Consider the following 125,594-nt stretch of genomic DNA (forward strand, 5'->3'; position numbering starts at 1 on the left):
TAATTTAAAGTTTTTAAAGCCTCACCCCACAGAAATTTAGGCAAACCAGTTGCAAATATAATTCATGCATCTAACCATGTTCAAAAGAGTCCTATTCTTTCTCTCTGCAACACCATTCTGTTGTGGGTTATAGGGTGTTGTATATTGAGCTTTAATTCCATTGTCTTGCAAAAACAAGGCAAATGAACCCTTTTGTTGGCCGGATTCAGTGTACTTGCCATAGAATTCACCACCTCTATTTGATCTCACTATTTTGATTTTCTTTTCTAGTTGATTTTCTACCTCAGACTTAAAGATTTGAAAGGCTTTCAATGCTTGTGCCTTTTCTGAAAGTAGATAAACATAACTGTATCTAGAAAAATCATCAATGAATGTGATAAAATACACATTCCCACAGATAGTTTGATGCCTAAATGGTCCACATATATCAGTGTGTATGAGTTCTAATAAATTTTGGCTTCTATATGCAATCTTCTTTCTAGTATTAGTTATTTTTCCCTTAAAGCATTCAACACAGTCTGTTAGATCAGAAAAATCAAGTTCATTTAGGATGTTGTTTTTCACCAAAATTTTCAGTCTCTCTTTTGAAACATGGCCGAGTCTTCTATGCCATAAAAATGCAGACTTTTCATTTAGTTTGGTTCTTTTAACACCTGTTAAAGTGCTAGTACTGTTAGTGTTATTTTCAACAAGTAAAGTTTCTTTTTGAGCCATTGAACAATTTAACTGTAAGTAATCATTCATAATAACACCAGAACCAATTTGAACAGAATTTTTAGAAATAAGAATTCCATTACTATCCATAACAAGTCTACAACCAGATTTTACTAAAAGAGAAACTAAAACCAAATTCCTTCTCATGGAAGGTACATAAAAAACATTGTCCAGAACTAACAATTTTCCTAATCCTAAATCGAGCTTTAAGGTTCCAATAGCCTTGACTACCATTCTCATGCCATTGCCTACACACTGGTTCACTTCATCACTTTTTGGGATTCTCCTCCTTATGAATCCCTGCAAATAATTAGTAATATGAATAGGTGAGCCTGAATATATCCACCAAGACTGTGGTTCAACATTTATAAGATTAATTTCTAAAGAAAAAATCTTACCCTTTTTGGCTAACCAGTTCTTATAGCCAGTGTAGTCCTTTTTCATGTGTCCTACTCTTTTGCAAAAGTAGCACTTGAACCTAAATGACTTGTTTTCCTTGGCCACTGTAGCTGTTGAACTTTTAGTTATGGCTTTGATAGGCTTCAACTTGTTCTGGGGCTTTTTCCTTTTAGGCTTCTCTATGAGGTTTATGGATGTAGCAGGTTCCTTTTCTTCCTTGATCCTAGCTTCCTCATTCACACAGATGGATATAAGTTCATCTAGAGTCCAATTTCCCTTTTGAGAATTGTAACTGGTTCTAAGATGACTAAAACTATTAGGTAGGGAATGCAGTGCATAATGCACTACCTGTTCATCCCTAACTCCCATCAAGAGCTCCCTGAGTCTGCCATTTATATTGATCATCTTCATAATATGCTCTCTAACTCCCCCTGAACCCATGTACTTCAAATCATGAAACTCCTTGGTTAGTCTAGCTGCTTCTGCTTTTTCACTTTCTTTAAACTTAGCACCTATGAGTTCCAAAAAATCTGATGCTAGCTCAGGCTCTTCTATACTTCCCCTGACAGTCTTAGACATAGATGTACGAATGAGGTTCTTAGCCATTCTATTGGATCTATGCCACTTCTTATAAAGGTCAGTATCTTTCTTGGTGCTCTTTTCATTCAACTCTTCAGGCTTATCCTCAGTAAAGCAATAGTCTATGTTCTCATGCATTCCCATATAATTTTACACAGAGTCTAGCCAAGCTCTATAGTTGGTTCCAGTTAACATCAAGACACTGTTCAAGTTCATGTAAGAGTTACCTAAGGAGCAAAACAAAATTCATGTGAGTTCTCAATTTGTAAAGAAAATAACTTTAAGTTTCTGTGTTTTATTATGCTTTTAGCAACCAAAACAAGAACAGTTCAAGAAAGGTTCATACAGAAAACCTAATCATTCCATACTTGCATTCATGTCAGTCCATAACAAAAACAATATTAAGCATCACTTTTGAGCAGAAACTTAATATCCTGGAGTTCTTTATCAATATGCCATGCTTAATCAAAATATGTTATCCAAGTTGATTCATCCACATCTTTAGACAGAAGAAAAATTTCCAAGTATCCAAATATATCTTCATAAAGCATGCATACTGCTGTCTTGCATTCTAAAACCACACTTGACCACTTCTTTGGAAGATAAAACTGAAGCATAGTTTTAAAACACAAAACACAATTTCAGTTTTGTTACTCGATCAGGTACAGTTACTTGATCAGTTATTTGGTCAGGTACCTGATCAGTGTTTTCTGCCAACATCAATGAAAGATGCTTTGTGCATCATAATCACTTATGCCAACAGAAAACCACAAAACATATGAGCTCTTTTACTTTACATTCTATCCAGATTCATCCTTGTAAGAAAATTAATTAAGCTCTTGTATCTGTCAACTTTAATAATGTGTAAACAATTTCTGGGAGATTTTTGTTCTTCATACAATTTTACACAATCACAGATACAATACCATATAAGCAATCAGTTCATCATGCATATTCAAGCACAATCTAAATTATTTCGATTCCAAGAAACCACAGAACAATCAAGAAATTGTAAATTTCATCCGGTCACCATCTACTCTAGCCTAACGCACGCCAGGAATGCTACTAGGGTTCTTGAGCACAATCAAAAACTTAATAATTACGCTATGAATCGAAAACAATTTTCACAGAAAGACCTGATTTTGCTTTTTCCCCAATTTGCTGCAAAAAATCTTAGCGGAAGCGTGAATTAGATAACCAGATGCAGCAATCGACTCTATTGGCTTCTTGATTCATAGCAGTTGGGGTTTTGAATCCCTTCTCGAGATAAAAACATCTCGCGATTTTTCGAATCCAATCCCAGACCTCGTTCTTGATCAAAACTAACTGTTGTGATACAACGGTCACTTGTTCTTGATGGTTTTGGTCGGGTCTGGGCTTGGATGCTCCGCGTGCTGTGACTGGGCCTAGAGTAAGTAACTTACCTTGATCAGGTACCTGATCAGTTACTTGGTCAGTTACCTGATCAGTTACTTGACCCGTAAAGCAAAAAACCTCTTCTTTTTTTTTTTTTTGCAAAACCCTAAAACGATTTTCATATTTGTGAGCCTATGCTCTGATACCAATTGTTAAAACCATATACATGCTCACAACATATGCACAACAATCACAAAAGGGATCAAGGCTTACCTTCAGCAATCACTGGCATGGATTCCATCTTATGCAGCTGCTAAACTCGATCACTGAATATGGCCTTCTGTTACTTACCAACTTGCTTCTCAATGGACAGAACTTATGCAATTAACGTTGGTGGTAACAGGGACCAATTCATCTGTATATATAGGTGACTTAAACCTCAAGAAGCTTCCCATTAAAGCAATCCATATCGGTTTAGGTTTCCTAGTTAGACTCTTAATGTATCACATCATTGTAGTCTTTCTTGCAGACTAAGAATATGATTACTTACCTTAATGAATAGATACACTCTTTCATTAAGTTACAATATTGATTTACAGTTTGTGTCCATGTTGAACTAGTTTTGACATTAAGCTAATTATCAATTTACTATATGTTAATGTGTGACAAGTCCATGTTGATTCTAACATAGAGCCCACGTGAGGTTTGACTTTGACCAATTTTCCCCAAATTTAGGTGCATAAAAGCCTTGATTGGAATCACAGGAGCAGCTCCCTCTTCTACCCTACTTCTCAAATTATCAACAAACCTAAATATTTACGAAGAATTTGAAGAGTCGGAGAAACCAATTAAGTTCCATCTAATCTCAGTAACCTCAATTACCTAAAATTGACGAGGTTGTTGATCGAATTCAAACTTTAAGGCCTTGCATATATCGGGTCTAAGAAGGAGGGAAGGCCGTCGAATTCTCTTTTTGATTCATGCCTTCTATGTCAGATCTAGAGGAATAGATCGAGGGAATTAATGAATACAGAAGCTCGGTTACAAAATGTTGGATTCGTTGAAATGTGTATGGGTAAACAGATCTAGAGGATTTGTTGAATAAATCTGAAAAGTTACTGACATGAAGTACCTTTAATTTTTTTTTTTTGAAAGGGGTTTGGAACCCAGCCAAGCTGGGAGGCTCATCCCCACGCATGCCTTATTGAATTAAAATTATGCATCGAGAGAGACATAGGGCCTTGACCTCGAGTGCAATTACAAAAATCTTCATAGAGGACATCCTGAATAATAACAGAAGCCTCCTCTAACCATACGTCATTAAGAAAATTTGAACTAGCAAGATGAGCTAATCTATTAGCCACACCATTTGCTTCCCGGAAGACATGAGAAATCTTAATTGAGTGTAATGATGTCAAATATGACTTACAATCATCGATAATGCGTCCAACTTCAAATCGGTCCTCCAAATTCTGATTCAATGCAGCCACCATCAGTGAGCAATCACTCTCAAGTATGAATTCGTCCCATTCTTGGTAAATAGCCAAGAGAAGACATGAGGTACCTTTATTGCCACTGTCAGATTATTTTGTCACTTTGCTTTCCAAATTCTTATTTGGTCACTGTTACTTGTTATAGTTTCATTAGAGTTACAAATTGTATCTAACAGTGGCAAAATTCAACCGGCTGATGTTTGAGTTTACAACTCATCCCTTGATTGGCTTACCAATCAAACTCCACTGGCTTACCAATCAAACTCCAGTACAGAGGTAGAATTTTTTTTTTTGTTTATTTATTGAAAATTATAGAAATGAATAATAAAGAACAGAAAATAGAAAATAGAAGGGCTATCTCCTCATTAAACTAGAGAATTAATGACAACATTTTATTATAGAACACAATAATAACAGAACAGAAAATACTCAAAATAGAAGGGCTATCTCCGCATTAAACTAGAGAATTGCCATAAAGTGTCGATTAACATCCAAACTAAAACTTAAAAAAAAAAAAAAACAACGAACATGCTTAATACATATTCACGGACAAACTTCACAACTTCAAAGATTGTAGAACAGGGACCTCATTTATAGAGTTTTTGTAATACTCCGTAAAATATTCTTTCGTGGTAATTGTTCTATAAATGGGTGGATTTTCTTTGCATGTCAACTCTTTAATTGGCTCGTACAGCCTCGACGAATTATCCGACGTAGCAGGTCGGAAAAAACATCCCACAGATACTCTTGGACCTTCTTTCTTTGCCAACACTCTATGATCAACGCTTATGAACTTATCATTTGAGATTATCTGCAGTAGAGCATGCATTATTACAAACAACGAAACAGCTGCATGCAATCAATTTGTATACAATTGCCAGAGACATTTTGGTATAGGTCCAAATTCATATATTTTACCCAAACTACATGAATCTGAGTTGTATAACGAAACTCATCATACCAGGCCATATATACTATTTTTTTTCTTCTTCTTTTCTATTTTATTGTTTTTATATCCAAAGAATCTGAACTACAAAATTTATAATTGAAGATCTACCTATATATGTACATGGTACGGGAAATGAATGTTTAGTAATCACCGAGAAATTAACAGATCGATTAGAGGATTTAGTGGATCTATATTAATGGTAAAGAGTGTTTGTTGGAACATAGGTACGTATAGATCATAGAGAAAAGCTTGCCTGCATAAAATTTCCAATGTTGACTATTAGAGCTCCAGGCAGAGGAAGAACATCAAACCACTGGTTTTCATGCAAAACCTGAAGTCCACCAATATGATCTTGAAGTAGAATTGTTATGAAAGTGCCATCTGAGTGGTTGGCTGTGCCAATTGTGAGCTCAGGCTCAGGACATGGAGGATAGTAGTGACTAGCAATAAGATGCTCTTTTTCGCAATCCAAACTGATAAGATGGTCAGGTTTGAGTCCAAGTGCCTCAGATAGCAATTCAAACAAAGTGACACCTAATTTGTGTACTTGATTAGAATACTCCATAGTTATATCCCTGAAATGAGATAAAGAACACGTTAATTAATTGAATCACATGCACATGCAGATGCATGATCATATATGGATCATATATATATATACCTGCAAACCAGAGGCAATTCTTGGGGATCAAGAGGCTCCGGAGCCATGTCACAAAACAAGCTGTCCCTCCAAGTAGCAAACTTTGACTGGTACAAATTATAGCTACTAAAGTATTTGACCTTCCTCATGGGATCCCTAGTATAGTACTCAGCCTTCACCTCCCTTGGCAGCTCATAAAACCCATGCGTCGCCTCGAGCATCTCCTCCAACACTGTCTTGGGTATCCCATGGTTAACCACATAAAAGAACCCCACACTCTCTGCAGCCCGTCGGATATCTTGAATCACCTTAGCAGGCCTTCCGGCGACAACATCACCAAGGTCCACAACTGGAATACTGAATTGGTGTTGGCCAGTTGGATTGCCGAAACTTGGGATGTCCTCGGCTAAGGGATCTTCTGGCTTGCATATGAAAATGGATGGGACTTTGGTGATTCCATCATCAACAAGACCTTTGACACCAGCTTTGGATTCGTCAAAGGCCTTTAGCTGTTGCAGACGCTCTTGAGTATTGGCCATTTTGTTGTACATAAGAAATCTGATTACCTCAATATGCAGAAGCTCTTATTTATAGCACTGAAGTACATACTGCATGCATGCATCTAGACACCCCCCAACATTTTCCCAAACTCATGTTAATTGACGAGAGAACTAGAAGGCTAGCTAGGAAAGTTCAAGCAATTGACTATACGAGACCCTCCCAAGGAATAAGTGAATAACTACATGTATCCACATTCCACAGAGAAAGTAATGTCTATGACTAATTTGTTTCTTTTAGTTGCCAATATTGATAAGTCATAAGCTGTAACGTCGTAGTTCCATTCCAATGAAGTCATAGCAGATGAGTCATAGCAGATGAGCTCCTCATCTTCGAAAGCAGGAGCTTTGTTCTCTAATAATTTTTCTTTGCTTTTTTTGTTTGACCGAGGAGAAAAAATTTTCTTTGCTTTCAGTGGGTAAACTTATCCAAATTGGTGTGTTAGAGTCTAAGCAGCTAGGCCTGAATACTAACAACTAAAGAGTTACGCCATTCTTATGCAAAAATAGACCACGTTTTAATGACTTGGGCCTCTTGGGCTTCAATTAGGGTTTCTGAGAGCTTTTTGGGCTAAGGCCCCAACAAGATTTTAATCTTCTTGAGCTGAAAGGATGACAAAAAAAAAAATGACCCTGTTATCTACTTTACTCTTCTTCAGGGCATTTATCTTTTTTGTTTTGAACTTCAATTTATTCTTAAAAGGTTGGTGTGCTAGGAGACTGTTAGTTTTGTTTACTCTTTTAGTGGAGGCATTATAGTAGTTTCTACATAATGATTCTTTCTGTGACCCCTATTGGTACCACAATGGCGTGATCGGCTAATAGAAGGCTAGTTAATGATTTTGCCCTAAAAGACATGGAGTATCTTTGTTTATAAGTTCGCTAATTTTAGCGAGCTTCTTGTAAGATTTTGTTTTGCTTCGAATAGGATTTCATAATTTTCTTGCCGGCTATCTTGTTGTAAGTACAGGTAGACTAGCTATTGGCTGTTGCTGGCTATTATTTCTAATGATATATTTCTATTCAAAAAAAAAAAAAAATGGTGTGTAATAGTGGATCAAAGAAGGGTTGTGTATTGTGGATAGCTAGCCATGATGATGTGAATAAAAACTTTCCATATATATTGGATAAAATAATTAAAATCTAACTTTTACTAAAACTGTTCATTTATTTGATGCAATTGAATGAATAAACGATTTATGTTTATTATATTGGATTTTTTTGCAGATATGATCTTTAATGATTGATTAAATTATAAAAAGGGTTAGTATATGAATTTAGACGGCCTATAGTATGCAATTAAAAGAGAATTTGGAGACATGGACACTTCCGAACAATGTGGACCTAAGTTTTTTCTGAAGTTTAATTTTGATTCTTGCCTAATTATCTTCATTTCAATGTGGTTCCTTGGAAGCTTCATATAGAGTAAGGTAATTGCTTGCACCGAATTTCTTTGATGGATATCTAATCTTTGCACATTGGTTCTTGTTTTCCATTCGGTTGTATTGATTGATCTGGAATCAATTCAGTACCATATATATCTACAAGTAGCCTCACCCTCAACTTCAACCTCAACCTCCCGCGTTAACAAATCTATCTTCTTTGTGGATTACTAGCGCTGTCACTCAGTCAGTTCGAATCGGTTATAGGTATTACCAACTTCAAAACCAAAGCTTTCGTTTTCAAAATTGAGCTATCAATTACCAACCAAAATTTTCGGTTTTTAATCATATCTACCAAATTTGGCATTTCGGTAATTTGGCATTTCGGTTTTCGGTATTACCAACTTTAGAACAACTAATTCTTTATCATATAAATTATAATGAACAAAATTAGGTTTTTCCAATTTTATAACCGTAAACTTCGTATTCATCTACTAATCATAGCTTTCTTTTGTATATATGACATCAAATTTTATCTATTTTCAATAAAATTAGGTTATTTAACCATATTGGACTAGGTTACTCAAAATACATGTACTATTAATTATGTAGTCTATTGAGTAATGTTCATACTATTATGAAAACTTTTATGTTTATTTCTTAATATACATGTATGTGTATTGAAAACCATAATATATAAAGCTAACCATAGTATATAAAGCTAATATTTAAATAATCGGTAGATTCGGTATTTACCAAAACCAAACCAACTTTTTCGGTAATTTTCGATTTCGGTTTTATTGGTCTCGGTTACCAAAAAGTCGGTTTACCAAACCTAAAGTATCGGTTGGTATTCGGTCGGTTTGGTAATTACCAAACCAAGTGACAGCCCTATGGATTACTCTTGTGGTCCATTTAAATCATCTCTTGATAGAAGATTAAGCTATACGTTTTCAATCTAATTGCAATTATTGCAGAATATATGCAACAAATGAGTACACATTAAATTGCACAGTTTTCAGTTTATTACAGAACCACTTTTTATTTGTCAAAGACTCTTTTTCGCAATGACATTGAGGGATACCATCAAAACAGCTCCTCGATCAACATTAGTTAGCGATGAACCAGAGTTGCAATGAACTCATCGATGTTCTTGTTAGAACTTCTACCTTCATCCACAGCCTTTCTAGCCAATTCTGTCAATGCTAGCTATTGCATTCTTTTGTATTTCATTTCCCCTCTCTCCCTCCAATATTTCACTTCCACAATGCTCTACTTCTTCTTGCCTCACAATCCCTTTCTCATCAACTTGAGCTCTGATCCCAATTTTCCACACATACATAATGTACTTGGCATTGATGCTTTGGTCAGTCCATTGAGGCATTGCAACCATTAGAACCCCCAAACACAAAGCCTCCACCACAATGTGTAATGAAGCAACCAACTGCTTCATGAGCCAAAACCTCCAGTTGGGGACACCAGGAAACCACAAAACCCTTTGCAGATGTCTCCTCCACAAACCCTTTCGAGACCTTCCTTGCTTCTGATTCTCTAATCACCCACAAGAATTTTCTTTTACTACTCCTTAATCCGAAAAGCCAGTTCCTCCATTTGCTCAGCTTCAATTTCTGCTCGGCTGCCAAATGACACATAAACAATAGAGTCCTTTGGCTGTTCATTGAGCCATTTCATGCAGGCATCACTCTTTGGTTTAAACATGTTGAAACCATAGTCTTTATCATCTTCAAGACACTTATCCAAGTATTAAGATGGTATAGTTGGTCCAATGGTCTTCATTGGCCAAAACTTTGTCATCCAATCCACCGCCTATATATGAAGAGCAAAAGAGTTTAAGAGTACTTGGCCCATGATGAAAATTAGTCTAGTAATGTGGTACACAATGTCTACAAAGATGTCATATGAATGCTACAGAAGCCTACAAAGATTCATATGGTCTATGTAGCATTAATCATTAGTTTATGCAACTCAAAAATCATATGAAAGTCAAACTTGTTCTTCTAACTCATAAAATGTATTGTGGAGGACCCAATCAGCCTTGTCAACATTAGAGAACTGATCCACAACAACCAATTTATAGGCGGCCGGGTAAGACCAGAAATCAGATAGAAAGAATCGCAGTAGGTCTGAGGGCTTAAGTGTCGGCAACCCAGGAAGCAATATTTCAAACTCAACCACAAGAAGTTTCAGCAATCCATTTTTAACATGCATGGTAGTAGATGGTGACCAGTGTCACTTTGACTTCTTGGTCAGGTTAGGGTAAGACCAAACAGTGAGCTTTGTAGGCTCTATGTTGACCCTTCTCCATTTCTCTATCTATATGTTGCATAGATAGAGAACCGATCGTACGGCCCTCCTGGCTCGCTTCGAAACCTTCTTAAATGCATTCTGAACAAACCTCCCAACAGATCCAAGCTCCTATCTTCCTCATCATCGTCGTCCTCAAAACCATAGGGTCGGCCAATCTCGGAGTTTATGGAGCGGCTCCAATTGCGAGGATCGTCGACGAAGCTATCGGCGCCGCCCTGTGAGAAATTGGAGACGTAAAAGAGTTAGCGAACCATCAGAATCGCAGGGATTGAGTGACTGAGAGAAAGAGAGAGAGTACCGGAGGGTAATGAGGATTTCGTCGTTTGGGCGATGAAGCTGTGAGTGATGCGGTGGTTGTGATTGAGGGAAGAGAGATAGGGTCGGAGGTGATAGCGTCGTCGATAATGGCATGGTGGTGGTGACTCTGAGACTTTGAGGAGTCGCTGCGATTGACTCTTTAGATCGAGTCAAAAAAAGAGAAGAAGGTGATCTCTTGTGCGCCGGCTTCTATTGATCCTGGCCGTTGGTGTTAAATTTCTTTTACACCAACGGATCAGATTTCAATGTTTAGAACTTCATAGTATCGTATTAGGAGTAAGTAATCATTCTATGATTCCAGAATATGAGTGATTGATTATTATTCTTTAGTTTGGATATATATATTATGTATGTGACAATGACAAGTAGTGATCAATCTGTTTCTATATGTTTTATTCTGAGATATGAAGATGGTTATCCTCTTTTGACTGCTTCAAAGAAAGAAGCTTGGTTCTGGTTATATGGTTTGGTTGCTGAGGCAACTGCTTTGAGGGATGCTTTACATTCAGCTCAGTAATATAACTTTTCCAATGCCTGGATGGCTGGATGGAAGGAGATTCAAAACTTCTTAATTATTGACTGTGTTTAGGGGAAACCTTCAGTCCCTTGGACAATCAAGGCGCTAGTTGCGGACATCAAAGCTTTGGCTTCCTCTTTTTCCTTTCTCCAATTTTGACACATTTATCGTGAGCCCAAGTTTGTTGCAAACAAGTTGGCAAACTCTGATCCAAGGAACAGAGATGTTGCTGTTTGGCATAATTTCATCCCCCACTCTATGTCCTAGGCGTTCCTCTTGAATCAGCTATTTAAGTGGGGAAGTAGCTAGAGAGTTTGTACCGTAGTTTTGTTTCTTGCATAAAAAATAATAATATGTTTAAGGAAAATATGATTCGAGAGAATTGTCGTAGTATTATTGATAATAGGAACCCTATATATAGGGATTTACAGAGTACACAAAAGGTAATAGAATCCGAACATAATTAGGAAATCTAGAACCTTCTCCTATTACAATTCTAAGACTAAACCCTAGTTTGAAGAGGCACACATGATGTCGACTTCCTTCAACACTCCCCCTTGTGCCGCTCAAACTTGGTGATGACGCTTTGATCGTTGCCTCACTAAAAACCTTGCCAGGTAACAAAAACCATGTGGGACAAAAATAACCCTGGTCAAAGGACAAAAAGAGCACAACACGTCATTCACTCTTCGAGATCAAACATGTAGACATCATGCCTCCCCCTGATGTCAATATCTCCCCCTGATTGCTACAATCATGGGAGTTCGGATAACTTTCTCAATCTGATGCTTGTCACATGTTTCTCGAATGTGGATTTAGGTAACGACTTAGCAAATAAGTTCGCTACATTATCCTCTGATCAGATTTTATTTACTTCAATCTTTAGAAGTGATTAATGTTGTTGCTGATTATAAAAGAACTTAGGCGATATATGCTTGGTGTTGTCACCCTTGATGAAACCTAATTTCATTTGCTCAATACAAGCTACATTATCTTCATAAATACATGTAGGTTCATCTGTAGTAGACTTCAAACCACAAGTTCCTCGAATATGTCTAATTACATACCTGAGCCATATGCATTCACGCACGGCTTCATGTAAAGCAATAATCTCTGCATGATTTGAGGAAGTAGCAACAAGGGTCTTCTTTGTAGACCTCTAAGATATCGCGGTGCTTCCCATGGTAAAGACATAACCGGTCTGGGAACGACATTTGTGAGGGTCAGAGAGATACCCTACATCAGCAAAATCCATCAAAACATCATCATCGTTTTGATGTAAGGGAGGAGAATGGGTGGCCGGCGGCTTTGCCGATCACGGCGTCTTGGACGGTGCCACTTGGGCTAATGAGATCCGTTCTCATTCTTCCATCATTCTTTTCTCTCTGCATGGATAGAACAAGCCCATATCTATCGTACATTTTAAGTAACGAAAGATTGTCTTTATACCAGTCCAATGGCGTTGCGTTGGCGCAGGGCTACATCTAGCCAACAAGTTCATAACAAGTGAGGTGTCCGATCTTGTATTGTGTTAAGTACAATAATGCGCCTATTGCACTTAGGTAAGACACTTCTGCCAATTAACACGTCTTCGTCATCATCCCTGGGACGAAACGTATCCCTCTTAGGGTCAAGACTACGGACGACCATGGGAGTGCATCTTTGACTTTATCAAAATGCAAAGCATTTATTGACACAGTATACAAGTTCTAAATCTAGACAAAACCGTGTTCTCCCAAGGTCCTTCATCTCAAACTCGGATTTCAGGTGTTCAACGGTTTCCCTTAACTCTCAAGGGTTCCAATTATGTTTATCAACATAAACCGTGACAATTACAAATCCAGAACTTGTCAGGAAAACGCAGGGGCATAGTTCATCATATCCCTTCCCAATCAAGTAGTCACTTTAGTGAGCGTTTCACCCTCATTGCAAACGCTCTCCGCGGTCAAGAGCCACTTGATTTTGGTAAATGAAGTCCACAACAACCTTCATTATATTCCGTATCTAGATCCCCATAGAGATATGTAGTGACCACATTCGTAAGCTGTATGTTTAGTTATTTGGAAACTACCAAACTGACAAGGTAGTGGAGTGCAATGACATCCATTACGAGAGAATATGTCTTCTTGTAGTCGATTCCAGGGCGTTTTGTGAGAAGTCTTGCTCCATAAGGCAAGATTATCATCTCTTTTTCTCATCACGTACGCTATCTAACGAAGACCTATTAATGTCAACAGGTTTTATGTTAGGAGGTGTTGGCATCTCAGACCCGAAATCCTTCCTCTTCGTTAGTGAATCCAATTCAACCTGGATCGCATCTTTCCATTTAGGCCAATTTTCTCTACGTTGGCATTCTTCAACGGAGTAAGGTTCGATGCCATTGGTCTCAATAATTCCACGTCGTCATGTACACTAGTGTAGTTCGTAGAGATCTCTATATTCTCAGGAATTGGTTCTAACATTGAGGCGTCCTCCAACGATGTATCTTAACATAACCACAATCCAGAATATTCTCATGAGACGGATTTTGAGTATCAATGATCAATGGATCAAGTTGTGCCAAACTCGCTCTCTTCCTAGGGCGAGAATCCATCGAACCTATGGGTCTCCTACGCTCTCTAGCGGAACCCATGGCCTATGACGCCATTATGCCACCTTGTGGCGTCACTTACCACCATCCATGGTTGTGGTGCCGTACCCATCCCCTCTGGGTGGCACCATGTCCTCCTATGGGGACATCAATCCTTATAGACATGTTTGCAGCAGGTATATGTGATCTCGTCACTTTTAGGGGATCAAGATGAGACATAGTGGGGACAGACCACGACAATTCCTGTCGTTCTTGTTGAACGTTGACGTTCTAATCTCCCCCTAACGATGGGAAGACTGTCTCATCAAAGTGAAAATCCGCAAATCCAGCGAAAAAAGAGATCGCTTGTTAAGGGTTCTACATAGCAGACTTATAGTTGGAGACTCATGTCCAACACAAATATATATATATATATATATATATATATATATATATATATATATATATATATATATGTGTGTGTGTGCATTTGTTGCAATGACTCATGTTGATGCGCTGTGGCGGCGCAATTGGCACATGAACCCCACACTCAAATATGCATAAGTACGAGATATTAGACTCGAACCCAGTCACTAGCTGTAACGTAAATAAAAGTTGAGTGGCTGCTATGAGTCGTAGACGAATTAGCATAGCTGCATGCGATATTGCATAACCCAAGCGGAAATATTGGTGCACATTACCAATGTCCGGGCTACCATCGTAGTCGTTTAATGGTGGCTTTTCCGCGAGACCAGTTGGGTGTGTACATGGGAATATGATACTTGATATCAATACCCAATGATATGCAATAGTCATCGAAAATTTTCGATGTAAACTCTCTAGCATTTTCAAGTCGAATTGACTGAACGGGATGATCCGGGTAGTGAGCCCGTAGCCATATGATTTGGGATAGGAGTTCATCTTAAGCGGTATTACGAGTGGACGATAGTGCGACACGTGACCAGCGTGTCCGCATATCAACCATCAGCATAAAACATCTAAGCAGTCCGCAATTTGGTTGAGTCGATCTACAGAATCCCCTTGGATTCTTTGTAAGAATGAAATTATTTCTTTAGTGTCCTTTGCAGAGGATGGTCATGATCCTAAAAAAAACAGGCTTTACAGAACGAAAGATTGACCTTATAATCAACCAATGAAGGTTTTGGTTGAGCCACAATGTCACAATTTACTTTGAGAAGTAGAGAGAGGAGCCAAGTCTCCATTCATGGCGTCAAAGCCATGATTTTGCCCAGGGGGATCACGGCGCCGGCGTTGGCCGGCCGGTGGTGCATGGCTGCGGCGCCCGAAGGTTCGGCGGCGGTGCAATGCTCTCTTTAAATCGACTTTTGATTCTTACTTCTCTTCATTCTGAAGAAGAGATGTCCGTGTGAAGTCTTTAGTATCACGGATCATCATATCATGGTCTGGGTGTCCCAAACGGTCGTGCCAAAGCCTATATGTGTCAAAATCCCATAAGTCGTCTCTCATGACATGGTTGGATTCAATAACTCGAATAGTGGTTGCATACAACCTAGCTACTAGAGCGACACATAAGTTTCTCTAATACTCGTTTATGTCTGTAGTCATTAGAGGTGATGCAAAAGAACTCTTGTCTATTCTCACAATGTGTTTCCACATGAAAACCATTGGCTCTTATATCTTTCAAATAACAAAGTTCGAATTAAGGTATGTCCAAGACATTAAGTAAAAGAATTGACACTTTATTAATAGCCAATGATTACATCAAAGTTTCTTTAACCAAAGTCTAATCCAAAATGAAATCAAACTTAGACAGATTGTAGTCACTCAATCCGTTCGGTTACTCCAATCAAATATGACCAGGAAAGTAGGAAGAGATCTCAATGGAGCGAGGCTCTCTTAAGTACCACTAATCTCAATTACTTTCCTAGACATCATACTTAATTAGGTGAGCCTAGAGAGAAAGAGTTAATACAAAATTTCATTACTGCCATTACATAATTCTTGGAAATAAAAGACTATTCTAAAAAATCTGCGGCATTTTTTTCTTCATCACCAGATTTAAAGTCTTCTTGAACTCGATGTCATGATCGCCATGAGGCGGCTACCTTCTTAGGTACATTGCAAACTCAGGTCCATTGATCAGATGTTCCATATCAGAAGTAGACACCATGAAGAGGATTCTCCCTTGATTGAGGCGCATTGGCGCAATGTGCATGGTCCCTAGGACCGGAGGCGTTGGAAAATTATGACCATGGCCAACGTTGGCTCTATAGTTTTAACCCTTCGTCCCTCAAAGTCACAGCTCTTACGGTGGTGTGATTGTCGCCTTTGGCGACTACCTTCATGAGCATTTTGATCATATGGATCATGACGTCTATGGCGACTTTGTCTAGCCATGGGACGATGCTCTGGATAGCTATCTCGAAGCCTATCAATTTCTCTTCTCACAAGCTCGTTGCCTTGCCTTTCAGCAATTTCCATAGCTTTCCATAGCTTCAATAAGCTGTTGAAAGCTTGTGATCCGTCTTGCATTTATATGAGTACGAAATAAATCACAGGACCTCATAGCATAGACAGGGAAGGTATTGAGGGTTTTCTCAATCAATTGTTCTTCTATGATCGTCTTGGCACAGAAGCGCATCATTCCTGTGATGTGGAGAGCTTCCGAATAAAATTGTATGACTGTATCAAAGTCAGAGAAGCGAAGATCATTCCATTCTGCTTCTAAATTTAGAGGGATGGAGTCACGAACGTTACCATAACGTTCACGAAGCGCTTGCCATAGCTTTATAGCGCTATCCTCATTCATGAACTCAAACCTGAGGTCCCTATCCATGTGACGCATCATTAGGGCAAGTGCCCTAGAATTGTCGATCTCAGTTTGAGGGTCTGGAGCAGTTCCTTTATGACAAAGCTCTTGGATTGTATGCAATAAGTCACGGGAAATAAGGTGGAGCTCAACATCCTGAGCCCACATTAGGTATCTTTTGCCTGCATAATCCAATGGAACAAAATCGAGTATGTTCGAGTTTGACATCCTGAAAAAGGGTGAAACAAGAACGAATTAGTTTCGGAGCTAAACTTCCACGAAAACTAATAATAATAAGATTTCCGAGCTATTCTACCAAGAAATCAATTTCCAAGAATATTTGGATTAGACCAAACAATGATGTTTAATATGGTCACAATTTGATGCTTGCGGACGCTCTTAGTCCGAATATTATGAACACTCTTAGTTCATTGATTACGAACGCTCTTAGTTCGAATATTATGAACACTCTTAGTTCGAATATTATGAACACTCTTAGTTCATTGATTACGAACGCTCTTAGTTCGTTTAGCGTGAATCCCCACAATTCTGCTTATTAAATAATCAAACCCATGTTCGTATATTGCAAATCCTGCAGCAAATAAAGAAATTTAAAAGACAAGAAAGCAGGAACTTTAATCACAAAAACTTACTTGATGATTCGGGGCTTGAGAACACGTGCGTGTTGGAGCAGGCGTGTTGTATCAGCAGCAATCAAGTAGGGCAGCAGCAGAAACAATAGGGCAGCAACAGCAGAAGCAATAAAACAGCAGCAACAACAACAACAACAAGACAACAGCAGCAATAAAACAGCAACAGCAGCAGCAGCAATAAAACAACAGCAGCAGCAAGTAGCGGTGGCAGTGGCGGCAGGCAGCGACAGCGGCACACGGGTGCGCATGGGCTGCTGGGGCAACACAAGGTATGGCTAGCTAGGGCTAGGAACTTGCGGCAGATTTTTGGTGAGGAGAGTTTTAGGGTTTTGGTTTTTAGGGCTAGGGTTAGGGCTCGTGCTAATAACATGTTTAAGGAAAATATGATTCGAGAGAATTGTCTTAGTATTATTGATAATAGGAGCCCTATATATAGAGATTTACAGAGTACACAAAAGGTAATAGAATCCGAACATAATTAGGAAATCTAGAACCTTCTCCTATTACAATTTTAAGACTAAACCCTAATTTGAAGAGGCACGCATGATGTCGAATTCCTTCAACATAATAATAATAATAATAATAATCCCCTTTCAAAAAAAATAAAAATAAAAATAATAATAATAATAATGAAGAAGAATAATAGGAGGAAAAGAATTACAATCTACCTCTCAATTGCAAAACAACTTATCAAACTATCAAAATGTTACAATTTAATTTTTAAGGTCCGTCACATGTTAGAATATAAGCTTTATGTGCTTTTGACTTGGGACTTTATATAAATCTTTCCCTTAATTTTTCTTCTACTATCAACGTTTTCTTGTTATTAATCATATTATGATGTTAAGGTCGTTCATACAAAATATACAATAATTATATCATAATTATTTATTTATTTGATACAATAGGACTAAATGATATTTAAATTGTTGGACTTTTTGTATGGACAATTTGTGATTTAGAAAATGAACCGTGTCGATCATAAACTACATTACTTACATATGATCAGGAGTATGGTTTCGTATCGTATATATAGTATGTATTCGATGCTTTGAGCCTATGGTTAAAGTTGTTTTTTCTTTTGAAAATTTTACAAGGACCTTGCAATGAATAGTTTTATGGACTAAATACTGTTTAGTCCTTGAGCTTTTAACCATAAAACATTTCAGTCCCCGACCTTCTAATTTCACACGTTTAGTCCCTGTACTTCAAAATTTCAGACCAATAGGTCCTTGCTGTCTAAAAGTCACTGCGAAATGTCTATTATGCCCTCAGATATTTTTTTTTAATTAATTAATTATTTTATTTTTTTTCTAAAAGGAATTTTTTTCCCCTTTCTTTTTTTCTGTTTTTTTTTTCCTTTCTTTCTTTCTGTTTGAAAAAAAAATATATATATAAATAAAATAAAGAACAAAGAATAAATAAAAAAAAAAGAAAGGAATAAATTTATTAAAAAAAAAAAGAATTGAGGGCATAATAGACATTTCGCCGCGACTTTTAGACGGCAAAGACCTATTGGTCTGAAATTTTGAAGTACAGGGACTAAACGTGTGAAATTAGAAGGTCAGGGACTGAAGTGTTTTATGGTCAAAAGCTCAAGGACTAAACAGTATTTAGTCCTAGTTTTATTCATAAAAGAGTTTCCTAATAAAAGTAAACAAGTACGACCCAAAATTCACCATCCCTAAGATTCTAACATGCATGCTTTTTCATTATTCCTCTTTTGATTTAGTCACTTTCAGTAATACAGGTAGTGAAGTGCGTGTGTGTGTGAGTGTCTGCAACAAAGTGATGGTGGATGGGACGTACATGTTTTTTTAATTGGGGTGTTAATTTCCTTACCAGAAATTCTTCCATCTTTATATCTAACAGTTCTTGGTCCCAAGTCCTCATGCTAGCTCTATATTTAACAGTTCGAAACCATTTCATGTAAACAGAGAATTGATGGAGAGAACTCGCAAAGCTCATTGTTTAGTCCTAACCTATCCAACCCAAGGCCACATCAATCCCATGCTTCAATTTGCCAAGCTGCTTCTCCATCACAAAGGACTCAAAGTCACATTGGTCACCACTCATTTTCTCCTCAACACATTTCAACTCCATGCCGGATCCAGTAAGTGCAACATTGCCCTCGAGACCATTTCTGATGGCTATGCAACAGCAGAAAGCGCAGACGCTTACTTGAACCGCTTTTGGGAAATAGGTCCGCAAACTTTAACTAAGCTCCTTGAGAGGATGTCCAGCTCTGAATACCCAGTAGATTGTATTGTTTATGATGCATTCATGCCTTGGTCCTTGGATGTTGTCAAGAAATTTGGGATCTTTGGGGCTGTTTTCTTTACTCAGTCTTGTGCTGTTGACATCAAATAAGTAGTAGGAGTGTTATTTGTTAAGCAACACTCCTTCAGAAAGAATGGGGTGCTATCATGAGTGGTGTGTGTGTGTGTGTATTAAGCTAGCTGTTTTAGTGAGGGGCATGTGAATTTGTTATTTGGAACTTCATCCAATTATTTGTGAATTAAAGTAGCCAAATCTTTGTCGTCATTACTCAAGTTCTCTTGCTCTATATATGTATAGGTGGTAGATTGGATGTCGAAGCTTTGGCCATTGAAGACAATAGGACCAACCATACCATCCATGTACTTGGATAACCGACTTAAAGAAGACAAAGATTATGGTGTCAGTCTCTTCAAGCAAAATAATGATGCCTGCATGAAATGGCTCAATGACCAGCCGAAGGGGTCTGTTGTTTACGTGTCATTTGGTAGTGGAGCAGAATTTGGAGCTGAGCAAATGGAGGAACTGGCTTGGGGATTGAGGAGTAGCAAAAGCAATTTCTTGTGGGTGGTTAGGGAATAATCAGAACTCAGAAGTGGGCAAGATCCCGAAAGGGTTCGTGGAGGAGACTGTTTGGACCCAAAATAAGCATTTTGGCCTGACAAGGCGTGTCTTGGAGAAATTGAGCCGGTGCCAAACAGAGACATCTGAGAAGGGTTTGGTAGTCTCTTGGTGTCCGCAATTGGAGGTCTTGGCTCATGAAGCTGTTGGGTGCTTCATTACACATTGTGGTTGGAACTCCACATTGGAGGCTTTGAGTTTAGGGGTTCCAATGCTGGCAATGCCACAATGGACTGACCAAGGAACCAATGCCAAGTACATTATGGATGTGTGGAAAACTGGACTTAAAGCTTTAGCTGATGAGAAAGGAATTGTAAGGAAAGATGTGGTTGAGCATTGTATAATTGAATTAATAATGGAAGGAGAGACAGGGAAAGAGAGTCGAAGGAATACTATGAAATGCATGGAAGGAAGTGGCTAGAAAGGCTACGGATGAGGGTGGAAGTTCTGACAAAAACATTGGTGAGTTCATCGCAAAAGTAGTACAGCATGTGCAGCCCTAGCTATATATGTACTCCTAGTCCATAAGAAAATGTTATGCAATTAGGTTCCACGAATATCATTTTTGTGATAGAACTATGGTTTTATTGTTTTGAATTTGGTTAGAAATTGTCAAATAATTGAAAATTTTATGTAATATATAAACTTAGTCACGTATCTCTAAATTTTCTGGCACTTGCATTTTGTTTCAACCTATCTCTAATCAAGAATTAGTTAACATGGTAGCGGAAAAGTTTGCTGCTTATGATCCAGAAAATTGACTGCTTATGATCCAGAAAATTAATCATAATATTGTTTTAATTTCTTCACTTACTACGTTATATTTCATGTACATAGAAAATCTTTTTCAGTTTTGTATCATATGGTTGATCAAATTGGAACTTGTCCATAGATATAGAGTTTGAAAATAATTGATGAAATAAGAAATCATCGATTCGATTGAAATGATTGATTATGATCCAGATATGTACGATTCGTCAGTTTAAAATGAATAGATAAAAATTTGAACTCAAGAGTTTTGATAATGCGATTGTAAATGAATTAGGTTTGGATTAGGTTGGTTCAATCGAAATCTAGTTCGTTGACAGCCCTAAACAATGAACCATTATTACGATTGAACTGCATTATAAAGTGACCATGGATCAGTATTCTATGAGGAGTTAGATAACAAAAAGCTTCATTGATTAGCTATTTCGTATTCCACTTATGCTATTCTGCTATATTTGTGCGCAAATTTTTAGGGTCACAAGTTTGAATGAATTCTATAGTTACTATACTAGAGAAGAATAGAGCTTGGAGAATGGTTTGTGGATGCAAACTATTAATCTGTTCGAATTAATAACATAAATAACAAGACACGTATATGTTCGGAGTAGAATCAAATGGGATGAAAATAAACATAAGTGAGGGATGATCATGATGATAAATTTACAACAATGCGGCAAACGAACACAATAGCCTGGCAAATTTTATGTGCAAACTGCAAAACAATGTAGGGGTCCATCCAACCACTTGGAGAAATAGTGTGACACATTATACATATATCTAAAGCTGAGTTTACTATTCCTAACTGTTCACTGGGAAGCGGAAATGACGGTTTTGCCCTCTGTTTTTGCTTTGACTTACGGGTCTGCAATATGTCCCCTCATTATATAAGCAAAAATCCCAAATTCTTAGTTTCTTCGGGAAGCCTCTATCAACATCCATATTCACTGTTTCGCAGCATCAAACCCAGCCATCAAAATCAACAATCTCCCACTAACTTCAGCCTCTATCAACATCAGTCACTCCATTCCAATTTCAGTTCGACAAGCCACTAACTTTACAAGTGCGCTTTTACAATCATGGCATTCAAATCCCCGATTTATATGAGCGGAATGGATGTTTGTGTTTTCAATGGCCATATTAAAATGGCAGACTGAAATCACGAGAAAGAAGGAGAAGAAGGATTGGGTCTGGGTTTGTTTTGGATTGCACATGTAAGTTTTTCTTTTGTCTGATTCTGGGTTTTTGTTTTGGATTGCTCAATTTTTTGGATGCGTATTCTTTCTGGGTATTGTTGTTGTGCAGAAAAATATTCATTGAGGAATTGCAAGTTTAATCACCATATTAGACATTTATGTATTTACCAAATCTGTTGTTGGCCGTTTTTCGCTTTTTTGTAATTTATCTTTGATAGATTCCAATAAAGCCCAACAATTTTATGAATGTAGGACACCATACATCTTGAGTTCAGAAATGCTGCCGTTATGTCAAGTGGGAAGAGTATGAGGCGTTGCAATCTTAACTCATGCAGGGAGTAAATGTAATGCCAAGCCCTGAAGCCCGAAGGTATGTTCATTTTGAAAAAAAAAAAAAAAAAAATTAATTGCATTATTTACTGGAGCTCACTGTAACTACTGAGTACTGATACGAGTGTTCTTTGCTATATGGTCAAATAATGAGTCACAAACACCCTTAAGCAAACCAAGTGTTGTTGTCGAAGTAAAAACAATTTTCAGTAGAATAGTATTTCCAGTCAATTGTGAATTGTGATTGGGTATATGTTTTGAATTTTCGGACCCCCATGAAGTTTTCTAATTGAGAGGAAAGTCTGTAGAGATTTAATTTCGGTCTCCAAAATCATTGAATCAATGTTCAGGGATTCAGGAAGGTTGATCCAAACTTGTGGGAGTTTGCAAATGAGTGGTTCCTAAGGAGCAGACACATTTATTGAAAAATTTTGTGAGGAGAAAATGCAACAATAACTTTCCCTCTCAGAGTTCATGTTCCGGATTTCTGATATGTGTTTTGATTTGGAAAAGAACATTTGTTGGTTTTTTGCTTAATACATTTTCCTATTGAAGAAAATTGTTACTGATGCGGATTTTGTATGTTTGATTCAGTTTCAGGGTTGGACCTAATTTTCAAGTTTGCAACTTTATAATCCCAAAAGCCAGAAGAGATTTAGGGCTTGACAGAGTCTAAAATCCATGGGAGAAGATCATGTGTACACAAAAGATCGGAGGGTTGAATCCATTCCAGATGAGGTTCTCAAATTTTGATTTGTTTTTAGTTTTTCCCCGTTCTCTTCTTTTTACTAAAACCTGTCTTCATTTGTTTGTGTACAGCTCCTTGCATTCTCTGGCTCACACCCACTTAACAGTAATTGGCTCAGGTGATTTATATGATCTCTTATATATGCCAATGTAATTCATACGTGATCTGTATGATATAGTATTGTTTGATGATTACATCAATTTAAATGGTTAGTTGTAGTTGGAGTAACCGTATCGGAATTGCTTAGTGAGGGTGCACTTGCTATTGTTAGTTTGTTATTCTTTCCCGTTGTTTGAATTGTACTTAACTATCTCAATTATTTTTGCACGATCAAATTGCATTTCCACAGTGATTTCTAATCAATGTTAATGATCTGTATGTCTTATCAACTTCACGTTGTTCAATACATAATTTATGTAGCTCTGTTTATTTGAATCAATCCTGTAGAGTTTCTAAACTGTAATACATTGCCCTAAAAAGGTTATTCCCTTTTCCTTTCCAGTTTTAATAGTGAGGTTTCTTCCCTTTTCCTTTCCCTCACAAGCTGGAATATGGGCTTTTGAACATCAAGCCTGAACGTATGGATACTTTCTTTTCCTGTTATCTTTAGTCAACGTCTTAGTTTGAGTGAACAAAAACTAGAGGATCAGAGGTTTTGACTCCACAGAGGTGCACTCTCTACAGTGATTGTATTTGTTTATGCAGATTCTGTATGCAAGCAGGTCTGCCATTACCCTGATCCTGTAACAAGGTAAACAAAATCTATTCACCTATTGAAAGATGGAAAAGACCATTTGGTTAAAGCTTTCATTTCAAAACCACCTTGGAGAATGGTTTGGGTTGCTTTTCTTGGCACTTTTAGACATTTTTGTCATGCCAATTGAAGCTCTTTACTACATTTCAAAAAAAAGATGAAGATCCTCTTGACCCTTTGTATTGTGTATAACAGTCTTTCGACATAAGTTCAATATAAACTTCATTTACTTCTCTTTTTAAATCCGTTTGTTCTTTTCTTTTCAGGTTTAACATTGCACCAGACTTGATGAATCAAGCAAAAGATTATTTGAACAAAACTATATATGTTGGCTAGAGTGAGTGTTTTAGAATGCGCAAAAAAAAAAAAAAAAAAAAATGTATCTTCTAATGTTCCAATTATGTTTATTCGACCCAAAAGTTGTGGTTGCACAGTTGTGTGCAGTCCTGCCTTACTTTGAATGCCAATTTAGGATGGCCTGCCTTTGGAATGTTGATTTATGTGATTCTGTATTTGTCCTATCTCTGTTTCTTTGTTAGTACATTTTGAATGAGAGCCTCTCTTATCTGCCGCAAAGAAGGTAATGTGTGTTGAGCATTAAGTTGCGATAATAGTTACTAGGAATTTCTTATTTGGAGTAAATTGAATGAATTCTTCAAAAGTGAGATTATTTTGACAACAAATATTGGCCCAAAAATGTTAATGTTAAATTAGAAGTGTTGCATCAAGCAAACAAACCCGCGGCATCGCGCGGGCTATATCGCTAGTAACAACTATGGATAAGCTCCTTTGGGAATGTAATCACATCAATATTGGCACTATCACTCAGATGATACAATGAGTACTTCCAAGGGTTAGGGAATTCCGAGATAATATCAGTTGAACTATCGGTGCATCACCCACTACTAGGTCAGAAAATTTCATCTGAACCAACTCAACCAAGGATGAACGCTCGTTTGTTTTTTCCGAGCCTAAGAACCTGCCTTACTCGATAGATATCAACCCACAGTTCACCATAAACAAAACGACTGGATTAAGAAGACTAATTCTGTCATATGCTACCATTCAATCAAATTGTATATATACTAATTGAGTGTTCGTCTACTGTAGCTTAGGAACAGTAATGGCTTAGTAACAGTACCAGCTCGAGCCGAGCCGGTATAGGAAAAGACGCTTTTACCCCTCTTTCCTCTTATTTTACAACGCTGCTGCCGCTCACCTGGGTATAAGAACCTATCGATCAGCCGCAGTCGGTTTTTTCTCTTTCCGCTCTCTCCTCCCCCTTCAGAAAGTGATAGCCACGGATTGCGAGAGAGAGAAAGAGGTTTTCTGTGTCTTTTGAGTCTTCTCACTATTCTGCGAAATAGAGAACGAGGGAGTGAAGGCTGATCCGAAGAAGAGGAAGAACAGGGAACGGGAAGAGGAAGAAGAATTTGATACACCAAGTTGTGGTAATGACTTTTTTCCTGAAATTTCAGTTCCTGATTGAAGGTTTGGTTTGCCATGCATGCTGGGTATATGCGAGAATTGGATTTCAGAATTTGTTTTTTCTTTTTCTCTGTTTGAGTTGAAAGCTCTGTGGGTTTTGAAGTAGTGGGTAGCTGAGATTTAAGAGCAAATAATTGAACTCAATCAAGCATGATTCGAGTTGTCTGATCCGAAATTGAAAACCCCAATCAAAAATTCAACTTGGTGCATTTAGTTCGATTCATAATGCATAGATGAGCACCTGTTCTGTGAAGAGCACTTCAAGTTCAATGTTCACTGGGAACTATAAATTGCATGGGAGAAAATATAAAATAACAGAAAACACATGGAATTCCAATTAGTGACTGTCATCGTTTGGCCATGTTGAGGAGGAATACCAGCCGCAATTTCAAATTGAATTCCAATTTAGTTTTGATTCAAGTCAATTCGGTGTAACTTAGGCTGTTTTAGTAGAATTAATGCGGTGTTGTGTTGATGCGAAGAGCAAAATTGCCTTTTGTTGAAATTTCACGAACTTGATAGTGTGAATTGAGAATTTAGATGCATATGAGGTCGAGTTTTTGGTTGAAATTTGGAGTCGTGGAAAGCAGAGAACTGTAATATGTGCCGAGATATCGAATGTGGGAGACAGCTTGGTCATCAACATTTTGACAAAATGTCAAAGACATACAAGTCTCATATCATTTAATTATATGTATACTTCTGTTGCTATATAAATGCATGGAATCGTGGTACCAATTGATCAGGTCATTTTGTCAAAGTGTTGATGACCAAGCTGGTGCCAATTGATCGGGTCAATTGGAAAAGGATATAGATAGATGATGCATGTATCTGCTATTAATAGTAGGTAGTGAGTCAAATGTTACATATATGTATGAGCTTTAGAATACTGTGATTTTCAGCAAGCGACAGAGAGTAAAGGATTTGAGTGGTTTTTACGATTGAGTATCCTAATAATTGATTATTCAACCATCATCTGTGTTCGATTTGCGAGAAAGATTGTATATGAATAAAGCAGCAGTAGCGTCACGAGTCGGCCTGACTAGATTTTGTTATGGCTTTGTCTAACTTAATATTTAGTTGCTTAATGTTTTGGATCATGGACATTTTATTATTTTAGATATGAAAAATGCGTAGTGGAAGCTGGGTATATATTATCCTTAACATTGTTCTTTTTCCTTGGCAAATATAGCATATGTTGTTTTCAACAGCTTTAGTTTAATTTGGTTTTTAATAGCTTTTCAATGACTTTAGTTTCTTTGGCAAATATAGCATCTGAAAGATGCATATGTTCGTTTTTTCTTGATTGAGTTTGTTGTTTCTAAATTTTGTAATACAAATGTAAATGAATGGAGATGAGATTAATGATGATTTTGCTATCAAACTGATTAAACTAGAAAGGAGTAATTGGCCATCTATTTATTGTAAATAGTTTAATCAAGCTATAAAACTATACAATAGTAACTGTGTTTTTGGGATTCAAATCACCTAACTTGGTTCTTTGGACAACTCTGAGAGGACCTGCAGACTGGCTTTTTTCACCTTGAGGCAAATTAAAGCTCCCACTAATAACTTTGATCCTGTAAACAACATTGGGGAAGGCAGTTTTGGTTGTGTCGACAAAGAACTGTAGTTTTCATTTACTATCTTTGGTTATAGGCCTTGATTTCATAATGATTGAAAATTGAATAACCTGTTCAATGCAGGGCATATTATTGGATGGCATTACAATTGCAGTTATAATGAGAAAATCATTTAATTAAACAGCAATGTTCTTTCTTTACTCAGAAATAAAGCAAATTAGAGAAAATGAGAAAGAGAGTGATTTTGGTTTTTGATTAATTAGTCAAACACAAGCTTGGCACTCCGCCTTTGAAAAAATAAATTTTGATATTGTCAGCTTTGTTGTTTCTAATTCAGCTAAGCACTATAAATGATTTGAATTAAGGTGTTTATATATGTATGGGGGATTTTGTGTTTGAGAATCCAGATGATACTTTGCAGTCATGGTACATTGATGGTTATAGTTTATTTGTTGATGGGTAAATCAACTTTTCTATTTCAAAAGTTCAGATTAACTATTTTTGCTGTTTGTTAAGTTTCTTAAACAAGATGGTTTTGATATGGACTGTATGGATAGTGGAAATTGGATACGAGCAAGCAGATTAAGATACAATTTGCAGGACACTATTTCACATTGCATTGTTTAAATAAACTCAACTATTCTTAACATGACAAATTTTTTTTGGCAAACTTCAGTAGTAGTTGTCTTAATAACCATGTGACTTATGTGTTCATGGTTCATTTTAATGTGACTTTTGACTTTTCTAACCTCAATTTGACATTTCACAGGTCTATCCAAATTCATGGACTGCAATTTACGTACCTTTGGACAATGTGGGAATGTGGAATGTGAGATATGAGAATTGGGCCCGACAGTACTTAGGCCAGCAGTTCTATCTTCGTGTATACTTCTGTATAATCACATTTCACCTATTTAATTCTAAGATTCTAAGCACACCAAGCAGCTTTTGACAGAAGATGAAACTTCAGCATTCTCAAGTCTCCAATCACTCTAAGCATCATTTACTAAACACCCAGCCACACATCTCCGTATATTTGCTTTATCGCAAGATTGCAATTACAGTTGGACTTAGAACTTTTGTGGCAAAATATAAGCACTTAATTGATTCAGTAGCATGTGTTTTTGATTAATGTTGACACTATTTTTGGAAGTTGGTTGACTACTCAGCATTTAATGACCATGGTTTCTACTGCCTTTGGCAGAATCAGAAAATGGGACAGTGCCTTGGTTATATCTAGGCTGACCAGTTTACTGTTGCAATCAGAGAAACTTTTGGGAATTTGATGATGTGCTTGAACCTGGTTGTCATTGTTTGTCTTGGTGTTTGGGTAGCGCAGTAGCTGATCATCTCTTTCTACGAGTGCAGCAATTGGATGTTCGCTGAAACAAAGACAAAGGTTTGTTTTTAATTTCTTTTGTACACAAAAGATTGACCTTCTATGCAGAGTAAGCACTGCAAACACACTCTAGGTGCATCTCTTAGTTCTCTCACTAATGTAAAGTCTTTGTGTTGTTTCTCTTAATTGTCCATGTATGTATTTGTCCTGTTTTGGTTTAGTTATTTAAGCTGCTAATGGTTGTTGCTTATTTTTCCCAGGTTCATGTGCTTCCGTCCATTTGGGATCTTTACTTGGGTTTTTTTCTCAGTTGTATTTTTTGACTTTGAGTGAATGATGTTCCAAGCAAAAGCGGAGACAAGAAAAAAACAACCCCGCAGCAACGCGCGGGAATGACAACTAGTAATGTACTGAATTAACAGTCGTATTGAATTCTGAACTAATAGGAGGCACAATGACAGCTGGAAAGGAAAGAAAGCACAAGGGGCAATTTTATTTTTGACAGTATAGCTGTGGATATGATGTGTATCATACAGGAGAACCCTCCCCACCAAATATATAGCTACAATTCTTCCTGCTTTTATACACTTAGGTGGTCAATCAGTATCCCACAGGATTACATGAATATCTAGCCCACCTATTCAGGCAGGGAGTCGTCATCATAAACTCTTTCAAGATGAGACCAACGTTTATGCCCAATCGGATTCTGATGTTATCTTCTCATCATCCTTGATGCCAAGCAGTCCTATGGATGCTCTTATTTCTGTGTAAGCTTGTAAATTTAAGAATCCTTCAGCTTGGTGTATGTATCAGGTTGCAGGCTGTGCACCAGTCCACGGGCGGCCTTCATCTTCAAAATTGCCGACTTTATGGTTGCGGTTTTCTTGTACATAAGCCACTCCAATCCAGATCCCACGAATGAGTAAGATGCTTACAAAGACTAGGCTACCAAGGGTGCAAATGACCTGGATTTTACATAAACACAGATTTAGCAACTTTTTTAAGATACTAAAGTGAAAATTAGATACAGGCATAATTCAAAGGTGACAGAAACAACTGAAATAAGACTTGTAACTGCTGTGTTACTTAATAATCCTTTGTCAGGTATACCACACAAGTGAAAGCGCTCAATTAGAACATCAACTGTAGAGTATTATGACTTGAAAGCTATTAAAGTAACAACGCATACAGGAAATCCCAAGTTCACCACATACCACTTCATTGCACATTGCTTGCAAATACATGACATTCCACACATTTCACATTGCTACATATATCAAGTTCTATATCACTTCACAAGCCACCCCTTAAAATGCACCAGCTAATAGAACCATCAACAATGCAGTGTTCCACTCGATTCTATAGATTCTCCTGAAGGCAGCTTCCTAGTGAGACGTTTTGTGCTGGTAAATAAAAGGATAAAGAACTTCGAGAGAGTGAAAGTGCTTCGGAAAGAGAGATTCCTAGAGATCTATCATTGCAGAGGGTTGATGTTGATTTCCAACATTTGATCTGCATGGTTTTGGAGGTCATGCCACAACCAATATAGGCCTCAATCAGTTCTGATTCAACTAATTGTTTTTGGAGTCACTAGATCATGTGCAGCCGCAACACATAGAACAATAAGTTTGGGTTTCACAAATTCAAGTAAGATATGTCTCTGAGGTTTTAAGATTGGTTTTTCAAGTATGAGTAGATGTAGAAGTTTGTCCTACTCAAATAAGGACGGGACTGATAGATATGTGTATACTCTTGACCCTCAAGACTCTTGAGAGATCATTATGAATAGAAAATCTCTGGTCATTGAATTTCTGAGTTTTTAACAACTAACAAAGTCCTTTATTTTCTTAACTGCAGCTTACCAGTTTAATTACTGTCGATATTTGAGATCTATCCTTGTCAAAGGTTTTCTAAACATAGGAAATGCAGCACTCATCCCAAAACCAAGCTTCTAAAAAAAGCATGAGTCTAGAGCTTATCACTAGAAATTTTCTGCATATAAAAACTGCTGCTCATACTAATTTTGGTATGTCTGAATGTTGGCATGCCTGTATATTCCAGGCTTGGTTATCTATCGCTCTTAGCAGTCACAGCTCACTCATAAACATTGTTATTACACCTATACATTGACAAAGAGCTAACTCTTCCCATCTGTATCTGCACTTTTCACAAAGGGTTTAGGGAATCCCTAAGTGTTACAGCTATTAGCATGCCCATTGCAAAACCACAATAAATGTTTGCATTAGCACCACTGACTGCTAAATCATATACTATTGTTTTTTTCCTTTACCATTAATTTGACTTTATATCCAGTAACTTTTAGCGATTCATAGATTATAAAGAACCATGACCTCTGTGGAATCCAGTAACATTTTAGCAATTCATGCTTGAAGAAACAAGACCACTTTCCAAAATTGGTGCCAGTTAAGCACCACATATGGTTTTAACTTTCATGATTTCATTTCCTTTAGATAACTGCACAAAAGTTCAATACAAGCACCAAACATTCTTGTTTAGAGACTCAGTCAGAATCTCATCAGACTCATGATTCACCACAACACTACTAAGCCGCAGTGAACATGTAAATCAAAAACACCCGTTTCAAGTTACTAACTGTATATGCAAATTGAGCACTAAAACTAGCACCTCTCCTCACTTCATCCCCATGACATGAGAGCCTGAACATCCCCACAATCTGACCCATGACTGAAGAGCATGCAAATGATGTTGAGCTCATATGGAATTGAAACCAATAAAACCATCTTCACAACTAAATACATCGAAAATTGTACACACTACCTCAAGAAATGCCTTCAACACCCACAAAAACGCCAGCATTAGCACCCCATTAACAGAAAACCCCACCTACACCAACAATTCAGCTATAAAAATCCGAGCTTTTCCGAAAGAAAAAAAATATATATATCTGATTAACAAGTATACAACGAATGTTTACCAACTTGGTGGGGATTGCAACGGGAAGAACCGATCGGATGGCCCTCCTGGCTCGCTTCGACACCTTCTTAAATACATTCTGAACAAACCTCACTAACAGATCCAAGCTCCTATCTTCCTCATCATCGTCGTCCCCGTCTTCATCGTCTTCATCATCGTCCTCAAAACCATAAGGCCGGTCAATCTCGGAGTTTATGGAGCGGCTCCAATTGCGAGGATCGTCGACGAAGCTATCGGCGCCGCCCTGTGAAATTGGAGACGCAAACAGTAAGCGAACCATCAGAATCGTAGAGACTGAGTGACTGAGAGAGAGAGAGAGAGAGAGTGTGTGTGTGTACCGGAGGGTAATTAGGGTTTCGTCGAGTGGCTTTGGCGCAGTGAAATTGGGGAGTGAATCGTTTGGGTTTGAGAAATGGAGTGAGATTGTGAGGGAGATGAAGCTGTGATTGCTGTGGTGGTTGTGATTGAGGGAAGAGAGAGAGGGTCGGAGGTGAGACCGTCGCCGATAATGGCATGGTGGTGGTGACTGAGAGAGAATTTGAGGAGTCGCTCAACAGTTTAGAGTCAAAAGAGAAGAAGGTGATCTCTTGCGCGCCGCTTTCTATTAATCCTGACCGTTGGTGTTAAATTGCTCCAACACCAACGGATCAGATTACGTGATATAAAGTTCAATGTATGAGTGATTGCTTCTTTTTTAGTTTGGATATATTATGTGACAATGTCTAGGAGTGGTTTTGTTATGAGAAAATAGAAATGAAGATGGTTATCCTCTATTGCCTGCTTCAAAGAAGCTTGGTTCTGGTTTGGTTGCTGAGGCAACTGCTTTGAGGGATGCTTTACATTTAGCTCAGTTCTATAACTTTTCCAATGCCTGGGTGGAAGGAGATTCAAAACTCTTATATTATTGACTGTGTTTTAGCCTTTTGGGGAAACTTTCAGTCCCTTGGAGAATCGAGGCTCTAGTTGCAGACATCAAGGCTTTGGCTTCCTCCTTTTCCTTCCTTTAGTTTCGACACATTTATCGTGAGGCCAACTTTGTTGCAAGCAAGTTAGCAAGTTTTAATCTAAGGGAACAGAGATGTTGCTGTTTGGCATAATCGCCTCCCCCTCTCTGTGTCCCAGGCGTTCCACTTGAATCAGCTAAGTGGGGAAGTAGCTAGAGACTTTGTACGGTAGTTTTGTTTCTGATTGTTGTTTCTTGCATCAAAAAAAAAAAAAAAAAAGGAGGAAAAAAATTACAATCTACCCCTCAATTGCAAAACGACTTATCAAACTATCAAAATGTTATGGTTTAATTTTTTAGGTCTTTGTCATGGGTTTTTGTCCATTTGCTCTAATTCTAGGGTTATTTATCTCATTTATCCCATTAAGTTTTTTTAATTCTCCCTTATCCATAAATACTCTAATAAGGTCTTCCCTAATACTAAATTAAATTTTGTTTTTTATTTTTTTTAAGACTATTTTACCCTCACCCCTTTGTTACATAGAGAGAGAGAGAGGGAGAGAATGAAAAAGAGAGAAGCCATAGGAGACTTCGCCTGAGTCCCGTCACCGGCCGCCGAACTCCCATCACAGACATCTGGACTTCGGTCACTGGCAGCAGGATTCCGGTCACTGGTCGCCGCCCACCGAACTTCTCTGAAAACCTCACCGGAGGTTGTCGGAAAGATTTATTGCCCCCAAATAGACTTTTATTGCTCCCTAATAAACCTTTATTGCCCCCCAATAGACTTTTATTGGGAGGCAATAAAAGTTTATGAAACCTTGCCGGAAGTCCCCAAAGAGGTTGTCAGAGATCTCATATGGGGCCGGAGAGGTTTATTGCCCCCCAATAGACATTTCCGTTGCTGGAATGAGACCTAATCTCCTAAAATTAGACAAATAAAACTTTGATTAAGGAAAAAAAAACAAGGAGATTAAATCAATTCAAAACATATATTGCCCCCCAATAGCCCTTTATTTGCCCCTCCCCCCCCCCCCCCCCCCCCGGGACAAAACTTTTTCTTTCCTTCTCGGACTTCTGCCACAGTTTATTGAAAAAAAAAGTGTTTTTAGTATCTATTATTGAAAAGTTTACATTCGAACTATTCATTCACATGTCCAAAGAAAAGAACTTCTAGCAAACAAAGTAGATCAGAGACGTTCACATCCTTATCCTTATAAGAACATTCTCAGTCGTCTGCAATGATACACCAATAAAAATCAAAAGAGAAGTCCAACTTGTATAGAAAATTAATAACCCTGGCACTGTCATTTATTTTTCTAACTCCACTGTAAAATCAAAATTAACAATTAATTGTTTTTGTCTATCAAATTAACACCTCAGTTTACAATGCCTATCAGGAAGCTTTCAGTAGAAAAAAAAAACATAAGCTAGGAAGCTTGTTTGCTTCAAAGAATGACTCCAACCACTCCTTTGGACAAGCAAAGAATACCTTGACACTGAATCCGGCGACGGAAAATAAAAAATTACAGTAGATTTAGGCTGAGATTGAGGAAGGCACAATAGTAGTCAGCAACGGCGGCAACGAAGATGACGTTGACCCAAACGATGAGGAGTTCTCGAGCATCGGCGAATTAGGGACACAGTGAACGTCTGGTTTCTTATTCTTGCAATTAGTCGCCGCATAGGCCGCTATCATCCTCGGGAGGCCTCGTCTGTTCGACTCCGACGAGTGAGAGAGAGGAGATGAGAGAGAGAGTGCAGATCAGAGGAGAGATGTCGGCCATGTTGGGAAGAGAGAGAGAGAGAGAGAGAGAGATAGAGGAGATCGGAGGAGAGATGCCGGCCACGTTGGGGAGAGGGAGATCGATCTGTATACCTGAGGGATGAGAGAGAGTGTGTGGACAATGATGTAGTTTATTAATTAGGTTGAGGGTAGAATAGCCATTTTACTTTAAATATGTTTAGTGAGAATAAAAATTTGTTGCTTGGGTAAGTGCAATAATTTTGACTCATTTTGGTTCTTTGGGTCAAGGACCCCTTTATTACATGTTAGAATATAAGTTTTATGTGCTTTTGACTTGTGACTTTATATAGTCAACACTATGTCTTTCCCTTAATTTTTTTTCTACTATCAATGCTTTCTTGTTATTAATCGGTATTCTCAAAATTTTGATTTGTCACATGTTAGAATATAAGCTTCATGCATGTGCTTTTGACTTGTGACTTTATATAGTCAACACTATTTCTTCTACTATCAACGTTTTCTTGTTATTAATCGGTAGTCTCAAAATTTTATGTTTTGTATCAAAAACTACCAAAAAAAAAAACCATGATTTCAAGTTATTGCTCACATGCATCAAACATCATATTAGAGATGAAACGTTCATGTAGTTTGATTTGTAACATCAATAAACTTTTAAGTGTTACGATAGTTGACCAAATAATTACAATCATAATAAAATTAGTAAAGTGATAAATATAGTTTACTCCCTTTTTTTTTGGCTATTTTAAGGGATGGACCGTTCCTTCTTTCAGAACCTTCCTTTACAAAAACCTTCTGCTACAAGTCTTTTCTCACCAAGTGTTTCGAGTTCTGCAAGCCACATTTTCATCAGGATTTATCCCCTATTGGACCTATTTTTTGATCCCATTTAGACCCACTTTTTGATAATATATCAATATCTCGACCCTTCAGTTTTTAGATCCTAATGTATAGACCACTTCTGCAAATTTTCAACCAAATTGATGATCGTTAATGTATCAAACTAGATTAAACCACTGGACGAACCGAATTTGTCCAACTTGAACCGTTCATGCTTATAATTGTAAATCGCAGTTATGAATGCCTTAATGATTATCAATTTAGCTGAAAATTTGTAGAGATGATCTATTCATATGGATCTAAAAGTTGAACGGTCGAGATGTTGATATAATATCAAAAAGTGGGTCTAATAAGTGATCCTTTAGAACATAATATCATCATAGAGACGGCTGCAAAAATCATCATATCATCATTGAACTTTGTCCATGATTTGTCTTCATGCTTACATAATGCAAGCCCTCCATGACATGCCATGTAATACCCCGAAAAATTTAAATTAAATTCCGTGGATTTTTAGAAATGATTTCACGATAGTGGGAGCGAGTACGAGGCTTGGAGAAGTTGTGGAATTAGTTCGAACGATTTAATTTTCGAAAACGAACGTTATTTAGGGGCTTGCGAAAGTTGACTTTTTATATGTTCAAAATTTGGGAAAACTTCCTTCATGAAAGTTGTAGAGCTTGTCGATACGATCTCGTGCATATGTGGAACGCAATATTCGGAGTTCGTATGAATAAGTTATGAATATTTGAAAATTGAGATTTTTCTATAAATAGGTGAAAAATCCGAATTATTTCATTAAGGACGAAATTTTCTCATTTTTGCGTTTTGGTCCCCCGGAATTCTACGTTCTCTCTCTTCAAAATTGCCGGAACACGACCGACCCGACTCGACTTTTTCCGCCGCCTCCGGCGTCCTCCGGCCCAGGACCCGGCGCCTCCTGAGCTCGCCGCCGCACGCCCATTGGCCCCATGGTGTTGTTTGGACTCAAAATAAACATTTTGGCCTGACAAGGCATGTGTTGGGGAAATTGAGCCAATGTCAGTGGCTCAAGCTATATATTGTCGACAAGCTCGAAATATATATTTAGAGGCTAAATAAAGCCTACTATGGAAGTATGACAAGTCAACTTTAGCATATTTTCCTACTTCGGCTAGAAAAAACCGAGCTAGACAAGGAAGGAGGGGTGGCAGACTTACCAAATGAAATCGAAATGTGCTGAAACTTTCCAGATCCATTCTAGACAGCCCAAGGATCATTTCTTATGAAGAGTACAAGAGTTGTTTTTGAGTGGAAGGCCTTCAAACAATCAGCCCAATTTTCTACAGAAGCAAAACTGGAAAACTGGACCTGTAAGAGGTCCAGCAGCATTTTCGGCCCAACCACATGGAATAAAAATCTGAAATTTTACCAGGGTGATCTACACTCATAGTGGAACATTTTTTATGAAGAAGTCGAAAGCTCATTCTGAAGTCTTGTTGGAGAAATAATTGAAGGAATAAAGGGGCAGAAACTGACCTAAAACCAGCTCAATATTCACATGTTCATGTTTCCTACCCACATGAAGAAAGCTAGATGCTTTTCTTCTTTTCCTTGGATATATTTTTCAAGACAATCTCTTTAATAGATCATCATCACTTCCATGTTGTTGCACCTTCATGCCTTGCTTTCATTTCATCATTTCTCTATCTTTTCCATATTTTACAAATCACTTTCATATTCCACTTTCATTATTTTTCTTCCACTCATCATTTCACTCTTCTTTTTCTTCCCTATATAAACACCTTCTCTTCTCATTCTAAATCACACATTCACATTCAACAACAACATCTCTAAGATGATCTAAGTTCTCTCTAGAGCAAACCTCTCTAAGAGCAACTCCTCTCCCTCTCCTTCTCTTTCTCTTAGCGGTGATCTCACTCCTAGTCCTAGTCTTCTCAGAAGCCGACTTTCAGTGCCACCAAACCCTCTGTCAACGTGCTTCGGTCCTAGTCTCCTCGGGAGCCGACGGTAGTGCCGCGACCACAACGGTTACAGAACCAGCCAAGCAAGGGTAACGCCCTAGCAACCCAGCCAAGCTAAAGTCACGCTTTAGCAAGTTCTCCTCACTTCCCGGTGGTTCTCGCTCTGCTCGATCTACAACATCGAGTATCGATTTGGTGATTTTCAAGAAGCTCAGCAAAAGTCCTCGCCACGATGCACAAAGAATCCCACGACGAGGTTGGTGCTCTCCTCGTCCACAATCGCTCAACAGAAGTCAGGTCAAGGGACACCCCCGACGACCGCACCCGAACGGTGCTGGCACGCCCGCGCAGAAAAGAGACTGTTGACCAGCTGCAACAAAATTGGAGCCAAACATTTTGGCACGCCCAGTGGGACCACATCAGAAGTTTTTTCTCTTGAAGACATTCAACCACCGGCCTTCAAAACAAACATTTTGGCACACCCGGTGGGACAAGGTTAGAATTTTTTCTTTTGAAGACATTCAACCACCGGGCTTCAAAACAAACATTTTGGCACGCCCAGTGGGACTATACTAGAGTCTTTTTTCGTCATCATTGAGATGCCAGGGGAAAATCTTTACCAAAAGAAATTCCTAAAGTGAATTGATGGACAATGTTGCCACCATTGGCGATACCGCCATTAATGATGAGTTTATGCCTATTCCCATCCCAGAGGGGGCAAGCATTGATGAACAGCTCGCGATCATCATGGCCAACATCGAGAGGAATAAAGAAAAGCAAGCCAGAGACATGGCCATTTTGATCGCAAAAACAAAGCAGAGGTTTCGCGATTGGGACCTAGAAATTGAGCAGAACGCTCGAGAAGAGGTCGTTTATGAGACTAACTTGCCTATAGGTGGCAATCAACCTAAGGGTCTCACTGGTGAGTCACAGCCTTACACAGAGGCTGTGCATGGAAAAGGTCATCAACAAGATTGTTCTTCTGACAATACAATTGTCGCTGAACAAATATCTGATTTCTCCACTGATCAAGCCAAATACGTGGCTACTGATCAGATGCATGGGGGCAAGATGGAGCCCATGTTCATTCTGTTGATCACCAAAAGGAATTTCTTAAAAATTCTAATAGCCAAGCGGTGATTAAATATGATCTAGGCGACCTAATTGTTGTTTTTGAGGCTCTTGATCATGAGAATTCAAACCAACAAGTGGTCGTCTATAATGGCCAATCTGTGGCTAATTCTATGCCAACAAAGATACTTGGGGGGCAAGATTACTCCTCCTACGAGCCAAATTGCTTCCAATTCTTCGACGAGAAGTATCTTTGTTCTTTTCCTACAAGCTCTTTTACCCTACAAATTTTGATACATCAGAGCTTGGAATGAAGCATAGATGGCCTCCCCCGTGGTCTTCTAGAGGTTAGCCAAACATGGTGATGCTAGCTTCTTTCTTTCTTTGCTTTTAATTTTCTGTTAATTTTTTCGTTTCTAGTGAATTTGGTAAGGGGTTGTGAATCATAACGGAATAGGTGAAGTCTCTTTTGTTAATATTGGCCTAAACTCCTTATTGGTGCCTAGTTCAGGTCCCTTAAGGTTAAGGGCGGCTTTTATTAACACTTGTTGAACTGTCTTCACACTTATGACCTTTCTTATCTTAGTAAGTATAGCCTATGTGAAATGGTGTCTAGAAAGGGGACAACGTTCATGACAGGTTCTTGAATCCAGAAGTGCGTGCAAATGGGCCTAAACCACTATGTGGGAATAGCTCATGCCAAAATGGATTTTGCCTCTCTTGTTCGCCCTCCCCCACCTGGCCATTTCAGTAAGGTTGCCCAAAGGATTTGAAAGAAAATTTGTGTCTAGGCGACTATACTTGGGCCGCATGTCTAAACCTTGATTCACATTGTCTTATTGAATTCAACTACTTATAAAAAAATAATAATAAAAAATTAGTGCAATCCATAATTACTGAGGAGTCAAAACACTGAGGATTAATTTATTAGCCAGTCTCTTCGCATAAGCCTTCGTGGGAAATTCTAGTGTTCCTACACTCGCGAAGCCCATTCATGAAGGCCTGTTTTTGAGGCCCATAATTGTTTCTTCGCTTTGCCTATCAACACTAGGGGGGCAACACTATACAATACTAAGCCGAGTCAGCGGCTCCGGAAATTTTTTTTTCAGCTTTGCCCTCGCAGGAAAGGCTGAGCTCAAGGGAAATGTGAGAGCCACCACCGTGACCGCCACCTCCATCGGAAGTAGTCTTCATGTTACCAAAGATGTCCTCACCATGCATTGGGAACAGAGGAAGGGTTTCAATCTCCATGTTCATAGATCCATAACCACCATAGTTCCCCTTCTGCCCGTTAAAAGCAATCACACCAGCTGAAGAAGCAGAAGCAGATGCAGAAGATTCGAAGTTAATATACTGATCCTCAGGTTTCCAATTGGTACCATTGTCATCACCAACAATCCCTGATCTTTGCATGGGCACATGAACATCCGAAGTGGACCTTTTCTTCTGCTTCTCTCGAGACCTTTGGTTCACGAACCAATAATAGACGTTCTTGAACTCGATCTTGCCGTACCATTTCAGCTGGAGACAGATCCTCTGAACCTGCTCTATAGTTGGGGACCTAACTCCCTTGTTGTAGAAAAGCTCATTGAGGATTCTTATATGATCTGTAGTGGGAGTCCACCTGCTCCGCCTACAAAGCATGTTAGCACTACTCCCGGCTGCTTTGTTGCTTCCTCCATCCACGGTTAGTTGCTGGGTTTGTGGTTCCATTGGTGATGGATTGAGAGAATGCGAGAATTGAAGAGTGATGATGATGAGTAATTGCTGTTAGAAATATTCGAGTTGATGATATGATTTTGGGATTGGAAATTTGGGTTTATAATGTGGAGGAAGATATAGGCATGCAAATATCCACCCTTGGATGGACGGTCAAAGAGAAGAGTCAAACTAAGTGTCAGTAAAGCGTGATTAAAGTTGCCTTAAATCTCGGAAAAGAATGGATTATTGGTGCGTGGGGAAACCGAACGGTTTCCGAGGAGGTAACTGTTCTTTTCACGAGATTATTTTTCATGACTGTTGTTTTTCAACGAGTGATTAGTGCCTTAAATCTCGAAAAAGAAGGAGTTATTGTCGCTAAGAGTTTTGAGTTGGGAGCCAGCAAGTGGATCCAAAATATACATATGTCCTCAAAAACCTCGCCACGAGGCTCTTTTTGACGCGGAGCATATTTTAAAAGTTCATATTATTTTCAATATACAACTATGGGGGCCTATATTTGGGGCCTTGCAAGACACAATTATTGGCTTCTCACGGATATTTGGATATCAGGATAAGAAAATATTATTGTATTCATAAAGTGGCTTTGCGGCCAAAAGCAATACATTCATTACAAAGCCAAAAGTGGCTAGAATACAAAACAAGAATCTTCGGATTATCTTCTAAATCTTTTCTCAAGTGGAAGCAGCTATGGAATCCAACGTCGGGTTGAGCCGCGCCATTATCTCCTGGAGGGGCAGAGAGTGAAGGAACCAAATATCAGCTTGAGTCTCTGCACCCCCTCTAGCCTTGGTAACCACCATTAGCTGGACGTGAAGTACAGGAACAGCCATTCTGTAGCTTGAACCCATTCCTTCAAAGAGTCCATCCCTTCTCATCCCTCCAAGATTCTATCAAGAAGAGAAAGGGGGAGAAGGAGGTGAGAACCAAAGCCCCTTCCATCTGGAGGGCACAACACAGGCCGGGTCCAGAAGGAAGGAAACAGAGGAGGAAAGACGAACCTCAATTTGGCTTCCCTCCCTTCCCCGATTTGCTCCAAGTGGGGGATCCTAATAAAGATGATCTCGCATGATCGTGGATCTCACACTCGGAGTCCCCTCGTGTTTCTAAACCAATCTGAAGCCTGGCATTGTTGTTACAGACTCCCAGAAGGACGAAACAAGGGTTTGCCTAAGATTACGCCATAAGGCCTAACCCAGGCTTAAGATTACGCCATAAAGCCTAAAATTTAGAGGCTAAAGGTCATTTCATGAGGGGAAGATTTGTGAAGAAGGAGAAAGAGAAGCAAGGACTGAAAGGCCATTTCTTGAATATTCCAGAAAAATTGTTGTGAGTATTCCCTTCCCGAAATACAACTATTTATAGGGAATTCAGGCAAATCCCCACCCTTGAATGAAGCTCTATTTCAAAACTGATGTCAATAAATCGAGATTAGTGATTCTAAATCTCGGGAAAAAAGGGACTAGCAGCATGTGAGGAGCGATTTTTGAGGAGTTAGCTATTATTAGAGGAATAATAGCATGTGGGGAAACCGAACGGTTTTCAAGGAAGTAACTGTTCTTTTCACGAGATTATTTTTTCACGACCGTTGTTTTTCAACGAGTGATTAATGCCTTAAATCTCGGAAAAGAAGGGATTAACAGCATGTGAGGAGACCGAACGGTTTTCGAGGGGGCCTACAGAGATTGGCCCGCGAATCTCAATCTCAAGCAAAGTTCCTCCACGCGGAGTTCCGCCACAATGGCACCAGCTTCGGCCTGAGTGGCCCATTCTCTGGCACGGACCAGGTTGCGGCCCATTTCTTCAGAAGCAGCCAAAGGTTCATCGAGTTGGGCTTCTTTTGCAGCAGTTGCATTCTCAACAGAGAGTTAGCAAACAAGGCAGATACTTGCTGCTATTCACATGGCGAAGCTACCACCAAGGAAGAGAAAGATCCTCATTCGCGATCAAAAGCAGTCTCCTTCGCATGGGGGGCACGCTAAAGTTTTGATTGCCTACAACCTGCCCAAGTTTCGCTAGATCCATGGGGGGCAATAAAGTTGGCAAAGGAAGCGTCAGTTCATGCCAAAGGCAATTCAGTAGTGGCATTCAAGCTTTATGGCCTATTTAGAGGCCTATATGGAAACAGTCAAGCCAATACAAGTGGCTTTGGAACAACGACTTTGAAGCAACGACATTATAAGAGTAGTGTTGATTCAAGACCTCTTCAGTCAAGACGAAGACCTTTGACTTCGAGGTCTGGGGGGCAATGTTTGGACCCAAAATAAACATTTTGGCCTGACAAGGCATGTGTTGGGGAAATTGAGCCAATGTCAGTGGCTCAAGCTATATATTGTCGACAAGCTCGAAATATATATTTAGAGGCTAAATAAAGCCTACTATGGAAGTATGACAAGTCAACTTTAGCATATTTTCCTACTTCGGCTAGAAAAAACCGAGCTAGACAAGGAAGGAGGGGTGGCAGACTTACCAAATGAAATCGAAATGTGCTGAAACTTTCCAGATCCATTCTAGACAGCCCAAGGATCATTTCTTATGAAGAGTACAAGAGTTGTTTTTGAGTGGAAGGCCTTCAAACAATCAGCCCAATTTTCTACAGAAGCAAAACTGGAAAACTGGACCTGTAAGAGGTCCAGCAGCATTTTCGGCCCAACCACATGGAATAAAAATCTGAAATTTTACCAGGGTGATCTAAACTCATAGTGGAACATTTTTTATGAAGAAGTCGAAAGCTCATTCTGAAGTCTTGTTGGAGAAATAATTGAAGGAATAAAGGGGCAGAAACTGACCTAAAACCAGCTCAATATTCACATGTTCATGTTTCCTACCCACATGAAGAAAGCTAGATGCTTTTCTTCTTTTCCTTGGATATATTTTTCAAGACAATCTCTTTAATAGATCATCATCACTTCCATGTTGTTGCACCTTCATGCCTTGCTTTCATTTCATCATTTCTCTATCTTTTCCATATTTTACAAATCACTTTCATATTCCACTTTCATTATTTTTCTTCCACTCATCATTTCACTCTTCTTTTTCTTCCCTATATAAACACCTTCTCTTCTCATTCTAAATCACACATTCACATTCAACAACAACATCTCTAAGATGATCTAAGTTCTCTCTAGAGCAAACCTCTCTAAGAGCAACTCCTCTCCCTCTCCTTCTCTTTCTCTTAGCGGTGATCTCACTCCTAGTCCTAGTCTTCTCAGAAGCCGACTTTCAGTGCCACCAAACCCTCTGTCAACGTGCTTCGGTCCTAGTCTCCTCGGGAGCCGACGGTAGTGCCGCGACCACAACGGTTACAGAACCAGCCAAGCAAGGGTAACGCCCTAGCAACCCAGCCAAGCTAAAGTCACGCTTTAGCAAGTTCTCCTCACTTCCCGGTGGTTCTCGCTCTGCTCGATCTACAACATCGAGTATCGATTTGGTGATTTTCAAGAAGCTCAGCAAAAGTCCTCGCCACGATGCACAAAGAATCCCACGACGAGGTTGGTGCTCTCCTCGTCCACAATCGCTCAACAGAAGTCAGGTCAAGGGACACCCCCGACGACCGCACCCGAACGGTGCTGGCACGCCCGCGCAGAAAAGAGACTGTTGACCAGCTGCAACAAAATTGGAGCCAAACAGGTGTCATCTTGCCCCTCCGTTGCCCCCAGACGTGGATCGAAGAGGCCCCAGCCGTGCACAACCCGACCCGGCTGGAAAACCCTTTTTCCGGCATCCCCTCGGCGATTGGTTGACTTTTTTGGAAACGTCTCCTCCTGCTGATCATCCTCATATCCTCCTTGCATCACGATTTGAAGTGTAGAGCAAAAGTTCAAGCGTTGAAGATTGACGGATCTGATTTGATCTGGAAACGTGATCAGACGGCCAAGATGGATCCAACTTCCAAGCTTGATCTAGGACGATCTAGACCGAATCTCGCTTAGCTCCAGGTATGAAAGTCGATCAACCCTTCATTTTGAACCAGTTTGTAGTTGGTCACTTTGCCATCGGAGGTGGTTGACCCGGCGTTGACCGTCGCCGTTGACCACAGGCTGACCCGCCGCTTGTGGCGGCGCGTCCGGCCTTATTTTTGTGTTCTGCTTTCAGTTTATTCATCTATGCATCGATACGGTCGTTTGAATATATCGTAATGTCATTTTGGAGAAAGTTGATGCATGCTAGGGTTTCGATTTTTACGCATTACTTTCGGTTTACAATCTGTGAAGATCTGACCATCGATTTTGCTTCAAATTTAGATATGTTGATCGTATGACTGTCTCGATGACTTTGTGTGGTCACAGGCGAAGATCCGACCGTTGGATCTTCGTATAATTGTGAAATAGTGATTTGAAAGGCAATTCGTGAGAATCTGACCGTCAGATTTTCGAATAATTTTGTGGAGATGTTTGTAAGGATGATTCAAGAACATCTGACCGTTGGATCTTCGTGATAATTTTGGAGGGTGATCCTAAGGGCGATCTGTGAAGATCCGACCGTTGGATCATCATATAATTTCGATCCGACCGTTGGATCATCATTAATTTAGAATCCGACCGTTGGATTTCCGTATATGTGTGGTTTATGATTGATTTGCTAAGTTAAGATCGTATCTGATTAGGTGATCGACAGATTGATTTGGTGGACAATTTGTGAAATTGTTGTTTGAGCTGTTAAGAAGACGCATCTGGATTAGAGGTGAGTAAAATGCACATGGTTCATTTACGAACCGAAATTTTGTGATTTATATTGAATTGTGAATGTGTGGAAAAATTGTTTTAAGAAAATAAATATTTGTTTTAAATTATATGGACTTGATCGACTACGGTCCATAGGTAAGTAAAATGCATTTAAAATATAAAAATGAATTTCTCGATTTTAAATGCATGTGAACTATAGTTGGTATTAGTGGTCATTCCTGTGAGGGTGACTACGTATATATATATATATTTACGTGAAATATATATTGGATGGTGTGGCATTTGGGAAAGTGTGGAATTGATGTGATTGATTTACAATTACGAGCTTTATTCTTTCAAGAATATAAATCATTGTATATTAGTGAGTTGATTTTGATAAAGAGTAATTGAGTAAAGTGGATGATTGAGTTGTGTGGAATAATTGATTTATAGAGTCGAGTAAAATTATCACATTGATGATTGAAGCAGTCATTCGTAAGGTGAACCTTGGCCCAGGTGACACATTACGATACATTTAGAGCTCTAGTCTGTCTCTCCAAGTCCTATTATTTCTCTCTTTCCATACAGCCCACACTAGGAAGAGAAGCTTATGGAAAGAAGGTTTAGATAAAGAAGCAAAACAGACTTATTAAGTTGCACTAACCATATTATTTTTTGGTTTCTTCACTTATTAAGTGTATTTCATGTACTATTTAATAAATGGTTGTGTAAGATCTCAAGATCGAGGATTCTATCTATAAAGAACTTGAGGTAAACATTTTATTTTTGGTATCGAGAATAAACCTCTTCTTTCAAATTTTTTACACTTGAGCAACTCTAAAATTGGTGTACACGAAAGAGAAGAAGTGAAACCTCGGTCACATGAACAGGCTCCACAACTCGTGTATCGGAAAATTCAAGCCTTGAAAGCAGACAATAACTCAACCGGCTGATGTTTGAGTTTACAACTCATCCCGCTATTGACTTACCAATCAAACTCCACTACTAGAGGTAGATTTTTTTTTGTTTATTTATTGATAATTATAGAAGTAAATAAAAAGAGCAGAAAATAGAAAATAGAAGGGCTATCTCCTCATTAAACTAGAGAATGACAACATTTTATTATAGAACACAATAATAACAGAACAGAAAATACTCAAAATAGAAGGGCTATCTCCACATTAAACTAGAGAATTACCATAAGGTGTCGATTAACATCCAAACTAAAACTAAAAAAAAAAAAAAAACAACGAACATGCTTAAATTAAGCACGTACATTTATTTTAAGTCCCATATATTGGAACATACATATTCCACGGACAAACTTCACAACTTCAAAGATTTTAGAACAGGGACCTCATTTATAGAGTTTTTGTAATACTCTGTATAATATTCTTTCGTGGTAATTGTTCGATAAATGGGTGGATTTTCTTTGCATGTCAACTCTTTAATTGGCTCGTACAGCCTCGACGAATTATGCGACGTCGCAGGTCGGAAAAAACATCCCACAGATACTCTTGGACCTTCTTTCTTTGCCAACACTCTATGATCAACGCTTACGAACTTATCATTTGAGATTATCTGCACTAGAACATGCATTGTCAAAAACAACGAAACAGCTACATGCAATCAATTTGTATACAATTGCCAGAGACATTTTGGTATAGGTCCAAATTCATATATTTTACCCAAACTACAAGAATCTGAGTTGTATAACGAAACTCATACCACTATTTTTTTTTCTTCTTTTCTATTTTATTGTTTTTATATCCAAAGAATCTGAACTACAAAATTTATAATTGAAGATCTACCTATATATGTACATGGTACGGGTAATGAATGTTTAGTAATCACCGAGAAATTAACAGATTAGAGGATTTACTGGATCTATATTAATGGTAAAGAGTGTTTGTTCGAACATATGTACGTATGGATCATAGAGAAAAGCTTGCCTGCATAAAATTTCCAATGTTGACTATTAGAGCTCCAGGCAGAGGAAGAACATCATTCCACTGGTTTTCATGCAAAACCTGAAGTCCACCAATATGATCTTGAAGTAGAATTGTTATGAAAGTGCCATCTGAGTGGTTGGCTGTGCCAATTGTGAGCTCAGGCTCAGGACATGGAGGATAGTAGTGACTAGCAATAAGATGCTCTTTTTCGCAATCCAAACTGATAAGATGGTCAGGTTTGAGTCCAAGTGCTTGAGATAGCAATTCAAACAAAGTGACACCTAATTTGTGTACTTGACTATTATACTCCATAGTTATATCCCTGAAATGAGATAAAGAACACGTTAATTAATTGAATCACGTACATGCACATGCAGATGCCTGATCATATATGGATCATATATATATACCTGCAAACCAGAGGCAATTCTTGGGGATCAAGAGGCTCGGGAGCCATGTCACAAAACATGCTGTCCCTCCAAGCAGCAAACTTTGACTCGTACAAATTATAGCTACTAAAGTATTTGACCTTCCTCTTGGGATCCCTAGTATAGTACTCAGCCTTCACCTCCCTTGGCAGCTCATGAAACCTACGCGTCGCCTCGAGCATCTCCTCCAACACTGTCTTGGGTATCCCATGGTTAACCACATAAAAGAATCCCACACTCTCTGCAGCCCGCCGGATATCTTGGATCACCTTAGCAGGCCTTCCTGCAGCGACAACATCACCAAGGTCCACAACTGGAATACTGAATTGGTGTTGGCCAGTTGGAGTACAGAAACTTGGGATGTCCTCGGCTGAGGGATCTTCTGGCTTGCAAATGAAAATGGACGGGACTTTGGTGATTCCATCATCGACAAGACCTTTGACCCCAGCTTTGGATTCGTCAAAGGCCTTTAGCTGTCGCAGACGCTCCTCAGTATTGGCCATTTTGTTGTACGTAAGAAATCTGATTACCTCAATATGCAGAAGCTCTTATTTATAGCACTGAAGTACGTACTGCATGCATCTAGAAACCCCCCAACATTTTCCCAAACTCATGTAATTGACTAGAGAACTAGAAGGAAAGTTCAATTAAGCAATTGACTATAGTAGATCCTTCCAAGGAATAAGTAAATAATTACATGCATCCACAGAGAAAGATAATTAACGTCGATGACTTTGTTTCTCTTAGTTGCCATTGATAAGTCATAAGCTGTAAAGTTGTAGTTCCATCCCAATTAAGCCATAGCAGATGAGTTCTTTGTTCTCTAATAATTAATTTTTCTTTGCGGCTTTTTACTGACCGAAAAGAAGAAAATTTATTTGCTTTCACTATATAATATTCTTGCTTTTTGTTTCTTGCGAGTGAGTGAGTGGCGTCATTGGTTGGTAAACTTATCACCCATTGTGTCTGGTCTTTGATGTGTTAGGGTCTAAGAGCATTTCCACCGGTGCTCTCTTGACCGGCTGCCAGATAAGCAATTCCACGTGTTGACTGGGCAAGGAGAAAAAGGAGCATCCACCGGCCCAAATATACCTAGGTAAGGTTTGGCTTTCTCTGCCCAAGGACAAAAAAATGGGCAAGTCGATGCCATTTTTCTTGCCCAAGCATGGCCGGCTGCCAGCTCGGCCCAAAGCTATCGTGGCTGACGTCATCAGGCTTCGGTGGGATCATGGACGCTCTGCAGGCGCGCGTGCTGGCGAGATTCTCGTCTTCTAGCGCCGAAACGTGGCTGGCGCGTGTTGAAGCGCCATTTTGTCGCGAAGCGACAATTAACTTTGCATTGTGGGCGCACGTGGCTCACAACCGTTGGCTTGTTTGGGAATTTGAACCCAACGGTCAACACATCTGGACCGTGGATTGAATAATGTGGTGCAAATTGAGCACCCATTTTGAGTTACTAACTGTCTATGCAAATTGAGCACTAAAACTAGCACCTCTCCTCACTTCATACCGATGACTTGAGAGCCTAAACATCCCCACAATCTGACCCATAACTGAAGAGCATGCACATGATGTTGAGATCATCATATGGAAATGAAATCAGTAAAAGCATCTTAACAACCAAATACATAGAAAATTGAATGCATTACCTCAAGAAATGCCTTCAACACCCACAAAAACGCCAGAATTAGCACCCCATTAACAGAAAACCCCACCTACACCAACAATTCAGCTATAAAAATCCTAGCTTTTCCGAAAAAAAAAAAAAAAGAAGAAAAATTTCTGATTAACAAGTATACAATGAATGTTTACCAACTTGGTGGGGATTGCAACGGGAAGAACCGATCGGACGGCCCTCCTGGCTCGCTTCGACACCTTCTTAAATACATTCTGAACAAACCTCACTAACAGATCCAAGCTCCTATCTTCCTCATCATCGTCGTCTCCGTCTTCCTCGTCTTCATCGTCGTCCTCGAAACCATAGGGCCGGTCAATCTCGGAGTTTATGGAGCGGCTCCAGTTGCGAGGATCGTCAACGAAGCTATCGGCGCCGCCCTGTGAAATTGGAGACGCAAACAGTTAGCAAACCATCAGAATCGTAGAGAGAGAGAGAGAGAGAGAGAGAGAGTACCGGAGGGTAATTAGGGTTTCGTCGAGTGGCTTTGGCGCAGTGAAATTGGGGAGTGAATCGTTTGTGTTTGGGCCCAAAATGAGCATTTTGGCCTGACATGGCACGTCTTGGAGAAATTGAGCCAATGTCAGTGGCTCAAGCTATATATTTTCGACAAGTTCGAAATATATATTTAGAGGCTAAATAAAGCCTACTATGGAAGCATGAAAAGTCAACTATAGCACATTTTCCTACTTCGGCTAGGAGAAACCGAGCTAAACAGAAGGAGCGGCCGCCTGACCAAATGAACTCTAAATGAGCTGAAAATCTGCAGATCTATTCTAGACAGCCCAAGGATCATTTCTTATGAAAACTTCCAGAGCTAGTTTTGAGTGGAATGCCTCAAAACAATCAATCCAATTTTCTGCAGAAGCAAAACTGAAAAACTGGACCTGTAAGAGGCCCAGCAGTATTTCCGGCCAAACCACATGGAAATAAATTCTGAAATTTTACCACAATAATCTACATTCATGGTGGATCATTTCATATGAAGAAATCGAAGGTTGAATCTGAGTTCTTAGTGGAGATAAAAATTGAAGGATAAGGGAGCAGAAAATGACTTAAACCTAACAAATTCCATTAAGTGTTTAAGTATTCAAACCTAACATTCCATTAATGTTTAAGTGCTAAAACCTAACCCATTATGAGTTGTTTAAGGCCAAATAGTGTTGCTTGGTAGCCTATATATAGAGGCTACAACAAGTATCAAAAGACAACAACACAATTCAACAAACATCTCTAAGATGATCTAAGTTCTCTCTAGAGCAACCTCTCTAAGAGCAACTCCTCTCCTATTCTCTTTCTCTTACCGGTGATCACACTCCTAGTCCTAGTCTTCTCAGAAGCCAACTTTCAGTGCCACCAAACCCTCTGTCAACGTACTTCGGTCCTAGTCTCCTCGGGAGCCGATTGTAGTACCACGACCACAACGGTTACGGAACCAGCCAAGCAAGGGTAACGCCCTCGTAAACCAGCCAAGCTAAAGTCACGCTTTAGCAAGTTCTCTCTACTTCCCAGTGGTTCTCGCTCTGCTCGATCTACAACATCGAGTATCGATTGTGATTTTCAAGGAGTGATTTTACAAGATGAATCTGCTTCTATAGGTTTTGTTATGAGAAAATAGAAATGAAGATGGTTATCCTCTATTGCCTGCTTCAAAGAAGCTTGGTTCTGGTTGGGTTGCTGAGGCAACTGCTTTGAGGGATGCTTTACATTTAGCTCAGTTCTATAACTTTTCCAATGCCTGGGTGGAAGGAGATTCAAAACTCTTATATTATTGACTGTGTTTTAGCCTTTTGGGGAAACTTTCAGTCCCTTGGAGAATCGAGGCTCTAGTTGCAGACATCAAAGCTTTGGCTTCCTCCTTTTCCTTCCTTTAGTTTCGACACATTTATCGTGAGGCCAACTTTGTTGCAAACAAGTTAGCAAGTTTTAATCTAAGGGAACAGAGATGTTGCTGTTTGGCATAATCGCCTCCCCCTCTCTGTGTCCCAGGCGTTCCACTTGAATCAGCTAAGTGGGGAAGTAGCTAGAGACTTTGTACTGTAGTTTTGTTTCTGATTGTTGTTTCTTGCATCAAAAAAAAAAAAAAAAAAGGAGGAAAAAAATTACAATCTACCCCTCAATTGCAAAACGACTTATCAAACTATCAAAATGTTATGGTTTAATTTTTTAGGTCTTTGTCATGGGTTTTTGTCCATTTGCTCTAATTCTAGGGTTATTTATCCCATTTATCCCATTAAGTTTTTTTAATTCTCCCTTATCCATAAAGACTCTAATAAGATCTTCCCTAATACTAAATTAAATTTTGTTTTTTATTTTTTTTAAGACTATTTTACCCTCACCCCTTTGTTACATAGAGAGAGAGAGAGGGGGAGAGAATGAAAAAGAGAGAAGCCATAGGAGACTTCTCCTGAGTCCCGTCACCGGCCGCCGGACTCCCATCACAAACATCTGGACTCCGGTCACTGGCAGCAGGATTCCGGTCACTAGTCTCCGCCCACCGAACTTCGCTAAAAACCTTGCCGGAGGTCGTCGGAAATCTCATAGGTCGCCGGAAAGATTTATTGCCCCCAAATAGACTTTTATTGCTCCTTAATAAACCTTTATTGCCCCCCAATAGACTTTTATTGGGAGGCAATAAAAGTTTATGAAAGGCACAATAGTAGTCAGCAACGGCGGCAGCGAAGATGACGTTGACCCAAACGATGAGGAGTTCTCGAGCATCGGCGAATTAGGGACAGAGTGAACGTCTGGTTTCTTATTCTTGCAATTTGTCGCCGCAGAGGCCGCTATCATCCTCGGGAGGCCTCGTCTGTTTGACTCCGACGAGTGAGAGAGAGGAGATGAGAGAGAGAGTGCAGATCAGAGGAGAGATGTTGGCCATGTTAGGAAGAGAGAGAGAGAGAGAGATAGAGGAGATCGGAGGAGAGATGCCGGCCACGTTGGGGAGAGGGAGATCGATCTGTATACCTGAGGGATGAGAGAGAGTGTGTGCACAATGATGTAGTTTATTAATTAGGTTGAGGGTAGAATAGCCATTTTACTTTAAATATGTTTAGTGAGAATAAAAATTTGTTGCTTGGGTAAGTGCGATAATTTTGACTCATTTTGGTGCTTTGGATCAAGGACCCCTTTATTACATGTTAGAATATAAGCTTTATGTGCTTTTGACTTGTGACTTTATACAGTCAACACTATGTCTTTCCCTTAATTTTTCTTCTACTATCAATGCTTTCTTGTTATTAATCGGTATTCTCAAAATTTTGATTTGTCACATGTTAGAATATAAGCTTCATGCATGTGCTTTTGACTTGTGACTTTATATAGTCAACACTATTTCTTCTACTATCAACGTTTTCTTGTTATTAATCGGTAGTCTCAAAATTTTATGTTTTGTATCAAAAACTACCAAAAAAAAAACCATGATTTCAAGTTATTGCTCACATGCATCAAACATCATATTAGAGATTGTTGGGGTAGATTTGTACAGAGGCTGTTAGGATTGCTTGATTAGGTTGCATCTCCTCTGTTTACCCCTTCTGAGTTCAGGAACTGGGTCCAAAGCTTCAAGAAGCTTTGTAGCGTCTTTCCTTATTCCCCGCAGTAAGGTTGGCCAGCTGCGGTGACATGCTTCTGGTGATGGTGAGGTAGAAACTTCCTATAGCTTTGATAGATGAACTAGAAATATATAAAACGGCTTGCAAGAAGGCATGTAGCGTGGGAGCTGGAAGCACATGAGTTGCAAAAGGTGAGAGCTTTACTGCGGTGAAAGGTTTGCTGCAGTGAGAGGTTTGCTGCGTATCATCTACTGCAGTGATGAAGGAATGGATTTTTAGGGATGGATTCTGGGTTTAAAGGTCGTGTAAGGCTTTGAATTGGTTTTGGGTTGGAGGCTGAATGATTGGCTTGTTGCTTGAGGCTTGCTTGTGGGATGTACTCCCTGGAGGTCTCTCTATGAGGTTTCTCCCTATGAGGTTTCTCCCCCTTGGCTTAGAGCGAGAGGCCTTAATTTATAGGCAAAAGGAAAGTGGAATAGTACAGGGACTGAAAATTATAATTACTAAAAACAAGGCTGGGTTTGCGTGTCGTGCCCTTTGCTACATTTCTTAAAGCAAGGAATGTGTCTGCATAATGTACCACTACTGCAGTGATGATGGATTATGTATTTCTTTATGGGAAAGGACGCAACCCTCTTTTGGATGGCCCCGCTTCTAGGCTAGTGGAGACAAATAATAAGGGGTTTTGCTTGTTGTTTGATGTTAGTATAGAATAAGATAACAACTGCAGGGTAAAAGAAGTATTCACGTTTGTATTGCTGAAAAGACTATTGGGTAGATAATTGTGTTTAAGCTTATGGGTTTGGATTCTCTCATCTTTGCATGCCCATGTAAGGATTCAAATTGTCGAGCCTGGATTTTGGTCCCCAAGTCCAAAATCTCCAACAACCGAAATCGATAATGGGCCTCATGTACTTCTGTAACCTTCCACACCACACCCAATCTTGTAAGCCCCAAAAGCATGATTGCGGCTTGGGTCCACGTGCGTGGCATGACACTTACTAAAGTATAACGGAAAGTGAATTAGAATATCGAGAGTTCTTTCTAGCATAATGGGCTTTAAGCTATTAAAGCCCATAATGTGTAGTTTTGCATATCTATATTTTTGTATTGTGCCTCAAATATTTATTGGGCATGAATATTGATTTTTTGGGTATCAACAGAGATGAAACGTTCATGTAGTTTGATTTGTAACATCAATAAACTTTTAAGTGTTACGATAGTTGACCAAATAATTACAATCATAATAAAATTAGTAAAGTGATAAATATAGTTTACTCCCTTTTTTTTTGGCTATTTTAAGGGATGGACCGTTCCTTCTTTCAGAACCTTCCTTTACAAAAACCTTCTGCTACAAGTCTTTTCTCACCAAGTGTTTCGAGTTCTGCAAGCCACATTTTCATCAGGATTTATCCCCTATTGGACCTATTTTTTGATCCCATTTAGACCCACTTTTTGATAATATATCAATATCTCGACCCTTCAGTTTTTAGATCCTAATGTATAGACCACTTCTGCAAATTTTCAACCAAATTGATGATCGTTAATGTATCAAACTAGATTAAACCACTGGACGAACCGAATTTGTCCAACTTGAACCGTTCATGCTTATAATTGTAAATCGCAGTTATGAATGCCTTAATGATTATCAATTTAGCTGAAAATTTGTAGAGATGATCTATTCATATGGATCTAAAAGTTGAACGGTCGAGATGTTGATATAATATCAAAAAGTGGGTCTAATAAGTGATCTGTTAGAACATAATATCATCATAGAGATGGCTGCAAAAATCATCATATCATCATTGAACTTTGTCCATGATTTGTCTTCATGCTTACATAATGCAAGCCCTCCATGACATGCCATGTAATACCCCGAAAAATCAGAATTAAATTCCGTGGATTTTTAGAAATGATTTCACGATAGTGGGAGCGAGTACGAGGCTTGGAGAAGTTGTGGAATTAGTTCGAACGATTTAATTTTCGAAAACGAACTTTATTTAGGGGCTCGCGAAAGTTGACTTTTTATATGTTCAAAATTTTGGAAAACTTCCTTCATGAAAGTTGTAGAGCTTGTCGATACAATCTCGTGCATATGTGGAACGCAATATTCGGAGTTCGTATGAATAAGTTATGAATATTTGAAAATTGAGATTTTTTTATAAATAGGTGAAAAATCCGAATTATTTCATTAAGGACGAAATTTTCTCATTTTTGCGTTTTGGTCCCCCGGAATTCTCCGTTCTCTCTCTTCAGAATTGCCGGAACCCGACCGACCCGACCCGACTTTTTCCGCCGCCTCCGGCGTCCTCCGGCACAGGACCCGGCGCCTCCCGAGCTAGCCGCCGCACGACCATTGGCCCCATGGTGTCATCTTGCCCCGCCGTTTCCCCCAGACGTGGATCGAAGAGGCCCCAGCAGTGCACAACCCGACCCGGCTGGAAAATCCTTTTTCCGGCATCCCCTCGGCGATTGGTTGACTTTTTTGGAAACGTCTCCTCCTGCTGATCATCCTCATATCCTCCTTGCATCACGATTTGAAGTGTAGAGCAAAAGATCAAGCGTTGAAGATTGACGGCTCTGATTTGATCTAGAAACGTGATCAGACGGCCAAGATGGATCCAACTTCCAAGCTTGATCTAGGACGATCTAGACCGAATCTCGCTTAGCTCCAGGTATGAAAGTCGATCAACCCTTCATTTTGAACCAGTTTGTAGTTGGTCACTTTGCCATCGGAGGTGGTTGACCCGGCGTTGACCGTCGCCGTTGACCACAGGCTGACCCGCCGCCACACTTATTTTTGTGTTCTGCTTTCAGTTTATTCATCTATGCATCGATACGGTCGTTTGAATATATCGTAATGTCATTTTGGAGAAAGTTGATGCATGCTAGGGTTTCAATTTTTACGCATTACTTTCGGTTTACAATCTGTGAAGATCTGACCATCGATTTTGGTTCAAATTTAGATATGTTGATCGTATGACTGTCCCGATGACTTTATGTGGTCACGGGCGAAGATCCGATCGTTGGATCTTCGTATAATTGTGTAATAGTGATTTGAAAGGCAATTCGTGAGAATCTGACCGTCGGATTTTCGAATAATTTTGTGGAGATGTTTGTAAGGATGATTCAAGAAGATCTGACCGTTAGATCTTCGTGATAATTTTGGAGGGTGATCCTAAGGGCGATCTGTGAAGATCCGACCGTTGGATCATCATATAATTTCGATCCGACCGTTGGATCATCATTAATTTAGAATCCGACCGTTGGATTTCCGTATATGTGTGGTTTATGATTGATTTGCTAAGTTAAGATCGTATCTGATTAGGTGATCGACGGATTGATTTGGTGGACAATTTGTGAAATTGTTGTTTGAGCTGTTAAGAAGACGCAGCTGGATTAGAGGTGAGTAAAACGCACATGGTTCATTTACGAACCGAAATTTTGTGATTTACATTGAATTGTGAATGTGTGGAAAAATTGTTTTAAGAAAATAAATATTTGTTTTAAATTATATGGACTTGATCGACTACGGTCCATAGGTAAGTAAAATGTATTTAAAATATAAAAATGAATTTCTCGATTTTAAATGCATGTGAACTATAGTTGGTATTAGTGGTCATTCCTGTGAGGGTGACTACGTATATATATATATTTACGTGAAATATATATTGGATGGTGTGGCATTTGGGAAAGTGTGGAATTGATGTGATTGATTTACAATTACGAGCTTTATTCTTTCAAGAATATAAATCATTGTATATTAGTGAGTTGATTTTGATAAAGAGTAATTGAGTAAAGTGGATGATTGAGTTGTGTGGAATAATTGATTTATAGAGTCGAGTAAAATTATCACATTGATGATTGAAGCAGTCATTCGTAAGGTGAACCTTGGCCCAGGTGCCACATTACGATACATTTAGAGCTCTAGTCTGTCTGCCATCATACTGCTTGGGGGATAAACGAGTTATCATATGCCCTTGGGTATGACATACTGCATGGGATGATTAATATAATTAATCATAAGCCCGTGAGTATAACATACTGCATGGGGTGATTAATATAATTAATCATAAGCCCGTGAGTATATATTGAGCAGAGAAAGTTTAGATGTTTTTTTTTAGTATTCATGTTGAGACGTGAGTTGATTGATGCTTGAAGTGACGTTGTGCACTTCAATTATTATGCTAAGAGATACTTAAATTGAATTGATACTTTAAAATTGTGCAATTACTTGTTTACTCATACGGGCTGTCAAAAACTTACCGGGTTTGTGTTGTTGCAATCCCGGTACACTATTCAAATTGTGTAGCGGGTAATCCTACAGGACAGGAGAATCAGGGTGGTGATCGTGCGGTTAGAGCATTTGTTATAGTTTTACAGCAATTGTAATAGTGAGGTGAGTTAAGCTCTTTTGAGCCTTACAATTTGATTTGGTGAGAGTGTGCTGTAATAAATAACTTGAGGATTTGGTTTATTGTAATATTGAGAGGTGTGAAGTGTGGTTGTTTGTGAGAAAAAAATTCAGGACGTTATTTGTAATTGTTATTATTAATGTTTCGGATTTGAATTTGTTATTCGAAATTCGGGGCGTGACATGCCATTACCACAAAAAAAGTAATTGCTGGTAAATGGATAGGAAGAAACGATACCTTTAGAAATATGGTAACTTTGAAGAGTCTGAATGCCTGGAATTTCAATGCTACCTCTTGAAATCGGATTAAAAGATGTGCCATCGAATATAAATTTTGAAAGTGCAATTGATACTGTCTTCTTTACAATGCACATTCTAATTGAGTTTATAAATAGTTTTTTCATCAACACATGATGCTTTTATTACCAAAATGTCATAGCATTCTAGAGATAAAGTAATAAAAATATCATCATAGAGGTGGCTGAGAGCATGCATTGAACTTTGTCCATGATTTGTCTTCATGCTTACATAATGCAAGCCCTCCAGGACATGCCATTACTACAAAAAAGTAATTGCTGGTAAATGGATTGGAAGAAACAATACCTTTAGAAATATGGTAACTTTGAAGAGTCTAAATGCTTGGAAGTTCAATGCTACCTCTTGAAATCGGATCAAAAGATGTGCCATTGAATATAAATTTTGAAAGTGAAATTGATACTGTCTTATTTACATTAATGCACATTCTAAATGAGTTTATAAATAGTTTTTTCATCAACACACGATCCTTTTATTACCAAAATGTCATAGCATTCTAGAGATAAAGTAAAAAAAAATATCATCATAGAGGTGGTTGAGAGCATCATTGAACTTTGTCCATGATTTGTCTTCATGCTTACATAATGGAAGTCCTCCATGACATACCATTACCACAAAAAAATAATTGCTGGTAAATGGATTGGAAGAATCAATACCTTTAGAAATATTGCAACTTTGAAGAGTCTGAGTGCCCGGAAGTTCGATGTTACCTCCTGAAATCGGATTAAAAGATGTGCCATTAAATATAAATTTTGAAAGTGAAATTGATAATGTCTTCTTTACAATTCACATTCTAATCGAGTTTATAAACAATTTTTTCATCAACACATGCATGATGCTTTTATTACCAAAATGTCATAGCATTCTAGAGATAAAGTTACAAAAAAACTAAGGAGGGACTGTGGAATACAAAAGGTAGAGTGCAAATTTAATTCTCCATAAATTTATTCATTAGTCTCTAATAAATCTTTTCAGCTACATTTACATTTTGTTTAAGCACATCTAATAGATAATTAGCTAATATGGTAGAGGACAAATTTGCTACTTTTTTTTTTTTTTTTGAAATAAAATGTCAAATATATTAATCAATGAAGAAGATTACAATCAGATACTAAAGCATCTTGAATAAATAAGGGAGGAATAGTATCCCAACACAGCTGTTGCCCTGAATGCAAGAAGAATGCGCAATAGCATTCCCATCTCTAGAAATATGCCCAAGCATGGCTCCTGGTATAGATGATAGCCCTTCACTAATATCCTTATAGTGTCTTCCATAAGTAGAAGTAATGGACCCTGATCTTTGGTTTACAAAACAAGCTAAGTTCAAAGAATCTGTTTCAAAGTATATAGGTGCTAGGTTTTTTTTTTATTGTACCATACGCACAGCTATCCTCCCTGCTACTGCCTCTATTTGTTCCGGGGAGTAAACATTTTCAATATGCTGAAACATGCCCCCCATACAAGAGCCTTCTGAGTCTCTAATAATAACTCCAACACCACCCATATGAGTTTGTTTTGAGAATGCACCGTCAAAATTGATTTTGAGCCAACCTACAGATGGAGGCTTCCACGTTGCTTTCCTAGTTTCCTGGACACTTGTTTTCGCCCTTTTTTGACCTGATGGAATTGAAAATCATGAAGCCATGCATTGGCTTGAAAGCAGACATCACCAACCGTAGAAAACTTCTCTCTCCAAGTCCTATTATTTCTCTCTTTCCATACAGCCCACACTAGGAAGAGAAGCTCTTATGGAAAGAAGGTTTAGATAAAGAAGCAAAACAGACTTATTAAGTTGCACTAACCATATTATTTTTTGGTTTCTTCACTTATTAAGTGTATTTCATGTACTATTTAATAAATGGTTGTGTAAGATCTCAAGATCGAGGATTCTATCTATAAAGAACTTGGGGTAAACATTTTATTTTTGGTATCGAGAATAAACCTCTTCTTTCAAATTTTTTACACTTGAGCAACTCTAAAATTGGTGTACACGAAAGAGAAGAAGTGAAACCTCGGTCACATGAACAGGCTCCACAACTCGTGTATCGGAAAATTCAAGCCTTGAAAGCAGACAATAACTCAACCGGCTGATGTTTGAGTTTACAACTCATCCCTCTATTGACTTACCAATCAAACTCCACTACTAGAGGTAGATTTTTTTTTTGTTTATTTATTGATAATTATAGAAGTAAATAAAAAGAGCAGAAAATAGAAAATAGAAGGGCTATCTCCTCATTAAACTAGAGAATGACAACATTTTATTATAGAACACAATAATAACAGAACAGAAAATACTCAAAATAGAAGGGCTATCTCCACATTAAACTAGAGAATTACCATAAGGTGTCGATTAACATCCAAACTAAAACTAAAAAAAAAAAAAAAACAACGAACATGCTTAAATTAAGCACGTACATTTATTTTAAGTCCCATATATTGGAACATACATATTCCACGGACAAACTTCACAACTTCAAAGATTTTAGAACAGGGACCTCATTTATAGAGTTTTTGTAATACTCTGTATAATATTCTTTCGTGGTAATTGTTCGATAAATGGGTGGATTTTCTTTGCATGTCAACTCTTTAATTGGCTCGTACAGCCTCGACGAATTATGCGACGTCGCAGGTCGGAAAAAACATCCCACAGATACTCTTGGACCTTCTTTCTTTGCCAACACTCTATGATCAACGCTTACGAACTTATCATTTGAGATTATCTGCACTAGAACATGCATTGTCAAAAACAACGAAACAGCTACATGCAATCAATTTGTATACAATTGCCAGAGACATTTTGGTATAGGTCCAAATTCATATATTTTACCCAAACTACAAGAATCTGAGTTGTATAACGAAACTCATACCACTATTTTTTTTTCTTCTTTTCTATTTTATTGTTTTTATATCCAAAGAATCTGAACTACAAAATTTATAATTGAAGATCTACCTATATATGTACATGGTACGGGTAATGAATGTTTAGTAATCACCGAGAAATTAACAGATTAGAGGATTTACTGGATCTATATTAATGGTAAAGAGTGTTTGTTCGAACATATGTACGTATGGATCATAGAGAAAAGCTTGCCTGCATAAAATTTCCAATGTTGACTATTAGAGCTCCAGGCAGAGGAAGAACATCATTCCACTGGTTTTCATGCAAAACCTGAAGTCCACCAATATGATCTTGAAGTAGAATTGTTATGAAAGTGCCATCTGAGTGGTTGGCTGTGCCAATTGTGAGCTCAGGCTCAGGACATGGAGGATAGTAGTGACTAGCAATAAGATGCTCTTTTTCGCAATCCAAACTGATAAGATGGTCAGGTTTGAGTCCAAGTGCTTGAGATAGCAATTCAAACAAAGTGACACCTAATTTGTGTACTTGACTATTATACTCCATAGTTATATCCCTGAAATGAGATAAAGAACACGTTAATTAATTGAATCACGTACATGCACATGCAGATGCCTGATCATATATGGATCATATATATATACCTGCAAACCAGAGGCAATTCTTGGGGATCAAGAGGCTCGGGAGCCATGTCACAAAACATGCTGTCCCTCCAAGCAGCAAACTTTGACTCGTACAAATTATAGCTACTAAAGTATTTGACCTTCCTCTTGGGATCCCTAGTATAGTACTCAGCCTTCACCTCCCTTGGCAGCTCATGAAACCTACGCGTCGCCTCGAGCATCTCCTCCAACACTGTCTTGGGTATCCCATGGTTAACCACATAAAAGAATCCCACACTCTCTGCAGCCCGCCGGATATCTTGGATCACCTTAGCAGGCCTTCCTGCAGCGACAACATCACCAAGGTCCACAACTGGAATACTGAATTGGTGTTGGCCAGTTGGAGTACAGAAACTTGGGATGTCCTCGGCTGAGGGATCTTCTGGCTTGCAAATGAAAATGGACGGGACTTTGGTGATTCCATCATCGACAAGACCTTTGACCCCAGCTTTGGATTCGTCAAAGGCCTTTAGCTGTCGCAGACGCTCCTCAGTATTGGCCATTTTGTTGTACGTAAGAAATCTGATTACCTCAATATGCAGAAGCTCTTATTTATAGCACTGAAGTACGTACTGCATGCATCTAGAAACCCCCCAACATTTTCCCAAACTCATGTAATTGACTAGAGAACTAGAAGGAAAGTTCAATTAAGCAATTGACTATAGTAGATCCTTCCAAGGAATAAGTAAATAATTACATGCATCCACAGAGAAAGATAATTAACGTCGATGACTTTGTTTCTCTTAGTTGCCATTGATAAGTCATAAGCTGTAAAGTTGTAGTTCCATCCCAATTAAGCCATAGCAGATGAGTTCTTTGTTCTCTAATAATTAATTTTTCTTTGCGGCTTTTTACTGACCGAAAAGAAGAAAATTTATTTGCTTTCACTATATAATATTCTTGCTTTTTGTTTCTTGCGAGTGAGTGAGTGGCGTCATTGGTTGGTAAACTTATCACCCATTGTGTCTGGTCTTTGATGTGTTAGGTTCTAAGAGCATTTCCACCGGTGCTCTCTTGACCGGCTGCCAGATAAGCAATTCCACGTGTTGACTGGGCAAGGAGAAAAAGGAGCATCCACCCGCCCAAATATACCTAGGTAAGGTTTGGCTTTCCCTGCCCAAGGACAAAAAAATGGGCAAGTCAATGCCATTTTTCTTGCCCAAGCATGGCCGGCTGCCAGCTTGGCCCAAACCTATCGTGGCTGACGTCATCAGGCTTCGGTGGGATCATGGACGCTCTGCAGGCGCGCGTGCTGGCGAGATTCTCGTCTTCTAGCGCCGAAAAGTGGCTGGCGCGTGTTGAAGCGCCATTTTGTCGCGTAGCGACAATTAACGTTGCATTGTGGGCGCACGTGGCTCACAACTGTTGGCTTGTTTGGGAATTTGATCGAACCCAACGGTCAACACATCTAGACCGTGGATTGAATAGTGTGGTGCAAATTGAGCACCCATTTTGAGTTACTAACTGTCTATGCAAATTGAGCACTAAAACTAGCACCTCTCCTCACTTCATACCGATGACCTGAGAGCCTAAACATCCCCACAATCTGACCCATAACTGAAGAGCATGCACATGATGTTGAGATCATCATATGGAAATGAAATCAGTAAATTAAAGCATCTTAACAACCAAATACATAGAAAATTGAATGCATTACCTCAAGAAATGCCTTCAACACCCACAAAAACGCCAGCATTAGCACCCCATTAACAGAAAACCCCACCTACACCAACAATTCAGCTATAAAAATCCTAGCTTTTCCGAAAAAAAAAAAAAAAAGAAGAAAAATTTCTGATTAACAAGTATACAATGAATGTTTACCAACTTGGTGGGGATTGCAACGGGAAGAACCGATCGGACGGCCCTCCTGGCTCACTTCGACACCTTCTTAAATACATTCTGAACAAACCTCACTAACAGATCCAAGCTCCTATCTTCCTCATCATCGCCGTCTCCGTCTTCATCGTCTTCATCGTCGTCCTCGAAACCATAGGGCCGGTCAATCTCGGAGTTTATGGAGCGGCTCCAGTTGCGAGGATTGTCGACGAAGCTATCGGCGCCGCCCTGTGAAATTGGAGACGCAAACAGTAAGCGAACCATCAGAATCGTAGAGACTGAGTGACTGAGAGGGAAAGAGAGAGAGAGAGAGAGAGTGTGTGTGTACCGGAGGGTAATTAGGGTTTCGTCGAGTGGCTTTGGCGCAGTGAAATTGGGGAGTGAATCGTTTGGGTTTGAGAAATGGAGTGAGATTGTGAGGGAGATGAAGCTGTGATTGCTGTGGTGGTTGTGATTGAGGGAAGAGAGAGAGGGTCGGAGGTGAGACCGTCGCCGATAATGGCATGGTGGTGGTGACCGAGAGAGAATTTGAGGAGTCGCTGAACAGTTTAGAGTCAAAAGAGAAGAAGGTGATCTCTTGCGCGCCGCTTTCTATTGATCCTGACCGTTGGTGTTAAATTGCTCCAACACCAACGGATCAGATTACGTGATATAAAGTTCAATGTATGAGTGATTGCTTATTTTTTAGTTTGGATATATTATGTGACAATGTCTAGGAGTGATTTTACATGATCAATCTGCTTCTATAGGTTTTGTTATGAGAAAATAGAAATGAAGATGGTTATCCTCTATTGCCTGCTTCAAAGAAGCTTGGTTCTGGTTTGGTTGCTGAGGCAACTGCTTTGAGGGATGCTTTACATTTAGCTCAGTTCTATAACTTTTCCAATGCCTGAGTGGAAGGAGATTCAAAACTTCTATATTATTGACTGTGTTTTAGCCTTTTGGGGAAACTTTCGGTCCCTTGGAGAATCGAGGCTCTAGTTGCAAACATCAAGGCTTTGGCTTCCTCCTTTTCCTTCCTTTGGTTTCGACACATTTATCGTGAGGCCAACTTTGTTGCAAAAAAGTTAGCAAGTTTTAATCTAAGGGAACAGAGATGTTGCTGTTTGGCATAATCGCTTCCCCCTCTCTGTGTCCCAGGTGTTCCACTTGAATCAGCTAAGTGGGGGTTTGTACCGTAGTTTTGTTTCTGATTGTTGTTTGTTGCATCAAAAAAAAAAAAAGGAGGAAAAAAATTACAATCTACCCCTCAATTGCAAAACGACTTATCAAACTATCAAAATGTTACGGTTTAATTTTTTAGGTCTTTGTCATGGGTTTTTGTCCATTTACCCTAATTCTAGGGTTATTTATCCCATTTACCCCATTAAGTTTTTTTAATTCCCCCTTACCTATAAAGACTCTAATAAGGTCTTCCCTAATACTAAATTAAATTTTTGTTTTTTTTGTTTTTTGTTTTTGTAAGACTATTTTACCCTCACCCCTTTGTTACATAGAGAGAGAGAGAGAGAGAGAGAGAGAAAGAAAATGAAAAAGAGAGAAGCCATAGGAGACTTCGCCGGAGTCTTGTCACCGGCCGGTGGTCACCGGACTCCTATCACAGACATCCGAACTCCGGTCACCGGTCGCCGCCCACCGGACTTCTCTGAAAACCTCACCGGAGGTCCCCAAAGAGGTCGTCGGAGATCTCATAGGTCGCTGGAAAGGTTTATTGCCCCCAAATAGACTTTTATTGCTCGCTAATAAACTTTTATTGCCCCCCAATAGACTTTTATTGCCCCCCAATAGACTTTTATTGGGAGGCAATAAAAGTTTATGAAACCTTGCCGGAAGTCCCCAAAGAGGTTGTCAGAGATCTCATATGGGGCCGGAGAGGTTTATTGCCCCCCAATAGACCTTTATTGCCTCCCAATAGACATTTCGGTTGCTGGAATGAGACCCAATCTCCTAAAATTAGACAAATAAAACTTTGGTTTAAGGAAAAAAAAAAACAAGGAGATTACATCAATTCAAAACATTTATTGCCCCCCAATAGCCCTTTATTTGCCCCCCGACAAAACTTTTTCTTTCCTTCTCGGACTTCTGCCACAGTTTATTGAAAAAAAAAGTGTTTTTAGTATTTATTATTGAAAAGTTTACATTCCAACTATTCATTCACATGTCCAAAGAAAAGAACTTCCAGCAAACAAAGTAGATCAGAGACGTTCACGTCCTTATCCTTATAAGAACATTCTCAATCGTCTGCAATGATACACCAATAAAAATCCAAAGAGAAGTCCAACTTGTATAGAAAATTAATAACCTTGGCACTGTCATTTGTTTTTCTAACTCCACTGTAAAATCAAAATTAACAATTAACAATCAATTGTTTTTGTCTATAAAATTAACACCTCGGTTAACAATGCCCATCAGGAAGCTTTCAGTAGAAAAAAAAAACCATCAGGAAGCTTGTTTGCTTCAAAGAATGGCTCCAACCACTCCTTTGGACAAGCAAAGCATACCTTGACACTGAATCCGGCGACGGCAAATAAAAAATTATAGTAGATTTAGGCTGAGACTGAGGAAGGCACAATAGTAGTCGGCAACGGCAGCAGCGAAGACGACGTTGACCCAAATGACGAGGAGTTCTCGAGCATCGGCGAATCAGGGACAGAGTGAACGTCCGGTTTCTTATTCTTGCAATTCGCCGCCGCAGAGGCCGCTGTCATCATCGGGAGGCCTCGTCTGTTCAACTCCGATGAGTGAGAGAGAGGAGAGAGAGAGAGTGCAGATCAGAGGAAAGATGTCGGCCACGTTGGGAAGAGAGAGAGAGATAGAGGAGATCGGAGGAGAGATGCCGACCACGTTGGGGAGAGGGAGATCGATCTGTATACCTGAGGGATGAGAGAGAGTGTGTGGACAATGATGTAGTTTATTAATTAAGTTGAGGGTAGAATAGCCATTTTACTTTAAATCGGTTTAGTGAGAATAAAAATCTGTTGTTTGGGTAAGTGTGATAATTTTGACTCATTTTGGTGCTTTGGGTTAAGGACCCCTTTATTACACGTTAGAATATAAGCTTTATGTGCTTTTGACTTGTGACTTTATATAGTCAACAATATGTCTTTCCCTTAATTTTTCTTCTACTATCAATGCTTTCTTGTTATTAATCGGTATTCTCAAAATTTTGATTTGTCACATGTTTGATTTTGACTTGTCACATGTTAGAATATAAGCTTCATGCATGTGCTTTTGACTTGTGACTTTATATAGTCAACACTATTTCTTCTACTATCAACGTTTTCTTGTTATTAATCGGTAGTCTCAAAATTTTATGTTTTGTATCAAAAACTACAAAAAAAAAAAAAAAAAAAAAACCATGATTTGAAGTTATTGCTCACATGCATCAAACATCATATTAGAGATGAAACGTTCATGTAGTTTGATTTGTAACATCAATAAACTTTTAAGTGTTACGATAGTTGACAAAAGAATTACAATCATAATAAAATTAGTAAAGTGATAAATATAGTTTACTCTATTTTTTTTTTGGCCATTTTAAGGAATGAACCGTTCCTTCTTTCAGAACCTTCCTTTACAAAAACCTTCTGCTACAAGTCTTTTCTCGCCAAGTGTTTCGAGTTCTACAAGCCACATTTTCATCAAGATTTATCACCTATTTGACCTATTTTTCTATCACATTTAGACCTACTTTTTGATAATATATCAACATCTCAACCTTTCAGTTTTTAGATCCTAATGTATAGACCACTTCTGTAAATTTTCAACCAAATTGATGATCGTTAAGGTATCAAACTAGATTAAACCAATGGACGAACCGAATCTATCCAACTTGAACCGTTCATGCTTATAATTGTAAATCGCAGTTATGAATGCCTTAATGATTATCAATTTGGCTGAAAATTTGCAGAGATGATCTATTCATATGGACCTAAAAGTTGAACGGTCGAGATGTTGATATAATATCAAAAAGTGGGTCTAATAAGCAATCATTTAGAACATAATATCATCATAGAGATGGCTGCAAAAATCATCATATCATCAAGGAACTTTGTCCATGATTTGTCTTCATGCTTACATAATGCAAGCCCTCCATGACATGCCATTACCACAATAAAAAAGTAATTGCTGGTAAATGGATTGGAAGAAACGATACCTTTAGAAATATGGTAACTTTGAAGAGTCTGAATGCCTGGAATTTCAATGCTACCTCTTGAAATCGGATTAAAAGATGTGCCATTGAATATAAATTTTGAAAGTGCAATTGATATTGTCTTCTTTACAATGCACATTCTAATTGAATTTATAAATAGTTTTTTCATCAACACATGATGCTTTTATTACCAAAATGTCATAGCATTCTAGAGATAAAGTAACAAAAATATCATCATAGAGGTGGCTGAGAGCATGCATTGAACTTTGTCCATGATTTGTCTTCATGCTTACATAATGCAAGCCCTCCAAGACATGCCATTACTACAAAAAAGTAATTGCTGGTAAATGGATTGGAAGAAACGATACCTTTAGAAATATGGTAACTTTGAAGAGTCTAAATGCTTGGAAGTTCAATGCTACCTCTTGAAATCGGCTTAAAGGATGTGCCATTGAATATAAATTTTGAAAGTGAAATTGATACTGTCTTCTTTACATTAATGCACATTCTAATTGAGTTTATAAATAGTTTTTTCATCAACACATGATCCTTTTATTACCAAAATGTCATAGCATTCTAGAGATAAAGTACAAACAATATCATCATAGAGGTGGCTGAGAGCATCATTGAACTTTGTCCATGATTTGTCTTCATGCTTACATAATGGAAGTCCTCCATGACATACCATTACCACAAAAAAATAATTGCTGGTAAATGGATTGGAAGAATCAATACCTTTAGAAATATAGCAACTTTGAAGAGTCTGAGTGCCCGGAAGTTCAATGTTACCTCCTGAAATCGGATTAAAAGATGTGCCATTAAATATAAATTTTGAAAGTGAAATTGATAATGTCTTCTTTACAATTCACATTATAATCGAGTTTATAAACAGTTTTTTCATCAACACATGATGCTTTTATTACCAAAATGTCATAGCATTCTAGAGATAAAGTAACAAAAAACTAAGGAGGGATTGGGAATGCAAAAGGTAGAGTGCAAATTTAATTCTCCATAAATTTATTCACTAGTCTCTAATAAATCTTTTTTTTTTTTTGAAAGGCTCTAATAAATCTTTTTAGCTACATTTACATTTTGTTCACTACAAGGGAAAAGCCCTTTAGTGACAAACCGGTTTTGTCTCTCATTTAAACAAATTTGTCACCCATTGGTATGGGTGACAAAATCATTTTGTCTCTAATAGTGCGTGACAGATTCTTATTAGTGACAACAAGTAAATTTTGTCACCCAACCATAAGGGCGACAAAATACATTTTGTCACCTATATTTTGTCTCCTAAAATCGTTCACAATTATCGGGAAATCCTAAATGGCGGGAAACTAGATTGGGGAAAACTGAATTCGAAGGCCATTTTTTAAATATTTTAATTCAGTACATATATACTTTTGTATTTATGGTAATTTGAAACATTAACCTAATTGAAATCAAATGATAATCAAATTGAAGCGCTCACTTTTATTCCAAGAAAAAATATATGGAGATGTAGCATTGATTAACCAATATCCAACATCAATATACTAAATAGACAACAACAACATAAACATGTTCACTAAAAGATACTACCAAATCAAAATATTAAAATTGTGGCCTTATAAACTACTTCCTCATCTTCGTGTTCTTCCTCGTCCTTATCCTCAGGCATATCATCATCCATCACCATAATTATATACAGTATAGCCTTGGACAGTAGCAACTTGACCCTCAATCTGCTCCATGTTCCTCGAAAGCTTTTCCATTGTACTTGTCAGCTCAGCAGAAGAGATCTCTGCCTCTAGGATCATAGACCAAACAATGAATTTCTCTGCCCTTCATGACCTCTACCCATATTCGCCAAGATATTTACCTGCATAGGGAGATGAAATTCTATCGAATGAACACAAATATTTTGCATGCAAACAATGAGACAGCTTAAACACAAGTTGTAAGAATGTATCAAAAACCAAAGAACAGAGCTATTAGGCACAATTTTTTGAACATGTACTTACTGTATGGTCTGAATAACTTTTCAGTTTTAATTACAATTCATATACTTCTTCATTTAAGAGGCTACTCTTCGGTTCCAATATATAGAAGCTTTCCTAAAAGATCACAGGAGCACACATTAGTTAAGCAAACATTTTACTGAGACAAGCAATATCATAATAAGAATATTTATGGTATAATGTGCATAAAATATTTTAGCTCCAAATGTAAAGTGACTAGAACATAAAACTTCAAGACATTACTGGACTTTGCAAGAAAGTTATAAGGCCCGGTCCAAGAAAGAAATGATGAAGGAAACTGTACACAACTACGATCGAATGGTCTTGAAATAACATAACCATATAACTAAAAGCAATTCATTTAAGATCCAATTCCATCTTCATAGTACAAGTGATACAATTGGGAATAAACAACAGTAGAACAAGAAGCATACCATAGCAATATGTTTTCCAAATTTTAGTCATAAGAATAAGCTTCACCAAGATGGACCACAAGGTTCCAGTTCATCTTCAACAATCTCTTGACTGCATGCTAAGTTTAAAATTTCTTCCCAGATTGGACTCATAAATAATTAAAGAAAGGACAAGTTGATTGCCGAAACCAAATAAAGCTGAAACACACAATTTAAGTCCTGTCCAGCAGTTGCAGCTATCCAAACTATCAGCCAAAATACACCAACAATAATACTATGAAAATAAGAAGACAGTTCAGCTTGGAAACCAAAAAAGCCACAGCACATGGAGCTAACCATAACCAACAGCATAAAACAGAGCAATGGAAACTTAATCCACTGAAATCTAAGACGTGGCCCAAAATAAGGAAGCAGAATATAAAATGAGAAGGAATGAGTTGATCACTGAAACGGTGAAGCCAATAAAGCCTGGAACAAAAACTATTGTAAATCATCACCACCACAAATCAATATAACTTAGATCATAGTAGGCACTAGGCAGCCAAAAAGGCAAGTAAAAGAAAAAAGTTTGAAAGCAGTGGAAACCAATAAAGCAGAAGCTCTACCCATTCTAATTCCGGACTGCAGCCTCCACCAGCCAAATCCTAAAACACATCAATAAAACCATGATGCATCATGATCCTAATTGAATCAAGAAGATTTGGAGGAATAAAATTATAGAAAGGAGTAACTTGAAAACTGAAACCAATAAACCCGATAACCCAACGAATTGCTATAGACCCCAGCAGCCATCACCATCAAATGAGCCAAATGTAAGGGATCCTTCTGCAAATCCTTGAGCTTGATCAAGATGGGTTTCCACGCCATAGAAACAGTGTAATCACACTCTGAAAACCCAGAAAGAAAACCAAATCAAAATTAGATCTTGAGCCCTAAACAGACCCAAACGAAATCCACCCACACCGAATCAAATTCGCACAATTGACAATACTAAACTATAATCAAAGATCAACACAATCAATGAGCATGAGAGAGGAGAGGAGAGGAGAGACAACTGACGATCACGGCAACATGGAAAATTAGAAATAACGGGCATTCGAGGTTGAGTCGTCAAAGAGCAGGCAGCACTCAGCAGTGTTAGTGGGAGACGTAGTGGAGCGGGCGCGGCAACTGCAAGGCTTTTCCGAAAATTTTCTTTTAATTGTTTTCTCAACACCGAAGAAACCTTACGACGTCGTATCTTTTTGCCAAAATAGAGTTAGCGACAAAAAATTATGCAATTGGAGACACGTCCTATTTGCCTCCCCTATTCCGCTTTCAGTGACAAAAAATAGTTGTCCCCTATGCTAATAATTCGTCACTGAAAAAAGCGGTGAATTATGTTTATATATAGGACAAAAATTTTGGTGACAATATTAGGATTTCGTCGCCCATCAGATGTTTAAGGGACAAAATTTAGGTTTGTCACAAATAATTTTGTCTCTAAAAGGGTTTTTTCTTGTAGTGGTTTAAGCATATCTAATAGAGAATTAGCTAATATGGTAGAGGACAAATTTGCTACTTATTTTTTTTTTGAAATAAAATGTCAAATATATTAATCAATGAAGAAGATTACAATCAGATACTAAAGCATCTTGAATAAGAGCATCTTTAGCAGACTCTCTATTTTAACTCCTTAGCAATTTTGGAGAGCATGTTTAGCTTTTTATATATTTTAGTAGCTGCACCAGACTCCTGGCTCTCTATTATAACATTTAGCTATCTCGCTCCTAAATATAGAGAGCGAGATGAGGCTCTCTATAATTTAAAACATTCCTTTTAAGTTATTTTATGTAATTTATAAATACATTTAAACTATTTAATCTTCATTTAAAAATTAATATAAATTCAAAACTAGTTAAAATAGAGAGCATTGATGCAAACGTATTTCTAAAGTGGCTAGCTAAAATGACTTTTTAGCTACTTTGACTAAAATTTGACTCAAAAATGGCTATCATTGCTAAAAATGCTCTAATTAAATAAGGGAGAAATAGTATCCCAACACAGCTGTTGCCCTGAATGCAAGGCAACCTTAGCTAAAGAATGTGCAATAGCATTCCCATCTCTAGAAATATGCCCAAGCATGGCTCTTGGTATAGATGATAGCCCTTCACTAATATCCTCATAGAGTCTTCCATAAGTAGAAGTAATGGACTCTGATCTTTGGTTTACAAAACAAGCTAAGTTCAAAGAATCCGTCTCAAAGTATATAGGTGCTAGCTTGGTTTTTTTATTGTACCATACGCACAGCTATCCTCCCTGCTACTGCCTCTATCTGTTCCGAGGAGTAAATGATTACACGCATTTTCATGCGCGTAATTATATCTTCAATACTAGAATTAAGCTAATCATCGAGTCAATTAGTATGTAATTAATATATTTTTATTTATTTTGTAGGAAATAAGTGGAATTACGGAAACCGAGAGAAAATGGTGAGAAATTGAGCAAAATGGAGTTTCTAGCAAAAAGATGAAATAGTTGATGCCGATCGATCAATCGTGGTCAATGCCAGTGAAAGAGTGAAATCCAAGACCATAACATTATATGCGATGGTGTCATATAATTACAAAAGTTAAAGTTGGAGCTTAATTAATTAAGTTAATTAATCAAATATTAATTACTTATTTAATTTACAGCCAACTTAATTAAACAATCAACAATTGTTTAATTAAGCATGGCTAGCACGTGCAGCCTCAGTTTCTTTCTACTAGCCACACAAGTGCAAACACGTGGGCATCCTATTCATTCCTCTTATCTTTCTCTCGCACAGTAGCACCGAGACCACCCATATATATTAATTGATCCATTCTCGTTAGGGAGGGACCTAACAGATACCTACAGCGCCGCACCAAAAACAGGCAGTCCTTTGGGCTGCCCTCTTCTCCTCTCACCTTCCACTTCTCCTCCATTTTTCATATTTTCTTTAGTTTTATTTTAGGGATTTGAAGGATTTACTCACCCAAAACTTCAAAGATTCATGAAATATTTCTCCTCTACAAGATTCAAGACTTGGATAATTGTGGGAGTTGTAAATCAAGACTAGTCATGCTAGCTTTTTAGCTATTTGTGACTATTCTTGTTTTCTCCTACACTTCTCTTCTCTTTTGTATTTGAATTTTGTAATTTTGATGTCTATGATTATGGGTTGTGAGTAATTTCCTTGTTGGGGTTTAGGGTTGTGTCCCTAACCCAAATTTTGTGTAAAAGATGTTTAATTTAATATAATGATGCAATTTTCATATGATGGATGCATGTCTAGGAGCTTAGTCAACTCTAGGGTGTGTATTTTGAGCATGTCTAGGACGGAGTTAAAGGCTTGACCCCCTCTAATTCCTAAGCTAGAAACCTTCAATTTCGTATTCGAGGGGTTATAAGCATGGTGATTTACATCCGTTGCGTGATTGCGCGGGCGGGTCGCTTAGTAGTCTAATTCCTCGATCTCTACGCCTCTTGATGTGAATTAGTGACCCTTGAACCGGCTCTAATTCATGCGAAGTGAGTTCCTACGGCCCTTGAACCGGAGTAGGAATACTATGAAAGGGAATTTCGGTCCTTGAGCCTTGAACCGCCTTGGATACGACTACAGCCAAAGTAGGGATTTGCATCTACATTAGATTAGCTTCCGACACATAGAATTTGGGTGAAGGAACCTCCCTAACACCCGACATTCCCATTTATTTGGTTACACTTTTATTAATTTATTTTCATTTTTATTAATTGCTTTACATTTCATTACATTTTGTTAATCTAAAATCAACTCTCAAAATATTGAACTCCAACTCATTGTAAATATTCATCACTAGGCTCTTAGTTTTGATTAGGCTTTGGTAAAAATCAAAGCTGAGCATTGCTAAGGCTTGGTGCCTTAGATTAACATTTTTATTTTTTTTTCTTTTTTTTCTTTTCTTTGTTTTCTAAGTGTCTTTATTTCCGATTACCCAAGGATTGTGGGTTAGCCACTAATCCCCGTGGTATGATAAACTTTGGGCATAATATTTCCCTATCTTGACAATGATACGTACGCTTGCGTAAATGTGTATAAAGTCAGTAAACATTTTCAATATGCTGAAACATGCCCCCCATATAAGAGCCTTCTGAGTCTCTAATAATAACTCCAACACCACCCATATGAGTTTGTTTTGAGAATGCACCGTCAAAATTGATTTTGAGCCAACCTGCAGATGGAGGCTTCCACGTTGCTTTCTTGGACACTTGTTTTGGCCCTTTTTTGACCTGATGGAATTGAAAATCATGAAGCCATGCATTGGCTTGAAAGCAGACATCACCAACCGTAGAAAATTTCTCTCTCCAAGTCCTATTTCTCTCTTTCCATACAGCCCACACTACGAAGAGAAGCTTATGGAAAGAAGGTTTAGATAAAGAAGCAAAACAAACTTATTAAGGTGCACTAACCATATTATTTTTTGGTTTCTTCACTTATTAAGTTGTATTTCATGTACTATTTAATAAATGGTTGTGTAAGATCTCAAGATCGAGGATTCTGCCTATAAAGAACTTGAGGTAAACATTTTATTTTTGGTATCGAGAATAATTAAATCTCTTCTTTCAAATTTTTTACACTTGAGCAACTTTGAAATTGGTGTACACCAAAGAGAAGAAGTGAAACCTCGGTCACATGAATAGGCTCCACAACTCGTGTATCGGAAAATTCAAGCCTTGAAAGCAGACAATAACTCAACTGGCTGATGTTTGAGTTTACAACTCATCCCTCTATTGGCTTACCAATCAAACTCCACTAATAGAGGTAGATTTTTTTTTTGTTTATTTATTGACAATTATAGAAATAAATAAAAAGAGCAGAAAATAGAAAATAGAAGGGCTATCTCCTCATTAAACTAGAGAATGACAACATTTTATTATAGAACACAATAATAACATAACAGAAAATACTCAAAATAGAAGGGCTATCTCCACATTAAACTAGAGAATTGCCATAAGGTGTCGATTAACATCCAAACTAAAACTAAAAAAAAAAAAAAAAGACACAACGAACATGCTTAAAGCACGTACATTTATTTTAAGTACCCATATATTGGAACATACATATTCCACGGACAAACTTCACAACTTCAAAGATTTTAGAACAGGGACCTCATTTATAGAGTTTTTGTAATACTCTGTATAATATTCTTTCGTGGTAATTGTTCGATAAATGGGTGGATTTTCTTTGCATGTCAACTCTTTAATTGGCTCGTACAGCCTCGACGAATTATGCGACGTCGCAGGTCGGAAAAAACATCCCACAGATACTCTTGGACCTTCTTTCTTTGCCAACACTCTATGATCAACGCTTACGAACTTATCATTTGAGATTATCTGCACTAGAACATGCATTGTCAAAAACAACGAAACAGCTACATGCAATCAATTTGTATACAATTGCCAGAGACATTTTGGTATAGGTCCAAATTCATATATTTTACCCAAACTACAAGAATCTGAGTTGTATAACGAAACTCATACCACTATTTTTTTTTTCTTCTTTTCTATTTTATTGTTTTTATATCCAAAGGTGCATGACTGGGAGTATATGAATGAGTTGCGTTTGCAGCTAGGGTTTCTGAATTGCGAGGTGGTCTGGAGCGTGGGCCAATCCGGTGGGCTTGCTATGTTCTGGGTGGATGGTTTGGACATCCGATTCCACTCAAAGTTGAGGTATCATATTGATGTTGAGGTTTGGCCGAATGATGGCTCTCATGCTGGATGGCGGCTGACTGGTTTCTATGGGCATCCGGTAACTGTGGAGAGGCATACAACTTGGTCGCTACTTCGTGATCTTGCTAACTAGTCCTCTTTGCCTTGGCTAGTCGTGGGGGATTTTAATGAGTTGCTGCACGCCAGGGAGAAGGACGGTGGTGTGGCTAGGAGAGAGAGCCAAATGCAGTTGATGAGAGATGCATTCTCATACTGTGAGATCGCTGATCTAGGGTTTTTAGGTGCACCCTATACATGGCGGGGGGCAGGTGTGCGTTGCCGGCTTGACAGAGCGGCGGCGTCTGTCTCTTGGATTGATTTATTTCCAGCGTCCACTGTGGTGCATCTTCCCCCGGTGCATGGGGATCATGTTCCCTTGTTGATTGGAGCTTTTGTTGCTCCACCCTCTACCTTGCAGCGCAGCAAATCTAGGTTTAGGTTTGAAAGCTACTGGACAGCGCATGAGGGATGTAGAGTGGCTGTGAATGAAGGTTGGGCGTCACAGGTACCTGGCCGGCCCATGTTTCAGGTCACACGCAAGATTATGCAAACAAGATTCTCAGTTAATAATTGGCAGATATTGACATTTGGCAATCGTGGACGGGAAATCGAGTTGATCAGGAGCAGGTTGCAACACATGTTAAATCAACCTTTGAGTGATGATTTTCAGGAGGAAAGTATGGCGTTACATCTTAAGATGGATAAGTTATTGGCTGATGAACATGCTTACTGGAAGCAACGTTCTAAAGTAACATGGTTGAAGGATGGAGATAGGAACACTAAATATTTTCACCGCAAGGCGTCTAACCGTCGAGCTAAAAATCAGTTGATGGGTTTGTTTGATGCTCAGGGGGAATGGCAGTCTTCGGATACAGGAATGGAGAAGGTCATTATTGATTATTTTTCATATATGTTTAAAGCTAATGAGTCTGATTATAGTGCTATGCATGCTACTGTGGATTTGATTCAGCCAAAGGTTACTGAAGCTATGAATGATGATCTTTGCGCTCCTTATTCGGCAGATGAGATTAGGTTTGCCCTATTTCAAATGTATCCAACTAAGGCTCCCGGGCCAGATGGGATGCCACCTTTGTTTTTCCAAGAATATTGGGATACAGTGGGAGGTGATGTTGTTAAGGCAGTGCAAAACTTCCTGCATACTGGTCAGTTGTTGAGGGAAATAAACTTTACTCATATCTGTTTAATCCCCAAGGTTCCAAATCCAGAAACAGTTGCTGATCTTCGACCCATTGCCTTGTGCAATGTTATCTACAAGATTTGCTCGAAAGCAATTGCAAACAGATTGAAGAGAATTCTGTCACAGCTCATTTCACCTTTTCAGAGTGCATTCATTCCAGGTCGGTTAATAACTGATAATGCTTTGATTGCCAATGAAGTATCTCATTATATCCACAATTGTCAATCCAGTGTTGAAGGGGTTTTTTCTCTTAAGCTAGATATGAGTAAGGCTTACGATCGTATGGAATGGAAATTATTGGAAGCTGTATTGCGGCGGTTTGGGTTTGCCGAGTCTTGGGTACATATTATCATGCAGTGTGTCACCACAGTGCGGTATGCTTTTTTGATTAATGGTCGGCCTCGAGGGTATTTATCTCCTTCAAGAGGGCTACGACAGGGGGATCCTCTCTCCCCATATTTATTTCTTTTGTGTGCGGAGGTTTTCTCTGCTTTGCTTGAACGCAAGGTGGAGCGTCAGGAGTTATTAGGTATCAGTATTTGTCCTGAGGCTCCTGTCATTCATCACCTTCTCTTTGCCGATGATAGCCTTCTATTTGGGAGGGCTACTGTGGAGGAATGTATCCATATCAAATCAGTCCTCACAAATTATGAAGTAGCTTCTGGTCAGCAAGTGAATTTCTCTAAAAGTAGCATTGTTTTCAGCAAGAAGGTGAATGCCTCTTTACAGGGACACCTAGCCATTTCTTTGGATGTGAAGATTGAAGCTAAGCATGACAAGTACCTGGGGTTGCCCACTTATCTGGGGCGAAATCGCTCTGAACCTTTTGCTTATATTAAGGAGCGTCTGAGTAAGAAGTTAGAAGGCTGGCAAGGAAAACTCTTGAGTAGTGCTAGTAAGGATCTTCTCATCCGTGTGGTGGCTCAGGCTCTCCCATCCTATGCTATGAGTTGTTTCCTGCTACCACGTAACCTTTGTGACTCCCTACATCAGATGTGTGCAAGGTTTTGGTAGGGGAGGAAGGGAGACAACCGTAAAATTCATTGGCTCTCATGGGAGAAATTGTGTAAATCTAAAATAGAGGGGGGTATGGGATTCCGTGATTTGTATGCCCACAACTTGGCATTGCTTGCTAAGCAAGGTTGGAGATTACTTAGAGAGCCTGATTCGTTGCTTGGGCGGTTATTCAAGGCTAGGTATTTTCCGGCTACCACCTTTCTGTCAGCACCAGTGGCTAGATTTCCTTCTGCATGTTGGAGAGGGATTTTTGAGGCTAGAGAGTTGTTAATACGTGGAGTTCGTTGGCAAGTGGGTGATGGTTTGTCTATTCGAATTTGGGAGGATCCCTGGATTCCTCGACCTTTTACATTTAGACCTTTTGTGAGGAGGGGTGAGGGACCAGTTTGGGTGGCTGCCCTTCTTCTTCCAAGAGGTTTTTGGAATCACAATATTGTTACGGAGATGTTTGATCCTGAGGATGCCTCTCTCATCCTATCTATTCCTTTGAGCCATAGACTAGTTCCGGATCGAATGGTTTGGCATTTTGACTCTAAGGGACATTTCTCTACAAGAAGCGCTTACGAGCTTGCAGTTGAATCTGCTTTGCATGGTGGCGGGATGGCAGCGAGTTCTGTGGCCCATCCTAGCATTTGGAAGAAAGTCTGGGATGCAACGGTGCCTAGTAAAATTAAGGTGCATGTGTGGCGTGTTTGTGCTAATATTTTACCCACTGTTGACAAACTTCGGTCTAAGCATGTTTTTCTGGATCAAGGCTGTTGTTTCTGTAATGATGGAGATGAGTCAGTGGAGCATATAAGTAGGGATTGTAGCTTTGTGGGTGATCTTCTTGGTTGCTTCCCTAGGTTGGCGTCAGTTTTGTTAGGGGGTGCTAGGTATGGCTCTATGATGGACTGGTTTGCTCGATGCCTGGGTATGCTTTCAGGTGATAATTTTGCTTTACTTCTCATGGTGATATGGAGTGTTTGGAAAGAACGTAACCAGCGGGTCTGGTCAGGTCAGTTTCTTTCACTGGTACAAATTGTTAATCAAGTGAAAATTGGGTTTCTAGCTTTCAAGGCTACTAGGCCTGAGAAGGTTGCGAGAGTGAGGTTGGTTACACACTGGTCTTCTCCTCAGGAAGGGTGGTTAAAGGCTAATGTTGATGGGGCTTTCAGTGTAGCTACGGGGACTGGAGGCATGGGTGTTGTAGTGCGCAATTGGCGAGGTGAAGTAGTGGGTGGAGTGTGCTGCAAGATTAATTTTGTGCATTCTGCTCTTATAGTTGAAGCACAGGCTGCTAGAGCAGCGTGCGTGTTGGCAGTGGAGCACAACTTTTCTCCTGTGATGTTTGAGACCGATTGCTTGCAGTTGGTCAATGCTGTTGCGGTAGGGGAGGGTGAGGACAGCTCCGAAATAGGAAGGCTAGTGGATGACATTGTGGTGGGACTTAACTCTTTGCCAGGCTCTACTTTTTCTCATGTTGGTCGTGAGGGCAACGTTGCAGCCCATCAGCTTGCTCAAGCTGCTTTACATTTGAACTTTCAATTTGTTTGGAGTGGAGTTGTACCACCTATCTTGAGCACTTATGTTGCTCAACATTGTACTTACTAGTTTCATTCTAATAAAGTGATTGTCGTATTCCCCTCAAAAAAAAAAAAAAAAGAATCTGAACTACAAAATTTATAATTGAAGATCTACCTAAATATGTACATGGTATGGGTAATGAATGTTTAGTAATCACCGAGAAATTAACAGATTAGAGGATTTACTGGATCTATATTAATGGTAAAGAGTGTTTGTTCGAACATATGTACGTATGGATCATAGTGAAAAGCTTGCCTGCATAAAATTTCCAATGTTGACTATTAGAGCTCCAGGCAGAGGAAGAACATCATTCCACTGGTTTTCATGCAAAACCTGAAGTCCACCAATATGATCTTGAAGTAGAATTGTTATGAAAGTGCCATCTGAGTGGTTGGCTGTGCCAATTGTGAGCTCAGGCTCAGGACATGGAGGATAGTAGTGACTAGCAATAAGATGCTCTTTTTCGCAATCCAAACTGATAAGATGGTCAGGCCGGTTTGAGTCCAAGTGCCTGAGATAGCAATTCAAACAAAGTGACACCTAATTTGTGTACTTGATTAGAATACTCCATAGTTATATCCCTGAAATGAGATAAAGAACACGTTAATTAATTGAATCACATGCAGATGCAGATGCATGATCATATATGGATCAGATATACCTGCAAACCAGAGGCAATTCTTGGGGATCAAGAGGCTCGGGAGCCATGTCACAAAACATGCTGTCCCTCCAGGTAGCAAACCTTGACTGGTACAATTTTTCTGCAAATTTCTATTTCTCTATTGGTCTTGTTTGGATTGCTTGGATTTTTAATCATGGTCTTGTGAAATGGTTTCCGCTGTGTATTACTTTTCATAGTGAAGTAAATTATTTCCAGAAACTTGATGCTTTTGTTAAATTGTATAGTGGTCATGTGACTTCCTTATTTGATCTTATTTTTCTCTTGTTATCGATTGCTATGGAAATTAGGGAAGTTCCTATTGCGAAATTGTTCATATTGTTATCTTTGATTGTTCTTGCTTTTTCTTTTACTTTGGCAAATGTTTTAGACCTATTGTCAAGTCCTCTGATTCCTAACATGGGGTAAAGTTGGTTAGACTTTCATTTTGTTTAAATGTCAGTTTACCAAATGTGTGTGCTGTTTTATGGAGGGCAATTTATGTTTTGTTATTACTTGGTTGGTCATACTATCGATTTGATTGTTTTGTCAATTGGTTTTGGGTAGTTCAATCGTGTTAGTTTTCCATCTTAGTCTTTGATTTCCTGTTATTGTGACTTCTAGGTTTCTCTTTGAAATTGGTATCCTCGTTGTTATTATGTCTCTTGTTTTCACAATTCCTGAACTTTGGCCTTGGCTTGCCTACTTGATGGACTATGTAAATTAGGTTGAGTTTTATCATTTGTGAAATTCGAGTTCTTAAGTGTGGTTTGATTCCTGAATTTTTGTTATTGATGAAACTGGGTTACATTGCTATAAGAAATTGACCCTCTTTGTGATTTTTGCAGTGTTCTATTATTGCTCTTTGGTGCTTGGACGAGCTAAGCTTTTGCAAAGGAGGTGAAGAATTTTTGTCTCTATTTTGGTTTTGCTTCTGATTTGGGTTCATAAACAATGCTTATGTAATAGAACCGAAACCCTTTTATGTTCATTGTTGGTGATGCTACATATGCTATTCTTTGATTAAAGTTGCTTTCAACTAAATGCATAATTCTCTGAATATATGTGGCATGAAATCTGATGCATTTATAAAACATGACAAGTCTTGCTGTGATGTGATGGATTTTGGGTTTAAGTTGATGTACTGTTGTACTTTTGTAATGGTAATCTGTTTCCTTGGGAACTCATGATGATTGTACTAGAACTTTGGGGAGAGTATTCACACTTGTGTTGGGTGGGCAGTTATTGGGTGTTCAAGTAAAAGAGTTAAATGCAAGAGCATTGGAGTTTGGATTCTATGTTTGATCACATTGCTTTTATAGATTGTCAATTGTCTTAATTATATATTCTATCTTCTTGCATGTGTAATGTTTCTGTTTCCTGGCAGGTTGTTGAGGAAATCATATTGCAGAATAAGAAAAAAGACCAACTGGAAGCTAGCTTGTTGGAGAGCTGTTATTGTTGGTTGTGCTGCTATTGCTGGAGTTGTAAGGAGCTAGCTTGACTGGTGAGTGTTGCTTGACTGCTACTCTTTGCCTTTGTTTTGTTGAATGCATTTGTTGAAGCTGGAATGCATTTGCTGATATTATGAGTTGTTTATTTAGTGGGAGAGGAGAGGCAACAGTCAATATACCCAAGCAGACATAGATATGATACGAAATGAATGGGCAATGTCGTGAAGGCGTACGTGTAGGAGCTAAAGGAAAGCATAAGAGGAAGTAGGTTGTTGCTGAAGGAAAGCATCATTTTTGTGCTTCTCTGCTGGTACAATATTCATGCACTGTGTGGCATGTTTTGTAACAAATAGTTTGTATTTGTATCAGCTTTTGATGTCCCAAGTAGATGGGCATGCATTTGAATTCTTTTCTTCTTTCAATGTTGGCTTGGATGATTGGGAAATCCTCCCTTTTAAAGTTTGAATGCTTTTCTTCAAATAGTATGAGTTGGATTACTCATTTCATAGCTCCAGTGTCTTTTCTTTACAATTAGTCACTGTTCATTAGGTAAAATGGAGCATTATTATCAATGCACAAAATCCAGAAAAGACGATTATCACACAACAGAATTTCTAATGTTAATAATGTTGTCTGAAGTAACAATTTGGATGTTCACACAATGAATCCTTTTATAACATGCAACGGTTCTAACAAACATACGTTGTCTTATTTACAATCACACAACTGTAATAACTAGAATACGTTATCCAAAACTAACACACAACAATAAAATTTCCAAAAGTGAAGTGTGAGGATAACTCATACAACAGAGAAAATAAAATGTTGTTGTCTGATTCACCTTTCATACAACGGCTCGGAAACAACTTTCGTTGTGTGAATGATGCCAATGACATGTGCAGCATGACTGCGCGGCAACTGTGGCTGCCATCTGCCGAGAGAAGGCACAACAGTTTTAACCAAATAAGTGTTGACTGTTGGTGATTCACACAACGGGTTTCCACCGTTGTGCCATTTTTCATCACACAACGCTCCGATACACAACGGAGATCGTCCAAATCACACAACGAATTTGGTCCGTTGTCTGTTAGCTTTTTTGGCCTAGTGTGATTTCGAAGTCGAAGGCCAGAGGTTTAAAGACGCCTTCACTTGGAACCCATCTGCTAAATGTTTCGTTCTTTATGTGTTTCTCTTTATCTTTTGTGTTTTATTTTTATTTTATTTATTTATTTTGGGTTTGAGAAGCTTTTGAGTTTATGGTGATTGATGACAGACCCTGATGGAGAGATTGCGAAGTTTGCTTTTTTATTCTTATTTTTATTTTTTTTTCTTTTTGTTCCCAGCTGTTTCCAGAATATGTGTTGGTACATAGAATGTTGGACGACAAACTCCACCCGATGACTTGGATATTGATGGTTGGCTAGATATCAATGACCTAGCCGACATCTATGCAATTGGGTATGTATATTTGACCCCTTTACTTACTAACCTGAAGATTCACTGATTTTGAATTCATGGACCCTATTCTGTATCTCATGATCTAATATCCCATCCAGTTTCTTGCTTTAATAAATGCTATTGAATAACCTGAATCATACCTATCATATTCTCCTCAATATTTTTTGTGCTTTTTCTCCCTTCTTTATTTTCTTGTACCACTTTGATTTGTATTGTAATGTGTTGTTCAGATTGAACTGTTTTTCTTAGCACTGCTGATGTTGAAGACAATGACTTACTCTCACAAGGGTTTGGAGTGTATTAAAAATACCTTTTCATATCAAAGTTAGTTTGATTACAAGATATATATTGATTCTGAGAAAGTTGTGTAGAGTTAAATTCATTCTCATGTCAATACTTTTTCTGTAACTTGGCAGCCTCAGCTGTTGACAGCTTTTAAGTAATGGCTTCCAAACAAAGAGGCAGCTGCATAGGTGGAGGTAATCTCTATGCTCTCCACAACAACATTTTACTATACTATTGAAAATATATGGTCATTTTAGAAGAATGATTTTATTATACTATTGAGAATTGATTCATGTTAATACTATTGGTAATCTATATGCACTCAGTTGTCCTTCTTCATCAGCTCGGCCCGGTCTTATAGGTTCCAAGTGGTCGACTCTCTTTCACTCTTTCTCAGGCAAAGCTTGCATTTCTGAAAGGTTACACCTTTTGCACATACCCTAATCTTTCATATTTTTGCTTTTCTACTGCGTTGTTGAATTAGTTAGTTTGGTTTAATATAGCTTGAGCAATTCATTCGGATTTGTGAATTATCAACTCCAATATATATAAATAGGCACCCAATGCTAAATAATTTTGGTGTCTTCTGCATTTTGTTAATCCAATGTGAATTAGTTCCATTTGAGTTTCCTTCTTTCTCTGTCAATGATTACATAGCTCTGAATTTGCTTTTGAGTGTGTCAACCTAATTTGCTTTTGCTTTTCCTTTTTAGTCATTCCTTGCTTAAATTTTTGTCATGTTTGTTCCAATTTAGCTTTGATTGTTTGTGAGTATTGCAATATCTACTTTAATCTGCACAGTTTTGGGATTCTTTCATCGCTTTTCTATGCAATTAGCTTTCTCTTATTACAAATGATTAGTATTGGAAATTTGGGATTATTGAGTAGATTTAGATTTTACTTCAGTTTTAATGTCTTGATACCTACAAGCCTCATGAATTCTTGGTTTCATTTCGATAGGGCAATCGAGCTGTTGTAGAAATCCAATTTGCAGATTATATTTTTCCTGCTTTTGATTAGTCATGAATCACTTCCTAAGTTCCTATACTAGGTTTTATCATATACACTCACATTGATGACTAATTGAGGGACTCAAACTTTGCAGATTGTCAATGAAGCTACAAAATTCAGATACCCAAGTGGAAACCAATTTAACTGTGGAGGTGAAAACTTCACTTGTTTCATTGCTTTGAAGCTTACTCACTTTGCAGTTCCTTGTATAACATCTTAGGCTTAACCATAACAGTGCCCTAGGGTGTTGTAGGCCATGGTGGACATTACCACTCACAATCTCCTGAAGCTTTTTTCTGTCATGCTTCTGGTATCAAAGTAAGTCTCATCCTAATTGAGATATTTTGCATGATATTTAGGGTTTGAGTGAGTGGTGATAAATGCATTTTCCCATAAGTAAACAGCTCAACTAATTGAAATCATGGGATTTTACATTTCAACAGTAACATCTTACAAGTATCCAGGTGCACAAATGGTATTGTTGTTATTGCTTTTTTTTTTTTTTTGGTATGAGATTGGAAACTTGGTTTCTATTATTCAATAGACTAGATTACATTCCAAGCCAAATCTAAATAGCAATGCCTAAGTACTTGAGTGTAGCATACTATTAATTACATTTTTCAAAAACTTTCATAAGAGCAACAATTTTCTAGTATTTTCTAGAGTTTGGGTCTTTACGACTGCTGATATACATGTTCAACATACTTGCTGACTTCTTTCCTGCCTTGGAAAAAAAAAAAAAAAAAACTGATTTTTGATTTACCCTGCACTACGTTTTGAAACCAAGCTTCTCAATTGTTGAATTCACTTGAAGCAAAGCTTCGTTCTTTGACTACAACTACATTGAAGTTACGAGTTTACGAACTCAAAAATAGATCACTCAATGAAGGTCTGCCTGTATTAATAACTAATAGATGCTCTTGGCTTTTAAGTACTTATGACGTTTTAGCCTTCGCCATTTACCAAAAGCCTTTGGCAATGACTTTCTGATCTGAACAAAATCTTTTAGCTGTGCACAGTTGGTCAAATTTCTCTTTTTTTTCCTACAAGAGTTTGCTTACAGTAAAGAGACTTTACATGTTAAGTTGATGCCAATTTCAGTTTTGCTAATGAAAAAGCTGATCTCTCATACTTTCGAATCAAAGTATGGGTAAACTTTTCATTTGTTTTAAATCTAATTCTTTTATCTGATTACTCTTTTACTCATGGTTTGTGAACTTGAATTTGTATGTTGTCGAAAGTCTAGCTATGCCTATGAAAAGTGAAAACCAACCATTACTTCAATGTACAAGGTTTATATATATGTTTATTGATTTGGCTTTTCATTAAATTTTATATGGATTATTTACTTGAGATCAAATTTTATTCCCTGATCATGCCCCTTGTTATTCGCAAAATGATTAACTACTTCTTTTGATATAATAAACTGATTTCAATGGGAGAGGAGAGGCAGCAACCAATACACCCAAGCGGATATTGATCAAGTGCGAAATGAGTGGGGGAAGTTTGTTATCAACAAATATGTGCATGAGCCATGAAGTAGTGCGCTTGTTGCTGGTCTATTTTTGCTAAGGAAAACATCTTTATTTGTGCTTCTGTGCTGGTACATTGTCATGCACCATGTGTTGCATGTTTTGGAACAATCGATATATATGTATTAGCTTTTTGATGTCCAAAGTAGATGGGCATGCACTAGAATGTATTAGCTTTTTGATGTCCAAAGTAGATGGGCATGCACTAGAATGTTTTTCTTGTTTAAAATGTTAGGTTCAATGATTAGTGGTTTGCAATGTTTATATTTGATGGTTTGCAATGTTTATATTTGGTATGTAAATGGATCAAATGTACAATTTAATTCAGGAATGGGATATGTTCAAATAATCAGACAACAGAACATATATAGTGATAACTGTCTGTTGTCTGTATGGTCAAAAATGAGGACAAATCACACTGCAATCATTCATATCACACATCGGTTTTTAACAAATCACTGTCTTGTAATCTACACTCACACAACAGAAGCAATTAAACTCTGTTGTCACAAAGTTAATCAGACAACAGAAGAAATTGAATTATGTTGTCCCAGAGTTAATCAGATAACAGATATAGTCCAAGAACTGAAGTTTGAATATCAGGTCAGACAACACATAAAATCAAAGTCTGTTGTTTGAGAAGCTCAACATACAACAGCTTCAAAACTAGCACTATTGTTTGAAGGCAGCGCCGCAACTGCCGCGCAGCTGCGCCTGGCATCTGCCGAGCCATCTGTCGAGTATCACACAACACGTTTAACACATACACGTTGTCTGTATGTTTCTCAGACAACTGTGTTCCACCGTTGTCTGAATTTTCATCAGACAGCGGCTCGGTCTACAACGGTGGCTCTCCATATCCCACAACGGTTTCCATCTGTCGTCTGATAATGTTTTTGGCATAGTGATTTCACCTTCCTCTTGGGATCCCTAGTATAGTACTCAGCCTTCACCTCCCTTGGCAGCTCATGAAACCTACGCGTCGCCTCGAGCATCTCCTCCAACACTGTCTTGGGTATCCCACGGTTAACCACATAAAAGAACCCCACACTCTCTGCAGCCCGCCGGATATCTTGGATCACCTTAGCAGGCCTTCCAGCGACAACATCACCAAGGTCCACAACTGGAATACTGAATTGGTACTGTTGGCCAGTTGGATTGCCGAAACTTGGGATGTCCTCGGCTGAGGGATCTTCTGGCTTGCAAATGAAAATGGATGGGACTTTGGTGATTCCATCATCGACAAGACCTTTGACACCAGCTTTAGATTCGTCAAAGGCCTTTAGCTATCGCAGACGCTCTTCAGTATTGGTCATTTTGTTGTACATAAGAAATCTGATTACCTCAATATGCAGAAGCTCTTATTTATAACACTGAAGTACGTACGTACTGCATGCATCTAGAAACCCCTCAACATTTTCCCAAACTCATGTTAATTGACTAGAGAACTAGATGGAAAGTTAAATTAAACAATTGACTATAGTAGATCCTCCCAAGGAATAAGTGAATAATTACATGCATCCACAGAGAAAGATAACTAACGTCGATGACTTTGTTTCTCTTAGTTGCCATTGATAAGTCATAAGCTGTAAAGTTGTAGTTCCATCCCAATTAAGCCATAGCAGATGTGTTCATCATCTACGGAAGTTGGAGCTTTGTTCTATTTTTCTGTTGCTTTTTTCTGACCGAAAATAAAAAAATTCCTTTGCTTTCACTATATATATATTCTTGCTTCTTGTTTCTTGCGAGTAAGAGATTGGGGCCATTGGTTGGTAAACTTGGACATTCTTTGAAAATTCTGGAAACCACCTGAGGTGGTTATCCACATGGCCATGATTATCGTTGATGAGAGAATCTTGCGTGGGGCGGACTGCACGGACATGTCGTGGGGAGGATCAATCACTGCCCAGCAGGGGGGTGTTTTGGGTATTGCACTTTAGGGAGCAGGGGCAGTTTCGGAAAAGATAGAAAATTTCCTTTCTTCTAATTGGGTGGCCGTAAAGCCACGTGGTAGGGAAACCCCCATGTAAGAATTTCTCATCGTTGATATGTGGCTTTGAAGATGTGGAGCAATCAGGGACGTCCATTTCCAGTTAATCCCAACAACTAAAGAGGTACCATTCTATTTCAAAAACTAGATCATACGTTTTGATGACTTATTGGGCCTCTTGGGCTCCAATAAGGGTTTCTAGGCATTTTTGGGCTGGGGGGCCAACAAGAATTTAATCTTTCTGGACCTGAAATGATAACAAAAAAAGAAATGAGCCATGTTATCTGCTTTACTCTTCTCCAGGGCATTTATCTTTTTTGCAAAACTAGTTCTTAAAAGATCGGTGTTAAGGAGACTGCTAGTTTTGTTTAGGGGTGGCTTTGTAGTAGTTTCTACATAATGATTTTTTCTGTTGATCCCTTAGGGATGGTAGCTATTGTACTACTTGCTAAATTGCATAATGAATAACGTTTTCAACTAAAAAATAATAATCTAAGTTCAAGTATATAGAGACGCTATTGAGTGATTGAGCCATTTAGGATATTTTTTTTAATTATTTTCTTTTCTAGTTTATCTTTTTTTTTTTTTAATCGAAATCACACGGTATCTTCAAAAGTTTTCTAGGCCTAGAGACTAATCCGTGCGTGGGGCCCATGTCAAAACGCTTCCTCCCCCTTAGCCACCAAGAATAAATTGGGATTTAAACTTTTTATTTATTATTATTATTATTATTATTTTTTTTTTATCGAAATCACACGGTATTTTCAGAAGCCTCTTGGCCTCAGAGACTTATCCGTGTGTGAGGGGCCATGTCAAAACGCTTCCTCTCCCCTAGCCACCAAGAATAAATTAGGATTTAAACTCCAATCAGCGTCGGCTGGATTCGAATCTGGGTGTGGATGAGGCTCTTACCAACTCGATCACCTGTGGTGATTTTTTCTAGTTTATCTTTGTTAAAAGGGTAAAAGTGGATCAAAGAAGGTTGTTTAATAGAGGATCAAAGAAGGGTTGTGTATTATAGATGTGAATAAAAACTTTCCATATACATTGGATATATAAAATCTAACTTTTACTAAAACTGTTCATTTATACCTTAAAAAAAAAGGGAAATGATGGAAAAGGTCATATTAAAGTGTGAAATGATAAAAAGATCACTTAATTTTCCTCTTGATAAAAAGGTCCATAATTAATGGTTAGTAATATTAATTTAGTTCTTATGAATAATGAGGTGATGTTAAAAAAGATCAGTTTTCAATTTCTTTAATTCCCATTCTGCCCTTAAGGCCAAATACAATCAAATTTCATAGGTTTTAGTCTCGGAGTCTCGGAGTTTCCACTACTCTGTTCGTCTTCCTCTCTCTGCGTTCAAATTTCAGTGAGCGAGCAATGGTGGCTATGGCGAACGACTTTTAGGATCGCTGGAATTTGAAGCTCCATAACATTCACGACATCGACCCGTTCAAATTTGGCATTGTATAGTGATAAGATTGCTTAATGCTTCTCGAATTTTGCCACCCCAACCTCTTCACCATAATCGACCAGCTCTTTGATTAACCCGATCAATTTTCCGATCGACGACTGGTGTCGGAATTTCATCTTCAATCCAGGTACGAACGTCTAGGTAAGGATCAATATTTTCAGTGACATTACGTCAATGCATCTTGATATTGTTTGTTTCGAATCAATAATTTGTTGTTTCCGTGAGCTTTGAATACTCAGAACTCAAGTATTTTAGGAGAATTTGCAAGTAGTTGGTATAATTTTTAAGTGAGATGGAGAAATTCGAGGTTCAAGTTTCAAGATCTGCGATTCTCTTAGTAGTTAACTTCGATTTTCAAAGATTTGAGGAAGGATTTGAAGAGAATTAGCAGTTTTGTGTGCTTTGATATATAGATTTGGTTATGTAACTTACTAATATGTGATCTTATGATTAACTTCTTGCGATTCTCTCCTCACTAATAGCTTATTAATTTCTAATTTCATTGACTAGAAAAAGTAGAGGATTCACATAAGAGAGATATCATTTTTGTGCTTGTGGAGAGTTTTGGATTTTATCGATTGTTAAGCCACATTTGGATCTTGACATATGTATTGTTGGTGTTTCATTTTTGTGAATTATAGCATGAAATTTCAGAGAATCCCACTGATTCTTAGCTTTTATTTCATTTTTGTCAAACCCGGTGAGTTTTGATTTTTCCGTTTCATGCGTTTAGAGAAAGCTTGGAGAGAAGTGATTTTGTAATTTATGATTTTGTGATACGTATTTGATTTTGAGTTTTTGTGTTTATATTTGCTCAGAGCTTGATTCCTAGCTCGGAGATATGTAGAGGTTGTGGTTTTCTAATATGTAGAAGCTTGCCTGAACTGAGATTTAGTGGATTAATAGGATCGATCATCAATGTGGAGAAAATGACCGTGTTGAATATGTGAACTTGACAATGTGGCAGGGAACGGGTTCAAGCATGGTTTCATATACATTGAAGTCCGTGGAAGAGTTTCCCAGCTTCTTTAAGGTTTACTTCTTCCCATTAGTGTTACTAGGCGGTAGGCACAGTCAGTCCCTTTTTCTATGCCCTCGCCAAATGGGATCGTAGAGGCTTCTGTGAGTGTTTTTCACATTGTGGTTTGCTTCTTATAGACAATCACTATGTCTGTTTGAGTTGATCAATCTTAACTTGCAAATTGCATGCAGGGTAACACACCTAGCAGCATAGAAGTAGATGGTAAGCCATTTGAGGCAAAAGAAAAGTCACCGATCAAAACATCAAAAGTTAGCCTGGGCAGCTTAAACATGATTACCAGAAAGAATAATGAGCTTCCTAAAACATCAAGAGCCTCGGCTAATGGAGTTTATTCTAAGAGGTATTCTTATCATTCTTTAGTGACTATTGGCCTTTGCATGTGGAATTGAAGTTGACTCTTTGGATTGACCTGGGGGATGGCAGAATAATTGTAGGAAGAGACTTGCTGTTGCGTTCAGTAGCAAGCAATTTGTTGAAGAAGCGGTCTTGGTTCTGGTCAAATTTACATATTTGTTGTCTTTAGGTAATAAAAGAAAATATGAAAGTGATTATGAAGTTTATAATTTTGGAAGAGCCTTGATGTTGAATTGAGCAGCAAGAGATTTGCTTAAGATGTTGTTTGAATGTTTTGGTCTAAATTTACCTTCTTATATATATATATATATATATATATATATATATATATATATATATATATATATATATATATATATATATATATAGTCCTTCTCAAGTAAGGATATCCTTACCTTAGCCTTAGGAACAGATTTTCAGTTTTTGACCACTTTTCGATCACATATGCACATCCTAACAGTTTAGTTTTTAGATCCTAATGTATAGATCACTTATGCAAATTTTCAGCCAAATTGATGATCGTTAAGGTATCAAACTCGATTAAACCAATGAACAAACCGAATCTGTCGAACCGGAACCGTTCGTGTTCATTATTGTAAATTGCAGTTTTGAATACCTTAATGATCAGTAATTTGGCTGAAAATTTGTAGAGATGATCTATACATTAGGACCTAAAAACTGAACGATTAAGATGTGAATATGTTATCGAAAAGTGGTCAAAAACTTGAAATCCGTTCCTAAGCTAAAGTAAGGATATCCTGGTAAGGAACCGATGGACAAATTGGATACACCACTCCTAAGAGCCATGGTTAGTGACTTTCCTGGTAACTTGAAGTTAATAGTGACTTAGCCATAGATTGAAAGTGTCATGGTCAGTGACATAACCAGTGACTTAAGGTTAACAGTGACTTTGCCAGTGACCTCACTAACTAGCTAGGGACTAGAGACTTCACTGGCCAGTGTCATGGATATAATAGTGAGTTAGCAAGCGACATGTGATTGACAGTGACTTGGCAAGCGACATGTGATTGACTGATAGGAGCATTTTTATGCGACGTTTTAAATGTTATTTCCTCATATTTACTTAGTTATTTCCTTAAATAAATCCTTCTTGATTAGGAAAGTTTCCATCTTTAGAAAGTTTCTATTTTCTAGGTACATCGGAGAAAATGACAAGGAAATGAGCTTAAAGACACATGAGAAGGATGTGAGACATTGGAGATGACAAAGGCAAGGCATAAGGATTCGGAAATGAGCTGAAATGAAGAAATAGAGTATTCCTGGTCTGACTAGGAATCCCAGTCAAAGTAGAAATCCTGGGTGGACTAGGAGAGTCCAAAAACAAGCTAAAAACGTCCTCTACAAAGGTGATATGGATTGGGAGTCATTTTTGGCAAGAAAAGATGGTTAAAAATCAGATTTTGGGTCCGTATTAGATGCAAATTGATTTTGGCCGAATTTCATATGGATAATGACATCTCAATTAAATCCTAAATGCATGATTATGGCCAAAGGGAGATTTCAACAGATAAGGAAGGAGAAATTCAAGGGATTGCAGCAAGCAGAAAGGTTGAAAACAGGTCCAGATACATTCCTTGATGTCCACATTCATTCTTGGCTGAAATTGAGGAGACAAATCAGAAAATAATCATGCAATTAATTCAAAAATAATCTCCCTAGAATCAAGGTGTTAAATTGGAGGCTTCTCATTGGTTGAGTGACATGGCAGAGCTGACGTGACATTATTTGATTGGTTAATGCTATGTGGATCAATCTTGAAGACTTGGAGACTAAGTTGCCATCCTCCTATAAATAGGAGCATTCTCTACACCACACCTTACACAACACAACACACCTCTCTCCCTCAGATAATTGTATACACCAAAAATTCTCTCCATCCTCTAGTTTCAAGTCTCTGCGTCTTCAAGCTAGCAAAGAGAAGAAGAGAAGAAGAAGCCATGAAGCCTCCTAGCCGCCATCATCCACCTTGTGTCGTGAAGCTTTGGAGCCTTGCTTTCAAGATCCAAGACCAACGTCTCAAGCTTTCCACCATTCATCCTTCATGGTGTAATTCTATCTTATTCCTTGTAACCTTTTTGGTTTTCTTTGTTTTGATTTCGTATGAACTTGATTTCTAGTTGACATAAACGTTAAGGGCAAAGTTTAAAGCCCATTTATATGTTTTGAAATAAAGTTGTGATTTCTATATGTTGATTTTTATGTTGCTTATGTGAGATTGCTTGATTGATTTTGGATTACAGAAAACTTTTATATGTTTATGTTCTTTGGTGCTAGATTTAGGTAAACAATTCACCTAATAGTTTTGTGAACCTATTTCATAAGTAGTAAAGGCTTTGGACAAAAGTCGAAATCAATTAAGGAGGATTGCAAATAGACGAACTTTTTCATACTAGGTTGTGCACTTTGGTTGACATCCTTTCTTTGTTCTTCATGCATTGAATGTGTTCTTGAGTAGCTAGCTTTCTAGACTATGATTGCATATTCAATAGGTTTAATTTAGGTGCTTTCACTTAGATTAAATATTGAAGGAAAGTAAAAAATGGGAAATCGTTTGCTTTCTAACGTTTCACATGGTCAACTTCTTTCTCATGACATAGAATATCAGCTATAGGATTTGTGATTGGATTTCATGCATATGAATGTGATGTTGATCTTTGTTCCTTGCGTTCCACCCTTGTATATATGTTCTTACTTTTTCTTTATTTTATTTATTTAATTTTTGATTTAATAATCTTAAAACCCTCTTATTTGTGTTTACTTATATATATTTTTTTTCTTTGTTTTATTTTTGTAAATAATACTTTGTACTTTTATTAATTCTTTATTTGTTTTTGCAATTACAGGTGTACCCTCAATCCCCAGCTAGAACGATCCCTACTTATTCTATACTGACAACTACATTTTGCAGGGTTAAATTGCGCGCTTACTTTTAGCGTTATCATTGATAGTGATTTGGCAAATGACATGTGATAGTGACATATGATTGACAATGACTTAGCTAGGGATTAACAATGACATGTTCATGACGGTGATATGACCATTAACTTGAGGTTAACAGTGACTTGGCTAGTGATTTGAGGTTAATAGTGACTTGGCCAGGGATTGACAGTGACATGGTCAATGACATGTTCATAACTGTGACATGACTAGTAACTAGGCTAGTGAGATAACCAGTGACTTAAGGTTAACAGTGACTTTGCCAGTAACTTTGTCGATGACTTGAGCTTAACAGCGATTTGACTAGGGATTGACTGTGACATGTTCATAACAGCGACATGGTCAATGACTTAAGCTTAACAGCGAGTTGACCGGGGATTGACTGTGACATGTTCATAACTATAACTTGGCCAGTGACATAGCCAGTGACTTGAGGATAACAGTGACTTGGCTAGTAACTTTGCCGGTAACTTGAGTTTAATAGTGACATGGCCAGGAATTGACAGTGACATGGTCAATGACTTTGCTGGTGACTTAAGATTAATAGTGAAATGTTCATAACCGTAACATGGCCAATGATATAGCTAGTGACTTAGCCAATGACTTTGCCGGTGACTTGAGTTTAATAGTAACTTGGCTAGTGATTGACAGTGACATGGTCAATGACATGTTCATAACTGTGACATGGCCAGTATCTTGGCCAATGACATAGCCAGTGACTTGAGGTTAACAGTGACTTGGCTAGTAACTTTGTCGGTGACTTGAGCTTAACAGTGACTTGATCAGGGATTTACTGTGACATGTTCATAACTGTAACATGGCCAGTGACTTGTGCAATGACTTCGCCGGCGACTTGGCTAGGGATTAACTGTAACATAGTCAGTGACTTGAAGTTAACAGTGACTTGGTCAGGGATTGACAATAATATGTTGATAACTGTAACATGGTAGTTAACTTGGCCAGTGACATAGCTAGAGATTGACATGTTCATGACTGTGACATGGCCAGTGACATAGTCGGTGACTTGAGATTAACAGTGACTTGGCCAGTGACCTGTCCATGGATTGACAATGACATAGTCAGTAACATGTTCATAACAGTGACATGGTCAATGGCTTAAGGTTAATAATGACTTTGTCTGTGACTTGAGGTTAACAGTGATTTTGTTTGTGACAGAAGGTTAACAGTGACTTGGACAGGGATTGACAGTGACATGGTCAGTGACTTGGCCAAGAATTGACAATGACATGCCAGTAAGTTGGCCAGTTCAAAAATTGACAGTGATATGTTCATGAATGTAACATGACCAGTAATTTGGCCAGTGACTTGCTCAGGAATTGACAGTGACATGGTCAGTGACATATACATAACCGCAACTTGGCTAGGGATTGACAGTGACTTGAACAATGAAATTAGTTCATTGTTAAAGCCTAACAACTTTCCTTTGGGAATAAAGGTAAACCATCAAAATCTATTAAACCCAAGCTAAATTATATCCATGAACATATTGAATATTTGTTTATATACTGGCATAGGATTAGACCATTTCTCAGGTAAGAAATGAATTCTTTCTCTGATGGTTGGTTCGGTATGCCAAGTGGACCCACAAATCCTTTTTCTTCTTTTTTGTTTTTTTTTTTGAATGAAACTAAGAATCAAGTTTGTTAATCGAACAAAATACACATACCAAGCTCAGCAACACCCATATATCATTACCAAACATCACACAAAGATTAACTAGCTACGTAGACATCAGTAACAAATCAATTACCATACTAAGTGAAAAACAATTAACAAAGTCGTCTAACAAAAGTATTATCTCTCATACTAGCTACAAGAACAACAACAAAGGGACTAGTTGGACCACAGGAAAGTTCTCATAGCAAACTTCCTCTTGTGCTGGCCATTCGCCTCTTGTGGCCTAGACGACATCGCTTCCATGCCACCTCCACTCATTCTAATTTTCTTGTTGATCTAGCTAGCTCCTTTGCTTATGTACTTCTCTCTATAACTCTGCGACCCACAAAGCTTTCAAGCTACTTGTTAATGCTCAGAATACCGCCATATGATGTCGGCTTCCAATAACGTGGACAAAGGTCCAATCTTTCGATATGTATGGAGTTCGTGAAATCCCGCTAATTTGTCAAGTTAAATACAACGGCGTCAAGAGGGGAGACCGCGGTTGGCGGTCTTCGCTCCTCCGATGCTAAAGTTAGACGATGTACTTGTATTGACAAATGTAGCGGTAAATAACTATAGAATGCGTAATCAATGAAGAGAGAGAAGTGGACCTTTTATAGGTGAAATAGTGAGTTACCTCACTCTTGTTTTCAATGTGGGACTGATACCATTCAGTTTGCTGAGTTTTGGTTCTTTCTGCAGAGACAACTTTGCGTGCGCGCGTGTCGGCGCATCAAGGCATTTTTCGGCCTGGAGTTGGCTTGCCGGTGGAGGTTGTCTTGCTGTGTTTCCAGATATTACTCCATTGAAGTCACTCTGACAAGGTGACATGGTTAAGTATGAGGGCTGATTATGGCCGACAATTGCTATGCATGTACAAGTCCCCCAAGTCCCCAGTCAAGGAGGGATTTCTTTGTTGGGGAGTTACCACAACTAAGGCGAAACCTTCAGTTATATGTCGGGCATAATTAGTGCGAGTGCGTCATCAACCATGGATTTTGTCTGAGCGAGCGCTTTTGCCCTTTCGGCTGGGCCCCTGCTAGGCCCTCCAGGGAGTCCCCCACTCCCGGCTAAGAAAGACCTCCGTTTGGTCGGATGATTGTTTGTTGAGGGGAGCTGTTTGACAGCATGAGGCGGTGGGTAGCGATCCCACTATTTCAGTGCCTTAGCATCGGGAAGTTAACGGCCGGATCAGTGGCTGCCGTAAGCTGTGTTAACTGTTCCCTTACTCTTTCCCGGAGGAGAAGAACTTGACTGCACCGCCACGTTGAGGTCGGTGTATGGATAATGTATGGGATATCCCTGGTTGGCTGTGTTCCGCTAAATATAAATTGTGTCTGGTAGAGCGACTGTTGATTGTTAGCGGAAGTAATGATGTCGGAGACATGTTGGTCAGTATTTGTTGGTTGATGAGTGATGGTATGATTGCCTTGCAAGTTTGTTGAAGCAAGGTAAATGTTATCGGTGAAATAACTTTGTTGGCGGTAATACTTGAGTTGTGGCGGACAATTGACTTGTTGCTTGGCGATTGGTAGCGGAGGATGAGGCTATTTAGCGGAGGATAAGGCCAAATAGCGGAAGATGAAGCTAATTAGCGAAGGAAGAAGCTACTTAGCAGAAAAGAAGTGACTATGGCGGTGATCTTTTGAAATTTGGGGTTATTTGGCCAGATGCTGCATGATCTTCTGACAATGTAGGTGACATGCGGGGGTTGTTGATAGGGATGGCGTGCGCGAAAATGTCGCTGCGCAGCCGTTGTCGCTTCATCATAAATGTGGCATTTATGAGCACGTCGTTTTTACCGAGGCGTCGTCTCGGTTAGCAGGGGCACGTGGCTTGATCATGGCGGGCAGTTACTTTTTCTGACACGGTTGAGATTTGTATCCACAGTTTTTATTTAAGGAGGAAACGAAATCGAGTTTGCTCACTTTGCCCCATTCTGTTCCTTTGCATTCTTTTTTCGAGTGAGAGAGAACCAGAGAGGAAGGATCTGGAAACCTCGTTGATTGAGTGGAGGAAAGAAGGAGGAAAAGAATTTGAAGGAGAGAAGAGGTGATCGAGCTCATCCTGTGGTTGGTCTGCTTCGTCGCTCGTCGGCGTTTGCTTCTGCAAATTTGAGGTATGCTCTGTTTCTGGGTTTTTTGTGTTATTGTTTTGGTCTAGTTTGTGTGAATGTATTTGCTCTGTTTGTACCGAAAAGATATGTTTACGGTTTTTGTGTTATTCTGTGTCTGAGGGTCTGAGGGTTTCTGGCTTTTCTGGGATTTTTCGGGTACTTTATGGGATTTTGGAGTGACTGTTCTTGAATGAGTTCTTGTTGTTGATGACATAGGGTAGGTTTAGACTGACTTGACTGCTAACTTCTAGGTTTAGAGGGTTTGTGTGGCATGCCGGCTGTTATCGATATCTCAAGTAGTGAAGAATCGGACGTGTCGTCGCTTAATTCGTCGGAGAGGGGTTTTATTGATTCGTTGCATCGTCCCACTTCTGCAGGAGGTAGCCCTGAAGAACCGCTAGATATTGTCCCTCTCCAGACCATTTATCTGCCACCTATGGCAGCACGTTAGAGTGAGGAACACGAAGTTGTTCGTCGTACCAGGGAGGAGGAGGTATCCGATAGTAGCAAAGAAAGTGTTGGCGCCTCTGGACAAAGTGACGATGGGGTTGAGATTGGGGATGAAGGTCACAGTTCTGGACCTACTAACTTCTCGTGGGTTCTCAGTGATGGTGTCGGAGTAGACGAACCTTTCTCCATTATGTCGTGGCGAAAGATACAGAAAATGAAAGATAGGTTTCGCTTGCCCAGTATTGTGAAGTTGCGGCCGTTAGAGAAGGGTGAGAGGGCTACTGATTTGTCGGAGGGTTATGTCGCTATTCACGAGGCTATACTGAATCACGGAGTGAAGCTGGCGCTACTTCCGAGCCTGCAGTATCTGCTGCATGAATTGAATGTTGCGATTGGTCAAGTGTCCATAAACATGTGGAAGATGTTATTGGCTTTGACCGCTTTGTGGGATTTGTCGGGGTGTGAATTTCCTACAGTGGTTGAAGTATTATTCTTCTATGAGTTGACATATAACGAGAGGAAAAAATGTGGAGGGACTGTTAAACTAACTCGTTGACCTGGAGCTCCGAAACTTCTGGAAACATATGCCTGATTCTTCCACAACATGGCGGGCCGCCGTGTGTATTGCCACCGATGGTTGGGAATATGACACGAGGCCAGAGGGGGTGAAGGCTCCGCGGTTCCGAGTTCCCTCGAAGTTTCAAGCCATAAAAGGTTGTTGTCTATGTGCTTGAGGCTTGATTTTTGTATTGAGTGCGATATTTTTGTTTCCTTGCTTGCAGTCTACGCCGCCATACTTTGTTATTGCGTCAGTTCCGTTATATGATATCTTGTCTCTGCCTGCAGAGGGTTGGAGACCGATATTGACGGATATCGAACGACAGGGGGTGTGTCGGGTGCACTACTGTTGGTCGCACAAAAGCTGCCTAGATCTTCGCATCCTATCACATTGGTCGCTACTTATTCATTTATGCCTGACTTGGGAGCCTGGTAAGTGAAATCAATTATTAGAACTGTGATACGCTGTTATTGTCCGAAAAGTGATGGTATACGTGCTCCCTTTTGTAGTTGTAATTCGTACGAACAAAAGAACCACCGAAGTTCTCAAAAAGGCGATGGCTGACATTGGCGATATCAAGGACTATGTCAATTTTATGATTGACGGGGCGGCCAAGGTGCGGAAATAGACTGTTGATCCGCAAACAAGGGAGATAACGACGGCGGGAGAGGCAAAAATTCTGGCGGCTCCGCTACACTTGAATTGCTCCAATTTGAAGAAGAAAAAGACAAGGGGCAAAGAAAAAAAATGTGGCGGATGAGGGTGAACAAGATAATGAAGAAGATGCAGGGTTTGTTCTGGAGGTGCCCACTGATAAGCCTCAGGAGAAAGCGACACTTGTTGTCGGGGAGCCGAACATGGAGGTGGGCGATACCGAGAGAGAGAAAAGAACAAAAACTGGGGCCGACATCGGAGGGTCCAAACATGTCGGTTCCATGGTTATCGGCGATACCGATGGAGATGTTGGCGGTCAGCCATTAGGGAGGTTTGGCGTGCCGCAGAAGAGGAAGATTGTTGCCTCCAGATCCTTCGAAGAAGATGAAGGTTGGAGAGAAACATGTGGCGGAAAAACATGTTGCAGTTGGCCAAAAAGATGTCGGAGGAAAGTTTGTCTTCAACAACCCTGTCGTAGGGTTGGTGCAAAGTGCACCCGCCAGTCAACAGGCCTTTCTGCACAAGGTCTTTGAGCACCTTGGTTTTGTTTGCGAGGCTAGAGTTGCTCGGCCAGCGGCGTCGTCCAAGCTGGAGAAATCCCTGGATCTGATTTTGAAGGGTGCTCATGAGCTTTACCTTCATCAGGGTTCGGCGGAGGAGCGCAAACTGAAAGAAGAACTTCTGCAGGCACATCGTGACTTATCGGCAGAGGGAGAAGAATAAGTCCACCACTGGGGACATTGCCAAGCTTGACGGTGCCCTACTTGACGTCAAAGAAAAGTTCAAGCGTGCTGTGGATAAAACTATCGCCGATACCACCACTATTACCAACCTTAATGCCGAGTTGGCGGCCCTGAAGAAGGAGAAAGCTGAGAAGGAAGATACCATCGCTCAGTTGCAGAAGGAGCTTTCCGCCAAAGAGAAGGAGTTGGCGGACTTCCAGTCTGCTAGGCAGGAAGAGATGGCCAAGCTAGCGGAGGACGAGAAGGAGATGGTGCGCCTAAAGGCGGTTGACGCTTTTAAGAAATCAGCAGAATTCAAGGAACTTCTGACGGGTGCTGGTAAACAAGGTGCTGCCGCCAACTTTAATGTGCTCAAAGATAGCGGCTACTTGAACTATGACAAGATACTAGCTGATCGAGCCCCCCAGAGTCCATGCCTGGCGAGGATGTCACCGCTGAGGATGTTGAGGGATCTGAAGATGGCGGGTTCCTTAGAAAGTGGCTCTTCTAATGGTAGCGAAGAGAGTGGTTCTTCTGGAGAAGATGGCGCGAGGTCCGATGGTAATCCTTAGACTCCGACGCCGACAAGTAAAGCTGAGAAGAGAAAGATGGGTACTCGTCAGCTTGTGGAGAAACGTCGCCGTGGTGATCGCTTTTCGGGGTCCTCCTCTCAGGCTGGGCAAGATTAGGATATGTTGACATGGAACTTTTAATGTAGTTGCTTTTCTTTGTATTGTGGCGGTTTTGTCACATTTGTTCATTTTTTGTAAGCAGCGTGAACAATTTCTTGGTTGGGAAGGCTCAACTTTTTTTTTATTATTTATTTATTTTATTTTTTTTAAATGTTATGCTTGTTTTCTTTGCCTGTGTTGTGATGAATGTTTATCCGCTAAGTCTGTTGGGATTGTGGCGGAAATATTTTTGTACGTCAATGAAACATGAAAGGGATTAAGATTGGCCCGCTAAATGCATATATATCGCCCTTGTCCTGAGGAGCGAAGGTGTTGGCCTGGCCAGACTTGATATATTTGACTTGTTTTTTTTTTTTTTTTTTTTTTTTGTGTGCATGTGTGGGACAATGGTTTGAATAATTCCTCGTTTCATTGACGACTGGGCGGACCCAGCTTCTTACAAAAATATGTACCCGTAGGGTAGCTTTTCTTATCTAAACTTTGCAAAATTAGCTAAGTGAAGATACTCGTGGGCATGTTGCGGCACTACTTATAGTAGTAGCGGAGATGTTGAGTATTCCATGGGTGAGTAGATGTGACGCCTTCCTTGCTTTTCAAGTAAAATGTGCCGGGGCTCACTACTTCTATGATTTGATAAGGTCCCTCCCAAGTTGGGCGAAGTGCTTTTGGCGGTGGTATGACTTCTTTCATGACCCAGTCGCCAAGTTGTAGGTTTCTGGCGTTCACACGATTGTTGTAAAAACGTGACACCCGCCGTTTGTTTTGCAAGTTGTGTAGGTGGCCTTTGTCTTGTTTTTCCTCCAATAGGTCCTTGTCGAGATTGACGCTGGCAACGTTTGTTGTGGCGTCATGTCCGTCAATCCTAGCTGTTGGTTGGGTTACCTCAATGGGGAGGACTGCTTCTGTGCCAAACATCATACAGAATGGGGTTTCGCCGTTGGCGGATGTTGGTGTTGTCCGAATGGCCCAAAGAACTTCCGGGAGTTTTTCAGCCCACAAGCCTTTCTTGTCCTCCAATTTCTTTTTTAGCAGCTTCTTGATGATTTTGTTGGCGGATTCAACCTGGCCATTGGTCTGGGGGTGTGCCACTGAAGCGAAACGCATCTTGGTGCCTAGTTTAGAGGTGAAGTTGATGAGTTCTTCATTGTTGAATTGCGTTCCGTTATCGGTAATAATTGTGTCGGGCACTCCATAGCGATAGTAGATATTTTTCCATAAGAAATGCTGGACCTTAGCGGTTGTGATGGCCGTTAATGGTTCAGCTTCGATCCATTTACTGTCATAATCGATGGCTACGATTATGTATTTGAACTGACCTTTAGCGGTTGTGAGTTTTCCGACAATATCCAGCCCCCACATGGAGTGAATCCAGGGTGCGATGATGATGGATAACGGTTCTGCTGGTGCATGTGGCAGGTCTGCTGATGTAGGACGACAATGGGCTTGGTTTAGCCGGAAAGTTAGAAAAATAAAGAAGCGGCGTAGAATCAAGAAGAGTGATTGGAAAATAGGTAACTCACGCATAATTGTTTGGTTTTGGACTTTTCGGGTTATTAGCTGCTGGAATATTCAAGAAGATTAGGTTTTGGACTTTTCGGGTTTCTCGTGCGAAAAGTCAGATTCTGAATTGTGAATCAGATTGGAGTAAATTTTGGCCAGAATGTCCGTTTGAGATGCATGATACCTTTCCGGAATGGGAACGACGAGATCTTCAAGACTCACTTTAGTTTGCTCTATCAAATTTAGGTCAAAATGTATCGCCTTAATTATCCGATTCGTGATTTAGTATTTTTAGGCTAGTTTTACATTCTTTTTATTTTAGGTTTTCTAGTTTATTTTGGATTTGTTTTGTTTTAATCCGTGGGCTTTAGAGTTTCATTGTTAGTCGCAAACTTTTCCCATATATAAGCAACCTTAAACGGCTGCAGAACTATCTTTTATCATATTATCAATTAAAATTCAGAGTTTTCTCTTTTATCTCTGGTGGACTCCAGAATCTTTGTTTTAGGTTTATTGCTTGTAAACCTAGGGTTACTTCCGCCCGCGTCAGTTGGTATCAGAGCCAGGTTTCGCCCGCTTCTTAGCAGACGACGATCCAAGGGAGAAGTTCACTACCACCAACCTCAACGACGCTGGTCGTAGAGTATCTATCAAAGAAAGTTTCGTTGAAGAGGAACATACCAAGGGATTTGCCCTAGGACAACCTCATCAATCAAAAAAAAAAAAAGGAAAAAAAAAAAAAGAAGAAAGAAGAAATATGGAACATTGGATATTCACAACGCCGGATTATGACGACTTCCGAACTACATGTGTCATCAAAGACAAGGTATGCTCTGTAATAATTGACAGTGATCTACGAGAGAATTTTGTAGCAAACAAAATTGTGGATTATTTTCAATTGCCGACAGTGAAGCTGAGTGATCCATACTGGATTCCATTTGGAGAGGATGAATATGCACAAGTAACAGAGGTTTGTAAAGTTCCTGTCTCTATGGGAAAATTTTATAAAGAAGAGATTACTTGTCATGTGATTGACATGGATGACACTAATGTGCTTTTTGGAAGGCCATGGCATGAAAGCGTCAAAGGTGGTTATTGCAAAGATGACACATATTTATTTAGGTGGGAGTCACGCAAAATTAAAATCAAGCCTGGAAGGAAAAGCATCAAGAATTATCCTCCTAAGGTTTTAGAGAAGAAGTTAGAGTCCAAGTTTTCTTTGCCGGTTGAGATTAATAGTTTAATTGAAGAAAAGCCAGAAGAATTTCTAATGGAAACAGCTCCACAAGAAATCATCCATGATAACCAAGAAGAGGTTAAAGATGAAATTGTTCATGTAGACATGGTTATTAATAATGAAGAAGTCTTGGAGCCTGAAATTAATCATTCAGAACCAGATGTCATTCAAGCATGCAACCTTGAGAGCCGAGAAGAATCTACGAAGGATGCTTCTGAAAGCCAAAATGCATATGACAGACTCATCTATGGTGTTGGGTTCATGATTGTGCCATCAGAATATGCAGAAGATCTAGCCAATAATCCACAAGTTCAAATGTCTAATTTTTTCTTAGGTCTCTTGTCTGCCTATTCTTGTTTTTTATTCAAGATGAACTCGAGGGCGAGTTCTTTCATAGTGGAGGAGAATGATGTAGGACGAGAATGGGCTTGGTTTAGCCGGAAAGTTAGAAAAATAAAGAAGCGGCGTAGAATCAAGAAGAGTGATTGGAAAATAGGTAACTCACGCATAATTGTTCGGTTTTGGACTTTTCGGGTTATTAGCTGCTGGAATATTCAAGAAGATTAGGTTTTGGACTTTTTGGGTTTCTCGTGCGAAAAGTCAGATTCTGAATTGTGAATCAGATTGGAGTAAATTTTGGCCAGAATGTCTGTTTGAGATGCATGATACCTTTCCGGAATGGGAACGACGAGATCTTCAATACTCACTTTAGTGAGCTCTATCAAATTTAGGTCAAAATGTATCGCGTTAATTATCCGATTCGTGATTTAGTATTTTTAGGCTAGTTTTACATTCTTTTTATTTTAGGTTTTCTAGTTTATTTTGGATTTGTTTTGTTTTAATCCGTGGGCTTTAGGGTTTCATTGTTAGTCGCAAACTTTTCCCATATATAAGCAACCTTAAACGGCTGCAGAACTATCTTTTATCATATTATCAATTAAAATTCAGAGTTTTCCCTTTTATCTCTGGTGGACTCCAGAATCGTTGTTTTAGGTTTATTGCTTGTAAACCTAGGGTTACTTCCGCCCGCGTCAGTTGAACCTCTTCTTGGTCTTCGGGAACGACTGCTTCAGGTGGTATCAGAGCAGGTCTTCCCTGTCTCTTTTATTTGCCTTAGGTCTTCCATTCTCGTCCTACATCATCTGCGTACTGCTGACATTTGTGACATGATTTTGATGGTTCTTTGGCGTCATCTCCCAATGTTGGCCAAAAGTATCCTTGGCGCATGGTGCGGTTGGCTAATGATCTAGCTCCTGAGTGATTGCCGCACTCTCCAGCGTGTATTTTTACTAGGACTTGTTTTCCCTCTTCTGGCGTTAAGCACTTCAAGTAGGGATGTGTGAACCCTTGGCGGTAGAGTTTTTCACTTTGAATGTTGTAACGTGTTGCCCTTCGTACCAGTCGTCTTGCTTCAACTTTGTCGGATGGCAGTGTGCCGTCACGTTTGTAGTTGAGTATCTCATCCATCCAATTTGGGCTTACCTCGATGGTGTAAATTTCCACTAGAGTTTTAGTGATGCTAGGCTTATCAAGGGTCTCCACCCTAGTATCGGCAAGACTTTGATGTGGTTGAGCTGTTGCCAGTCGTGCCAGGGAGTCGGCTTTTGCATTCTTCTCGCGAGGTATTTGCGTGATGTTGAAGAAACTGAACTTGCCGAGCAGCGTCTTGGCGTACCCCAGGTATGCCGCCAATTGTTTGTCTTTGGCCTGAAAAATGTCGTTGACCTGATTGACCACCAGCTGTGAGTCACTGAAGATGTTGACACTTTCTGCTCCACAATCGATGGCCAACAATAATCCTGCGATAAGTGCCTCGTATTCCGCCATTTTGTTGGAGGCTTTGAAGTCAAACTTGAGGGCGTACTCTACGTTAAGTCCCCTCTGGCCCTGTAAGGATTATACAAGTGCCGCAAGCCCTGGAGCATGCGAAACCGTCTACATAGAGATCCCACTGTGATTGTGCCCTCGCCTGTGTGGCTTCAGGGTGTTGAATGCTGTCCTCCGACATTAAATCGGTGGTGGTATGTTCCGGCTGTGGTTCCGTTAACTCTGCTATGAAGTCAGCCACAGCCTGTCCCCTGATGGCGGTTGTTGGCTTGTAATCGATGTCGAACTCGCTGAGTTCTATTGCCCATTTGCTAAGGCGTCCTGAATGTTCCGGACTTTGGAGAACTTGCTTTAGCGGTTGATTTGTGAGAACATGGATTGTATGTGCTTGGAAATATTGACGCAACCTCCTAGCAGCCATTATGAGTGTTAGCGCCAGTTGCTCAAGTGGCGGGTACCTTGTTTCAGCTCCATTCATGCCTCTGCCAGCATAGAATACCGGCAATTCTTCTGTTGCCTCCCTGCAGACAATTGCACAGCTGATGGCGGACTTGGACACTGCTAGGTAGATGTATAGTGTTTCGCCTGGTACCGGAGTTGAGAGTAGCTGAAGAGAGGCCAAATATTCCTTGAGGTTTTGAAACGCCGCTTCACAATCAGGCGTCCTATCTACCACTTTATAATGGGACCGCTTCATTGCCTTGAAGAAGGGTAGGCATTTGTCGGTTAGCCTGGATATGAACAGGGAAAGAGCCGTTAACTTTCCCTGCAGACTTTGTACCTCAACTTTTTTCCCTGGAGACTTCATGTTTATGACTACCTGCTCTTTGTCGGGGTTAGCCTCTATTCCCCGCTCACTGACTATATATCTGGGGAACTTGCTGACGGTTACGCCAAAGAAACATTTTTCCGGATTCAGGCGCATCCCATATGCTAGCAATATGGCAAAGATGATGCGGAGGTTGGCCACATGACCGCTGGCTTTTACGCTTTTGATAAGCATGTCGTCGACATATACCTCAATGATCTTACCCAAATGTTCCGCAAACATTGCGTTCATCAACCGTTGGTATGTGGCTCCGACATTCTTGAGGCCAAATGGCATGACATTGTAGCAATATAAACCTTTGTCGGTGGTGAATGTTGTGCACTCCTGATCGCCGGGGTGCATCTTTATCTAGTTGTAGCCAGAAAAAGCATCCATCATACTGAGTAGCTCATGGCCTGCTGTTGCGTCAATCAATTGGTCAATGCGAGGTAGCGGGAAGCCATCCTTGGGGCATGCCTTGTTCAAACCTTTGAAGTCGGCACACATCCGCCACTTCTCGTTAGGTTTCTTTACCATTACCACGTTGGAGATCCATTGTGGATTATGAACCTGACGAATGAAGTCTATGTCATGCAACTTGGTTACTTCTTCCCTGATGGCCCGATATCTTTCTTCGTCAAATGCCCGTTGCTTTTGTTTGACGGGGTAAAAGGATGGCTTGATGCTGAGCTTATGTTGAATTATATCGGGAGAGATTCCTAGCATGTCGGCGTACGACTATGCAAAGACTGCGGCGTTCTCTCTGAGAAACTGGGTGAGTTCAGCCGCTATCTTGGGGGAGAGTTGGGCTCCGATACGAACAGTTCTCTCTGGGTGTTCATCAGAGATGCTTACAATGCGGAGCGACGTCTCAGGGTTGACGGGCTCTTTTTTGTAGTATTTTTCCTCATCATCTATGGGGTCATCAATTTTGTCTGTCAACTGTGGTGTATTAGCAACAGTTAAAATTTCATGGCGGCCTCTTGACCTCGACACCATTGTTGAGTAACACTCTCGTGCAATTGACTGACTTCCCCTGACAGACCCAGTGCCGTTGGGTGTTGGGAACTTCATGAGTAGCATGTATCCGGCAATGATGCATTTGAGTTTGTTGAGAGCTGGGCGACCGATAATGGCGTTGTATGAGCTGAAGCAGTCAACCACTATGAATTCAGTATGTATTTCCGCTGTACAAGGGATTGTCCCGACCGACAAGCGCATATAATCTGACCCTAGAGGTTGGGTCACGTCGCCGGAGAAATTGAGTAGCGGCTCGTGGTCTTGCAGAAGTTTGTTGTTGCGTTGCAATTGCTTGTAACAGCCGTTGAATATGACGTTGACAGCGGACCCGCTATCTACCAGTACCCTTCCTACGGACCATTTGTCGAGGACAGCATCTATCAGAAATGGGTCGTCATTAGGTGAGTGAATACCTCGCTCCTCCTCCTCGGAGAAAGTGATTGGCTCCCAACCTGTTTTTGCCATTTTGGCTGACCGGTCATAGCGGATATTGAATACCTCTTTTGGGTGGTTAGCGCGCTCATAACGCTTTCTTGCTCTATGTGATAAGCTGCCTATGAAATCACCGCTATCAATGGTGTTGATCTGCCGCATTGGTTCGATGTTGGCGACAACCGGAGGCGGTTGTCGGACCTTGTACTGCTCTAGCTTTCCGTCGCGGTATAATGACTCAATTGCAGTCTTAAGGGGGTTGCAGTCGTTGGTGTTGTGACCGCTATCTTCATGGTGCTTGCACCATTTGCCGGTGTTTCTAGGTTTTCCTACTCTGGGTATTTTCTTGGGGGTGGTGGTGGTATTTGATCCTTGCACTGATCATATATTTCTTCATATGATGCCGTCAAGACTGTAAAGACCTCAAATTTTTTAGCATTTGTGGTGGGCTTATTGTGGCGATTGTCGCGGCGATCATTGTGAAAAGATCTGTTGCCCTTGTTATGATACTGTTGCTCCTTTTGCAGCTTGTCTTGGTAATTACCCTGCTGCCATTCCCTTTTCTTGTCATTGGGCGGTGTGGTTATGTTTGGAGTGGTGGTCGTGTTTCCTTGTTGGAACGTGGCAGGTTGGGGGTTTTTAAGTGGAGTTTGTGGTTGTGGTGGTGTGGCGCCATAAGTGCTGTATTCAGTTTGGGCATGCAGGACTGCCTCATTCATGACGTAGTCATATGTTGCGTTTGGACAATTACAGTTGAGGTGGTATAGAAAACTTGCCTTGTGGAGTCCCTGCTTGAAGGCCGCCAGCACCATTGTTTTGTCAAGATCCTGACATTTTGATGTGGCGGTTCTCCATCTTGTGACAAATGATTTCAATGACTCATCAATACCTTGGTTGATGCTGAATAGTTGGCTGGAGTTGTGGTAACTGTCCGTCATGAGAATGAATCTTGACAGAAATGCATTTGACAGAGCTGAGAATGAGTCCATGGAACCTGGTGGGCATTCGAAAAACCAACTCATTGCCTCACCATCCAACGTTTCGCTGAATAGGTGACAAAGCGTTGCGTCATCAAATCCCTTGTCATTTGTCACCTTCTTGAAAGTGTCCATGTGCACAAATGGATCTGTTGAGCCGCCAAATTGGGCTATCTTGGGCGTCTTGGCATATGTGGGTCTGACGGTTTGCAAAATTCTGGTGGTAAATGGACCTGGTCATGCCGCAAAGAGCGGATTCTGCGCTAGTAGTGGGGTGCCAGCCTCAGCTCTGAGTAACCTTTCCTCTAGCTCCCGTATTTTTTCCAATATCAAGGTAGTAGTGTCAACAGTTGGTCTAGGCATGTGTTGGATTGGCACCACCATCTGTTGTCGGGGTGCCAGCATGTTCCCAGTTCCCCTTTGCTGACCGGCGCTGAATGAATTATCATATTGCGGCTGTGAGTCCGCCACCTGCTCTTGTGCTACCTGTAGCGGTGGTGTCGGTCCTAATCCCGCTAGTTCAGCTGGGTTTAGGGCGACACCCATTGGGATTACCGGTATTGGTGCTGCTCTTGTCCCTGTGCTTGGACTGAGCCTTGCGCTCTGAGAGTGTTCACTTTAGGTTGGTCGTGCATTTGTTCCTAGCGCTTTCTTTAGCTCGTCAAATTTTGACAATAGCGTCGCCACTTGATTTTGGGCTTCCGCCTTCTCCCTTCGTTCCTTTTCTCGCTCTCTGTTTGCGTTGTGCAAGTCTGCCAAGGCTATTTCTAACATAGCGGCAAGATCCCGGCCTTGTGCTTGACGGCTTGTGCTGGTTTGATTTTCCACTACAGATTTTGTTGGGACCACCTCGGGGGTGTTGAGATTTTGACCGTCCACATTAATTGGTGTGGCAAATAATTCACAGTTGACGGTTGATGGATTGGTAGGTTTGGGCTGAGGGTTGGCTGCTTGCTCTGCTTGGTCTCCAACGCCCTCGCCACTTCCGCTAGTCATGGTAGGTTAACGGGATATCTCTTAGTTCAGAGGTTCCCACAGACGGCGCCAATGTTAATGCTCAGAATACCGCCATATGATGTCGGCTTCCGATAACGTGGACAGAGGTCCAATCTTCCGATATGTATGGAGTTCGTGAAATCCCGCTAATATGTCAAGTGAAATACAACGGCTTCAAGAGGGGAGACCGCGGTTGGCCGTCTTCGCTCCTCCGATGCTAAAGTTAAACGATGTATTTGTATTGACAAATGTAGCGGTAAATAGCTATTGAATGCGTAATCAATGAAGAGTGAGAAGTGGACATTTTATAGGTGAAATAGTGAGTTACCTCACTCTTGTTTTCGATGTGGGACTAATACCATTCAGTTTGCTGAGTTTTGGTTCTTTCTGCAGAGACAACTTTGGGTGCGCGCGTGTCGGCGCGTCAAGGCATTTTTCGGCCTGGAGTTGGCTTGCCGGTGGAGGTTGTCTTGCTGTGTTTCCAGAGATTACTCCATTGAAGTCATTCCGACAAGGTGACATGGTTAAGTATGAGTGCTGATTATGGCTGGCAATTTCTATGTATGTACACTACTCAACAGCTTGAAATCGCCTTCAGGCTGCCAAATTTATCAAATGTAGCAATTAATAATGGAATAATTCAGTTTTGCTAACAAGTACACAATGTCAGGTGACATTAAAAAACAGGAATAAAAGAAAAGTTTCATTACAGACAACTAGGCAAGTAAACCTACATTTCAGAGAGACAATAGCACTACTACCCCAACCAAGTCTGTTATAGAAGAGGCAATGTTGCTTATTCAAATTTTATTGACTCATATTATTCAGGTACCTAAATTCGTCATACGTAAAGAACCTGATAATACCCACGGAAACATCCAAGCATAATCTAAAGTCTTATTACCTAGCATAATCAAAGAATCAAAGACATTTTTAATATTTCATTTATAGAAAACAAGATATGAATCGGGAAGGAAAATATTTATAGAGGAGTTTTGTCACAACGTATTGGTATCAAAGCATAGTTTTCCCTACAAAAATTCTACAATACCCTCATCTCTAAATGACAGAAAACTGAAGTTTTGATATGGTTGGTCCCTTATTTAGTGTATTTGTTGGATGATACATATGCGTTTACTTTTTATTTTATTGGTTTGGCTAATTGATAAAATTTAGTTTCTGATAAGTGATGCAAGAACAAGATGGTAAATAGTTGTCAAAGTGAGAATGGTTTAACCAAATCAATACAGAAGAGCTTAGATGTGAGAAACAGATAAACCAGAAACTCTACAAACGCTCTTGAAGGCCAGTGACAACAATCTGAGTAGACCCAGAAATTAAATGAAAAGCACTGTAGTAAACCCCTAAACTAGAGCCCTAATATTAATCCAACTGAGTAGAAATAACAGAAATCATAAATCATATAAAAAGATTGAAAAGACAAACCTGGATTTGGGAGGAGAGAGCTACACACGCATTCTAATTCTTCAGCAAACCAGCAAATACATGCTACTAATACCCAAATCTAAATACAGATGCTGAGATGTACAGAAATTTAGCTCAATCTACACTACGACTTGGTTCCCATGAAAAATGTAGTTAAAATAGAATGAAAATTTCACCGGTTAGAACATTTCAAGCTTCATTTCTTACAGTTCTCGGCAACCAAACACAGCGTTTAGTAAAAGGAGGGAATTAGGGAGGAGGGGAAGTACCTTGAAGGAGAGAGTGTAGTGAATCACTAGGCTATAATCGACGGCGACGACAATGCCGTTTTTAGAGTCATTGATCCAAGGCCGGAGCTGTAGCTATCAGAACCGTCGCCGGTGCCTAGTCCTTACTAGTATTGAAGCAACGGCAAGTACGCCGACAAGTCATACGAGCACAACATCATCAAGCTTTGCCGGTGTGGCGAGAATTTGGCTTTTCTGACTGCGTAGCTGTGGCCGTTGAGCACCAAATTGGAGCTCCGATGTACCTGGTGTCCCAGACGGGATTGGATTACGGGAGGAAGAGAGACCAATGGCATCTTTGGTAATTACGCTTAATTTTAGTGGCAAGTTGTTAAGAGATGACCTTAATTATCATAAGATATTTTGTTAAGAGATGACCTTAATTATCATAAGATATTTTGTGTTACCTGAATTATAATAAGGCACTTCAAAATGACTTCTTTTATCATTGTTCAAAAAAAAAACACTCTTCATTTATTTGATGCAATTGGATGAATAAACGATTTATATTTATTACATTGGATTTTTGCAGATATAATCTTCAATGATTGATTATATTATAAAAACCGTTAGTATATGAATTTAGACCGCCTAAAGTATGCAAATAAAAGAGAATTTGGAGACATGCATGGAAACGTCCGAACAATGCGGACCTAAGTTTTTTATGAAGTTTAATTTCAATTCTTGCCCAATTATCTCTATTTCAGTGTGGTTCCTTGGAAGCTTCATATAGAGTAAGGTAATTATTTGCATCAAATTTCTTTGATGCATTTTCTAATCTTTGCACATTGGTTCTACTGTTTTCCATTCGGTTATATTGATAATTGATTGATAGAAGCCGAATGTTATTGATCTGGAATCAATTCAGTACCATATCTACAAGTAGGCTCACCCTCAACTTCAACCTCAACCTCCCGCGTAGAAAATCTATCTTGTGTTTTACAGTTTTACTCGTGGTCCATTTAAATCATCTCTTGATAGAAGATTAAGCTCTACGTTTTAATCTAATTGCAATTATTGCAGAATATATGCAACAAATGAGTACACATTAAAATTGCACAGTTTTAAATTTATTACAGAACAACATTTTATTTGTCAAAGACTGTTTTCCACAATGACATTGAGGGATACCATTAAAAACAGCTCCTCTATCAACATCAGTTAGCGATGAACCAGAGTTGCAATGAACTCATCAATGTTCTTGTTAGAACTTCCACCTTCATCCACAGCCTTTCTAGCCAATTCTTTCAATGCTATAGCATTCTTTTGTATTTCATTTCCCCTCTCTCCCTCCAATATTTCACTTACACAATGCTCTACTTCTTCTTGCCTCACAATCCTTTTCTCATCAACTTGAGCTCTGATCCCAATTTTCCACACATCCGTAATGTACTTGGCATTGGTGCTTTGGTCAGTCCATCGAGGCATTGCAACCATTGGAACCCCCAAACTCAAAGCCTCCAATGTGGAGTTCCAACCACAATGTGTAATGAAGCAACCAACTGCTTCATGAGCCAAAACCTCCAGTTGGGGACACCAGGAAACCACAAAACCCTTTGCAGATGTCTCCTCCACAAACCCTTTCGGGATCTTCCTTGCTTCTGATTCTCTAATCACCCACAAGAATTTTCTTTTACTACTCCTCAATCCGAAAGCCAGTTCCTCCATTTGCTCAGCTTCAATTTCTGCTCGGCTGCCAAATGACACATAAACAATAGACCCCTTTGGCTGTTCATTGAGCCATTTCATGCAGGCATTACTCTCTGGTTTAAACATGTTGAAACCATAGTCTTTATCATCTTCAAGACGCTTATCCAAGTATTGAGATGGTATAGTTGGTCCAATGGTCTTCATTGGCCAAAACTTTGTCATCCAATCCACCGCCTATATATGAAGAGCAAAAGAGTTTAAGAGTACTTTCATGATGAAAATTAGTCTAGTACGTAATGTGGTACACAATATCTACAAAGATGTCATATGAATCCTACAGAAGTCTACAAAGAATCATATGGTCTATGTAACATTAATCATTAGTTTCTGAAACTCAAAAATCATATGAAGGCCAAACAAAGTGACTTAAATAACAAAGCTTCCTATATACTTACTTGTTCTTCCAACTCATAAAATGTATTGCAGAGGACCCAATCAGCTTTGTCAACATTGGAGAACTGATCCACAACAACCAATTTATAGGCGGCTGGGTAAGACCCGAAATCAGATAGAAAGGATGGCAGTTCTGAGGGCTTAAGTGTCGGCAACCCAGGAAGCGATATTTCAGACTCAACCACAGGAAGTTTCAGCAATCCATTTTTCACATGGCAGTAGATGGTGTCAACAGCACAAGACTGTGTGAAGAAAATAGCCCCAAGAATCCCAAATTTCTTGGCAATATCCAGAGGCCAAGGCATGAATGCATCATAAACAATACAATCAACCGGTAACCCTGAGCTTGAAAGCTTCTCAAGAAGCTCAGCCAAAGTTGGTGACCCTGATTTCCTCAAGCTCTCCAAATAGACATCTATGCTTTCTGCTTGTGCTCTTCCACCTTCATCATAACCATCAGAGATCGTCTCCAGTGGAATACGCCTGGACCCTGACCTGTGCATTGTCTTGCATAAAAACCGAGTGGTGACCAGTGTCACTTTGACTCCTTTATGATCTAAAAGCTTAGAGAATTGGAGCATGGGATTGATATGGCCTTGGTCAGGATAGGGTAAGACCAAACAGTGAGCTCTGTAGGCTCTTTGTTGACCCTTCTCCATTTCTCTATCTATGTGTTGCATAGTGAAAACCCACAAAATGGCAAGTTATATAATGAATATGATGAATCACAGCTTCTGAACCAAGTGATGGAAATCAGTACGTCTCTTAGTCGCTTGGACATTAATTTCCAAAAATGAATGTTTTTTTTATTTAAGGAAGGCGGACTATGGGGGTGATCCAAAATGAAAACTACTGTACGTAGAATCCAAAGGCAAGTGTTCAACCGCAAAGAGTTGGAATTGCTCATAATAACAAAAGGAAAACTGCTGTAGGAAACGAATTGTATAATCCAAAGGGACCCTGAGATTTTATTTACTACATAATATATAGACTGATTCAAGATTTTTTTATTTTTTATTTTTTTTTATATTTTTTTTTTACTACAAAACCCCTGTGAACGCGAGATTTCCGTCTTGATCACTCTTTTTCAATTTTCTTGACTATGGCATTACCCCAGTCCATCAAGAAAGAGCATAAGAAGCATTACGCATTTAGGCAGGCATCATTTTCGTGGAGAAAATGGTTTTTTTTTTTCCCCAAGTCATATTACAGAGCAAGGCATATGCATATGCTCCGTCAATATTACATGACATGATGCAACTATGGGTAGCTGTCCTTTAGATCCCTTTGTGGATTGTGTTATGTTCTCGTTTTCTCTGTTTTTTTTTTCAGTTTCGATGGTGGCGGAAGTTGCGGCGGCAGAGTTTCTCCGTTGTGGAGATGTTCCGCAATTTGGTATTCTTTGTGTATCAGGATCTAGGCTCTTTGGGTCTGTCTTTGGTTTTGTTTTCTTCATCTCCCATGTTCTTTGGTTTGGTCGAATTGCTGTGGTTCATCCTGCTGCACTCTGCTTGTGGCTGCGATTCCTCGACCGCTATTTCTCAAATGACAAGGATTTGGGTGCTCTACTTAGGCCTCCCTGGTGTGGGCCTAGACCTGTAAATGGACCGGATTTTGATTCGAACCCGCTCCAGATCCGTAGCTATTAAACGGGTTTGGATCGAACATTTTGATCCGTTGATCCGTTAATGATCCGAATCCGTTAACTCGTTTAATAAACGGATCGGATTTGGATTTAGGTCGATCCGATCCGTTAATGATCCGACCCGTTTTAGTAATAAAAAAATATTATTTTTTATTAATATATTATTACTTTTTAAAATTATAAAATATTAAAGATTTCTAATAATACTTTTTTGCAGAAATCTAAGAGGCAGTCTTCGTAATTTTATTTTCGATAATGTAATTTTATTTTTGGTGATACTCTTCATGTAGATCATGTTATTTTAATATTTTATTAATATCTTATGAGATATTATGATATAAATTTAATATTACTATTTAAAATTTAAAAATATTTGAAATTATAAACGGATCGGATTAGCGGATCGGGTATCCGTTAATCCGACGGATACGGATTTGGATCGAGGTATCAATGATCCGCCGGGTTAACGGAGCGGGTTTGGATCGAATTTTTTTTTTTAGTAAACGGATTTGGATTTAGGTCGATCCGATCCAAACCCAGTCCATTTACAGGCCTATGTGGGCCTCTGTTGTTCTTAAGCAAAATACAACAGCAAAATAATGAAATCACCATCACCAAATCTCTCTGTTCTTGTGGTTGTTGTTCCCCAAGCACCAAGGATCTGGTCCACTGCTCGTGCTTGCTGGTGCGTTGGTGTTCACAGTGGCGATGTCCCTGTGATTGCTCTGTTCTTGCCCATCTTTCTTTTGGGTGTACTGTTGTATGTTTGTGTTCTTATTAATGACTGTTTGTTCAGCCAAAAAACAAACGGTCACTACTCCCCCCAGTCACTTACGAATTACCAATTTTAAACTACGAATATAGGCACTTAAAATTAAAGTTGGACAATCGTCTAATATTACACCAATCCATTTTATTTATCAGAAAGGACTTCCAATCAAGCGGCAAAGCAACGGCTATCATTAGGCCGTCAGCCAAATGGCTTACAATATTACAAAAGAGAGAGAGCGAAGTATCAAAGTACCATGATTACCAGGAACTAGAGCGCAACATTTAGAGCTGAACCAACTTTGCAATAAACTCGTCAATATTTTTGTCGTAACTTCCACATCGACTGCCTTTTTAGCCAATTCTCTCCATTTCATGGCACTCCTTTGTATTTCTTTTCCTCCACCTCCCTCCATGATTTTACTTATACAATGCTCTACTTCTTCTTGCCTTACAATCCCCTTCCCATCAGGCGAGGTTGAGCTTTAACCCCAATTTTCCACACATCCTTAATGCACTTAGCATTGGTGCTTTGGTCACTCATTTGTAGCATTGCCACCAATGGAACCCCCCGAACTCAATGCTAGGTAAGACGTCCCTCCTTACAAAAAGAAAGCATGTGGGAGACAAGAAAGGGAAAGCATGCAGGAGACATGCAAGAGACGAGGGAAATGAAAACATGCATAAGACAGGGAAAAGAAAAGAAAAAGTAGAAAGCATGCTTTGAAGAGAGAGCTGGAGAGAGAGTGTGGGATATATAATCCCCATATCGGCAGAAAGGAGAGAAAGAGGACAGAAGTGTTAGATCAAATATGGACTTAACACATATCATCATAAAGTAATTGATGATTAGCTAAATGTCAAACCTAGTTTAACATGGATACAAACTGTAAATCAATACTTGTAACTTAATGGAAGAGTGTATCTATTCATTATGGTAAGTAATCATATTCTTAGTCTGTAAGAAAGACTACAATGAAGTGTTACATTAAGAATCTAACTAGGAAACCTAAACTGATATGGATAGCTTTAATAGGAAGCTTCTTGAGGTTTAAGTTTCCTATATATATAGATGAATATTGGTCCCTGATTACTACCGACGTTAATTGCATAAAGTTCTGTCCATTGAGAAGCTAGTTGGTAAGTAATAGAAGGCCATATTCTAGAGATCGAGTTCAGCAGCTGCAACAAGATGGAATCCATGCCAGTAATTGCTGAAGGTAAGATTTGATCCTTTTATGATTATTGTCGAAGTTATGTGCATATTGTTTGGACCCAAAATGGGTCCAAACACATATGTTGTGAGCATGTAACTATGGTTTTACAATGGTATCAGAGCATAGGCTCACAAATATGAATTAAGTTTTTGCTTGGCATCAAAATCGTTTTAGGGTTTTGCAAAAAAATCACAAAAAAAAAAGAAGGGTTTTTTGCTTTACGGGTCAAGTAACTGATCAGGTAACTGACCAAGAAATTGGTCAGGTAACTGATCAGGTACTTGACCAAGTAACTGATCAGGTAACTGACCAAGTAACTGATCAGGTACCTGATCAAAATAAGTTACTTAATCTCTTGAACCAGTCGCAGCAAACACAACAGCCAGGCCCAAAACCCGACCCGAAGCCTTAAGAACAAAGGACTGTTGTTCTACAACGTTCAGTTTCGATCAAGAAGAGGGTATGGGACTGGATTCAGAAGTGTTTGAGGTGTTTTCATCTCAAGGGATTCAAACCCCGATTGCTGTGAATTAAGATACTAAGAGAATTGTTTTGCTGCATCTGGATATCAAGTTCATGCTTCCGCTGAGATTTTTTGCAGCAAATTGGGGAAAAAGCAAAAACAGGTTTTTCTGTGAAAATTGTTTCGATTCATAGCATGATAATTGAGTTTTTGTTTGTGCTCAAGAACCCTAGTTGCATTCCTGGCGTGCGTTAGGCTAGAGTAGATGGTGACCGGATGAAATTTACAATTTCTTGTTTGTACTATGGTTTCTTGGGAATCGAAACAATTGTGTTTGAATGTGTATGTGTGATTTGATATGCATGTTCAATTGATTGATGATATGGTATTGTATCTGTGATTGTGTAAAATTATATGAAGAACAAAAATCTCCCAGAAATTGTTTACACATTGTTAAAGTTGACAGATACAAGAGCTTAATTTTCTTACAATGATGAATCTGGATAGAATGTAAAGTAAAAGAGCTCATATGTTTTTGGTTTTCTGTTGGCATAAGTGATTATGATGCACAAAGCATCCTTCATTGATGTTGGCAGAAAACACTGATCAGGTTACTGAGCTTAATTTTCTTACAATGATGAATCTGGATAGAATGTAAAGTAAAAGAGCTCATATGTTTTTGGTTTTCTGTTGGCATAAGTGATTATGATGCACAAAGCATCCTTCATTGATGTTGGCAGAAAACACTGATCAGGTAACTGACCAAGTAACTGCTCAGGTAACTGACCAAGTAACTGGTCAGGTAACTGATAAAGTAACTGTACCTGATCGAGTAACAAAACTGAAATTGTGTTTTGTGTTTTAAAACTATGCTTCAGTTTTATCTTCCAAAGAAGTGGTCAAGTGTGGTTTTAGAATACAAAACAGCACTATGCGTGCTTGATGAAAATAAATTCAGATACTTAGAAATTTTTCTTCTGTCTAAAGATGTGGATAAATTTCTTTGGATAACTTGTTTTCATTGAACATGACATATTGATAAAGAACTCCAGGATGTTATGCTTCTGCTCAAAAGTGTTGCTTAACATTGTTTTTGGTTATGGACTGATATGAATGCAAGTATGGTTGTTTAGGTTTTCTGTGTGATCTTGTCTTGGATGCTTAAAGCTAAATAAAACACAGAAAACTTAAACATATTTTCTTTACAAACTGAGAACTCACAGGAATTTTGTTTTGCTCCTTAGGTAACTCTTACATGAACTTGAACAGTGTCTTGATGTTAACTGGAACAAACTATAGAGCGTGGCTAGATTCTGTAGAGAACTACATGGGAATGCATGAAAATATAGACTATTGCTTCACTGAGGACAAACCTGAAGAATTAACTGAAAAGAGCACTAAGAAGGAAACTGATCTTTACAAGAAGTGGCATAGATCCAATAGAATGGCTAAGAACCTCATTCGTACCTCTATGTCTAAGACTGTCAGGGGAAGTATAGAGGAGCCTGAGCTAGCATCAGATTTTCTGGAACTCATAGGTGCTAAGTTTAACGAAAGTGAAAAGGTAGAAGCAGCTAGGCTAGCCAAGGAGTTTCATGATTTGAAGTACATAGGTTCAGGGGGAGTTAGAGAGCATATCATGAAGATGATCAATATAAATGGCAGACTCAGGGAGCTCTTGATGGGGGTTAGGGATGAACAGGTGGTGCATTATGCACTGCATTCCCTGCCTAACAGTTTTAGTCATCTTAGAACCAGTTATAATTCACAAAAGGGAAACTGGACTTTAGATGAACTTATATCCATCTGTGTTGATGAGGAAGCTAGGATCAAGGAAGAAAAAGAACCTGCTACAGCCATAAACCTCATAGAGAAGCCTAAGAAGAAAAAGCCCCAGAACAAGCTCAAGCCTACTAAAGCCATAACTAAGCGTTCAACAGCTGCACTGGCCAAGGAAAACAGGCCATTTAGGTTCAAGTACTATTTTTGCAAAAGAGTAGGACACATGAAAAAGGACTGCACTGGCTATAAGAATTGGTTAGCCAAAAAGGGTAAGATTTTTTCTAATACAGTTTTTTCCTTAGAAATTAATCTTATAAATGTTGAACCACAGTCTTGGTGGATAGATTCAGGCTCACCTATTCATATTACTAATTCCTTGCAGGGATTCATAAGGAGGAGAATCCCAAAATGAAGTGAACCGGTGTGTGGGTAATGGCATGAGAGTGGCAGTCAAGGCTATTGGAACCTTAAAGCTCGACTTAGGATTAGGAAAATTGTTAGTTTTGGACAATGTTTTTTATGTACCTTCCATGAGAAGGAATTTGGTTTCAGTTTCTCTTTTAGTAAAATCTGGTTGTAGACTTGTTATTGATAGTAATGGAATTCTTATTTTTAAAAATTCTGTTCAAATTGGTTCTGGTGTTATTTGGAATGATTATTTACAGTTAAATTGTTCAATGGCTCAACAAGAAATTTTACTTGTTGAAAATAACACTAACAGTACTAGCACTTTAACAGGTGTTAAAAGAACCAAACTAAATGAAAAGCTGCATTTTTATGGCATAGAAGACTCGGCCATGTTTCAAAAGAGAGACTGAAAATTTTGGTGAAAAACAACATCCTAAATGAACTTGATTTTTCTGATCTAACAGACTGTGTGGAATGCTTTAAGGGAATAATAACTAATACTAGGAAGAAGATTGCATATAGAAGCCAAATTTTACTAGAGCTCATACACACTGATATATGTGGCCCATTTAGGCATCAAAATATCTGTGGGAATATGTATTTTATCACATTCATTGATGACTTTTCTAGATATAGTTATATTAATCTACTTTCAGAAAAGGCACAAGCATTGAAAGCCTTTCAAATTTTTAAGTCTGAGGTAGAAAATCAACTAGAAAAGAAAATCAAAACAGTAAGGTCAGATAGAGGGGGAGAGTTCTATGGAAAGTACACTGAATCCGGCCAACAAAAGGGTCCATTTGCCTTGTTTTTGCAAGACAATGGAATTAAATCTCAATATACAACACCATATAATCCACAACAGAATGGTGTTGCAGAGAGAAAGAATAGGACTCTTTTGAACATGGTTAGATGCATGATGTGTACAACTAGCTTGCCAAAGTTTTTGTGGGGTGAGGCTTTAAAAACTGCAAATTATATTTGCAACAGGACACCTAGCAAGGCTATAGAAAAGACTGCTTTTGAGCTTTGGTGTGGCAGGAAACCTAGTCGTAATCACTGCCATGTTTGGGGATGTCATGCAGAAGCTAGGATTTATAATCCATGCTTGAATAAACTTGATCCCAAAACTGTTAGTTGTCATTTCATTGGTTATCCAGATAAATCTAAAGGTTATAAATTATATTCTGCTCATCATTCACCTAGAATTTTTGAAACACATCAAGTAAAGTTTCTAAGTGAAAAAGTTCACAATACAAATTTTGAGGATTTAACCTCAGATTTTGAGGAAATTGTGTCAGATGAAAATATAAGTGTAGCATTGCCTTTAGAACAAGAAGTAAGTGACTAAGTAACTGATCACGTAACTGTCTCTGATCAAGTAACTGGTCTTGTAACTGACCAAGTAACTGTACCTGGTCAAGTAACTGACCATGAAACTGGTCAAGTAACTGACCATGTAACTGACCAAGTAACTGTACCTGGTCAAGTAACTGACCACGTAACTGGTCAAGTAACTGATCAAATACCTGAACAAATCCCTGATGAAGAACCTCAAAATCCTCCAGTAGCTCAGCCTAGAAGATCACAGAGAGCAAGAAAACCAACTTATGGGGGGGGGGGGGGGAAGATAGTGACTACATTGTTTATCTGCAAGAAACAGAAATTGAAATGGATTGTGCAGAGGACAATGATCCAACTACATTTAATCAGGCCATTGAAAGTTGTGAATCTCATCAGTGGCAGTTAGCAATGGAAGCAGAAATTGAATCCATGAGCCAAAATGCAGTTTGGGAATTAGTTGAACCTGACCCTAAACAGAAGCCTATAGGTTGTAAATGGGTTTTCAAAACCAAAAGAGATGCAAATGGCAATGTAGAGAGACATAAAGCAAGATTAGTTGCCAAAGGATTTACACAGAAGGAGGGCATTGACTTTACTGAGACCTTTTCTCCAGTTTCTACAAAAGACTCGTTTAGAATAATCATGGCTTTAGTGGCTCATTTTGATATGGAGCTGCACCAGATGGATGTTAAAACAGCCTTTTTGAATGGTGAACTAGATGAAGTGATTTATATGAGGCAACCAGAAGGATTTGTACAAGCTGGACGTGAAAACTTAGTGTGCAAGTTAAGAAAATCAATTTATGGCCTAAAACAAGCTTCTAGACAGTGGTACAAGAAATTTGCATGATTCTGTGATTTCTACTTTTGGATTTACAGAAAACCTTGTTGATGAGTGTGTTTACTTGAAGACAGTTGGGAACAATTTTATTTTTCTGGTACTCTATGTGGATGATATACTTTTGGCTAGCAGTAACTTTAAACTGCTTAAAGACACTAAGAATTTTCTGTCAAAGAACTTTGACATGAAAGACTTAGGAGAAGCATCCTATGTACTAGGCATTGAGATTAAAAGAGATAGGGCGTAGAGACTACTTGGTTTGTCTCAACAGAATTATATTACCAAAGTTTTGAAGAGATTTGGTATGGAAAAGTGTGCAGCTGGAGAAGTTCCCATGTCCAAAGGTGATAAGTTAACCAAGAAGCAGAGTCCTAAAAGTGATGTTGAGAAGGAAAATATGGAGTCAAAGCCTTATGCCAGACTTGTAGGAAGTCTCATGTATGCACAAGTCTGCACTAGGTTAGACTTGTCTTTTGCAGTAGGGATTTTATCAAGGTTTCAATCCAATCCAGGCCATGAGCATTGGGTAGCTGGGAAGAAAGTGTTGAGGTACCTGCGGAGAACTAAAAGTCACATGTTAGTTTATAGACAAGTGGAGGATCTGAAACTTATTGGGTTTTCAGATTCTGATTTTGCAGGAAATTATCCAGACTCCAAGAAGTCAACTTGTGGATATGTGTTCATGCTTGCAGGAGGTGCTATTGCTTGGAAGACCATGAAACAAACACTTGTTTCAACTTCCACTATGCAAGCTGAATTTATTGCAGTGTATGAGACTGTGTGTGAAGGACTTTGGATTAGGAATTTTTTGATGCAGACCAAAGTGTTGAGTCATTGTAGCTGGTACACTTGTGATCTATTGTGAGAATGAAGCAGCTGTTTTCTTTAGCAAGAACATTAAAAGGTCAAATAATTCCAAGCACATCGATTTGAAGTATTATAGTGTTAGCTAGAGAAAGGGTAAAGCATGGTGAAATAGCTGTTTTGAGTATTGATACAAATTCACAGCTAGCAGATCCTTTCACCAAGGCCTTGTCAGTAGCAGCATTCCAGAAGCATACAGCAAGCATTGGAGTTTTAGCTAATCTAGATGCTTAGGTTCAGTAGAGAGTTAGTCCAGTTTGAGCATTTAAAATTCTAAGGTTTTTTGAGTTCTTGTATTTTCAGTTGTGATCTTTTGGCCTTATTTATCACAACTTATTTGTAATGATAGTTTATTATTATCAATAAAAATTTTGAGGTACGGTATTTTCAGATTTTGGTTATTGCTGCAGCTTTTATTGAATGTTCTGAAAATTGTCGATTTTGTGTTTAAAGTTATACTTGCTATCAGGTGGCTTAAATCATGTTTAGCATGATGTTAAGGTTCAAGCAATAATTTTAATCCATCGGTGTTTAGAAAAATTTGCTTGAGTTTCTGGTTTAAGAAACATAAAGTAGGATCTGGTATATGCCTTCTTGTTGATACACATTAGCATATATTGTATCACTTCTGGTTTGACATATGTGGATTACAGGAGCTTGTGTTAGTGGTTTTGAAACTCTGCATTTTTGTTAAAATGTATACTGTTGCTTACTCTGCATAAGTAACTGTGATCTGACCATGTTGGAATGGATTTTCTATTTGAGTTTGTCATCTGGCGCGCACTTCAGTAAGTTAAGTAGGTTTTGATGTTCTCTGGTGCAAATCATCGAGAATGATATGTGTGAGTCCAAGGGGGAGATTGTTAGATCAAATATGGACTTAACACATATCATCATAAAGTAATTGATGATTAGCTAAATGTCAAACCTAGTTTAACATGGATACAAACTGTAAATTAATACTTGTAACTTAATGGAATAGTGTATCTATTCATTAAGGTAAGTAATCATATTCTTAGTCTGCAAGAAAGACTACAATGAAGTGTTACATTAAGAATCTAACTAGGAAACCTAAACCGATATGGATAGCTTTAATGGGAAGCTTATTGAGGTTTAAGTTTCCTATATATATAGATGAATTGGTCCCTGATTACTACCGAAGTTAATTGCATAAAGCTCTGTCCAGTGAGAAGCTAGTTGGTAAGTAACAGAAGGCCATATTCTAGAGATCGAGTTCAGCAGCTGCAAGAAGATGGAATCCATGCCAGTAATTGCTGAAGGTAAGATTTGATCCTTTTATGATTATTGTCGAAGTTGTGTGCATATGTTGTGAGCATGTAACTATGGTTTTACAAGAAGCACAAAGAGAGTAAGGAGAGAGCAGAAACAATCTTTGTGTGAGCAACTCTAAGGGTCTTCGTGTATAGAAGAAAAAGTGAGTTGTGTGAATAGCTCTTGGGTAGAGTAATCTTCTAGGTTGAGAAAGGGTGTACAAGGGGCATCCGATTGGATACAAGGACTCGGGTTGGGTATAAACTTGAGTGCTCAAGTTGTGTATAAATGTGAGTGGTGTAATCTTGTACTTGTGTAAATCTCTCATTAGTGAAGATGAAACTCTCCGAGGACGTAAGCAAGAATATTGGCCGAACCTCGTTAAATCTTGTTGTCTTCTTGGCTTGCTTATTTCTTTTTTCCATCTCTACTAGTAGTACTAGAGTGACGGGGGATTAATTTCCCAACAGTGGTATTAGAGCTTCGGCTTATCAGTCGTGGATTGTTTGTCATGGCAGGTTCTAGCGTCTCACATTTCAAGGTGGAGCAGTTTGATGGAAAGGGAAATTTCACTCTATGGCAAAGGAGGGTGAAGGACATCCTAGTTCAACAAGGTCTTGCAAAACCTTTGAAGGGAAAGGATGCGAAGCCGGTGAAGATGTCAGATGAAGATTGAGAAGAGTTGGGGTCCAGGTGTGTCAGCACTATTAGGCTTTATATTGCTGACAATATTATCAATAATGTTAATAATGTAGATTCGGCACCTGAGCTTTGGGAGAAAATGGAGAAGCTTCATCTTGGGAAAGGCTTGCAGACGAAGTTGAATCTAAAGCGGGATCTCTACAAGTTCAAGATGGGAGTAGGTGCGAGTCTCATGGAGCACATGAATGTGTTCAGAGGATTGGTAGATCAACTAGCAAAAGTTGATGTAAAGATTGAGGAAGAAGATCAAGCCCTTCTACTTCTTACCTCGCTTCCCGATTCGTATGAGAATATTATCACTACAATCTTGTATGGTAAGGATACATTAAAGATGGAGGAGGTGGAATCGACTCTCTTAACTCACGAGAAGCGGAGGAAAGCCGATGATTCCCAAGTTTCCGTCTTTGTTGCTCAAGATCAGAATCGATGGGGAAGATCAACTGCCAGGGGATCTAGTGGACATAGCAGGTCTAAATCTAGAGGCAGGGGAAAGGGCAAGCAGTGCTACAAGTGCAAGGAGTGGGGATACATAAGGCCGGATTGTCCGTTGTGGAAAGAGAAGGATGATAAGGGCTCAGATTGCTCCATGACTGGTATAGCACAAGCTTCAAATGATTTTGGAGAAATTCTCACAGTCTCCAAAGGTAATTACACTTGTTCTCAACGTGATTGGATATTGGATACCGGTTCTTCTCATCATCTTTGTTCCAGGAGAGAATATTTTGATACGTTCCAAGAAGTCAAAGGATTTGTGACTTGGGGAGATGACACAAGGCGTTGTATCATGGGTGTTGGAACGGTGAAGATCAAGATGTTTGATGGAGCGGTTCGCACTTTGGGTGATGTTGTGTACGTCCCAAGGTTCCGGAGAAATTTAGTATCCTTGAGCCAGCTAGACTCCAAGGGCTGCAGGGTTTCGTCAGCAGGGGGAGCTATGAAAATACACTACTAGAAAAACCACATATAAGGACACCCAATAAGGACTCATTTTTGTCAACATGTCCTAATAAGCTTATGAGGACGGACAAGAAAAAAACAGGAGCAAACTTCTCCAAATTTCGCTGCCCCGCCGAAATTTTTTTGCCAAAAGTTAAATTTCCCACTTTTTTTTCCCACACCAATTCGCACTTTAGGTTGGCCGATAAAATTGGCCTCTATCATTTTAGTTGACCCCTCTCTCTCTCTCTCTCTCTCTCTCTCTCGTTTGCATCTCTTCCTCGTTGAAGAAAACAAATTCGAGCTCAGAGCAAAATCTTTTGCTCTGAGCAAACCAAATTCACTCACCATGGATGGGTAATTCTCCCTCCTTCTCGATCTGTCTATGGCTTTTTCTTCTTCTCGTCAAATCTGTTTGGTTCTGGGTAATAGTTGTGGGTACAGGGTACTGGTTCATGATTCTTCATCGGGTTCTTTCACCAGGATGTACGAGCTCTCTCCATTGCCTCTAACGAGGATCGATCTAAGAGCATTGACTGGAGGTGGCTTTGTTCTCTGTCTAGATCTGAATCAGATGGTATGCTGGAGGGTTCATTCAGAATCCTTAATTGTGTGCGTTTCAAATATAATTGATTTTTTTTTAATGTTAAAACCCAATGAGATTCTTTTCTTGTGTCAATTTTTGAAAGTAGTGTATCTTGTTTATAAGACTTGATGAATTGATGATATTTTGAATTGATGATATTTGAGAGTAGAAAAGTCCTTGACTTGTTACTGATTTATTTATGCAATTTCAATATTACAATCTTTGAGGCTGCTGAGATTCCACTATGCCAAAAAAGCTATCAGACAACAGAGTTCAGACGACAGAATAGTCATTTTCTGTCGTCTGAGTGTTTCAGACTAAATTCAGACGACACAAAAATTAAATGTGTTGTCTGAATACAATGAGAAACCATGCTTGTTTCATTTTGAAGATATGGTCAGACTCAGACGACACTTAAATGTCGTCTGAAAAGATGAAAATTTTTTTAGCAAAAGGTTTAGATTTCCCTCCAACAAGATTAAGTCTTTTCCCTCCTAATTGCCCAAACCCTATCGGTGACCAGTAAATGTAAAACTATTCAGACAACAGAGCTAAGAAATTCTGTTGTTTGAATAAGGAGTGTTTGACTTTTTTTATTTGAAGTCGATCTGTTTTGACGTACATAACACAAAGCACGTGTTATGTCTTTTTTTTTTTTTTTTTTTTTATTCACCAAAAAAAAACATAACACAAAACCTAGCAGCTTCGTGTTCTTCATTCCCACAAACCTCTATGTCTAAAACTCTCTTGCGCCAACCAGAAACTCTATACCTCTCAAAAATCAGCCCTCTCTCAAATCAAATCTAATTTCTGAAACCCAGTCCTCTCTCACCCAGATTTCTCTCCTAATCTCCTTGACGAATCGATGATCGACGGCGGTTGCATGATGGGCAGCGACACATCTCTTTTCGGGTTGCCACAGAAAGTCTAGAAACCCGTAGAGCAGAGAATCGTAACCCACCCGTGTACTTGCTCTGT

At 39.1% G+C, this 125,594-nt stretch overlaps 9 protein-coding genes, 3 long non-coding RNA genes and 3 pseudogenes across 30 annotated transcripts; 4 read left to right on the plus strand and 11 right to left on the minus strand.

The window, feature by feature from the left end:
- Nucleotides 1–4,884: 4,884 nt before the first annotated feature.
- Nucleotides 4,885–6,811, minus strand: LOC133740666 (1-aminocyclopropane-1-carboxylate oxidase homolog 1-like). The gene is made up of 3 exons (XM_062168599.1): nt 6,152–6,811; nt 5,744–6,065; nt 4,885–5,352 (listed from the first exon to the last, which is right to left on the minus strand). Exons 1-3 carry the CDS (start codon nt 6,679–6,681, stop codon nt 5,098–5,100), a joined length of 1,107 nt encoding a protein of 368 aa, XP_062024583.1. The 5' UTR covers nt 6,682–6,811; the 3' UTR covers nt 4,885–5,097.
- A 2,319-nt stretch (nt 6,812–9,130) lies between these two features.
- Nucleotides 9,131–9,884, minus strand: LOC133737055 (mogroside IE synthase-like; annotated as a pseudogene).
- Nucleotides 9,885–15,402: 5,518 nt separating this feature from the next.
- LOC133740066 (uncharacterized) lies at nt 15,403–17,351 on the minus strand. The gene is made up of 2 exons (XM_062167914.1): nt 17,246–17,351; nt 15,403–16,821 (listed from the first exon to the last, which is right to left on the minus strand). Exon 2 carries the CDS (start codon nt 16,818–16,820, stop codon nt 16,251–16,253), a length of 570 nt encoding a protein of 189 aa, XP_062023898.1. The 5' UTR covers nt 16,821; nt 17,246–17,351; the 3' UTR covers nt 15,403–16,250.
- A 2,259-nt stretch (nt 17,352–19,610) lies between these two features.
- On the plus strand, nt 19,611–21,276 carry LOC133740064 (mogroside IE synthase-like; annotated as a pseudogene).
- Nucleotides 21,277–21,734: 458 nt separating this feature from the next.
- LOC133740317 (uncharacterized) lies at nt 21,735–24,455 on the plus strand. Of its 2 annotated transcripts, XR_009861119.1 has the most exons (6): nt 21,735–22,122; nt 22,357–22,474; nt 23,029–23,172; nt 23,254–23,300; nt 23,685–23,933; nt 24,203–24,455. It is a non-coding gene; the product is annotated as an uncharacterized LOC133740317 (long non-coding RNA). The 2 variants fall into 2 exon arrangements; XR_009861118.1 differs by having other exon boundaries at nt 23,029–23,300.
- Nucleotides 24,456–25,021: 566 nt separating this feature from the next.
- Nucleotides 25,022–28,765, plus strand: LOC133736852 (uncharacterized). Its single transcript, XR_009859757.1, has 3 exons — nt 25,022–25,387; nt 27,777–28,406; nt 28,607–28,765. It is a non-coding gene; the product is annotated as an uncharacterized LOC133736852 (long non-coding RNA).
- Nucleotides 28,766–28,815: 50 nt separating this feature from the next.
- Nucleotides 28,816–31,902, minus strand: LOC133736851 (uncharacterized). Its single transcript, XM_062164446.1, has 4 exons — nt 31,640–31,902; nt 31,303–31,545; nt 31,146–31,211; nt 28,816–29,311 (listed from the first exon to the last, which is right to left on the minus strand). The coding sequence occupies exons 1-4, from the start codon at nt 31,814–31,816 to the stop codon at nt 29,156–29,158; spliced, it is 642 nt and encodes a 213-aa protein (XP_062020430.1). The 5' UTR covers nt 31,817–31,902; the 3' UTR covers nt 28,816–29,155.
- A 13,667-nt stretch (nt 31,903–45,569) lies between these two features.
- Nucleotides 45,570–47,566, minus strand: LOC133736850 (1-aminocyclopropane-1-carboxylate oxidase homolog 1-like). Its single transcript, XM_062164445.1, has 3 exons — nt 46,630–47,566; nt 46,220–46,541; nt 45,570–45,848 (listed from the first exon to the last, which is right to left on the minus strand). The coding sequence occupies exons 1-3, from the start codon at nt 47,148–47,150 to the stop codon at nt 45,594–45,596; spliced, it is 1,098 nt and encodes a 365-aa protein (XP_062020429.1). The 5' UTR covers nt 47,151–47,566; the 3' UTR covers nt 45,570–45,593.
- A 420-nt stretch (nt 47,567–47,986) lies between these two features.
- LOC133737056 (uncharacterized) lies at nt 47,987–58,109 on the minus strand. The gene is made up of 6 exons (XM_062164685.1): nt 57,986–58,109; nt 57,770–57,898; nt 57,262–57,318; nt 48,779–48,870; nt 48,460–48,702; nt 47,987–48,362 (listed from the first exon to the last, which is right to left on the minus strand). Exons 1-6 carry the CDS (start codon nt 58,107–58,109, stop codon nt 48,261–48,263), a joined length of 747 nt encoding a protein of 248 aa, XP_062020669.1. The 3' UTR covers nt 47,987–48,260.
- A 937-nt stretch (nt 58,110–59,046) lies between these two features.
- LOC133739551 (1-aminocyclopropane-1-carboxylate oxidase homolog 1-like) lies at nt 59,047–62,771 on the minus strand. 5 transcript variants are annotated; one of them, XM_062167334.1, is made up of 6 exons: nt 62,289–62,429; nt 61,950–62,188; nt 61,782–61,847; nt 60,107–60,597; nt 59,697–60,018; nt 59,047–59,325 (listed from the first exon to the last, which is right to left on the minus strand). In XM_062167334.1, the coding sequence occupies exons 3-6, from the start codon at nt 61,818–61,820 to the stop codon at nt 59,071–59,073; spliced, it is 1,107 nt and encodes a 368-aa protein (XP_062023318.1). In that variant the 5' UTR covers nt 61,821–61,847; nt 61,950–62,188; nt 62,289–62,429; the 3' UTR covers nt 59,047–59,070. The 5 variants fall into 5 exon arrangements, with proteins under 5 accessions (XP_062023318.1, XP_062023320.1, XP_062023317.1 ...); XM_062167336.1 differs by having other exon boundaries at nt 60,107–61,681; XM_062167333.1 differs by having other exon boundaries at nt 61,946–62,188.
- Nucleotides 62,772–67,585: 4,814 nt separating this feature from the next.
- LOC133740989 (uncharacterized) lies at nt 67,586–69,689 on the minus strand. Its single transcript, XR_009861543.1, has 4 exons — nt 69,586–69,689; nt 68,548–69,413; nt 68,117–68,209; nt 67,586–67,974 (listed from the first exon to the last, which is right to left on the minus strand). It is a non-coding gene; the product is annotated as an uncharacterized LOC133740989 (long non-coding RNA).
- Nucleotides 69,690–73,495: 3,806 nt separating this feature from the next.
- LOC133737057 (1-aminocyclopropane-1-carboxylate oxidase homolog 11-like) lies at nt 73,496–78,917 on the minus strand (annotated as a pseudogene).
- Nucleotides 78,918–81,336: 2,419 nt separating this feature from the next.
- On the plus strand, nt 81,337–84,625 carry LOC133740179 (uncharacterized). Of its 14 annotated transcripts, none has more exons than XM_062168101.1 (7): nt 81,337–81,631; nt 81,862–81,955; nt 82,048–82,110; nt 82,260–82,335; nt 83,022–83,079; nt 83,171–83,245; nt 84,370–84,625. In XM_062168101.1, the coding sequence occupies exons 3-7, from the start codon at nt 82,074–82,076 to the stop codon at nt 84,463–84,465; spliced, it is 342 nt and encodes a 113-aa protein (XP_062024085.1). In that variant the 5' UTR covers nt 81,337–81,631; nt 81,862–81,955; nt 82,048–82,073; the 3' UTR covers nt 84,466–84,625. The 14 variants fall into 14 exon arrangements, 6 of the variants coding, with proteins under 6 accessions (XP_062024085.1, XP_062024081.1, XP_062024083.1 ...); XM_062168097.1 differs by having other exon boundaries at nt 81,338–81,631; nt 81,862–81,928; nt 83,181–83,245; XM_062168100.1 differs by having other exon boundaries at nt 81,339–81,631; nt 83,181–83,245; nt 84,357–84,625.
- Nucleotides 84,626–85,280: 655 nt separating this feature from the next.
- Nucleotides 85,281–86,031, minus strand: LOC133737058 (1-aminocyclopropane-1-carboxylate oxidase homolog). The gene is made up of 2 exons (XM_062164686.1): nt 85,975–86,031; nt 85,281–85,745 (listed from the first exon to the last, which is right to left on the minus strand). Exons 1-2 carry the CDS (start codon nt 86,029–86,031, stop codon nt 85,281–85,283), a joined length of 522 nt encoding a protein of 173 aa, XP_062020670.1.
- A 24,574-nt stretch (nt 86,032–110,605) lies between these two features.
- On the minus strand, nt 110,606–112,511 carry LOC133739769 (mogroside IE synthase-like). Its single transcript, XM_062167569.1, has 2 exons — nt 111,792–112,511; nt 110,606–111,570 (listed from the first exon to the last, which is right to left on the minus strand). Exons 1-2 carry the CDS (start codon nt 112,467–112,469, stop codon nt 110,848–110,850), a joined length of 1,401 nt encoding a protein of 466 aa, XP_062023553.1. The 5' UTR covers nt 112,470–112,511; the 3' UTR covers nt 110,606–110,847.
- Nucleotides 112,512–125,594: the final 13,083 nt, after the last annotated feature.

Source organism: Rosa rugosa, chromosome 3 (assembly GCF_958449725.1).
Source record: "Rosa rugosa chromosome 3, drRosRugo1.1, whole genome shotgun sequence".
In the NCBI taxonomy this organism is placed as follows: Eukaryota; Viridiplantae; Streptophyta; class Magnoliopsida; order Rosales; family Rosaceae; genus Rosa; species Rosa rugosa.

Coding starts and splice junctions, on each gene's coding strand:
- LOC133740666 (XM_062168599.1), bottom strand. CDS start 6,681: ATGTACAACAAAATGGCCAATACTCAAGAGCGTCTGCAACAGCTAAAG. Junction 6,066..6,151: donor GAATTGCCTCTGGTTTGCAG/GTATATATATAT, acceptor ATCTCATTTCAG/GGATATAACTATGGAGTATT. Junction 5,353..5,743: donor ACATTGGAAATTTTATGCAG/GCAAGCTTTTCT, acceptor GCTCTACTGCAG/ATAATCTCAAATGATAAGTT.
- LOC133739769 (XM_062167569.1), bottom strand. CDS start 112,469: ATGCAACACATAGATAGAGAAATGGAGAAGGGTCAACAAAGAGCCTAC. Junction 111,571..111,791: donor TTTATGAGTTGGAAGAACAA/GTAAGTATATAG, acceptor CTTCATATATAG/GCGGTGGATTGGATGACAAA.
- LOC133740066 (XM_062167914.1), bottom strand. CDS start 16,820: ATGTCAAACTCGAACATACTCGATTTTGTTCCATTGGATTATGCAGGC.
- LOC133737056 (XM_062164685.1), bottom strand. CDS start 58,109: ATGGGTGGTGTTGGAGTTATTATTAGAGACTCAGAAGGCTCTTGTATG. Junction 57,899..57,985: donor AGCAGGGAGGATAGCTGTGC/GTATGGTACAAT, acceptor ACCAAAGATCAG/GGTCCATTACTTCTACTTAT. Junction 48,871..57,261: donor AAGTTGCAATATTTCTAAAG/GTATTGATTCTT, acceptor GTGCCATGTCAG/GCCAAAATGCTCATTTTGGG.
- LOC133736851 (XM_062164446.1), bottom strand. CDS start 31,816: ATGCCATTATCGGCGACGGTCTCACCTCCGACCCTCTCTCTCTTCCCT. Junction 31,212..31,302: donor TTGCAATCCCCACCAAGTTG/GTAAACATTCGT, acceptor TTGTTGGTGTAG/GTGGGGTTTTCTGTTAATGG. Junction 29,312..31,145: donor TGTTGAAGGCATTTCTTGAG/GTAGTGTGTACA, acceptor TGTAAAATCCAG/GTCATTTGCACCCTTGGTAG.
- LOC133740179 (XM_062168097.1), top strand. CDS start 82,074: ATGGCTTCCAAACAAAGAGGCAGCTGCATAGGTGGAG. Junction 82,111..82,259: donor AGGCAGCTGCATAGGTGGAG/GTAATCTCTATG, acceptor CTTCTTCATCAG/CTCGGCCCGGTCTTATAGGT. Junction 82,336..83,021: donor AAAGCTTGCATTTCTGAAAG/GTTACACCTTTT, acceptor CAAACTTTGCAG/ATTGTCAATGAAGCTACAAA.
- LOC133739551 (XM_062167332.1), bottom strand. CDS start 62,465: ATGCCATTATCGGCGACGGTCTCACCTCCGACCCTCTCTCTCTTCCCT. Junction 61,848..62,288: donor GAAACCCTAATTACCCTCCG/GTACACACACAC, acceptor TTGTTGGTGTAG/GTGGGGTTTTCTGTTAATGG. Junction 60,019..60,106: donor GAATTGCCTCTGGTTTGCAG/GTATATATATAT, acceptor ATCTCATTTCAG/GGATATAACTATGGAGTATA.
- LOC133736850 (XM_062164445.1), bottom strand. CDS start 47,150: ATGGCCAATACTGAGGAGCGTCTGCGACAGCTAAAGGCCTTTGACGAA. Junction 46,542..46,629: donor GAATTGCCTCTGGTTTGCAG/GTATATATATAT, acceptor ATCTCATTTCAG/GGATATAACTATGGAGTATA. Junction 45,849..46,219: donor ACATTGGAAATTTTATGCAG/GCAAGCTTTTCT, acceptor GTTCTAGTGCAG/ATAATCTCAAATGATAAGTT.
- LOC133737058 (XM_062164686.1), bottom strand. CDS start 86,031: ATGGCAACTAAGAGAAACAAAGTCATCGACGTTAGTTATCTTTCTCTG. Junction 85,746..85,974: donor ATCTTTCTCTGTGGATGCAT/GTAATTATTCAC, acceptor CGTCTGCGATAG/CTAAAGGCCTTTGACGAATC.